Raw genomic sequence first — 129,493 nt, 5'->3', positions numbered from 1 at the left:
TTTGGATTCACACTTAAATGATGCTTGAATGGCAACAGAGTCACAACAAACATTGGTGTTATATTCTTCTTATCTTCTCCCTCCTCCCCATCTCTCCCTCTCATTCCCTCTCTCCGTCTCTCTATTTCTCTCATTTTCTCTCTCTCCCTCTCTCTTCTTGCTCTGTATAAAGGTACATACACTCTAAATACAAAATAGATAATATGGTCTCTAATAACACACTTGTCAGAGTGATACGAAGGACCAGTCGTTTTGGAGTGGGATTTATATCTTTTGAGAGTGGATTTCAATCTCTTCGGAGTGAAAGTGTATAAAAATGTATATACTCTTCACTTCAAATGGAGCTATAATACACTCTCGAAAGATGTAAATCCCACTAAAAATGACTGGTCCCTCGTCCCACTCTGAGAGGAATGTGATTAAGGACAAGATTAGCTATTTTGCATTTAGAGTGTACATGTAGGTCTATGTTCAATAAAGTCACTTAGATAATGATAGATCACTTTCATTTTTGTCTGTTAATAAATAATGTATATACAAACTCTCTATGAAAAAAATATAATCACTCCTTTGCGATTGTGTATTGTAACCGAACAACCACATTTTCATGAATATTGAGACACTTGTAAAGCAGCTGTATATTTTTGGTAATATTAACAAAATTGAATAGCAACCAATAGTGCAGTACAACAAACACGTTATTATATGTCCTATAATTTTCCTTAAATTCCAAACTGAAATGAGAAATGCATACTGAAATATTTGGTCGAATTATATTTAAATTTCTGTCTTCTATATACGAATCTTGGCTAGTTATTCTTCTATTCTTCTAATTGGTCTAATGCCAATTCGTTCAATTACCGACTTGTCTCCTATCATTTGGTCTACCATCAGTTCGTCCACTATCCAAAGGCTTTAAGTTCCATTCCGCCTACCCACCATTCGCTTAATAACCAATTGGTCCAATATCCATTTAGTTGGACTAAGTGCTAAATGGGAAAAATTAATGAAAAGAAACTGGTTACGAGACGAAATGTTCATAGACGAGCTGGTGATTAGACAAGGTGGTTATACAGACCAAGTGGTTATTGGACCAAGTGGTTGTTGGGAGAAATGTTGATGGACGGAATGGCATTAGACTAAATGATGGTAGACTATGTAATGAGTGACAGACTCGGCAGTAGACGAATAATTGTCAATTTACATTTATCATGTTCACACGCCCTGTAATTACCGATGACGGCATAGATCGTTTTACTTGTTTTTATATATTTGTAAATACCATATGACCATCGAATAGAATGATTTCTTATGAAATTGTAGAATTTTCATATTGCACTTCTTTGTATGTTTGTAATACTACCATGAATGAAATAGATATTTCAAACGGTATAAAAAGTGTGTCGATTGATTTTGTCAAGATTGATTTAAAAAGAAAAAGCTTCCAATAAGCGGATGTTAATGAATTATTTTCTCCTTCTATCGCTCTCGCTCCCCCCTCTCCCTTCCTACTCCACATCTCTCTTTCTCTTCATTACCCCCTCACACAAATACCTATACAGACCTTCCTTCTTTTCTTTTTCTCAAACTCCTCTCTTTCTGTATCCCCTCTGTCTTTCGTTCTCTCCCTCTGTCTTTCAGTCTCTCTCCCATATTTATTCATTTTTAAAAATTTCATTTGACTTTCTTGATGGGAAAAAACCGGAGATATATTTTCCCCGATGGAGGCCTATGCACAAACATATCTTAGACACCCTTAAGACTGCTTTCTCATACACCTTACTGTATCAACCTCCCCTTTCTCTTCACCTCTTTACCTCAGCACCCCCCCCCCCTCTGCCACGTACAAACACACATGTACACCCTACATACCCTCGACCTCCCCTCTCCTTCTCTTTCTCCCCCAACGCATCCCCAAAGGCACATAACCTACTTACAACCCCCCTCTCTCTCTTTCTGTCACGCATACACATATGCGCACGCACCTACACACACGCACACAATCCTATACCCTCGTTCCCTCTTCAAATTCGACTCCTTCTCTCATCCCTTCTCTCCCTCTCTCTATGACTCTCTTCCTCATTCGTATCTTCCATTGCCAACCAGTTTTCACATAGATTCCAGTCTACCTTTCTCTCCAAAATCATCACCCCCATCTCCGCGCACTGATGATAAAATCAATTTCATTATTAAATTTATATTGAAATCATGACAACGGGGATTTCTCTTTTATAATCAACCTTTATTTTGAAAGCTCATCAATTAAAAGTAATTGTTAAACCCCCCAGGAAAATCATAAACAACCCTGTATCTATTTTCTTTTCAATGGCATTATAAATATTTTCAACCATCCCATATTTTGGCAGTCATAATGCTGCCGTATAACCCTATTGAATAAAGAGCTTTTTATTACTCTGATGCAAGCATGTTTACCGGGATCACAGTATAGAACTCAAGATCAAGAATCTGATTTTGTCGTAATCTCGTAATCTATCCTTTTTTTCATTATCAGTGTTTTGTTGCTTTGGGTTTCTGATGTAGAGGTTTAATTTGTTTTTCTTCGGGTCCGTGATCCAATCGGTCACTTTATTAAAAAAAATTGTATTTTATATGCTTAATTATTGTTTATTGATTGCACCTTAATTCGTAGTCTTGTCTTTGATATTGTTTGTAGGTCAAATATTCATTTTGTGGCCCGTTGCAGAAAGAGTTGCAATCAATCGCAACTCTAAAAGTCATGCGCAACTTGATTTTCAACCAATCAACAGCGTGCATTCAGGACTTGTGACTGATGTTTTGACTTGCCTTTAAACGCAACTCTTTCTGCAACGTGCCCCTTGTATCCGTAGTTCATCAAGCAGTCGGGTGTAGACAACAGGGGTGAATTGGGGTGGGGGTAGAGGAGGGGTATGTATCATCAAACTGCAAAGGGTTGACGCCCTCTACGTTCGTTGCCTCACGCTGTTCTATATACAGCATTATTACAGTTTGCGAGATCATAACTGATAATTTACCTCAAATATATTCTATCCAATTATCATCATAATCGTTGCTTCTTTATTATTCGTCGCCTACATTATGTTTTAGTTCTTTTTTCTTTCAACATCTGGGGAATTCGATCCCCATCCCCCTCCCCTGAGAACCAAAGAAGCGAAAGAAGGTCTCCTAATTTGCTAAAAGAACATACATCGAAATCAAACAGATTTCATTATACATGCAATAGTAAATGATCCATTTATCACTGATTTCATTTCATTATATTTTACTTCAACGTAATGGCCAGGTTTTCCATGTAAGTGGTTTCCGTTTTTCTTTAATCTGGTGTTTGGAGTAATTCTATTCCGCTATCATCACCCTGATGATGTGTAATTAACATTTGAATCTTAGACAGTTATAGCCACCATGGAATCCTCCCCACCCAGGCAGATGTTAGCAAAGCGACTACCATCGACAGTGATAACCTTCCCCGTGCAAACTTGTCCAGAGGACTCGCCGCTAATCAGATCACAATAGGTGCCCGGATCGAGATTTGTCAGAATCCGCCGGCATTCTTGACTTTCCCCAGTGCTCAGAGCAAAGAAGGCCTTGTTTCCACGGGAGAACGCGATGAACGTACTTGACTCGTACGTCCAGGTTACGGGTGCGGTACCGGCGATGTTGCGGAAGCGAACCATGTTACGGAACTCTGGCCATCGATGTTCGCAGACCCAGTTGCCCTTGCAGGTTGAATCCGAGTTGAACTCTGGAGACTTGGTGTCCTTGCCGTTATTGCTTGGAGGTCCTTGATCAGTGTTATTGAACTTGTAAGAGCTCATGATCCTAGTTGTACCGTAGTTATTTGCGAGAGTGAATGCAACGGCCATTTTGTAAAACTTTGGCTTTTGGAATGACAAGATCTCGTTTCCTGCGCCACCATGGCCCCGCTGGTTGTCGTGGTTATCCACGAAGACGAAGGCTGACGACGATTCAAGCATTCCCATTTCTGTCGCGAAATCCTTCAGAGATCTGAGGTCGAAGGATCCATCAGCGATTCCCGCAATGTAGCCGCAATATTTGAATTCGGTGACATCTCCGAGATGGGTGTAGTCGGATGATTTTATCGGCTCACCGCCCCGGTCGATGACCTCTTGATACAGGTAGGGGGAACCTCCAAACTTGCAATCCTGCAAACTGCAAAACATGAGAAATACTGGCTATGCACACAGTTTTAGTGAGGCGGTAAGGTGTGCGTGGTATGATTTGATTTCTTTCATGATCAAGTCAGACCAACTGATTGTAATAAATAAAGAAAAAAATATAAAAAGTACCAACACTGGAACTTCATTTAGCTGGCTATTCTAAAATCTTGCAAACTGTAAAACATGAGAAATACTGGCTATGCACACAGGTTTTAGTGAGGCGGTAAGGTGTGCCTGGTCTGATTTGATTTCTTTCATGATCAAGTCAGACCATGAACTGATTGTAAGCGAAGCTTGCAAACAAAATTTTCGGCAATTTTGAGTACCCCCCCCAAAAAAGAAAATCAAATCGAATGTAGTGATATATTTTCCATAATGCTCAGTAGATAATATCCTATGTCAGCCTTCTCCTCTACTTTTCTTTCGTTTTCTCCTGTTTCTTTATTGGTTTGAAAATACTTTTGAGGGGGTACCATTGCTCTAAGCCAGCCCCCACGCATTGTTTGCACGCCAGTGATGAAAAGTAGAGACAAAAAAAAAGAAGGGAGAAAATTACTGTTCTTACCCACTGAGGATCTTGCTGATTTGCCCAGGGCACATGTGCTTAGCTGCGTCGAATCGGAACCCGGCCACGCCGTAGCTCAGTGCTCTGTTGAGGTACTCCTGGACCTTCGTCCTGGTGTCCAAATTGCAGTGGTCCAGATCACAAAGACCTACCAAGTTGCATTTCCGGACTTGATAAGCGTCTTGGTAACTCTCGATGTTGCCGCTCGTGGTGTTGCACTTTCCGTTCGGTACGTTGAAGTTTGGAGGGTAGTATGGTACAGCTTCAAACGTGTAACTATCATCTAGTCGATCGCATAGTGGCATATGGGAGAAGTAAGGAAATAACAGGAATTTGTATTATATTGGAACGATTTTCACCAAGAACTTCAATAGCTGGAATGACTAAACTTATCGATAAACGTTGTTCGTTGTTACTGCATTAAACTTGACCTAGAAAAAAATGGTGTGACTACCAGCTTAAACCCAAACACATAAGCAAATTAGCAACTGTTTTTCTCAAAGAATTTTCATTTTGAGTAACAACATACTGCTCCCATCAAGTATCTTTTGATTGCTATACAACGTTGAATTGTATAATCGTCTTATATTGATAGGACTAAAGTAGACGAATATGAATCTCGCAACAGGAGAAAAGTTCAAGATAATCCTCTTACCAACTGCCATGTGGTTAATGACAGCATCAACGTAGATTCGAACCCCATTCTCGTTACATGTAGCCACCATGTCCCTAAACTCCGCTTCGGTGCCGCTACGACTCTCGAGCGTGTAGTTTACGGGCTGGTAGCGTTGCCACCACGGATAGGGAGTTGGTACGTCTCCAAACTCCCGGTGTCCCATTGGCGGGGAAACCTGTACACCGGCAAATCCATGCGGTCCAAGGTATCTATCAAGAAAGGAAAAGACGTACTGTAGATGAGATGTATCAATATAGAGTGTATAGGTGGGGTTTCGAGGTTAACTGGTTTTGACTCTTCTCTTTCAATCCGATGATCCTGGATTTGAATCCCAGCTATGGCGCGCTTACCTTCATCCACATCTTGCTGCACTAAACCCAGGTGTGGCGATTTGTCACCCGGCATTATTACTTCCTTGCATAGGCGGCGGAAGCGGGGGGAACAGGGGACGTGTCCCCTCCTAATTTTGAGCAGGGGGGACGGCCCCCCCTAAATTTGTTGTTGACGACCTTTTTTTTTTTTTTTTTTTTTGCTTGTCAATTTATTTTCCTACGTCCCCCCTAAAACTTTTGGGTTAAAAACCTTTTTTTTTGGGTTGGTTGTCAAAATTTTTAGGGTCGTCCCCTCCTAAAATCTGTGGCTTCCGCCTCCAATGCTTCCTTGCACACACGACGCTGGAAACAACGATTCGAGCTCGCACCGGGGTAATATTCCGACTCGTTGAAGTTAAGCTAATTCACATTCTAGATTGGCAATATGATAAAATCATCAAAATCACTGTTAAAAATACAAATTGGCAACCTTTTTGTAAACTGGTTCATTCATGATTCATTCATTCATCAATGCCTGTTGCCGATTTGAGGAGCAAAAAACAGATTATGAAAGCTGCGCACTTATGTGGGATAAACTAATAACTGAACAAAATTAATATTGCATGTGGAGAATTGTGGCACAGTGGATTAGAATTTGGACTTTGAAACAGAGGGTCGTGGGTTCAAATCCAAGCCATGGCGTGATTTCCTTCGGCAAGAGATTTATCCACATTGTGCCGCACTCAACCCAGGTGAGGTAAATGTGTACCTGGCAGGAATTTATTCCTTGAAATGCCACCGCGCTGTAAAAGGCTGCGGGGCTAAAGCCAGGCTAATAATAGCAGTGATATGCGCTATATAAGCATATATAAGTATGTTATTATTATTATTAAAGATTGAGATAACTTACTCTCTGCATTCTCTAGCGATGTCGGTCCATTTCCATTCAAATAGATGAACTATGACCTGTCGATCGCCAACAAAGTTCGGGTCGGAGAATCCTGCGTTTGCACAGGCCGTAGCCAAAAGCAGAACGGCGATTTGAAGCATCTTTGAAAAACCTACGTGATATTGGATTGATTAGATTTTGATTGACATCATTTCATTGGTCGTTCATTGTTATTTGTTTGTTATTAAGCATGAGCCAGGGGCGGACATTTCTCACAAAAGGTAAAGGGAACAAGGGGCTGGAAAAATTGACAAGCAAAAAAAGAAAAAGAAAAGAAGTTTATCACCCCAAATTTCAGGTCATTTAGACGAAAGTAAATTTGACAAGCCCGCCCCCAATAAAGGGTTATATCATCCCTAAGGTCATCTCATCCTAAAATACATGTTTTATTTCGATTTTGAATTATGTGTTTCTTACCATCATAAAAGACCACAAATAGTAGGGGGGTACATTTGATATTGTGTGCCCCCTACTATTTTGAGTAGGGGGGACACGTCCACCCTGTCCCCCTGGGATTTCCGCCCATGCCATGAGCTATTTTTGATAATTACCTGTAAATAAAGTAACCAGCATCGTAAAAAACGTAGATAAGGGATTATCCAAAAAGAGCGAAATGTCTACCCTCCCCCTTTTGGGTTACCATTATTAACATCAATCTCTTTTCGTTTTTTCAAGGCGTTATCACTGCTAGATTTCTTGTCAAATCAAAATACAATTTCACAATGAAAATCGTGCAAAATAATTGATCAAATGACAGATGATAATTATGGATTTTGTACATTATTCGTATACATACATATCAATGAGTACTTAATAGCAATGCAGGGGTAAGCTATCATGCGCAAATGAGCCTTACATGACAATCTTCGGGGATGCAAAATTGCACTCGAGGAACCTTAGTAGGGGTTTCAAGTGTTGGAATTGAGGGGTGGAAATTTGAATATTTTTTTATATAAGCATGCACGAGTCTGTTGGTAGCGGGTAATTTTAACCGTTTCATTTCCACAAGCAGCTCGCCACGTTTTGGTCTAATTTTGCGTTTTACGTTAACACGGACGATTTTACTATCAACGTAAGACTTTAAAACAGTTTTGAAACACTTCCTCTGCTCCAACCATACAGCATTCCTTTGTGGCACTCATGGATAAGCATCGAATTGCTGTCCTTTCGCTATGCAATTATACAAAAATGTGGAAGTTTTTATTCAGTGGTAAAATTCCAGAAAAAAAATCAAGTTTACCTCCAAAATCGACAAATTCGGTAGTCTTTGCTCATTGGGACCCATGGAAACTATTATTTATCTAAAGCCAATTATTCAGCCAATTATCCAGTTTTTAGTGAATTTATGATGAAAACATGAGCATAATAAACTGTTGATACCTTAAAAGTGCTAAATAAATTTCTATTCACAAAAAAGTTGAAGTTTGAAAAAAGAGGTCTCCATCAATTTTCCGAATAAAAATGATAACAACAATGTATTGAAAATACATAAATCATTTACAATAAGCTCATCCGTAAAATAATGATTTAACCTATTAATATCAATTTTCTTTTAATACAGGAAAGAAAGGCTAAATGAAACCTTGCATTTGTGAAACTTTTCCAAATCGATGTTTCACTTTGTTACTTGGTGAAAACTTACCCGCTCTGAAAAATAAGGACTTACCAGTTGAGAGATCTAGACGAGATGAGACTTCTTCCAGATAACAGTATCGCCAGGAATGAAAGCTAATCAACCACGGTAGCTCTATTAATCTATAATTGGGGGCACGGGGGTGCCACACATATTATTCAGCTGGGAACACTCCTAGGCTCATTCGAAGATAAGACCTGGCACGTTGCTGACGTGGCATTGTTGAACGCGAATGCAGTTGGAACAGATACGATGGAAAATGTAAGGTGGAAAGCTGTGAAAACACCGGTAGAATCTTGATTTAAGTGTGATTTACGATTGGTTGACTTCAATGACAAATTTTGTTTAAGATGTTGGCGGGGAAAGGGTGATGTTGAGGGCGCTGGTGCCTGGTGGTAGTGATAGTGGTAGGTGGCTGTGGTGGGTAGAGAAGGGTGATGACGACGATTACGATAGAAGAAGTGGTGGTGGTGGTGGTTGTGATGATGATGATGGTGATGGTGGTGACGATGATGATGATGGTGGTGATGGTGACGATGATGATGATGGTGATGAAGATGATGATGATGCTGGTGATGAGGATGATGATGGTGATGAAGATGATGATGATGAGGGTGATGATTATGATGATGATTATGATGATGAGGATGGTGATGATGATGATGGTAGTGGAGGTGATAGGGACGATGATGATTATGATGGTGATGATGATGATGATGGTGATGATGGTGATGGTGATGATGATGAGGTGATGATGGTGATGAGGATGATGGTGATGAATACGTCGATGAGTGAAGTTAACTCGTCTACTCATTACATGGTCTAACGTCATTAAGTGTATTTTCATTCCGTCCATCAGCATTTCGTTTCACGTAATAACCCTTTGGACTAACAGCCATATGGTCTAATAATCACTTTGTCTAATTACCAGTTCGTCTATGATCGTTTCGACTTATTATCAGTTGGTGAATACAAATTATCTTTTTATTCATGTCGCCAAAATTAACATGTAGTACAATTAGACCAAATGGTATATGGATTACATGGCTATTGAGCCAACTGGTTATTAGATGAAATGATGAGTGGACGAAATGACAGTTAGACCATGTGTGTGGAAAGTGGACGAAATGATAGTAGACGAGTTTGTAATTGGGTGAATTGGCATAAGACCAATTAAAAAAATATGCATATAGCATAAAGTAAAAAAAAAATATATAAATATATATATATATATATGTATGTGTGTGTGTGTGTGTGTGTATATTACCTCTGGGTCATCTCCCATCCCTTGCCTATCACAACTCCCAGGGTAGCTCTGTTTTCCCACTTCCACGTCAGTTCTGATTCCGCCGTACAGCGAGTTGAAAACAGCGGCTTTAACATTTTTTTTACAAGCTACATATAGGTAGTTTAAATAACATCACATGAAACGGCTGTTTTCTCAAGGTACCACTCTCTTGTCACGCTCTGTTAGCATGATTTATTCATGCATGGTTGGTTGTACGCTAAGAGGTAATTTTTTTGTCTTACCTCTTTCAATGCCAGCTTTCGGTGAAACATTTGATTATTATATGTCAGTTACTGCATGAGTATATTGAAAATCAAAATGCAGTGTGTTTCAAATAAAGAAGTGCTACTCTCTAAATAAAGTTAATTTGAACTCGCTTTTCACTTCCCTTAGTATAGTGACGTCACGAATAACTCATGTTTAGGTGAATTTGGTAAGAAAAAAAGTAGTCTAGTGTTTAGAGCATTTGATCGTTTAGCTTCTTAATTCAAATCCCCGCTTTGACATTGTCAACACTTTGATTTTTTTTAAAAAGCAGTAAGTTATATCATCTATGTACTGTCAACCTCTATAACCCTGATTAACTTGGACGTCAAATGTTTCCCCATGTAATTTGTTACATACCAGTTCGCCGTCATACCAGCAAAAAGCTGTCGTGCCTACTTCCTACGGAGAGTTACCATAACCATGATTCCATGTATCCATAATCACGGATGTTCGCACAATATTCACTGTTTAAAATTCACTGAACAATAACTTAAAATCCTCTTAATGCATTGAATTTCATTCACTCCTATCGATGAGTGAATTATTAACTCCGTTTGTGTTTAGAGATTGTATTTGTTGCTTGTATGCCACCTGATCCAAACTCCCAAAACTTCAAGTCCACTTTAAAACGCTCTTTATGTTTTTAACCCGTTTCCTCCATGTTCCACAGCTGTTTTATGAATAAAGTGGAAAAGCTTAGGCAACTTAATAAATGTAATATGATTTATTATATGTTTTTAGTTATACCGTGGTCACATTTGTTCTACGGCGGCCGTACGGCGAGTCAAAAACAGCCGGTTTAACATTTTTGTACCAGCTAAATATAGGTGGTTTGAATAAAAATGAATAAAACGGATGTTTTCGACTCGTCGTACGGCCGCCGTAGAGCAAATGTGACCATGGTATTAATTAGATTCATTCTGAGACGAGTCAACCCATCTGCACAACCTGTGTGATGCTTAACACATTGTGGTTGAGGTTAACGCTTTTAAACTTCTTTAATGTCAATTCAAAATTAGAAATTAGTTGGCAAGAGAAGAGTGAAGTTCACTTTTATTGAATCATGTGGGCATGACGATGCAACTGAGCTAATCGTTTAATGAATAATCTGACTATTCAGCAATCTTCGAGGCGCAACTCCTATTTTTGTACAGAACTAGACGTTTTACAAAGGGCACAAATAGACACGACCATGGATAATATCTCTAGTTATTCATTTCAATTATTACCTCAACAGACGATTTCTTGATTCGCCCCGCCCACATTCACTCATGTGCAGGGACCAGATACCGCAAACCACGCCCACTGAAAACCGCGTTTAATTGGTTTGAGCAAAGAGGTTTCAAACTGGTTTGAGTTCATCGAGAGGACAGGGCGTTGTGGTGTGCGTTTGTAATCCAAGTTACGAATTGATGTAGTGGATTGAGGTTCGAGCCATGCAGGGGTCTTCTAAATAGTGACAATAAAGTTCGGTCCCAGATAACTGCATTTGTTTGAAACACGGCTAGATAAATTTTTTCAAGCAAGTATTTCTGCATTTATTAATAACAATAAATCAAATTACAATTTTATAACTATGATATAACATCGAACATACCTAATGATCAAATTACAAAGGTGACAATTGTATATAGTAGTTAAGTAGATATAGACATAATTCATGTAAACAATAAGAAATAAATTTAAATGCAGAGGTCAGCTATCGTAAGCTGAAAGCTTGAAATAATAGCAGCCAGAGAGAAGAAAAGGGTGATATTCAATCACACATACACTCTCACCCACTCATGTCCACCAACACACGCACAAAACGTAGGATGCAGACACACAAGCGAAACCCAAACACACCTCACCGCCAACCCTAAAAACAAACGCACCGCATGGCCACCTCTCTCACCCACACACATCACCACTACCCTTCCAGCTAACACACAAACATGTCTTACTATCACCCCTCTCAATCCACACGCACAAACACTTTTTTTTTTTCATATTGTTTTATTCTGATTCCATGAACAAAAATATATAACATTTCAAATTAACATTTCAAAACACATAATATTTTACATTTCATATTTGGACATTTTTCACTAACTTAATACCAGCATAAATCATATATAACTTAAAGGAGAAACAATGAAATCAGTTATAAAAATTTTGAAACACCACTCCTCCCCCCCCCGCCCCAATCAAAAAGTCTTCCCTTGCACATTTGTGGAGGGCTATTTATACATGGAATACAAAGAAAGAACAAAACAAAGTAGACCCAAATCCAAAACAAACCAATTAACAAATAGATATACTGACACTAGGATCCCCTTAAAAATACATATAATATGCCTAACACTTTTCCTTTCATGTCTCAAATATTCAACAATGATTTAAAACTATATGAGATTACTTGGCTTGCACTCATCGAAGACAAAGCAAATCAAAAAAAAAAAAAGAAATCGACAAGTAAAAAAAAAAAAAATTAAAAAAAAATAAATAAATAAATAAAAAAAACATCCCAAAGAATCACCCATCCCAAAGGAAAACTTCATTATCCCTCCCCCCAAAACACACATACACACACCCTCACATACACCCTCACACACACCTACACAGTCACTTTCTCCCAATCACACCTGGATATCGCCCTCAGTCCTGCCATTTCGGTACATTCTCTCCCATTTTAATAAATGCTTGTCTAACTTGTTCCTTTTAATAGCTATTGCTTTTTCTTCATTTCGATATTCTACGACTCTCTGAATACTCTCTTCTTGAGTAGGAACTCTACCTTCTGACCTTGATCTAAAAATGATATATTTCATTAAAAAGATTACCGTGTTACAAAATTTCACTTCAAGATCGGATCCATTAATTCCCACATGTATATCTTTCTACTCTGCATTTTGAAGCTTTATCAAACTAAGTTTTTCAATGACCCTCTGCCATAAAGCTTTAACATCATTACAAAGCCAGAATAAATGTTCATAAGATTCCGGGTTATGTTTACAGAATGAACAGATATTAGTATCTTTAAAACCAAATTTGAACAAATGTTCGTTGGTGTATATTGCACCATGAAGTAATTTATATTGAAATTCTCTTACTTTTGGTAAGATTATTGTGATTCTAGGTCTTATAAATATTCCTGAGATTTCTTTTTTTGAGACATCAAAATTATTGTGGCCATCCCTTATTTGTAAAGTATAGAGATGTTGTAAATTTATTACAAAATTTTCATAAACCTTTCTAGAAGGTACATCTTTCAGTAAAATTATCTTTCCAAACATCTTCAAAGAGATATTGTACTTGTGTACGTCATTCGAGCATAAAAGGTGGAAATTCCCATTATATTTTCCGCTTTTCAAAATTACATCAGTTAACTTCCAAATTTCCATGATATTTTCAGCACTCAAACCTAAATTATGAAAATAATCGATTGTTCTCACCTGCTCTTCCTCGAGAATGTGACCTACTAGATAAATATTTTTCTTAAACAAGTCTTCATCAAAAATCATTTTACCTCTCAAAATATAATCTTTATTATTGAAAAAAATTGGATTAGCTTTTCCTGCACTAAAATTCCGATTTTCCTCCATATCTTGCCAAGCCCTTAACATATCAAAATAAAACACTGGTGCTTTTAAATTTAATAATTTAACATCGTAATTACAGAGTGAAATAAACCTACCTCCCACTTTTCTAAAGCTATAGTCAAAATAACGCTTCCATCCCATATTTCTTTCCCCATAAAGCAACCGTTTTAACCACATTACTCTTTGAGTTTTCACAAATAAATCAAAATCTATCATCCTTAAGCCGCCATTTCCGTAGTCCTGGTAACAAATGTCTCTTTTAATTCTGTCTTTTCCGTTCCATATAAATTCAAAACAAATTTTCTTGATCTCTGTTACTACCCACTTTGGAACAACTAATGATGACGAAACATAATTCAGTTTTGACAAGGCATATGTCTTAAGCAAATGTACTTTCCCCATTATTGTCACGTCTCTCTGTTTCCACCATCCCAGAATCCTTTTTATTTTACTCAAAATCTCCTTATAATTCAGGTTTTCCATCCTCTTTACATCCAAGGAAAAATATACGCCTAAAATTTTCATTTCCGTTACAATATTGCCAAATGGTAGTGTTCCCAGGTCATTCCTGTTTTTTCCTATCCTCATTATATTAGTTTTTTCTATGTTAACCTTTAAACCGCTTAAGTCATGGAAAGCTTGGAATATGTCCTGTATTCTTTTAATTGATGTTTCATTCCTAACAAACAAAGTCATGTCATCGGCATATAAAATTTGTCGAACTTCAGAATCACCAAATTCCACTCCTTTAATAACACTATCATTCCTAAGCGCGTGAGCCATGGTTTCTATAACTACCAAAAACAGATACGGTGAAAGTGGGTCACCCTGCCTTAACCCTTTCTTAATATCAAAATAACCAGTGGAGAAACCTCCATTCATAACACAACTACTAATTCCGTTATACATGGTTTTAACCCAAGAACAAAAATACTGTCCAAACCCAAAAATTTCTAATACTTTAAAAAGAAAGTTATGTGAGACAGAGTCAAAAGCCTTTTGGAAATCGACTGCTATAAGGAAAATCTCTTCCTCACAGTAATTGTTACAGTGAAAAATTACATCATCTATCAAACGTATAGCTTCACCAATGTGTCTGTCATTTATATAGCCAACTTGATCAGGAGAAATAATGTCATTCAAAACGTCCTTTATTCGTTTTGCCATTATTTTTGCGATTATCTTATAGTCAGTGTTTAACAATGTAATTGGTCTATAGTTTTTAGCATATAAAGGATTTTTGCCATCTTTTTCAATTAATGTTATAACACCTTGTTTTTGAGAGGTTGATAAACAACCCTTTTCAAATGCTTCGTTTAAGACATCTACCAGTAACCCTCCTAAAAGCGGCCAAAATGTAAGATAAAATTCTACAGTAAACCCGTCGTTTCCAGGAGATTTGTTGAGTTTCATACTTTGTAGCGCTTTATAACATTCTTCTTTGGTAATTTTTCCGTCACAAGTATTCATACTTTCAACACTTAGGTGCGGTAAGTCTTTACAAAATACACTGTTAGCTTTTAAGTCAGCCTCTATATTTAAATTTCCTGAATACAACTTTCCGTAAAACTCTCTAAGAATTAACTGTATTTCTTTCATTTCTTTCACTACTTCCCCAGTGTCATTGATCAGTTCCCTTATTACAGTTTTCTTTTTATTGGAGCGAAGTAACTGTTCAAAGTATTCCTTATTATGTTCACCCTCTTCATACCAAACCGCTCTAGACCTTACCTTGAGCCCATCTACTGACTCATCATATAATTTCTTTAACTGACCTTTTTTAGATTCTATATTTTTGATAACTGAAGGACTATTAGGAGATTGCACTAGATCTTCCTCGAGTGATGTAATTTCTTTTTCAAGTTTTTGTATATTGAGTCTCCTCTCTTTCGATTTCTTTTTAGAAAAATTCGATGCATAATTTCTCATTTTCATTTTAAGAAAGTCCCAAAAGGAAGATTTGGTATTAAATTCCTTCAACCACTCCGTTTTTATCACTCTGATTTCCTCACACATTCCCTGTACAAAAGCTTTATCTAAACATAAACTATTGTTAAATTTCCAATAAGATTTACCATACCTTTCATTAAATCGAAAAGGTTTCAGTTCTAAAATAATTGCTGAATGATCAGGAGCTATTGAAGTAATAATGTCACATGCACTTATCTTACCCTCTAAAGTTTTTGAAATAAACCAGTAGTCAAGACGACTTTGCACAAGAGGAGTATTCTGTCTAAAGGTAAATTTCTTTGTTGTTGGATTCTGTTTCCTCCATATATCAATTAATTCAAGTTTACTTATAAAAATCTCTAGCTGGTTCGCGAAGTATGTTTTGACATTCACACTAGTCCCCATGTAATCTAGGTCTTTATTAAATATTACGTTAAAATCTCCCCCTAAAATAAGCGAATAATTTTGAGAGTATAAGTTTGAGAGACACTTGTCCAAATTCTCCAAAAAATCAATTTGTTGATGTATTTTATCTCTAGTTGGAAGATAAACATTTCCTAACACCAATTTGTACCCTAATAAATCCCCTTTCAAAAGGACGAAACGTCCATCATCATCTTTAACTACCTGATCAATTTTAAAATTTATTCCTGGTTTAAAAAGAATAAGAACGCCTTTGCTATGATTTGACCCATGGCTAAAAATCATCTGCCCTTCCCATTCCCTTCGCCACTCCCTCTCAACGTCGTAGGTACTGTAAGTTTCCTGCAACAAAACTACATCCCCTTTCCTCATTCTGACCCATCCAAAAATTAAGTTCCTTTTACTTCTATCCCTCATACCTCTTACATTTAATGAGATAAAATTCAAACCCTCCATATCCAGTGAGCTTTACACAAAACAAAACTTTCAAACGTATGCCTATGCCATACATACACGCCTGTAGAGAGAAAGGAAGTGCAAAATGAAGAAAAAACAGCATTAATAGTACTCAATGACCCGTAACAGCACAAGCTACATATATGACCCATTCTATGAAAAAACCTCAACCTGATTAAAGAACAGCAGGAATGAAGGCAGTATCCAACACACTTAACATACACCCTCACATACGCACACAAGCCCACCCTCCCATATCCTACCCCTGCCCAAAACCCAAAGGTAGAAAAACGATCTACCATCTCCCAAAACCAGACATGCAAGTTTCGAGGCCCCTCCCATCACCTATTCTAAATGAAAGCTTGATGGCTTTAAAACGCAAAGTATTGATAGTCTTTTTACAGAGGAAAATTATAGTAAGCTCGTCTGCTTAATAGGATACCTCATTGCATTCTAAGGAAAGAGAGTAAATGAGAGAAAAAAAAAATACGAATGGAAAGAAAAAAAAAATGGGTAAAATTTTCTCTGTATTGGGTAAAAAAAAAAAAAAAAAAAAAAAACAAACCCCAAATTTAAAAAGAGAGTGCCAAAAGAGAGAGCACCTGGCCCACTTTTAGTTCAAATATTTACATGTAAATATACCTTCATTAGCTTCAAAGGGCAATACGAAACTCGGAGTATACATGACTTGTATATCTATATATGTTTAACAGAAGAACAGAAAAAGAAAGTATAAGCATAAAACTAACTATATATTTTTTCCTCAGTGCATAGCTCATAGAAAAAGACCTTAAGTGTAATTGTTTTCCATTCTTTCCTTTCTTTTCTCTTTTGTTTTGCATTCTTTTCACTTAACTTTCCACATTTAACTTGTAACTAAGTCTTTGCATTAACTTTTGAATATCTACTGATAAAATTAACCTGATCTTCTTTCTTGTTTTTAGTATCAGACAAAAGAAGAAAAGAAAAATAGAGAAAAAAGTAGGTACGTTGTTATATCGTATTTCTGATATCGTATCATCCTCGAGACATCCAGGGCCTAAGACCGGCTGGGAACGAGTACAGTTTTATAAGCACATCTCGCCCTCCTGCCGTCAAGACCATTCAACCATTCAGCAAATCCAGCTAACTGTGGTGACCACAAAGGGCTGGTGACGAGGTCAAAACACAACCATGTACCCTCGCCTTCCAGCTCTAGCGGACCAATCATAGCTGAGGAAGCTGCACATATCATGGTTCATGACTTCGTCAAACCACTCATGCGAAATCCTTATCTCCTATCCTTAGAAAAAAACCCCACTAAAACTAAATTCCCTATGCATTGTTTCGCAGACGTGTCAGCTTTTCATCTAAAACATCAAAATCTAGTCCCTGGAATCTATACACACGTTGAGATGCTTTCTATTTTATTATGGGATACTGGACAAATTCTTTTATCCCTCACACCTAATTGCCCCCGACAACACAATGTCATTCATTTATGTAGGAACTCCTCATTTGATTATAAAAGGTGCTTTCAATGACCTAATTTCACTAGGACAGCCTTTCTATGGAATATCAATTAGGCTTGCATTCTTAAAATCAATAAAAATTCATGTTTATAATAGTACGTAATGACTGCTAAAATATGTTCACCTTGCTTTCCTAAATGTTTTGACTATCAAGAAGTACATTTTGTAATACAAAGCATTAGACCAGTGATGAGGGACAAGAGAGTACTGACCTTTTCCTAACAATTAAAAGCAGATTCCATTCTCAAACCCTCCCTCATTTGTTGACGAGGTACTCCTATTCTCCCATAGTATTGTATTTTTGTTTTACTACTGAAACAAATTCTGTAACAAATGAAGGTCAGGAGGAACAAAGGGGTGTATTGACCACTCCCAACATTCAAGCAAACTTCATTCAGACACACCTCCCCTATTAGTTGGTGAAGTATTCCTTTCATATCATAGACTTTTTAGTGACGCAGAAATATCCTAAAGCAGATGAGGGTCAGTGATACGAAACCGAGAGAGTACTGACATCTAATAACATTTTAACAGACTTCATTCAGAAAACATCTCCCTTATTGGTGGGTGAGGTATTCCTATGCCCCCTAGTTTTATAATTACGCAATTCAACAGTGACATTACCATTTAAAAAGTTCACAGGTGTAGTCATATCGTCCATTCTACCCCTTTTCTTTATCGTTGCAAATACCATTTTCGTTCAGTACTACGTCAACACAAAGCTAACAATTTTTTTTTTAAAAGGAATGTCCACGCCCATTTCTTAATAGAGATGTATTTCTTTCCTAGTCTTAATCCCAGGAAACTTAACGACGTTGCAATATGTTATCCTTGTCATGTGTTATACCTATGTTCCTTTAAAACCAAATAATGCAGATAAAATAGATTTGTATAATGAGCTGACATTTCCTCCACTTGAAAATTATATACCAAACCAGAGTGATCTTCATCATTCAACCAAATAAAATATGTAATGTGTAAAAAGAAACAACAACGATCAATATCTCGTGATCAGTGGTATTACAATTTCCTTCTTTCCTATAGCATTCAATGAACAAATTGCTTATACCTTGAAAGGCAAAAGCCTCTAGCTTTTTTTTTGACTATCAAGAAGTACATTTTGTAATACAAAGAATTAGAACAGTGATGGGGGACAAGAGAATACTGACCTTTTCCTAACAATTAAAAGCAGATTCCATTCTCAAACCCTCCCTCATTTGTGACAAGGTACTCCTATTCTCCCATAGTTTTATATTTTTGTTTTACTATTAAAACAAATTCTGTAACAAATGAAGGTCAGGAGGAACAAAGGGTGTATTGACCACTCCCAAAATTCAAGCAAACTTCATTCAGACACACCTCCCCTATTAGTTGGTGAAGTATTCCTTTCATACCATAGACCTTTTAGTGACGCAGAAATATCCTAATGCAAATGAGGGTCAGTGATACGAAACCTAGAGTACTGACATCTAATAACATTTTAACAGACTTCATTCAGAAAACATCTCCATTATTGGTGGGTGAGGTATTCCTACGCCCCTAGTTTTATAATTGCACAATTCAACAGTGACATTACCATTTAAAAAGTTCACAGGTGTAGTCATATCGTCCATTCTACCCCTTTTCTTTATCGTTGCAAATACCATTTTCTTTCAGTACTACGTCAACACAAAGCTAACAATTTTTAAAAGGAATGTCCACGCCCATTTCTTAATAGAGATGTATTTCTTTCCTAGTCTTAATCCCAGGAAACGTAACGACGTTGCAATATTTTATCCTTGTCATGTGTTATACCTATGTTCCTTTAAAACCAAATAATGCAGATAAAATAGATTTGTATAATGACCTGACATTTCCTCCACTTGAAAATTATATACCAAACCAGAGTGATATTCATCATTCAACCAAATAAAATATGTAATGTGTAAAAAGAAACAACGATCAATATCTCATGATCAGTGGTATTACAATTTCCTTCTTTCCTAAAGCATTCAATGAACAAATTGCTTACACCTTGAAAGGCTAAAGCCTCTAGCTTATTAAAAGGCGAAGGAAAGAGAAAAAAAAGTTAAATTTTCGTTCCCCGTCTTAATTTCTTAAAACTCAGGAGTTAAGGACATTGCAATAGCTTTATCGATGCCTCAAATTGAGATGACCAACTTGAAACACAAGTTATAGACAGAATAAGAAAATATCTTAACCTAATGCTTCACCTTTACCCAAGTTATACACTGACTCAAAACATTTCTATAGTATAAAATATGCTCAAGACGTGAAACCATTTCTTTTTTTTCTGGGTTGTCGTTTTTCTTCTTCCTTTTTCCTCTTAGTCAAAACGTCATAAGTTTCATTATTTCTTCTTAATCGGTGATATTACAATTTTCTTGATACAGCATCCAATAACATCTCTTTTATCTAATCGGAACAATTTTTTTTTGACAGACTAAAAAAAAAATATCTTCACATAATTCTCACCTTTACCCAAATTATGCACTAAACAAAAACATTTCTCTAATATAAAATATGCTGAAAACATTTTTAAAAGTATATGTCTCTTGTTTCTATGTTTTTTTTTTCTTTTACCTTTTCCCTCTAATTCAAAACGTCATAAGTTTCATGACTTCTTTTTTATCTGTGATATTACAATTTTCTTGATACAGCATCCAATAACATCTCTTTTATCTAATCGGAACAAAATCTTTTTTTGACAGACTAAAAAAATATCTTCACATAATTCTCACCTTTACCCAAATTATGCACTAAACAAAAACATTTCTCTAATATAAAATACGCTGAAAACATTTTTAAAAGTATATGTCTCTTGTTTCTATGTTTTTTTTTCTTTTACCTTTTCCCTCTAATTCAAAACGTCATAAGTTTCATGACTTCTTTTTTATCTGTGATATTACAATTTTCTTCTTGCAGTCTTCAACGGACACATTGCTTATACTTTGAAAGGCTCTCCTCTATCTTGGTAAAGGGAGAAGCAAAGAAAAAAAGAAAACAAGAAAAAAAAACGTAAGATTTTCGTTCCACATCTTAAACTCAGAAATTAAAGGCATTGCAATACTCTTATCGATAGCTCAAATTGAAATGACCAACTTGAACAGTTTATAGACAGAATAAAAAAAAAAAAAAATCTTTACATAATTCTTCTCCTTTAAAAACAAAGTTATAAAAAAAAAACACAAAAAAAAGCACAACACGTGGAAGTATGTATGTCTCTTGTTTCTGTTCTGTTCTTTTTCTTCTTCATTTTTCCACCTTGTCTTTCTGTCCTCAGACATTCTTGCCAAACTTTATTACTTTTCTGATGTACGTTTTCCTCCATAATTTCTGGTGTGCTTGCAGTATCTTGTTTCTTCAGAAGTACATGTACATGCAAAACCTCAGCTATTGGCATTCCATTCCTTCTAGAGACCTAATGCTGCTTGTGTAAACTCATAAAAATTCCAAAACAGCCGACTTTCGCATCCGTATCCTGCTTAATAAAATCACACCATAATTTACCCCCAAAAAGGCAAATCATTCGCCATTTTCCTTATCCACACACGACGACTACATACGCCATGTACGCTGACTTGAGCAGATCGATGATACGAACAAAACGGACAAATATCACAACCACACTTTCCTTAGATTTTTCCACATCATCTGATATCGTATGTGACAATATGTGACCAAAATGCTTTCTTCAAAACTTTCCGGCTTAAAAAAAAAAAAAAGGTGTCAAAACTGCACTTCAGTAATTACCCTAGATGTTTTGTCGCTATTCACACTTCCATTAAATTATGCTCTGCGGCTCCTGCTGTAGCTCCTAATCCATCTTCCTCAGTGGCTGGCCCCGCAGCTCCCTCGGTGCCTCCCTTTCACCCCTTCCATCCCACACAGAAACGCACCTAACTATTCACTCCTCCCACAACCCACATGCATACACACATCACTATCACCTCTCCCACACAAACACACATTGATATCATCTCATTACCACTCCATCCACACACTCACCTCACTATCACCCTTCTAACCCCTCACACCAACCCACCCCTCTCACACCCACACAAACACACCTCAATATTACCAATTTACCCCCCCCCCCACACACACACACTTCACTATCACCCGTCTAATCTCTCACAGAAACACACTTCACTATTTTTTTTAAAAAAAAAGTGCACACCTAGTTACCGTAATAAAAATAGTATTTCCATTTATTTGAAAGCAGGATAAAAGAGCATTGTACAGTAAATTAAATGCCTCGCTCACGGGCATAGGTGCCGCGGCCGGGGATCGAACTCCGGACTTTCCATGTATAGCCAGGCGCCTTAGACCACTCGGCCACGGCACCTCCACTATCATCCCAAACAAACACACACCCACACACGCAAATCGTGGTTTACCATTTTCCGGAATGGTGTATCATGCAGAATTAATATGTAGATATTATTTTTGGTGCGGTTTTATTTGCACAGAAACACGTCTTACTATCACCCCTCTCACTCCTCACACCCACAGACACCTATCATCCCTCTCACACACACACACAAAATCATCCTACCCACGCACAAACAAACCTCCCTGTCACCCCTCTCATCCCACACAAAAACACACCTAACTATTCACGCCCCCCACACCCCACATGCAAACACACATCCCTTCATCCCCCATACACACACCCCTATCACCGGTCTTACCTCTCAGTCTAGTGGTTCTGACTCTCTCCTTTGAAACAGAGGTTTGTGGGTTCGAATACTAGCCAAGGTTTATTTTCCTTCAGCAAGAAATCCATCCACACTGTGCTGCACTCGACCCAGGTGAGGTGAATGGGTACCCGGCAGGAGTAATTCCTTGGATGCACTGAGCGCCGGTGATTGTAGCTCGAACTAAAGCCGGGGTAATGATAGCAGCGCTCTGTATCCTCTGGCAAAAAGCGCTTTATAAATCCAGCTATTATTATCATTATTTTTATTTAGTAAACATTTTCTTCATTGACACATTCATGACAAATATTTTCAAATCTTCAAATCTATTTTGTCTCTGAATTAGCGTCATTCGGGGGATTTTTTAGGGTAGTCCTTCGATTTGTTTTCATCAAACAGTTTCTCGATGTATTTTAATCCTTACTTTGTTTCTTACTTTTTTGTTACTTTTGTTACTTTTTTTCATCGGTCCCCTTTCTCTAATAAATGTGTAAAATCTAGAACTAAGGATTTCCAATTGTTTTCACTGTATTCTATCCACTGTGAAAGAAATCAATATCTTTAAACGTTGAGATCCATAATGGTAAAGGGTTACTTAGTGTCAAACACATAATAAACATATTTAATATTCTTATCTATTTCATGTTGGCTTTCGTGTAGAAAATGAACATATGTCTGAGAGAAGCAAACATTGTATGGTTGTTTTCGCGTCAATGACGTTTATATTATCTCATTATCAAAACAATATGAGACAAGATAAATAGCTCCATGGTAAGATGTTGTGACTCAGCAGATAAGTCTCCGGACTTTAAACCACACGGTCTGGGGTTCGAGCCTCGCCGCAACACTCACGTTCTTGGCAAGCCGTTTATCTACATTTGCCACTCTCAACCCAGGTATCATAAAAGTGTACCCATTTTTTTTTCAATCATTGAATGCTCAAACGTCCGGAGGTAATAGCCGGGGTAATAGTTTACAGCGCTTGTGAACATTGTATTAAAGATAAATTCCAGTAGTGCGCAGTAAACACTGATTTCACGAGAAAGTCTGTAACACAAGGCTTAAAGGGGAATCCAACCCAAATAAAGACTTATTTTATAAGAAAAAGAAAAATCAGACAAGTTGATAGGTGAAAGTTTGGACAATATTGGACAAACAACAAGAAAGTTATGAATTTTTAAAAGTTGTAAATATTGGTAATCACTATACCCATGGAGACTTCAAATTGGCCGCATATGGGATGTCATAGTGATGTAAGGCAAGGACTACTCTTCCATGTACTCCAATACATATTATAGCTAAAATGTCATTTTTTCCAAAAGTTTTATTTCAAATTATATTTTTCTTTCATGAGGACATAAAATAATATACTACCAGGATTATATTTAGATTACTGCCCCAGGGGAATAGGTACTTAGGAGAAAACCACAAATCTCTGATAATAAAGTACATGGCCTATGGGAAAGTTGTCCTTGCCCCTTGTCATAATTTACTTACCCAGTTGCCAATTTGAAATCTACATACTATTAGTGATCTCAATTTTAAAGCAGCTATCACTTTCTTATCGTTTGTCCGCTTTCTTTCAAACTTTCGCCATTCTGTTTAATTTATTTTTCTTCTTCCCAACACAACATTTTATGGCCAAGGCTGGATTCCCCTTTAATTGTCAGAACATCAGCGAAGATCTAGATCTGGTACAGCTACATAAACTGAACTTCGTGAAATCTTGAAATCTACGCTGAAAAATGTTCAGACTGAAGATCCCCAACACAGATAAGCGCACGTGGGACAGTGCATAATTATTGCTTCGAATTGTGGGCCCGACGCTCTACCCGAATCCTGTGCTTATTTGCTGATTTCTCAGCAATTACACATTTTTTTTCCAGAATGCTGTGGCACATACGTTTTATTTATACAAACAGACACTTTGGTGGTCATGTCATTGGATTTTGTACAAACTCATTTTGATATCATTACCAAAACTAGCATTTACCTTTAAGCAATGTAAAAATGTTGCATATTATTTTTTTGTGAAGGTACATGCCAGAATCGGGTGAAAGCTTAATTGCCACTCGACCTACAACCACTTCGATCCTTAGCCAAAGCCTAGTTCGTCTACAACCAGTTCGTCTAATCTTCATTTAGGCAATTTATAGTTTTTCTACTAGTTTACAGTAAAGCAACACTTTTCGCACATGGTCTGACAACTCAGAGTCTATACTAGATGAACTGTTGATGATTCAATCTCTACAATATGAAGGAGAATTCACCCTTATGGAAATGGCATGCGATTTAGGGAAAAACTACGCAGTGGTCATTGAAAATAGAGTCCTTACATTAAAATATTAATTCCGTTTCTAAATACTGTCAAAATTTGAAACTTAGATGAGATACAAGACACTATTTTAAACACAGTCGCATATCGGAGTGCTTGGAGTTTCCATGAAAACTTCAAAACTTGTTTTCTGCTTTTCTTATTTCTTTTTACTGAATTATTTCTACATTCATTTAAGTGCTTTTGTTGGTTATTATTGATCAATTTTAATCAGATTTTACATCATTTTAAAGCTTAGGAAGAGCTTTTTCAATCCGAAAGAGTTATTTGAGAGTTATTATTATTGTTTTTCTTTGGTTTGGGATGGCGAATCATTACCCATTACACAGTTACATAGAAAGAGCTTTTTCAATCCGAAAGAGTTATTTGAGAGTTATTATTATTGTTTTTCTTTGGTTTGGTATGGCGAATCATTACCCGTTACACAGTTACATGCACGACTCACGTTCCTGGTTCATCCGTTCATGCAGTGTGTTTAGTGTGCGAGCAAGCGTTCCATCTAGTCATGTCTCGCAAGTCCCACTACGTTGAATAATAAAACCGTTTTTGTTTTACGTATAAGTACGTTTGCAAACCCTCTTTATTTTTTTGAAGTTATACATGTAAATGTAAACGCTCTTCAGCTACCAAGTAAACAAAATGACCGGTTTTTATTAATGATTGACCAGTCGTTCGTAGGTCAAAACGGACAAACATTTGTCAATTCGCCGTTTGTCTGGTTTCTTGTAGTAATAATAATTCCTTGTAGATATCCGAACTAAGGTGTGACACTAGGTTAACATTGAATGAAGTTGGACACCTAGGTTTTGGGGGATTTAGCGAATATTATTCCTAATATTTACCGGGTAAGTGGACAACAACAATCAGATTTCGTTTATTTGGCACGGCGTGAATTCCATTTTAAAGATTATGGAGATCTCTAACAGTATTTTGAAGTGATGAAGTGAGATTTGATTTGTTGTTGTACCTTGATTTTAAAATTCAATGCATCTTAGATGATTATACACGGTAAATATTGTATTTATTTTTTATATAATTTGTTGAGGTGATTTATTCATTTTATACTGATTTATTAAAAAAAAGTTATTTGTCTCACGTATTATGTTGAAATATATGACCATAATCGTGTATATCATATGGTAGTTTACCAATGTTGATTTATACAAGTATAGGCCTATTTATGATGGGCATGTATGTAAACGCGAGGTAGTTCCTAAATGAAAAAAAATGTAGACACCGTCAAGGATTTATGAAAGAGAAAAATGATATATTGGCAGGACAAACTACATGATTGTTTGATACTAGTAACATGGAAATATGATCGTTCAGATCTGAACTTTGCGCAAATGGTGTATCTTATGATGCGTGTGCCTTTGGATAGAGTGCAAGGAGATCGAAAAGTTGGATACGCGTAGATTGCTAATAGGCTTGAATATCAATGATTCAGATATTTTTTACTCGGTTTGGTCTTCTCCCTCTTAACAATCATAGCTATTAGTAATGATGTTGATAATGACGACGACAACATAATAATGATGATGATAACAACAACAATAATAACAATATTGAAATGATAATAATAATAATAATGACAAAAATAATAATAAACAATGATAATAATATAGGATTTGTATAGTGCACGTATCCATCTTGCTAGGTGCTCACGGCGCTCCTATATTACCCCTGCTAAGCTAGTCTACCGATTCTGGTAGGCACAGCTTTTTGAGGAATTACTTCCTGCCATTACCCATTTACCTCACCTGGGTCGAGTGCAGCACAGTGTGGATAAATTCCTTACTGAAAGAAAATACGTCATGGCTAGGATTCGAACCCATGACCCTCTGTTTGAAAGGCGAGAGTCAGAACCACATGGGCGCCCACATAAATAATAATAGTGTATGATAATAACAATGATGATAATGAATATTATAATAATGATAATAATAATAATAATATGCACAATTATATAGCTACAAATGTTTGTATGCGCTACATACTATAAACCCTATTACTGACCATAGGCTCGAGCATTGAAGGAATTCCTTTCATACAAGGTACCCATTTTTACTACACCTGGGTGGAGAGTGACAAATGTGGACAAACGGCTTGCCAAAGGACGCTAGTGCTGTGGTGGGATTTGAATCCCAGACCTTGTCAAGCGTAAGAAAAAAGAGGTTCACTTGATCTGAATACCATAAAAGACGGTGCAAAAATCTAACTGCATAATTACCTCGCTTTGAACTATCGAAACAAATTTTGGGCGCTTTGTTGCTCTGCCCCTCCCCCCTCTCCACTTACCAATTGAGATTAGTTTTTCATTCGATTTATATTTCTGATGGAAATTAATTAAGTTTCTTGAAAATGCATGCTTACACAGAAAATGATTATTATTTTTTCTTTTCTATCTTATTGTATTTCAGAAATATGAAATATTTAATTGCAACGCTCATCCTCTTTACATTGCTCGGTAAGTTAACAACATAACATCCATAACTTTATATTATTATCTGAGGGGCCCATTTCCAGCGAATCATTATTAATTCATATCGGTGATTTAGAGGGTTTCAATATTGTTTTCAAATCTAAAGTAGAAAATTTATATTGCGTGTATTCTTTTCTTTGTTAAATATCCATGATATATGTGTGGATATTCTTTGTAGGAAATTAGGGGAGGGGGAATCAAAACTGAAACTCGACAGACGGAATGTTTTGAAAAACGCTCCTCTTGGCCAGTCCTAAAAAGAATCACGATTGATCCAAGTAATTTCAATTGTATGGAAATTCATCCATATCATATTTCATTTCTAAAGGAAAGTAGCTCAATCTGCTTCTCAAACAAAGAGAAGCACGATGAATCTTAATGATGATTGTTTGAACATACATCATATCTAAAAAACATTTTGAACAAATTTGGATTTGAGATGTTCTTCCATACACTGCAAAAACACCGATGTTATTTCAACACCAGCCCGGAGTGTATATATCACCACACCAGACAGACTGGTTGTGTCTAACACCAGGCTCCCCTAACACAAAAGTTAGCGATTGATCGTACGCTCGATTTTTTACGATTGATTGTAAATTGTAGTCAATGGATTCAATTGTAGAAAAATGTTGTACGATCATTGCTTAGTTTTGTGTTACAGGGCCTATATAGGTCTTTATACCACACCAATTAGTTTTTTACTCCAAATTGATGTTTTTCATACTTCTCTGGTGTAGTCATATAGATTCCGGGCGGGTGTAACACCGTTATTTTTGCAGTGTCGCTGTGTGTGATGAGGACCCTGTTGTACAAAGAGTTACGATTGATCGGATCAATTGTAACTCTATGGAAATCCATCAGTGATGAGGGCCCTGTTGTACAAAGAGTTACGATTGATCGGATCAATCGTAACTCTATGGAAATCCATCAGTGTCATAATTTTTTCTACAAAAAATTGCACAATGTCCATTTTTATTCCAGGAGAAGCGCAGTGAATTTTCAAGAAAACAATGAATGCATGAATACACATCACAGCTAGAAAATATTTTGAACAAATATGCATAATAGATGTTGACGTTGCTGGTCGACCATAGTTGCAATTCATCGGATCAATCACAACTCTTTGTAAGACGTGGCCTTGATGTCATTTTTTTCCATTTCATTTCAAGGTGTTTCATCGGCCTACTACTGCTACGTCTGTGAAAGTGATGACTATTTCAACGGAGCAACGTGCACAGACCCATTCGCAAAGGGGGACTCCGCTTTAGCCAAGAGGCAGTGCTCTGGCGACTGTTTCGTAAGCATAATGTTGCTTCAAATATTGAGCATATGAATTTACATGAAATAATGAGAAACAAGAGTCTGTAGTCAGGATTCTATAACATATACATTGTAATGTATTAGTGTATCTAAAAAGAAACGGTGATAAATCAAATCCCTGGGGGAGGAAGCTCCCTAACCTGGATTCTTATGTAGGATCTGGGATGCGTTTCATTAACATTTTCGTCTGACAAGTTGTCGGATCTGACAAATTTCCTTGATTTCGGTTGACTATGAAGCACTTGGTGACACAATTTACTAAGGCTGTTTGCTCATAATTCGCTTTTATAGGTGGCCCTTATGTTATTTTTTAAAACCTAAATTCCTTTCGCTCTCAGAAAACTTTTGATAAAATATTGATTTCTTTTATTATTTTGTTGCGTGTCTTTTCAGAAAGAAGTTATAACTTATGAAGATGGTAGGCAAAAGTACCGAAGAGGATGCGATGCCTGCTCGGACGAATGTTCTACAGTAGGAAACACCAGAACCTGCAGATATTGCTGCTATGGGCAACTGTGTAATAGCGCCACCAGCGTCCGCTTCAACATTGTTGCCATGTTACTGACGTCATGTTTAGCGACTATTTACTACTTCCTTTGAAATTGTAAATGCATTTTTTTATATTTCCATAATCACAAAACCATCATGCGTTCTCAATTTCAAGGATTGAAAATAAATCCAGGATCCCGTAACACAAAGGCTATTGATTGATCGTACGTCTGATTTTTACGATTGATTGTACATTTTAGTCAATGCATTCAATCGTGAAAATATGTTGTAAAATCACTCCTGTTTCGTGACCCTGATCTGCAGTGATCAATGGTTTGATTTTAATCCTGGTTGTATTAAAATTTCAATTTCTTAGCTTTGAATTCAGATTCAAAACAGATAATTTCAAATCCGCAAATTGAATTTTAAATCCCATATCCTGCCGGTCACTATATTCATAGCAGATCTTGATTTACTTTAAATCCACGAAATTTAAGCATGGCTTAATCACGTCTATACAGTTTCCTTCAGAGCATCTCAAATCGATTAAGGAATACATAAGTAGGGTGTTGACCATGATAAGTTACTCTGAATCCCATACTTCCCTGCTCTGAGCAGAGCAGTCAGTAAAACATTTTATTTATACCTCAGACAGGTGTGCTTCAATTTCATTATTGATTGTGTGTGAAATGTCGGCTACAACCACAAGTTGATTCGATTTTAACTTGGAATTGGAAGTTGGATTTGAATTTGAATTATGAATTTGAAATTGAATTTGAATTTCATATCGAAACTGAAATTCAAATTGAATTTGAAATCTTGATTTTAGTTTGGATGTGGCTTAAGTTGGATTTTCATTTAAATCCAGAAATAAATAATATCATGGATATTATTATGTTTTCTTTTCACCCCCTGCATTTCTACAATGAATCGTGAATTAACGTTAATTGTAATATTCGTGACATTTGTGTTCTTTAAATATGCAATAATAAGCTAGGTCTATATCACGTCTTCCTTGACTTCCTAGCTTGCATCCTTAAAACTTTGCAATATTTTATAAACGAAACTCTAAAGTTAAAAAAAAGAAAATTATCAACGTGCCTTTATTAAGCTAGAAAAAATGATACATCAAAATCATATGTACCAAGATTATGGCCTCATTTGCTACTAAGATACTTTTAATCGGTTATCTGTGGTATTTTTCTATGTATTTTGGAATAAACTGTGTACAAAATCGTGATCATAATAAGGCTAATTTATTTGCAACCGACATTAAAGCATCATCTTTGTAAATCAAATCGAGCTAGTGTGTATTCGTTATTCATTGAAGTCTGTCTGTCCTTCCCCTCTCCTCTTGTCTGTTTTTCATTCTCTATCTATCTATCCATCTATCTATCTATCTACCTATCTATCTGTCTGTCTGTGTGTCTTTATGTGTGTGTGTGTGTGTATGTAAGGGTGTATGTATGTATTTATGTATGTATGCATGTATCTATCTATCTATCTTTCTTCCTTCCTTCCTTCACCTCTTTCTTTCTTTCTCTCTCTCTCCCTCTCTCTCAGTCTCTCTCTTTCTTTCTCTCTCTCGTATGTCATTTTGGTTACATTTCGGCATTTTTGAAACCCCTACCCGAATATCAGGGGGTGCTGTCAATGGGAAAAAAAATACACACAGCATCCCCGCTTCCCAGGGACGTGTCCATTCTTGTAAATTCGAGTAATGAGATAAATAGTAGTAATTCATTACTTTATTAATATTCAAATCGTTCAAACAAAGAAATAAAATATATACGAATATAGAGGGAGCGCCCAGGACATATCTGAGTAACAGAACAAGCAGGGCATGCATAAATAACATAGATTATATTAACATATACAATACATTACTATAATTACCCCGAATCAAAATATTAAAACAAGCATGAAATTATAAAGAAGTACATTGTTTAATAGGAAAAAAAACGTGAGCTAAAGCAGTTGAGAAAAGAGAGGTGGAAACTATAAAAGAAGGGAGAGACAGTACATACAAAGGTGAAATAAAATAGAAGCGAGAGAAGGAATGAGAAAGGGGGAGAGTAAAAGAGAGAGAAGGGAGAGAGAGGGAGATGGATGGGGGCTGGTGAAAGATGGAGAGAGGGGATGTGTGAGAGAGAGAGAGAAAAGAACATGTGACTTCCAGGGAATTACATAAATTCGAATGATTGCACATATACCCCGACACAGGCAAATGACCAGATTACAACGTTTCTTCCTTCCTTGGATACATAATTATAATTGGGTATTTTTTCCCCTTCCACAGCATACACTCTCAGACAAAAAAAAAACTGTATTGGGCTGGTGAACGCGTGAACCCACCAACCGCTATTCCAGCCTGAAAACTAATCTAAAATCTGTAATTTAAAATGAGTATTTTATTTCGAAAAAGGGACATTTTTTTTTCGAAAAAAACACATTTTTTTGGAAAAAAAGGGAATTTCCCATTTTGGAAAAAAAGCATTACCATGTTTTTTTTTTCTTTTTGAGGTATAAGTGCCCCCTACCTCATCCCCCCGGCGGGTGCAACTTTCGCCAATAGGGGGGGGGGGGCGATTTTTTTTTTGAAAGGGTGGCCCTAACAGTCAATAATTAGCTTTATTCTTATGTAATCATCATAAGCTCTTTTTAAACAATGCGAGCGCCATGCGCGAGCTATATATATTTTTAATATGATGGGCAATATGTTTGTGACAGTCTTGGAGGTCTCGAGGCAGGCTTTGCCAGTCCTCGGCCTCGTCCTCGAGCCGAGTCATCGAGGCCGGGTCCCCGGGTTCGAGGCCGGAAGATTTAATACTAATCTGGTGAATTTAAAAGTCAGTATCGTAACAATCGTAAAGGAATAGTGACAAACTGACAAGCTAAGATGATGTTCCCAATTTTTCCCGAGATAACTTACCGAAGATAGCATTCTTCTCTCTCGTATGAATGTCAGGAAATGCTGGTATATTTTCAGCACTTTGAGATTTATGAAATACAGTATCTCGTTAACCTACTGATGTTGTGTATATTGCTGCTGATGAACTTTCGAGTTTTTGTCAGCTTCTCTTTCTTTAATTTGCGTTCTTCTTCTGTTATTCGTTTTTTCCCTTCACCTTTCTGCTTTCCTTTTATTGTTTGCTTAGATAGCTTTCTTCTTCCCGATCACCTTTTCTTCTTCTCCTAATTCTCCTACCTCTCCCTATGCTTTTCTCCTCCCTCTTCTTCTTCTTTGTTGTAGAAGGACGTGTCTCGAGCGAGCTCCAGAGTTTTTGTAAGTTTTGTTGAATTTACACTGTTTTATTTACAGTTTTTTAAACTAGTGTACTACTAGTACACATTTATAACCATACCAAACCAAGTCCACCTATTATTTCTTGTTAATAACTTGTATTTTCAAGGATTTTTGTGTTGACCTTGTGTCAGGATTTTTTTGGCCACTATGGCCAGTAAAGCCGGACAGGCCTCCCGGGACAAGCCGGGAACCAGTTCGGCTCAGGCTGCCGTTCCTTTTTCTGCTGCCGAGCCTTTTACGTCCGTGAGCAGAAACAATGGTATCTCTTTTGTGGCTGCTGCACATGTTCCTATTCATGATTACATAAGGGCATTCGCAGACACAATTCCAGCCCATTGTATAGTGTCTGCTTCCCGCATCAGTAACCAAAGAATTGCCATGTACCTGAATTCTAAAGAAGATGTGCTGAGCGCGGTGAACAACGGCTTGACCTTTAAAGGCGCTTTTATTGAGATCTCACCCTTAGCTTTGCTGACAACCCGTATTACACTGTCTAATGTATACACTGAAATTCCCAATTCTGTTCTTGTCAAACAAATTTCATCTTTCTGTAAAGTAGTCTCACAGATCCGTCCTATTCCCATTGGTTTCAAGGACAAACATCTAGCTCACATCATGTCCTTCCGTCGTCAAGTTCAGGTGCTACTTAGTCCGAATGTCACTCCACCCGATTTCATTAATTTCACTCATGCTGGTATCAATTATCGCGTTTTTATTTCCACTGAGGCGGCTCGTTGCTTTGAGTGCGGCGAGGCTGGCCATCTCAGTAAGAACTGCAAAAAATCAGTCCGTCAAGATGAGTCTGAAAACCCACAAGCTAAAGGAAAATCGGACCCACGTCATCCCCCTAAAGTATCTAAACCTAAACCACAACGGTCTGTACCCGAAACCACTGATAAGAGGGCGTCCCCAGCACGCACAGAAAATTTCTATTGGCCCCAGTCCTACGCCAGCCTCTCCGCACTCTAAAGTTGCCGTGACTGCTGAAGGAGCCTCTGCTAGTTTTCAGGGCGCGAATAATCTGCACAGCAATGATAATAGTCAAACTAGCAGCGACTCCGTGGGCATTAGCCGGGACAAAATGCCTCTTCCCGAGGCCCCCACCTCTCCTTTGACCCAAACCCCTTGCGACACCATTTGGGGAACACCGCCCGCCCCTTCCAGACTCTTTGCAGATGTTGTCGCAAAAAGGAAACAACCTCTCGTACCTCCTGTAGAAGACTCCCCAAAACTTATTTCAATTGTCTCTCCTACCCCACCCCGGAAATTAATGAAAAAAGTCTCCTCTCCTATGACCTCAGAACCTCCCTCCCCAACTCCCGTCCTACTCTCTACATCACCAACCCCACCCTCTCCCGCTTCCACGGTAGACACTACCGACACTGATGACGTAACGGTATGGGATGATGCACAGACTGACGATGAATCCTTTGACTGGGCTTCCTCATTCCCATCCAGTCAAGGACCCCTCTCTTCCAAGGAACTTTGCAAATTTCTGAAAATTGTTAAAGCACGGAAAAAACCCCTATGGAAGTAGCAAAAAAATTCACTTCCAACATACCAGGACTTGTTAGACAACTGAGACCTTTGAGAAACAGTCCTCTGTTTACGAAAAGTACACAGCAGAGGATTTACAAATTGATCAAAAAACTAGATCTTTAATATGACCCTCTTTCTTTTTTAGTATGAACGTAGACATGCATGCATTTCTTTCCTTTTTTATGACTCTGTCGTTGCTCACCCTTAACACTGGAGGTTGCTCCAATGCCATGAAGAATGCCTCAGTTTTTACTTATGTTGATAAAATTGCCTTTGATTCTGATATTGTGTTTTTACAAGAAATAAATGACCTCTCCCAGCATTCTCATTGTTGGGATTTATGGTCATCCTATAAACCTTTTTGTGCCCCCGGACATAACCGAGGATCTGGAGTTGCTACCCTTGTAAAGAATAACCTTTGTAGCGTCACAGATTCCTTAGTTATACTTAATAGTCATATCTTATAGACCAATTTCACAACGTGAGAGGGCAGCAGACTGGTCGCCATGCTGCGGTGGGCGAATCAACTTTTATAGTACACAAGTCAATAGGGTATTTGGTACATTCGTTCGATTTTTTTTTTATTTTGGACCAATTGAGCAGATTTCTTGTAAGATTCACAATGAGCATTAATCGGAGAAGTTCAGGTCGCAGCTGTGCTGTGTTCAATTGCCACAACAATTGGAGAAAGCTTCAGGATTGGAAGCAAAGTGAATGTGAAATTCACTCGCCTTGGACTCATGAAGCCTGTTTGTGTGTGAAGCCGTACTCCCTGCATAGGTTTCCAGGCCGTGATGAAGGAATGCGTCGCCAGTGGATAAAAAACATCAATAGAAAGGACTTAGATGGAAATATCAGTCCCTCCCTCTCTCTCTCTCTATCTCACACTATCCCCCTCTCTCTCTCCCGCTCACTATCCCCTTCTCTGTATTACACTATCCCTCTCTCACACACTCTCTCGCTAGCCCCCCCTTCTCTCTCTCACTACCCCCCTTTCTCACTATTCCCCTCTCACTACCCCCCTCCTCTCACACATACTCTCTCCTCCCTCTCCCCTCTCTCATCCTCTCTCTCATCCTCTCACTCTATGTCTCGTTCACTCTCCCGCTACTCTAACACAATTTACTAGCAACAAGAGGTGAGCTCCCTGATGAAAACCAACAGCGATTCTTGGTCATCATGCATCAACTCACTTTTACTGACAAAACTAAGGGGAAAAGTAGCCAAAGTGCAAAAATTCATCATACCTTCATCGGTCAGATATGGCCATTGTCTTACATCGTCTACCCAGGTGTCCATGCTTTATTTTATTGTTTTATGATGAAGTTAATGACGCAATATCAGAGCTAAACTGTAATCTTTCATTGAATTTGTACGCAGAGCCAATCGCGGTCAGCGCACTTGCCCACCGCAGCAATGGCGTCGCCGATAGAGGGCCAAATACATAAACCGGCCGTGAAATTGGTCTATATGTTAAAATTGAGTTTGATAGTGGCATGTATCATTTATATAATGTTTTAATGCCACAGGATGATAACCTTGCTATTAAGGCCATTCGTCTTCTTGCGCATCATGTTAATCAGTGCAGTGACGGTGTTGTTTTAATTGGGGGAGATTTTAACTGTACCCTATCTCCAACATTGGATAGATTGTGCATGCCTAATGAGCATAGACCTAAGATATCATCTGCCCTCAAGAAAGTGATTGAAAGTAATAAATTATGTGATGCGTGGCGAAGAATTCACCCACATGAAAAGAAATTCTCTTGGCATAGAAACAATCCTCACAGTGTATATGGTGTTTCTAAAGCCAGACTTGATCGTTTTTATGTGTCTTTCCCTCTAATACCTTCAATACACGCTTGTCGTATTCTGCCTTGCACTCTCTCTGATCATTGTGCAATTTCCCTGAAAATTAAAATCCCCCCACAGAAGCCAAGAGGAAGTGCTTTTTGGCAACTTAATAATTCTCTTCTCGATGATAACGACTACAGAAATATCATTTATCAATTTTGGACGGACTGGCAAAATAAAAAAGCCAACTTTCCTAACATTCTATCATGGTGGGACTTTGGTAAATACCACATTAAATCGCTCACTCAAATGTACGGCTCCAAGTTAGCCAATGAGAAGAGAGAAACGTTATTAAATATTACCAAAACCATCGACAAATTGCAATCTTCGCCTGACTTCACGCCTGATATTCAGCAGGCCCTTGCTGAACAAAGAAATGAATTAAACATTCTTCTTAAGAATCAAGCCAAGGGTGCTCTTGTAAGGTCACGTTTTCAATATGCAAATGAGATAGACACTAGCTCAGCTTATTTTTTCGGTCTTGAAAAATCGAACTCTACTTTTAAATCACTCTCTCGTACCCGTCTCCCTTCGGGTAACATTACAGAGGATCAGAGTGATATTAAAATTCACGTTCGGAATTTCTATAAGAGTTTGTACAGTCGTGTGCCAACTGATGATAATGCGGTTGATAATATTTTATCTGACTTACTGAAACTTGATACTGAAGATTCAAAAAGTCTTAATGCTCCTTTGTCACTTAATGAATTTGATAATGCTGTTAAACAGCTCGGGAAAAATAAAACGCCTGGTCTAGATGGACTTTCTTCTGAAATCTATCAGACTTTCTGGCCCTTGATAAAAAATGATCTTTTTTCTGTATTACAATATGCCATAAGTACTGGAACCCTTCCACATACTTTTCGTAGGACAGTGATTACACTGATTCCTAAAAAGGGAGACCTGGCAGACATTGCCAACTGGCGACCAGTCTCTCTTCTGAATAATGACTACAAAATTTTTGCAAAGGTACTTGCTAATAGACTAAAACATTATATATGTAATATTGTTTCAGAAGACCAAACGTATGGTGTTCCAGATCGAACAATCTATGATAATTTAAATTTGATCCGAGACATTGTACACTATTCTAATTGTAATGATACCCCTCTTGCAGTAGTAAATTTGTATCAAAGGAAAGCCTTTGATAATGTAGATCATAATTATCTCTTTAACACTATGAGAGCTATGGGTATTGGAGAATTTTTCATTTCTTGTATTCAACTTTTGTATAATGATGCCGAGGGCTTAGTCAAAGTGTGTGGATCCCTCACTGCGCCTTTTCCTTTTCAAAAAGGCATACGCCAAGGTTGCCCTTTGTCTGGCCTTCTGTATTCGATAGCCATAGAACCTTTGCTGCACAAGTTAAAAGTTAATCTTGCTTCATGTTCTTTTTCTTTACCTAACACGGATATGAATGTCTCAGTCTCTGCATATGCAGATGATATATCAATTTTTGTCACTGAAGACAAAGGCTTTGACATTATTCTTGATACATATAACACTTTTAGTAAGGCCTCGGCCGCCTGCCTTAATCATGTAAAATCTCAAGGACTGTGTGCTGGATCATGGTCGAAACGTAGAGACAGGCCCCTTGATTTCAAATGGAATTGTGATGGTCTCCTTTTTCTTGGAGTTCATCTGGGTAATAACAATAATTTTGTATACAACAACTGGATAAAGTGTAAAGAAAAATTAAATAAGACTCTATCTCGATGGAGTTCTCTTTCTTCTTGTCTATCCTTCAAAGGCAGAATCATTATTGCTAATCAACTAGCTGCATCTAAACTGTTTCATTGCCTTGCAGTTTTATCTCCCCCTCAGCAAATACTGGATGAACTCCAAGAAATGCTTATTAATTTTGTTTGGTCCGGAAAACGACATCTTTTAAGAAAGCAAATTCTGTTTCAACAACCTAACAAAGGTGGACTTGGTTTGGTATGTCTCCAAGCACGAACACTCACGTTTCGTTTTGCCTTTTTACAGCGTTATCTCAATCTTTGTTCTCATCCCGCGTATACCTTTTGTTCTTATAATCTTCGGATATATAAGAAATTAAATTTTGATTTTTCTTTGTTTCTGACTGAATTAGACCCAAAGTTTTATACCAGTCTTCCTTGTTTCTATTCGGAAATTTTGCGTGCTTGAGGTATATCTGGAGCCAGCATCGAGACATCGTCCTTCACTGTCAACCATGTGTTCAATATTCCTTTGAATTATTATAAATTTCTTCATTACACACTGGATGGCGACAAGATCTTCCCTGCTAGATTATTTGCATGTGGAATCAAACTCGTCAAACATCTTGTAAACCCGAACAACGGTACCTGGCTCCGAGCAGACGAGGTCGCCATCACATCCACCCTGCAGCGTCCATCTTTACGGCTCTTGGAATTTGACCTCTCTCGACTTCACAAAGTGATTTCCAGTTTGTTTCCCAGATTCTTTTCAAACAGCGGACTTAGACTGTCAATAGTTTCAACTCATCTTCACAATCTGGCTGAACCTATCAACTCTCCGTTCTCGATCATAACTAAGGACAACAAGAACATTCTTGCCACACCCACTAAATCGATATATCGAATCCTCAACCGTTCTATTAACTTTCTTCCTAGAACTCAAGTTACTCATTGGCACGAGATTGGGATACTTTCCCCATCTACACTAATCAACTGGACTGAAATCTACTACTATCCTTCGTCTAAGAAAGATGGGGACACTCAGTACAAACTATTATTTTATGTCCTTCCGTCGCTTGCCGTTCTTCATCACCTTAATTCCGACATCTCCTCTTCATGTGGATGGTGTGGCAAGAAAGGAACTATATTACACCTCTTTATCGAGTGCACTTCTATTCAACCGGCCTTGGATCTTCTTCACCACCTCCTTTCATGTCTTTTGCCCGAAGTGAACATTGACTTTGACCTCTACTGGACCTTGGTTCCACATGCAAGAGGTCGTAGCAGGGAAGCCGTGCGCCTATCCAACTTTCTTATTGTTAGTCTTAAAAGCACATTATATTGGCTTTACCGAACCTCTCGTTTTTTTGATCCGCTTCCGTTTTGGAAATTTAGAATTAAAAACAGAGTCATTATTGATTATGAATTCCACAAATTACAAAAGCAATCTGGCTTTATTTCTTAAAACATGGTCACCCAATAATGTACTCTTTCTTTTGGATAACGATAGTCTCACATGGTTGATTTGTTTTGACGTGATCACATATTTTCTTTGCTATTATTTTTATGTTATGCCTAAGATTTTGTGTACCTCCTTCGGTATTTTGTGATTGATTTTTTGAGCAAAGCTCTTTATGGAAATTAATAACTTCCCACAGTAAAATCGTTTTAAATACTGATGATACTGTAGTTCTGTAATCATCTGTCGTCAGTATTCAGTACATTTAAAAAAAAATTTCTTGTTTTCTATTGTTAAATTTATTGCTTGTTCATGAATTGTTTAATGTCTTCCGCTTTATGTATTACTTATTGATTGTTTTGTTTATTGTTTAGCTCACAAACACTTAACATATTAAGTGCATCAATGTCTGTATATTTTTATTTGTATTATTTATTATATGTAATGTAAATAAAGTTTTACTTTGAAAAGTAAAAAAAAAAAGTCTTCTTCTTCTACTTCTTCTTCTTCTCCTTCTTCCTTTTCTTTTATTACTATTATTATTATATAATTTTCGTTCTCCTGTATTTTCTTTTACAAAATATTTTTCGTGGCCAGATTCTCTATTGACTAATATCCTTTCTCTTGTATGTCCTTTGCCGTGGAGACAACCAATCACCTTCATGAAAACCATCAAAACGTTGAATATCACTAGCTGGCTGAAGATATTGATGAGTGAACATGCTTGATTATAAAGACATTTGGTAACACGCTTAGAAACCAGTTTACCTCGTGTTAAGCGCTCTTGGAATAGATAACAATCAGTAAAATTTATGACGCACGATAGCTTAGTCGATAGAGCGAGGTGTCATATTCCGGTTCGATTTCCACTTGGTGCGTTAGTGTCCTTTGTTAAGGCATTTGAATCATCATTACCAGGTCCCTCGGAGAGGACCTTAAACCATCGGTTCTCAGGTTGATTTCTTACAAGCATTTGTGACTTCTATAGCAATCAGGTAAAGAAATCTGTCCCATTTACCGTTTCAAATAGTGTTAGGTCCAACAAGTTAGCCGAATCTACATTGGACCACGGAACTGATGAATCAGGGTAAACTATCATCAAACAAAACGCCACAAATGACCAGAGTTCTCGTTATCGTATCATTTTTGATCGAATTATTGTTTTGTAAACAATCATGGTGGCCTTCTAGCGGACAATATGGCGGTCAAATTACTAAATGGATCAACGCAATTTATCAAATTGAAATAATTACGAAAGCAGTAATATCATATTGCGTTGAGAAATTATGACATGTCCTTCGTTATTCATCATTCGTTGTTGTTTTTTCCCACGCTTTCCCCTTTCCTGTCCCCTTTATTTTTTTCATCAATATAATGGAGTAGTGTGTGCACAGTGCTTTGTAACAGAATTTAAGAATTTACCGTGATCTTGACTCTGTCGTGCGTAGAGTGGTGAAAACTCCCCTATAAAGCATAACAGAATGTTTCATCGCCTATTCAATATTTTTTCTCAATGTTACGTATTTAGGTAGGGCCTCCTCAATTACATTGTCGGGACAGAAATCATCTTGAAAATAAAGCGAATAAAATAGAGGGGTGATGATTCTTTTTACATTCCATCACAGTGTTTACTCTCCCTTCTCCCCCTTGAATGCCTCAAACTATTCGAAACAGGAAAGTCCTTGGAAAATGGGGATGGCATTTATTTGTTTGGTAGGAGGATGAGGTCTATAAGACTATTGCAGCTGTGGCCGCTCCCCCTTTGACAAGGTTATCTAGATATGCCCTCTCAGTATAACGAGTGCCAGGGCCACGCTGCAATCTACCATTTCTGGACAATAGACTGTGTCCAGTTCTGTTGTGACCGTAACTAGTCATTACTTTGTTCAACAAAGGGAAATGGCCTTAATCAACAATAAAATTATGTTCATGATATCAATACCATTCTGCCAAAGTGCTACGAACAATCAAGAAAGGAGTAAGAGTAGACATAGAGAGAGCAGAATTAGAAGCAATGGCAGTTTTAGTTGTTTTTATTCATTAGAAGTTTAATGTGTTTTCCAGTGAAATGTCCTCTCAGTTTCTTCCTATTTAATCAATGATATAATCATTCAATATTGAAGGAATTTGAATAACCTCTGCGATCAAGATAAATTGCTTATTTAAGATAATCACACTGGGATACGATCTCACTTTTTTCTAGCTTAAAATGCAAACACAAAAAATATCAAGTGTTATAGAAAGTAATGAAAAGTAGCACAATATTTTTTTCATATTCGCACAGGACCCTCTTTATGATCTTTATAGAAATTATAACTCATGAATACGCAAACAGTCATGTAGGATATGGGAATTGTTTTTATATTGTAATAATCTTATATTACTATCCATCTGTTTTGAAAAACAATAGGTAAATTTGATTGACTTTGAAAGTGGGCCTTTACCGTTGACGGAATCAAATTTGTCATCTGACAAACAGTCATCGATGCGGTATTTTTTGGGGGGCTCCAATTTTATAAATACAGACATACTTGGATTGATAATACTAGACTATGGAAGCTTAAAAGTGCCACCGAGATGGTGAGATGATTATCTCGGGAAGTCGACATCTTGATAGCAAAATATAAGATGACGAGATCCTGGATCTCATCATGTTGACGTCTTTTAGAAGAGATGTTGAGATGACGAGATCCTGGATCTCATCATGTCGACATCTTTTAGAAGAGATGATGAGATGACAAGATCCAGGATCTCATCATGTCAACATCTTTTAGAACAGATGATGAGATGACAAGATCCCGGATCTCATCATGTCAACATCTTTTAGAAGAGATGTTGAGATGACAAGATCCCGGATCTCATCATGTTGACATCTTGTAGAAAAGATGATGAGATGATGAGATGATCTTGTCATCTCAACATCTCTTCTTAAGATGTTGACATGATGAGATCCAGGATCTTGTCATCTCATCATCTCTTCTACAAGATGTCAACATGATGAGATCCAGGATCTTGTCATCTCATCATCTCTTCTACAAGATGTCAACATGATGAGATCCGGGATCTTGTCATCTCATCATCTCTTCCAAAAGATGTCAACATGATGAGATCCAGGATCTTGTCATCTCATCATCTCTTCTAAAAGATGTCAACATGATGATATCCGGGATCTTGTCATCTCAACATCTCTTCTAAAAGATGTTGACATGATGAGATCCGGGATCTTGTCATCTCATCATCTCTTCTAAAAGATGTCGACATGATGAGATCCAGGATCTCGTCATCTTATCTTTTGCTATCAAGATGTCGACTTCCCGAGATAATTATCTCAACATCTCGGTGGCACTTTTAAGCTTCCATACTAGACTGTGGCAAAACCTATTTATCAAACACTCGTCCCCACATAGTATACATCGCAATATGAAAACAATAATGTAGACGAAAAAGGAACAACCATAATTGACCAACATGCTGAAAAGATAATGATTTAAAAGCATGTGTTCGTTTAGTTATGGAATAAGTTGTATCGAATTGAAGGAATAAGAAAAAAAGAATTAATAAAAGATAAAATGGATTTTGTAACAAGGTGAATTTTTATTTTTATATAATCTGATAACTAAGAATTTATCCTTTCTCTTTCCATTTCATTTCCAGAGGTAAAAAAAAACTTTGATTTAAAAAAACAGTTCTCAATAAATCATACTATTTTAAACATCGTATACATGTACCTTAAAAGAAATCGAATTCTTGATAATCTTTATCACTAATATTTTATTTATTTATTCATTCATTTATTTATTTATTTATATCGGCACGAGAACATTGCACATACAATACACACACAATAGTTGATCAAAATGAGATATTGAAATAAGACATAAATAACTAAACTCTGATCTTCATTCAATAAACATTGGTAATAGGATTTAACAAATGATTTGACTACATGTACATTTATATTATAATTGTTTTGAAGTTGGAAGTCGAGGTGTTATTACCAAAGAAATCAAACAGCAGATTAAGAAGATTTTCCGTCTTGTAAATAGTAGAGTATGTAAGGACACCATTCGAAAGATAAGTAAACTAGCTCTTGTGGGGTCATAATGTCATCTTCAATGCCAGGGCAGAGCCCCAATGGACAGATAAGACTCTTTTAGACTGAGAAATCACATTGCATGGGAAGGCTTCTTCTCTCTTTCTTCACTCACCTTTCCACTATTCCATCCCTCTTTCTCTCAACCCTCTTTTTATCTTTCTCTTTTTCTCGTTTTTTTTCTTCTCACCTCTCTCTCTCTCTCCCTCTCACTCCCTCTCTTTCTCTCTCCCTGTACTATTTCCCTTCTCATCCATCCATGGTATCTTGTCAGCTCATCTAGTCTTCTGGATGTATAAGTAGGTAGATGATTTTGTAAAGAAGTAAATTACATGTATATGCCAATAATGCAATATCCGATTCACAAAACTTTGTATTGCACTCCCTTACTTCTTCTCATTCCTCTTTTTCTTCATTCTCCTTCTCCTTCTCTGCCTCAGGCTCCTTTTATCCTATTTTCCCCCTTCTTTTCACTCGTTACACTTTTTCCACCTCCTATTTCTCTTCATAAAGTTCACTCATCCTATGTCCCTCTATCCTCTCTTCATTTCAGTTGTAAGGGAGTGTGCTTGATCTATTTCATTTTTTTTCTGCAATCACCATGTATAATCGTTTTATATATATTTGATTGTGACATGTTATATATTTTGTATCTGTAATTTTTTTAGTCCTGTACTTCGTCCTAAAAAACGAGTAACCTGGACTTATTTTCATTGTTTGTAACTTCCCTTGGTTTTGTTTTGAATAAAGGTGATATAAAAAAAAATATTACAAAGTAAAGTTACTGTCGAAATGATGATGTACCGCCCTTCCACACGGTAATCCCCCCTCACGTAATTTGAATTATGATTCTAGTGAAAAATAAGGCTATTGGCTAATTTTTTATCACGTATGAAACAAAACTAGAACCACGAATTCAAATTCTACTCCAGACGTAAATTCCAGTATCACTTAAAAAACGGTAACAATTTTTCCGGTGTACGGTCCGATGATTCTTAAGACGAATTACAATACTCATTACAATGATTATTCAAGATTCACGTATGAAAAGGCCTGTATAGGGGCTCACAATAAGCCAGTTCGTAGTTCCTTTCTGCGCATGATCAAAATATTCTACGCATGATAAGAGGAAGGTGACATGGTGATTTAAATCTAATGAGATAAGCACCAACTTTGATGTCTTGATTATTAATATATTCTTTTTAATTGTGGTTTTCATTTACATCCACAAAAAACAACAACAATGCGTCCACGAACGACTGGTATTTCACAGCTTGCCAAGTACATTTTGCAACATGCCGTGATATGCATTCAAAGTGAAATGCAACAAATACCTTCCTGAAGTGTTCATTTGTGTGCTATTTTAGTCACCTGGTCTATTCAATTTCTTCATCCTGCTATGTAAGGGAAGCTTACGTAATATCTTGCTTTGAAATCTGCCTATCATAATGAAAGAAATGAAAGGTCATTTGACCAAAATTGTCCATGAAGTAACTACGAACTGGTCTATTCCAATTTTGAAGGTTTCCAAGGGCTTATAGCTGATATACCATTCAACAGCGGCGAGACGTCTGTTTTTACTTTGAAATGAAACTCCAGGGTCTTACTTCCCTGCTCGAAAGAACACAGTGAACATCAGTGTGATCACAGTGTGTTCACAGCGTGGACCATGCGAAAATATGTTTACTTTGAAATGAAACTCCAGGGGACCGTTCCATGAAAATTGTGAGCACTGACAAGATATCCTTTCTCCGACATCCAGTTACCATAGTAACCGTCAGAGGCACGTGCCTTTCAGCCTATAAAAACCGAGGATTACACTGAAATTGTCAGTACTGATGTTCTAATCAGTGCTGACAACATTCATGAAACACCCATCTGGGTCTTACAGCCTAGTCCTTTGCCAAGACTGTTCTGACTTTTCAGTATACGTTGTTGATCAATAACACAATTTTTGACCTCTACGCCCGAAATGAAAACAGCCCCACGTTGGTGAAGGGCGTGAAAGAGGGGATAACGCGATCACTGGGGAAGGGGATGGAGAATGAAGAAATGGAGAGAAATAACAAGTACACCGATGTCTAGAATTTAGACTACTTACAGCCCTGCTGGAAAGAACACGGGGAATATCAGTGTGATCACAGTGGGTGATTTCTAGTTCAGTGTTGACCTTTTGATGTTGGTGTTGGGTCAATTTTTACACGATTATAACACCAAACATAAAATGAGGATGGTCCCGAAAAGTCACTCACTAGTTTTTGAGATGTTAATAATGTGATCTGGATCAGTTTTACAAACTATGAATAAGTTTTGGAGCTAGGGGAAGCAATCGAAATTTCAACACTAACACCAACACCAAGGCCAACACCGAACTTGAAATCGCCCAGTGTGTTCACAGTGTGGACTATGTCAAAATATTATTCATACTGTTAAATAATAATAATATGCAATTTTTTATATAGCGGTTGATACAAATGTTTCTAAGCGCTGCATACTATTACCCGGCTTTAGCACGTCTACCCTGATCGGGTGCATCGAGCATTCAAGAAATTCATTCCTACTGGGTACCCATTTACTTCACCTGGGTTGAGAGTGGCAAATGTAGATAAACGCCTTGTCAAAGGACGTTAGTGCTGCGGTGGGATTTAAACCCCGGACCTTGTGGTTCAAAGTCCGAAGACTTATCCACTGAGCCACAACACCTCTTAAATGCTAAAATTTAACAGCGAGAAGGTATGTTTAATCCATGGATACCTCGACATTTCACTGTTCACAGCATGTTCACATGGTCGACTGTATGAATATGTGATCCACACTAGTCTTATGACATGATCAAATCTACAAAACTGTGGTCATTTAAGTAGGGATGGCAGGCATAAGTATAGATTTTTAGTAAAACAAAACTAAAGGTCAACTCCACCTCAGAAAAATGTTGATTTGAATCAATAAAGAAAAATCAGACAAGCACAATGTTGAAAGTTTCATCAAAATCGGATGTAAAATAATCAAGTTACAACATTTCAAAATTTCTCTTATTTGTAACAAAATATATAGTTATATGAACGAGCCAGTGACATCCAAATGAGAGAGTCGATGATGTCACTCACTATTTTTGTTTTTGTTTGAAAGATACAGTATTTCTATTTTTACGAATTTGATGATTAGGACCTCCTTGCCTGAAGCACGAAATGTTAAAATAATGGAGTTCCACGTGTTCAGGGAGAAATGAATCTTCATTTCACATGACAATGACGAGAAAATCAAAATATTTCATATTTCATGTAGTAAGATGCAAAAGAAATAGTAAGTGAGTGATTTCATCAGTTCTCTCATTGGCATATACCGACCGAGATGTTCATATAACTGTTTTGTGAAATGAAACGAAACTTTAAAATGTCAAAACTTTCTTACTTTACAACCGATTTTGATGAAATTTTCCTTGTTATGCTTGTTGAATATTTCTCTTTTTATTCAAATCAAGTTTCTGTAGGGGTGGACTTGTCCTTAACTTTGGGCCTATATACCAGATTTGATCTGCGACATCTATTTGGGAAATCTCGATGCGGGCGAGTGTGGTAAAATGACGAGAGGTAAACACTTACGTTAGAGGGATAACTGAATTATTCTTCTTCAAATTGCCAATTGTGTCAATGAGATATGTCAACTAATTCAACCTCGTTTCTCTATCATTTTGATTTCCTATACCCATCCTATATCTATAAACAAGCGACGGTAGATGAAAATGAATATTATTTTTATTGGTGGAAAAAAAGATATTTCGGTACAGCCAATTTAAGCTATGAATTCTTTAAAAACAAGAAGTATTTGTGTTGATTTTCAATTTAATTCTTTATGTTACGCTATCTGCTTTTTCACTTTCTTGTAATTTAAATTCTCGTAATTTGAATATTTCATCTCTTCTTACACATATTGATCAATAACTTTAATTATTGCTTCAGTTGGATTCCTGTCATTGACGTGATTGTCGTATGGTACACAATCATTTTGTCTTGTGATCATTCATGTTTATCTTGTGTTAAATGCATGTATTAACTGCTGCTTTGTCGTATTATGTTTTGATGCGTTGTTTTGTTCACTATTCCATTTCTCTTTTTTATTCCTTTATTGTAAAACTTTTTTGTAATCTGGCTTTATGCTGAGTTTGTCATTTCCCCCTTCATGACTCATTTTGAATGGAATTAATTTAGCTTTGCTCCAAAGTTTCCATCTACGGGGGTGGGGGGAATCGCCAATTTTCTGTTTTACCCTTTGAGACACGGATGAAATTTAATTATTTTCTTTTCAATTTGTTTATTTACATTTTATTTCATAAAAATCTGGCTGCGGTATGATTGTTTGAAGTGCAGCTCAATCTCAAAGAATGCTTTGATCAGAATAAACATAGAAAAATTAAAGACACATAATCCTGAACATTTACCCACCTTCGGATTTAAATTACAAAAAAAAAAATGTTTTCGACATTTTAACGTTTGCTTATTTTAATCAATATCGCAACTTTTCTATTGTATAAAAAATTATTTGTATTAATGTATTCATGTATTTTTGTGTATTTCAAAGAGGGGGAAAAATGAATCTGAATTATATTACACACCCACCTTTTATTTTTGTTCTTTATTATATTTGTATGAATTATAAGAATTGAATTTTGTCAGAACTTACACTAAGATAGGTTTATTAAATCATAATATAATGCTATAATGGCAAATCAGATGTTCAGGGAGAAACTGAACCCTGTTTTGCATTTACTTATTTATTCAAACCAACATTTTGCCAGCTTAGACTTGTCTTTTAATTCATGCATATATTGTTCAAGTTTGTAGGCTTATCAAAATGCAATGAAATAGGGACACAAATAATTTAGGCAATTAATAAAATTTAAAATATTCTCCACTGGTGCATGCGGACTATCTCCGACTAGACATTTGTCCTTCCCTCTCGAACCATCACACGTCTCGTTCTATCTCACACATCCTACATCCTCATCCATCCCTACAAACACCACTTACATCCCTACACATCTAACCAACCTCCAAAGCAATCACACAAAACCGCAGCTTTATTCATTTATCAGTTACCAATCTTGTTACTACTTTATATCTTTCGACTTTTCGACTCTTTAACCATGAAAGTAATGTATTTTATTTGTAAAGCGCTTAAGGCCTGGTCACACCGTCCGAGCGTTGTTGGAGCGGTCGTGGAGCGGTAGGGAGAGAGGGTCGAATTCGCTCACAAAATTGGGGAAAAAATCGAAAACAAAAGAAAAACAATCGAATTCGAAAATGGCGACCGGTAGCGAGCGGTAATGTTTTTTTTTTCTCTCCGCTCCACAACCGCTCCAAGAACACTCGGGCGGTGTGACCAGGCCTTTATAGAGATTTCGTTCCGATGTATTAAGCGCTAAGTAAAAGCTTCCGTTTTTGCTTCCAATAGCGTAATTAGCATGACCATTTTGAGGGGTGGGGGTATGACGGATGGGACGAAAATTCGAAATAGTCACAAAGGCGCACCCCGAACAAGAGTAATTTTATTATTTTATTTCCCCCCTTCCTTTGTTTGTTTTCCCTATTAGCATTGACTAAACATCCCATCTACATGTATGGTACAGTGTTAATTTCTAGCTCAGTTCCGTTCAACTTTATTCAAATCCAATATTAAAAACATTTACAGCACATTGGATAAAAACATGCAATTCGAGATGAAATAAAGCAATTAAGTTACATCGGTATAAATAGAGTATTGAAATTAGGTATAGCTGTAAAGAAATAATGAAGGTCTTGTCGAGACAGCTCCCTTAATAACATAAGATTTGATCAATTAATAAAAGCGGAGAACAAATTAAGTGAATATTCAGTAAATAAAAAAATGAATTGCGTCCGATACAATCTAAAACATTATTGGGTAAAAATGCTCCATGAGCATGATTATGTGTCCAACCAAAGTTGCACATTTTTGTTTATCCAGTGTGATAAAAATTTTGACCGTTACAAATTACTCGCTCCCTTTTTCTAACCTTACTGGAAAATGTTTCCCGCCTTGGACAGTAGGCCCTATGACATTTTAACCAATATTTTATAGTGTAGAGTAGTGAGCTATTAACGCATTTCAGATTGCTTGAGGAACCTAGATAATAAAAACGGATGACTATTGAACTGACTTTAAAATCATTCTTGACCTTTCTCTTTCTACTAGTTCATTAATTTTCCTATTAGTTTACTCTTCTATCTATTTATTGCAACTACAAGTGGCGGACCGTGACCCGGAGGAGACAAAGCATTGGGGGGGGGGGCGGGGGCACAGCATTGTTCACAGGCAATGCAGTGCCCCCCATGCTTTGTCTCGTCCGGGTCACGGTCCGCTACTGACAACGGATTTATTATATTTCTTCAAGCAATTCTACTCACTTTTCATGTTTGCTTCTACTTAATACTTTGATAATTTACACCTGTTTTGTCCACCACATAGCAAAACGCAATCATATCAGTTATGCTTGTCATCACACTGTCAGCAATAAGAAAAGTACGACAATAAGGCGATTTGTCTCGGCAAACGATTTAATTTAAACAAAACAAATAGCTGTAGCTCACAAGAAAAAAGATACATATTTAATTGAGCGATTGATTTGCTTGAATTGAATTTTCATTGGGTTATTTTTTATTACTTTTCAACATAAGAATCAGTAATAAAGAAATACAAGTCAATGATAAAAGAGAGAAAGATCACACAAAATGCAATAAATGTATACAATGTCTCACAACGAAGAAGTCAACATTACACTCCACTCTTTACAATTGTTATATACATCCGGGTTAAATATTATACACGCATACCACATGTAACGGGTAATAAAATATTTGGCATTTTCGCCAAAATTTCATTGTCAGCCAACGAACAGAACGACCTAGATGACACTAAGGGAAGGAGGGATAAGTTGAGCATAGGGGCAAGTTGATCCACCACCACAAGGCCAATTATGAATGAGTCACATTGTGGTGGTGTCGTGTATTGATGACCCATTACATAACCCTTAACCCCATCACATTGTTTTCAACTTTGAAACCAAAAGTACTTTCGTAGAGGGAAACATTTCAGCAGAAAATATTGTAAGTCCAGGTATGGATTCTCATTTTTGTCATAATCTTTTAAATGACAGATGCATAAGAAATGTGTGAATGTGAAAGTATTGCATTAAGTTTGGACTGGGGTAAGTTGAGCCAGCAATCATGGGGCAAGTTGAACCATGGTAATTCTTATGGTAATGTAATACATTTAGGTATAAATTTAGGTCTAATAATAATAATAGGCATTTATATAGCGCCATCTATCTTGAAATTTTCTATTCCGAGGCGTGTTGTTATTATTATTATTACCCCGGCTTTAGCTCGAGCTGCCTCTCAGCGCTCATGCATTCAAAGAATTAATCATACCGGGTACCCATTCACCTCACCTGGGTCGAGTGCAGCACAATGTGGATAAATTTCTTTCCGAAGGAAATTACGCCGTGGCTGGGATTCGAACCCACGACCCTCTGTTTTAAAGTCAGAAGACTTATCCACTTGGCAACAACGCTCCACATTGTCTGCCATTAATGTACACAAAATAAAACGAAAGTCGATTAAATTATGAACACTTTGATGAAGAAAAATTTACTACAGCCTTTTAAAACTCGATGTTCATGATAAAAAAGCAATATCAGAATTAACTTGGGGACATGATATCATCAGCCTGCCATCTCATGAATATTCATGAAGACATGCCGACCGCTGTTTCATCGGAATAGTGCAAATCTTTCAAATTCAATAACTTCGTTATTTGTTATCTGATTTTGACCAAAGGTCTTGACTTAATGATTAAACTTTACTCTTTACAAATTTTAAACTTTTCTCTCAGCACTAATGTACTAATGTATTCATGTAGTCTTGCCCCATCCCATTATGTAATGATATAAAAATGTACTTCGACAGGCATCGGTTAAACACTCATAACGCTAACTCCCTCAATGTTGTACCACCAAAACCAAAAATTAAACCCTTTTGTCAATCTTTTAAATATGCCGATGGATCAAATTACCTGCAAATTTCTAAAATGCTCAGTTCTTAGATGTATTGAAGTTAATTCTATACAAAAGATTTGATATTCACTGACCCTCAACAGAGACTTCATCGTCATAAAAAGCAATTGACAATAGATTTTTCAACGTTGCAGAAATAGTCTCCGTAGCTCTTGCAAAAACTCCCTATTCTCTCAAAATCCTGGCTATTTGCATTTTACCTCAAATGAGTGTCGAACTCTCGATTGTACACATGGCTGGAACACTGAATGGGTTTTGAACGTTTGTAAATGCTGTTGGTCACAAATGCAGACCTGCCAACATTTCAGATATTATATGGATTCTCAAAATTTTTGACTTTCAAAGTGGTCAAATATCCGCACATTCAGATGACCGAAATTTCATGATCGGAAAAAAAAACATGGGTAAGGTGAAATAAATGTACAAGCCCACCTACAATGCACTAAAAAACATGAAGCATGGAAGTCGCTTTTCCTTGGCCCTAAAGTCGCTAAAGATCCACGAGCTGCAGAGGGCGCTGGCCCTCGGACCCCTGCAAGGCGCTCTGCACCAGGACCCCGCCGTTGGTTGTCTACATTTTGCATATTTCCCAAATGCTGGCAGGTATGAAAATGTTTATTCAGTTCAAAGATACCATTGCTGTACTTCAACACGTTGAAGGACAAACAAACGGGTCGAGCCTATTTAGCAGTTCAGTACATGTCGATGTGATCATACACGCCCGATGCCATCCGATGGAGCAGGTTTGCAGAGCGTGGTTTGGCCGTGACCATGACTGTTACCTCTTTGAGGGTACGCCCTGTCAAGATGTCTTCCATGACATTGTTGCCGTTGTATCCATCAAGGAGTATCGTTACTCCATCTGGCATCTTTTCGATCAACTCTTTGATTAGAGTTTCGTCGATTTGGTCACATTCTACGTGGATAGGCAAATTGATGAAGTTAAGTGTATTTAGGTAAATGAATCCAATTTAAGGCTGGATTTAGAACCATTAGCCTATAATGAAATTATACACAGACGGCTCCACTTTATGTATAAACACATTCCAGTTGTAGTCCAGGATAGGCCCTGTTACAACCGATAATGTCGCACCAACGCATAATGTCGCAGCAACGCATAATGTCGCAATCTGCGACATTATGCCAAGAGCGTCCGACGCATAATGTCGCAGTCAACGCATAATGTAGTTTTTCTAACGCATAATGTCACATGTCGCAACGCATAATGTCGCAGCAAATCATTAACGCATAATGTCACATGTCGCAACGCATAATGTCACAGCGGTATTTTCTTCAGGACTCGAGCTACAGATAAGATATAAAACATGCTTTTACTTAGTATTTTGAGACACGAAAAGAGAATGAAATTATTTTGAAATCAGGATTACTCTTTGTATGGATATTTGTCGCTTTATTACCATTTCGTCTGCCGCCTTTTCCCCACTATCGCATGGTCTGATATCATTTCGTCTACCATTAGTTAGTCAACTATCAACATAGTCCAATAACCATTTCGTCTAATTACCATCTCGTCTAATAGCCAGTTGGTCTAATAGCCGTTGTGTTTATTATCATTTAGTCTAATTGTATTTTTTCAGTTGGTCCAATATCCATTTTGTCCAATATCATTACGTCTATTACCTTTTTGTCTAAAAGCCAATTGGTCTAATAACCACTTGGTGTACTCTCATTTTCGTCCATGTTCCATTTGGTCTAACTTCAGTTGGTTCGCTATCACTTTGTCTAAATCCATTTCGGCTAATACTCATTTGGTATCGTTGCCACGGGTCCAATCACCAATAGGTCCAATCATTGGTTCTAGGACAATTACCCCACGGACAATCACCCTTCCGGACAACTAATTCCTGACAATTTTACCCACCCCAGGACAATTACACTCTAAAAATGAAGTGCTAATTTAGCTCTTAAAGAGCGTGTATAGTGACTGCACTTCGGAGTGCTGATTTGTCTAGTTCAAATTTGAACTAGACAAATCAGCACTCCGAAGTGCAGTCACTCTACACGCTCTTTAAGAGCTAAATTAGCACTTCATTTCTTAGAGTGTACCCCCTGGACAATTAACTCCTGAGGACAATTACCCCCCGAGGACAATTACCCCCTGAGGACAATTACACCCCGGACAATTACCCCCTAGACAATAACTCCCGGACAACTACCCCCTGTAAAACTACCCCCGAGGACGATTACCCCCTGAGGACAATTACCCCCCCGGACAACAACCCCCTAGGGCAATTTCCCCCCGGACAATTACCCCCTGGACAATTACCCCCGGACAATTACCCCCTGAACAACTACCCCCGATGACAATTACTCCCGGACAACTACCCCCCGATGACAATTACCCCCGGATAATTACCCCAGAGGACAATTACCAACGGGAACAATTACCCTGCCCCGGGGACAATAACCCCCTAGACAAAGGGAGTGCACAGAGTTAGGGCCTAAATAGTAAAATTACAAGGCGTTCTTGTGTATATTATCTTTGCATATTTTTTTTGCTTACTGTATTAAAACTTAAGCCACATCTTAATCTGGAATGTGCACCAATTGTTTCATAATTCTTAGCTTCTTGTTAGATGAATTGTTTTAAAATAACAGGTTTATAGGTTCTTCTTGTCAATAGTAGTGTTGATGGTTTGCGTTACCGACTTTCAATATTTCTACCTGTGAAGGTGTCTTTTTAATGTTTTATCTATTTTCCTGATTTTTTCCTGAAATTAAACCCCAAATGAATCAAGAAAAAATCAGATCAACTGGAATCAGAGATATTAGGCATTTGTGATTATTATGTCTAATCGTGTCTTTTCATGAATGTTCAATTGTTCTATGAAAACTTAGTATGTGGGCCAGTTTACACAGTTTTCCGATGTGCATATGCGTAGCTATATAGCGCAAGCCCCCACCCCCATTTTTCATGATGCCGAAGGCATTGCTAAACAAAAAAAAGGCGGAAAAGGAAGAAAAATGAAAAAGAAGAAAGTGAGAGAGAGAGAGGGAGAGAGAAAAAGGGAGAAAGAGCGATATAAGAGAGAAAGTTATTAACATAAGATAAAGTAGAAAATATATTGAAAACCTGTGCCACCGACCCAGACCATTATAATGGTTCACGCCCGGGGGGGGGGGGGGGAGGGGCACTAAGTATATAATAATGTGCAGCGGAGGGGACCCCCATTTTTACACTCAAATTTCCGTTCCAAGGCATAGCATCTTTGTCTCATTGAGAAAAAGAACAAATAAAGCCGCTCCAAGGCAAAACATTTTCTTCTTATCGAGAAAAAAGAAGAAAGAAATCCGCTCCAAAGCTTGTCATATATTTCGTTACGCCGTTCCGGTCACATTGATCCGCTACAATGAGCTGCAATTTTGGTGAAATGCGGCCGCAGAGCGCTGTCCGACCATCACCTCTGCGCGAGCGCACCCGGCGGACGTGCCGCCGGGCGAGCTACATCATGCACGCATGTCCGTTCCACAGGGATGCATCAGCACTGACACGCTAGCGATCCGTTCCAAGGACCCCGTTTTTTGTCTCGCCCGCGGCACACCCCTACCACTTTTTTTGGCCGAGTGCCCCCTTCCCCCCTGGGGTCACGCTTGATTCGATGCCAGAGAGAAGGTGGGGGGGGGAATTTTCCGGGGGTAATTGTTTGGCGGTAACTGTCTGGGGAATCATTGTCCTCGGGGGCATTTGCTGGGGGGGGGGTTAATTGTCTGTGAAATAATTGTCCAGTGGATGATTGTACGGGGGTAATTGTCCTCGGGGGTAATTGTCCGGGGGGTAATTTACCTCGGAGGCTAAATGTCAAGAATTGGTTGTCCGGAAGGTGATTTTCTGGGGGGGAGGTAATTGTCCTAGAACCGGTGATAGGACCTAATGGTGATTGGACCCATTGTAACGATACCAAATGATTGTTAGCCGAAATGGGTTTAGACAAAGTGATAGCGAACCAACTGAAGTTAGACCAAATGGAACATGGACGAAAATGAGAGTACACCAAGTGGTTATTAGACCAATTGGCTATTAGACAAAAAGGTAATAGACGTAATGATATTGGACAAAATGGATATTGGACCAACTGAAAAAATACAATTAGACTAAATATTAATAAACACAACGGCTATTAGACCAACTGGCTATTAGACGAGATGGTAATTAGACGAAATGGTTATTGGACTATGTTGATAGTTGACTAACTAATGGTAGACGAAATGATATCAGACCATGCGATAGTGGGAAAAGGCAGTAGACGAAATGGCAATAAAGCGACAAATATCCATACAAAGAGTAATCCTGATTTCAAAATAATTTCATTCTCGTTTTCGTGTCTCAAAATACTAAGTAAAAGCATGTTTTATATCTTATCTGTAGCTCGAGTCCTGAAGAAAATACCGCTGTGACATTATGCGTTGCGACATGTGACATTATGCGTTAGAAAAACTACGACATTATGCGTTGACTGCGACATTATGCGTCGGACGCTCTTGGCATAATGTCGCAGATTGCGACATTATGCGTTGCTGCGACATTATGCGTTGGTGCGACATTATCGGTTGTAAAAGGCCCCATAGAAAATTGACCAAACCTTGTTTTTTATATATACAATATGTTTTTATGGTTTCTTGTCTATTCGAGGGTGCTGATTACGAATCCGGATGATGCCACTCGTGTAACCTTGAGTATTTTCCGCAAATTGGCAAAATCCAATATGGCCGCCAAAATATGCAAATTACCCATGAAAATCATAAAATTTTCCGCACATTGGCTGTGAAATGCATGAAATTGTATGGCAGGAGTGAAATACAATCTTAAAAAATAATTTTTGACAAAATATTTATTTTCCTGATATTCAAAGTGGTCGCCATTGGCCATTGTATACATTATCATGTACAATACGAATAGGGAAAACTAATTTTTTTAACAAAAATTAGCACTAAACTGCAAAAAATGCCATGTATGAACGAAGTAATATATGCAAATCATCATTACTAATGAGATATATTATTTATTATGTCAAATATGGGAACATTGCTGTATTTTGATATCTAAAATAGCCACCACTGGCCTAAAGAGTATTATGTAAAATGGCAATGGCCGGGGCCAAAGAAATGACAAGAATGAATATTAAAATGCATATTATTAAGATAAACAAGTGGAATACTGACTAAAACATAATTGTAAATATGCCATTTATGTGATAAATGCTGTATTTTGAAATTCAAAATGGCCGCCATAGCCCCTATATTCATCATGTACAATGCCAATGGAGAAACTAATTTTCACACGAGTAACAATCATAAAATGCATGCAATTGTGATATATTAGTAAAAATTATCGTCTGACAACATGTTTTATAGCAAGACATATCATTTCTTTTGTCATGCATGAGGTAAATACTGTATTATGAAATTCAAAATGGCCCCAAAAGGCCCTATTAGTATTATCTACAGTGTGAATTGGGCTGGAATTGGGACATATAATTTTGTAAGAATTTGGATTTGCTTCATTTTGACATCCATATAATCCTGTTGTATGAGTAAAACGTTATTTGAAAACAATTTTTTTCATCATCGCATTTCTTCCATATAGGTAAATATACGTAAATACTGACATTCAAAATAACCTCTACAAGCCACTATATTATGTAACATGCAAACAGGGAAACTAATTTTCACTTTTCACAAGAGTGAGAATCATAAAATGCATATAGCTGTGATGTACGAGTAAAGATATTGTCATAAACATTATTTCTAACTAAATACATCACATATTGGTAGTGAAAATGGTGACGGTAATAAATGCTGTACTTTGAAATCCAAAATGGCTGCCATAGGTCCTAAAAGTATTGTGTACATTGTAACATGCATGGGGCATATAATTTTGACAGAATTCGGCTTTACTTGACTCTAAATATTACATATAATTGTGAATTGTGATGTAAGGGTGAATTATTGTCTAAAACCATGGTTTCTTACGATATATATCATAATGTTTAATTCAGGTGATAAATGCTGGATTTTTAAAATTGAAAATGGCCACCATAGGCACTTACCGTATAATATACAATTTGGGTGGAGACAAATAATGTTCACAAGAAGGGCATATGGCAGCCATTTTGAATATTGAAATACAGTATTTATCACCTAAAATTGCATAAGATATGATATATTTTGTTATAAATCATGTTTTCAGACAATATTCCACTCATACATCACTATTTGACCAAGCAAGGCCTGAAATTCTGTTGAAATTATTTGTTCCCATTCATATTGTGCATAATACCGTAAGGGACTGCAGCAGCCATTTATATTTTAAAATAACCGTAATTTATCACTTAACTGGCTGAATAAATGATATATCTTAATAGAAATTATACTTTCAGACAATAATTTACTCATAGATCACTATTACGTGCATTTATGGCGCTCACTCCTGTGAATTTTGGTTTCCCACTTTGCATTGTACATAATAAAGTTAATGTCGATGGCGGCCATTTTGAAAGTCGAAATACAGTATTTAACACAAACTTGAAACCTGAATGATATATTTTGTTAGAAAATATGTTCTTAGACAGTATCCAATTAATTTATCACATATATATGCACTTTAGTGCTCACTCTTGTGATTTCTTTTCTCCCATTTCTTATTGTGCATGATACGTTTAGGGCCTTTGGCAGCCATTTTGAATATCAAAATACAACATTCACCACATAAAAGGCATATTAATAATATATTTCGTTAATATTTATGTTTATAGTCAATATTCCACCTGTTAAATATTCATAATAAGCATTTTAGTGCTCACTCTTGTGAATTTTTTGCCCCCATTGCCATTGTACGCAATTCTGTTTGGGCCAGTGGCGGCTATTTTAGATAGAAAAGTATAGCAATGTTCCCATATATGACATTATAAATGATATATCTCGTTAGTTATGATTTGCATATATTACTTCGTTCATATATCGCGATTTTTTGCAGTTTAGTGCTCATTTTTGTGAAAATTAGATTTCCTTATTCATATTGTACATAATAAGGTATACAATGAACTATGGCGGCCATTTTGATTATCAGAAAATTAAATATTTTGTTAAAAATTATTTTTTCAGAGATTATTTCACTCCTGCCATACAATTTCATGTATTTCACAGCCAATGTGAGGACAATTTTATGATTTTCATGGGCAATTTGCATATTTTGGCGGCCATATTGGATTTTGCCAATTTGCGGAATATGCTCAAGGTTACACGAGTGGCATCATCCGGATTCGTAATCAGCACCCTCGAATTGACAAGAAACCGCCAAAAAATATTTTATGTATAAAAAACATCATAAATTAATTTTGCATCTAATCATTTGATATGACACTAGTTTGATATGCTATGGTTTATGAAGAAGCAATATATAAATAAGTCATAATTATACACCCTTAATTGTGCTTTTGTATCATTGTCTTATAAGAGTATTAACAACTATTGCTGACGTACTTGGGGTCTGATATGAATAATTTTAGACTTTCGAAATTAGCTGAATAGGACACTATCATCACCTCTTCATTTTTACAAGAATTTTGCGCAAAGATATTAAATTAATGCACTGAATATTCCAATAAAACCTATGTATTGATGAATTAGTAACTTGGCTATCCAATGGTTATTTAACGTTCGTAGTCTTTTTTTTACTCGATATCAGAGAAATACTGAAACAGTGCAAATCATTTTTAATAAAAGCTCCACTTGAGGTATTTTTATTTTCACTGAAGTTCTGGATTTCTTATTCGAGTACTTATTGCGTTTCCAAAGCAGTTTGAATAATTTGAGGGATTTGATTTACTTTCCCATGGTTTGAATTTTAGTACTGAAAAGCAGCATGTATGTTTTGTAATTATATGTATCAAATGATTGTAAGTAATGAAATATTGGGATTACAAATGATTGCAATTATTTTCATACTAGAGAACAGCTGATCCTTGATTGCAGCCTCGATTGTCTGGTTGGGTTTGATTTCACTGCATGATAACTCGAAGAGGAATTGCATCTCTGACAGGCGGGAGGACCGGTTCTGCGTCGCCCAGTCATACGCAAGACTATGACACAATGCCGTGCTCTCCACAGGGCTGTTGTGCGACACGACGATCCTCCGTAGTTGTTTCCTCGCGAGCTGTGCTGTGAAGATGTCGTGGCGAGAATTCTCGAGTGCAGATGATGAGCTTTGGTATCCGTTTCGACGTTTGAGTAATGGGAGAAAGCCTTGTTCATGTAGTGGGGTGACTTCCTGGAATCTCCGAGAATCTGTGTATTGACTTTCCAGTTCTCTTAGCACTGTTTATAAGCATAAGGAGTAGACATAAGTATCAATAATAAATAGAAATTACCAGTCCTACTAATTCCCTGGACCAAATTATCAGATATATATATATTTTTTATCGAACCCCTAAGAATCTTTTAGTAAACTAAGACGAGAGGGCAAAGACAATTCAATTCAAGTAAAGTAAACATTACTCGCCAAATCACATTAATTACAACCAGTTAATCATTATTTCACTGTTGTAAGTAAATAACGACGTATTCAAATGAATAGTTAATTTTCCGTTCTAAGGCTTTTGAGCTTTTCTTTATAAGGAGCAGGTGCAAGATGTTTGTACGAATGTCATGATTTTGTTTTTAAGTTGGATGAAACGATGGCGGAGAACAAAGTTTTTACAAAAAAAGTTTCCTTTTTACATCAGTTGTTTTAATTATTATTTAAAATGGAAAATGCAAACCACCATGATTAATGTTTTATGTAAATTCTTTAGTACAATTATTACGGAGGACAATGGCTGATCCAGGGGGCTCTTTCGACCAGCGAAATTGTTTTTCCCACCGCAGTTCCGAACCACAAGTTTACATGTCGATAGGAATATTCATGACTTTCGTCTTCGGAGTACGCGTGTTGCGGCGAGGAAATCAAAACAAAGCAAATGTGCAATTCTTTATCACTTCATACTAAAATCGACATAGAATTTTACTTTAGCATAATGTATTTGAATAATGAAAGGCATTTTTGGACGATCCATTTCCTGACTGCAATCGCACAGGTTAACGTATTTTGATTACTTCTCGCTAACTCGTTTTTGCGTCAAAATCATTATGCAGAATAGCGCCATGGTTCCATCCTTTTAGCAGTCAAGGAAACTCCCGCTTTTGCGAGAGCGACAGAATCTCGAATAACAGGGATTTGTGGTCGCATGACGTAATCTTTTAGGATCTCACCGAATAGCTCTCCTGTACAAAGTGAATGGGGTTTTCTGACATACCCTCACTAAAAAATTCATATAAAAAAGCACCACAGTGGCGGATTTTTATTTTCAAATATGTTAAAGAAAACTAAATTTCTCATCTATATTCGAAAAAAGAGAATTCGCCACCGTGGTGCTTAGATGCTATTGAAGAAAGAAGACACATTTATGATGAAAAAATGCAAGTAAAAGTTCTCGTAAGAGGACGTTAGTCTCTGCGTTCAGCCTTTGTGCCGCGATACTCCGCTGCATGTTGTAGCCGAACGTGTGGTGTGTGTGTGTGTACTGCGTGTACAAAGTGTGCATAGAGCTATGGTACTACCATGCATGGACCTTCCATGACCATGTTGAAAGTTATTTTGGGTACGGCATTACATAATATCTGATAAGAAAGACTTGGAAAATATATTCGTTCCCATGGTACAGTATATATATAACCTCTAACCAGCTCTCCGGCGGTTAGTGCTATCATGGGCTAAATGGAAAATGGACATGCAGTTTTCGATAATGTTCATAATCTAAACCATTGATCTCACAGTCCTGTTCACTGCTAGCATGGATCATGTCGAATGGAGAATGGTCATGATCATAATGACATGACATGACATCATGATATTGCTTTTAACTCATCTGGGCTGGACGTTTGGGGGAAGTTTGGACATGGATCGAGCTGACAGGCAGACTTTTATAATGCACTTTATTTGGTGACCGCTAGCCCCAATACTTTGCAGTATGTTTGTTTTGAAGGTGAATACAGTATACTTTTTTCCAATTCGTTGGCTTCGTCAACCAGCCAATGATTGCATGTTTAATACGACGTACAGACCTGTATTTGTCATGTTTTGAAATTGCATATCGACTTGATAATTTCCATGACTTCCGCCGGCACTAGTGGAAATAATATTATAATGTATTGATCATGGATTGTGCAGCAGATCATAAGCTGAAGATGAATGCTCAGGAATTAACATGAAAGCTGGATATTACGGATATACATGACGGTTGATCCAAAAATATGGTCTAATTACGGCACATTTAACGTCCGGATTTAGGGTAAGTGATGAACGAAAATCAAATTGAATGCTTGACAATAAATGAGAGAGGGAGAGAGAGAGAGGCACATGTTTTACAAATAACAACAATGCACAGTTGTATACACGCATACACATTTTCACCGCTCTTACCGAGTGTTTCGCACACATACGTAAGGGTCTGAAAACAGCCGAGAAAGACTACACAGGGCGAAGGTTTTCAGCGGTGATTCACGCTTTGGTGAGCGCAACTATCTCGAAAAAGGGACATTTCAAACGATCTCGGAAAACCGGGAGTTTCCCTGACTGTTTAGTCAGAGTTTACAGAATATATCGCAACGTGTACAATAATCGATTTGACAGTCCCATAGCCATCTTGAAAACCTAACTTTTAAACCCCTTTCCCCAAAATGATGAGTAATGACTCTTTTTAAGGGTTTAGAAGTGTGTAGAATGGATTTCTGTAATCATTTTTGCAATATAAGGTCATCTTCAGGTCAAATCCAAGATGGCCGCCAGATGCCATCTTGAAAAATTGACTTTTGATCCCCTTTCCCCAGAATGACGAGTAATACCCCTGTTTAGGGGTTTGGGGGTGTCGGAATCTCTTTCTGCTTTCTATATATTTTACAATGTAATGGTATCTTCAGGTCAAATCCAAGATGGCCGCCATATGACGCCATCTTGAAATATCATCTTAAGAACCCTTTGCCCAAGAATCATGAATAATAACTCTAATCGTGGGTCATTTGGCATATTGATTAAATTTATGTTGTAATTTTGCATAATGGCCAATCTTCAGATCAAATCTAAGATGGCCGTTAACCGCCATCTTGAAAAAAATTGCTTTTCGAGGTCTGTACGTGTAAGAGCGAATGTAAGGGGATATCAGTACGAATACTCATTTCTTTTATTAATTATCAAGTTTTAGGTCAAGGTGAAATTACATCTTAGATGTCAGATTTTGAGATTAACTGTTCATCTTAGAACGAACCATTTTTAGGTTTGGGCTATGATCCTTTTCGCTTGTATCTTTATATGTTTTAATGTCCATCCATACTCTTTGTACTTGAGAGGCTTTTAGAGTCTTATTTGAATCAATGTGTCCAATAATTTTTTTTAAAGATGGCCGTTGGCGGCCATTTTGGATTTGATCTGAAGTTTATCCTTTATGCAAAATTACAGCATAAGTTAAATCAACATAATAAATGACTCATGAATGGAGTTATTATTCATGAATCAGGGACAAAGGGTTGAACAGTGGATATTTCAATATGGCGGCTATCTTGGATTTGACCAGAAGATAACATTACTTTGCAAAATAGAAAGCAGAAAGAGATTCTGACACACCCAAACCCCTAAACAGAGGTATTACTCGTCATTATGGGGCAAGGGTAATCAAAAGTCAATTTTTCAAGATGGCATCTGGCGGCCATCTTGGATTTGACCGGAAGATGACCTTATATTGCAAACATGATTATAGAAATCGATTCTACACACTTCTTAACCCTTATAAAGAGTCATTACTCTTCATTTTGGGGAAAGGGGTTAAAAAGTAAGGTTTTCAAGATGGCATCTGGCGGCCATTTTGGATTTTTGCAAATTAGCAAAATTGCCCAAACGGCAACTTTGGGCAACCAAGCTGGACCCAATATAAACACGAATCAAGAAAAAAACTTCATCGGAAAGAACATTTCTAGGTTCACAAAATGTCAAATCGACTACAAAGTCAAGGGGTTTCGAGGCGCCGCACAAAATTGCCGAGCGTCAATAATTTTCCTCTGCTCTTTTTCATGCACGTGCGTATTCTTATTTCCTGAGACGCAGGTCATGATTATTCATATCATGTATAATTGGGGTCCGGAACTGCCAAGGGAAAAATAATTTAGCTTCTGGCTTGCCCCCCCCCCGAAATGCACAAAAATATTTCTCACTGGATGTAGTGTTTAGCAGGTAAGGACCTTTTGTTTTTACCTGTCAAATTGTGAAAGAAAATGACATCGATTTTGTAGAATTTGTGGTGTAGACTTTTTCTGTATGTAAAATTTTACCTAGAACAAGTTAACTCGATTTGGTAGTGAATATTTTTTATTTTTTCTTTGGTAATCAAAAATTTTCTTGTTCAAAATTATTTATCTGCCCATGATTTGATTATTTAAGTCATTATCTATAACTAATATATTATATCAGTCATAATCTCCAATAATACTGAGAAAATTTCCCGATAACAATTTGTTTTATTCATTGTTTTAATGCATGCACATGGGGTATTTGTTTCATATTCAATTATTCATCATTGCGTTTTTTCCTATATAACACTTTCCTTAGTTATGCAGATCAAAATACATGAAAGAAAATCACGTTCAAAAGACAAAGTTCTATATATCGAAACTATCTTCTACTTATTTTTACCTCAAAATGAAATAAGATTTTTACTTACCTATTATAAACTGAAAATATCAAAGTTTTTAACATTGTAAGGATGTTCACTGTAATTGTTTGCACACTAAGCGTTTACATATGATTACTCACGACTATCCTAGTTATGCATTGTAGGGAGATTGGACTTCCGGGAAAAGCTAGATACCGATATGGTTGTGGTTGAAGAGTTCTACAAATAAAGCGATATATTTTCGGTTTAATTAAACTATCCTGTTTGAAGTCGTCTTGTTTCTCCTGGGTAATTTTGACCTTTTAAAGTGGCGTAGTCGGCAGGATCCCAACACCATGTCCCAGATGTTCTTTCAAGATCTGGTGGAGGATCTGCCTTTGTAGGAGCTGTTGAGCAGTTCCATTCCAACCCGCTGAATGATGATGAGAAGTGGGCTGAACCTAACTGCTGTCAACCCGAGAATTACTTGCTGGACTGGGTATGATGTGATCTATGTAAACGTTGGGACCACAAAATCTGTGTTGGTGTCACTCAAGAGAACGCTGAAAAGATGGATATCTATGTCTGCCCATCCTGCCAACCAACTGAAGCTTCAGGACAGGATTGCATAGACTACTAAATTCAAAATTCCAGGACTCTATGCAAAGCTGTTTCATGAAGCGCAGAGGCGTGACAATCGGCTTCTTCCTTTCATGATTGCTTTGGAGAAGGGCGATGTTGACTTGAAAGCTGCTTGGAATAAGCTTAAGGATGGCCTATGGTGGAGAAAGGGTGGCATTCAAAGTGTATAATCGATGAGTTGCAGAATATTGTATGTGTGCCACATGAAACCAACATCAGGCCACCTGGGACGACGCAAAACTTTAACTCGCTTGAAGAACGCAAAGTTATGCACTGGCAACCCGGTTTGATATCTGTCTGGGGACCGACGCTCATGTATACACCTGGCCGAAATCAGCTTTGCGTTGAACACTTCTACACATCGGAGCCGGCACTCTTCATATTTGGGAGAAGACTCATCACACTCCTGAGCAACAAGCTGTGAACTGTTCCATCTGATGGTGTGAGCAAAACCAGCGCGGAAGATATCACACGTCGTAGTCAACTAGCAAAACCACTGAGAGGCACTATGACAAACGGAGACAGGAGTTTTGTGTGAAGGAGGGAGATCATGTGCGAGTCAAAACCTTTCCGATATCCGGAGCAAAGAAGTGTTTCGCTGCGAAGCTTGCCCCCGCTGGTCAGAAACGTATGTAGTAACCGAACAACTGACCCCTGTAAACTTTGCAATCGCGAATGCAGTGGATAGAAACATCGTTAGCATTGTTCCTGTGGACCAGATAAAACTGTTTCAATGATAACTGAACACACATCTTTGGAGGATTTCTTAAGTTTGTGCATAATGAATAGTGTGAAACTTGTTTCAAACACTGAACGCCTCCATGTAATGCTAGAGAACAGTTGAACTCATCTTATATTCATTTGCGAAACAAAATAAGCAGAACACTCCCTCATAACTTACATGTTTTTATTAAAGTGTGCTTGTTGTATGATGACAAATATTTTAACAATACATTTTCTCGTCTTCATTGTTTCAAGTTGAAAACCTCTTCAAATCTTACATGTAGATTGGATTTTGAAACGATAAAAAAATTTGAAACGATTAACGATAGAGGATCCAGACATAGGATCTTTTATTATCGATAACTTTTACATCAACTGATTCCTTTCATACTTAAAGCTGTTTCTCCTTCAAACCGAATATTAATTAACTTTTATATATCTCACTAACATGGAAGTCGTGCATTTAACATTTCTGAATTTCCGTCGTACCTAAAGCTGATAGTTAATCAAGGTGACTGTTTTTCTATTTTACATTTCTGAATTTAAGAATAAATCTTTCTCATCATTATGTTGAGTAGACCAGGAATGTGTTATAAAGGATAGGAAACTCAGACACAATGCATGTGAAAATTTATCGGAATACACAGGCATTCCAATCACTGACAAAGCACTCCACATGGGTTTGATATCCTATGTGGCGTGTCGATGTTAACCCTGAGGAGCCGACTGGCCTCTGCAGAAGTAAAAAATATAAGTATTTACTATTTTTGTCTCTGGAAGCGTTTTTTTTACCCATATCTTTTGCAAATTTTAAATGAGTTATGGACAAAAAAAGAAAATAACTTGTGATATTTGCATGCCGAAATAATACAAAAGATTTGTGAAAAAAGACAATTATTTTTAGTTACTTATGAAATTGACTAAATTTCAGCATCTTCCGACAATTTGCGCTATTTCAGAACTCACTCAGTATGAAAGATGTATAATTATAAACATAATTTGTAGAGTGATTTTTGCGTTTTCTTGCATGAATCTGGGATAATTAACTTTCAACATTACTCGAATGATGGTTCTTTCTGTTCGATGGTACCCATTATGCCCACAAGACCTTTGATGCATCATTAAGAAATGGTCATGGCAATTGGAATCTGAATTTATCTTGTTGCTCCAAAATATATTCCTATTATTTACACATATGAATGTCATTGTTTAAAAATCTGTTTGAAACACTTTATTTTGTCGTCGGCTCGTCACATGGGGTTAAAGGAGGCTGGAATATTCCTATCCTTTTTAACCATCCCTGGACTGAGAAAACCAAGAATAATTATGTAATCTTTAATCGAAATCTGACTTAAAAACGTATTTGGAACTATTCGTGTGGTTTTAGGGATGAATCTGATTTGGAATAATTAATTTTAGAGGATTAAAAAACGAATTATTTATTGTCATTACACTAAATATCAATATATTTTATTATTTCTTACTGTGGGTTAATAATAATAATAATAATAATAGTTAACATTCATAGCGCTTAATACAACAGTTTCTAAGCGCATTGGAATGAGAAAAAAGAAGTAGCAAAATACAGTGAGAGAGAACAGGATATGGAATTAAGAGGACTGCTTCATGAGGTAAGATATGACGGGTGTTTGAAAGATTCGACAGTGGATGCATTACGGATGGAGATGGGGAGATTTTTCCAGAGTTTAGGGGCAAGAGCAGAAAAAGCACGATTGCCATAACGGGAAAAAGTGCGGGATCCTAGAGATAGTCGAAGGTGAGCAGTAGAAGAAGATCAGAGACGTTGAGTTGCAGAGGATGAGATAAGATTTTGAAGGTAGGATTGGATGAGACCATGGATGATTTTATAGACGAGGAGGAGCTTGAAAATAACTCTATTATGAACCTGAAGCCAATGGGGGGGGGGGAGAGGGGGGGGGGGAGTAGAGAATATGGCTGATATGTTCAAATTTCTTTGTGAGAGTTACCAATCTAGCTGCAGTATTTGAAATCTTTGAAGGGGGGGGGCTATCATAGATTGAGGTAAACCAGCAAGTAAAGCATTACAATAATCTAAATGGGATGATACAAAGGCATGTACTATACGTTCAGTAGATGATTTATCAAGATACCTTAACTTCCCTATCTTACAAATACCCCATTATGTACAACGACAAACATTTCTGATATGCTGGTTAAAGGTCAAGTTGTTATCAATAATAACTCCAACGTCCCTTACAGTACCTGAACCACTGATATTTCCAGCGAGAAAATCTAAACAAGGTAAATGACCTGACCTCCTAAACCTAGAGAAAACATGCAGCATCCCATTTTTATTTCATTGAGCTGAACTTTGTTATCGGATGATCAACGCTTGATATCAGCAATACAGGCAGAGAGTCTTTGAACAGCAACTCCTTGATCAGCTGGCTTCAAGGTGAGATATATCTGAGTATCATCAGCATAAGTAGTATATTGGATACCCGTATGAGAGTTAGTAATCCTTCCTAAAGGACCAGTATACAGGATATACAAGAGAGGTCCGATAATCATGTTCTAAACGTTGAAGAAGAACACCATGAGCCAGCGTGTCACACACAGCTGAGTAATCCAAAAGGATAAGAACAGCCTCTTGTCCTTTATCCACAGCAAGCAGAAGATCATTCTGAACCTTTAACAGGGCTGTTTCAGTAGAATGAAAATGGCGATAAGCTGACTGATTTGGTGGAAACAGCCCCTTTTCATCAAGGTGAGTTCGGAGCTGAGCAGCAACAATTCTTTCAAGAACTTTACTAAGAAATTGCAAATTAGCAATAGGTCTGTAGTTCTTGAAATCATTAGTTTCCAGGCTGGGTTTTTCAAAAGTGGCAAAACACAGGCTGTTTTAAAAGACTCAGGAACAACACCAGATGATAAGGAAAGGTTCATGATGAGAGTTATAACAGGCAGGAGTTCGTCGAGGCATGCCTTCACTAGCCAAGTTGGGAGGGGATCCAAGCTACAAGATTTCGAAGGAAGTGACTTGATGACACGCTTAACCTGCATTTCAGAAACAAGGTCAAATTCTGAAAGGTTGGAGTCATGTGAAATCCCAGTCTCAGAAGGCAGTAATAGATCATCAGAAAAAGGGACGTTGAATGAAGAAATGATAGACGCGATCTTATTCTCGAAGAACTCACCAAATCTTTTGGCAAGGTCCTCATCAGAGTCATGATCAGGAAATGTGGTGTACTGCAGAGGTGAAGACAATTTCTTTACGATATGGAACAGCTGTTTTGAGTCTGATCCTGCGATCTCACCTTTGAAGTAGCTTGACAAAGAGTTTACTGTAGTAAGAGTCACATTCCTGCTTGTAAAGCTGTTTATGAATACAAACTTTACATTTCAGCATCAGTCGCTCAGCACAACGTCTGTACCTCCTCGCTTCCTTGATTTCTTCACTATACCATGGAGTTTTGGGATTGATCGTAATTGCATTGCTTTCAACTGGAGCATGCTTATTGAGGAGATCCAACAGTTTCATATTATACATGTTTGCAGATGCTGTAGGACAAGACGATGACAAAGACATGACTAATGAATTAAAAATGTCTTGTCTAAAGGAGCAGATATCTATAGAACTGTAATTTCCCGTACGTGATCTGCTTCCTTGGATTCCCATAACTTTCGGTCTTAATTCTTGCAATGACAGCAGAATGATCAGAAGGCAGGTTGGACAGAAGATGGATACAAGAGACTATGTCATCAGCTCTCCTTGAAATGATTGAGTCTATGGTCCAGCACGGTGAGTTGGCTCCTGAACATGCTGCTGAAAGCCAAGTGAGTCCAGAGAACCGAGGAAGGTTCTTACGTAGCTTGCACTTGTGTTATCAACATGAATATTGAAGTCCCCAACTATTAGGGGAAATTATCATCGATAGCTGCAGATTCGAAGAGAGTGAAGAATTCAGATGTGAACATTCAGCAAGTCAGTTTGTTCGAAGGTGGCGGTCGATAAACTGCATACAGATGCAAAACTGACAACAGTGAGAAACGGATGCTTAAGTCCAAGAGCTCGAAAGATGAAAACTTGTGTATTTCCTTTACGGAAGTGGTGGCAGATGATCGATGGATGACATGTATGCCTCCCCCTATAGAGGTCTTTCGAGGACAACGTAGGAATTCATAATTGGGAAGCGTTGACTTTAAGTCAGCTATAACAGTGTCATCCCTGCAATCTCCTGTTTGCCATGACACTTTAACAACTAGTACGTCAAGGTTATTATCCAGGATTAGATCATATGTGCTCACTGTTTTATTGCTCAAAGAACGTGCTTTCCAAAGGCCAATGAGAGTCTGATTTCCTTTCTGCAGACCTTTTAGTACATACAAGACTAAAGTCTGCCTCACCAGATGAAATGCAGGTCAATGGAGTGTTTTTAGTAAGAGATTTATCATCAAGGAAATTGGATAAAGACGAACGCAAGATCGTATTCCTCCTTTTAATCCATGATCTCTTAGAAAATCCAAAATTAGAATTATTATATTGTCATTACACCCAATATCAATGGATCTTGTTGGTACTTAAACTATGGGTTAAATCAAGGTGACTGACTGTAAGTTGTGTTGAACATATCGGTTTTTATGAAGGATTCTTTTTCATTCATACATTCAACTAAAAGTTAATTTTAATCACTTGGCTGTGGATCAAGGTCTAGGCCTAGGGGTCTAAATTTTGAAATTGCTGCCAATTCAGATGAATTTATACAGAATGGATTGATACATAAGCCTACTAATTGGGTACAAACGTCGTTTAAACTGAAGACATTAGTGGTATTACCACTGCCGCATAGGTGAAAATATAAATAAATATTGAGCCCGGGCCTAATGTTAGCCTGGCCTGGACCTGGTCTTACTCAGGACTACAACGTAGTGCCCGGCTTGGCCTATAACTCTGATTCATTGTAATTCCGAAGCCGGTTGTTTAGATTTTTTGGGTAGTCTAGACTCTACGTCAGAAGTAGGCTAGATTAGATCTGGACAAATTAAAGATCTCAATGCCTAAATTGAATTCATTTTCATAGTTTTGGCCAGATTTGATACGTATAGGGTTAGAATATCTATTTAGGACCAGAATTAGGCCTAATTCTGTGACGCCGTTTTTGCAATTGGAGAAATGCTCGAACTTTTTCAAATCAAATTGAATGGGAAAAGTCAATTCTTTGTCAGATCCAGTCTACTGCCAGTTCTGTGCGCAGCCTACAGCTAGGCCTACATCTTTAATATCAACTTCACAATGGAAGTTAGGCTAGGCCTAGTTCTATTTCTGAGTAGATGTAGCCATAGACTAGACTTGTCTGTTTTAGGCCCTGGTTCAGCTGGCAGATAAACCATAAAGGCCGTTTTTAGCTTGCGCAATAAATCAGCTTGAAAGATAAATGTTGACCTCTTTGATTTAATCTGATCATGGTCTCGAATTTATCCCTGTCCGGCTAGCTTGAAATGTGATTGAATGGAATTCTCTCAGTCTTTCAACAAAAAATGAATAAATAAAGAAAAAGAAAATAATAATAAAAAAATAGGCCTAAATAAAATAAATAAAGGGATAGGCCTAGATAGAAAACAAACACGGTAAATAAAGGAACCATAGAGTTGGTAGTATTGATAATGAAATATAAAAATAAATATCCCAAGATCTACACCTTGAAGCATCAATAATGGTTCGGTTCATACGCCTTGAAAGGAGGTTGGTATTTGGAATTAGGTTTGTATGGAATGGATGTCGATGTTTGGGAGTGCTTTTGAGTTTTAAATTTAGAGAAAACACAGTAACGGTCAATTTACCATGTACTCACCAATGCGAACTAGCATGGAACTCCTACCTCAATCTGGATAGTATTATTACCAATACTTTGCAATATTTTTGCTCTCTTTTGGAGGGGCAAGTTCAAGGGTTTCGGCAAGCAGCGATTGTTTTTTATATAGCGCTTTGCCAATCTTCAACACAATGAAACATTACAATTCATGGTTGAAGAGTAATAGTACATGAGCCTAGATTGCCCGTGAGTAGTTGGAACTGAGATGATATCGACTACATGAATGGCAGCAGTTGTAATAATGATTTTGCTAGTAATGTTAATAGCGGTAAATATAAATAATGATGAAAGAATGTTTCCGGAAGGGGTCAGGTGGAAATTAATGGATATAGATAGGCGGGCATGGGCTTGTATTTGGATGTGGCTGAGCCCTGTTAAGCTTCGGTCATAATTTCCATGTGTTGCGTTTTTTAATACAATACATACAAATGAAGTAAGCCATTTAGTTCAAGTGTACATGTAGGTGAACGGGTGAACCTGGAAATGAAGTCGTAAATGTTTTATGTGATAAAATGGGTGGTATTTACCCAACTGTAGTAGTTTGGATAATTGGTTTTCGGGGGAGGATGGCAATGCATTCTTGTAATTCAGATGATGTTACGCAGATACCCATCCATGGTTTATATCAAAAGAAAGCCACTGATTACTCACTCAGCACGTTTCATAAATGTACATGTGGATTTTTTTTTTAATTGATCAGTGAGGGGAATATGGGTGACCAGTGGTCTGCTGCTGATTCTGCAAGAGCTTAAAGGGATTGGTTAACATTGGTTTGACTTTTAAAAAATCTGAGCTAGAAGGTCACACTTGTCACCTGCGTCTGTGATATGTTACAAAAATGAAGCCCAGAAAAAATTGCGTTCGAAAATAATTATTTAGTTCTTCAAAAATTGAAATATAAAGTGACCGGAAATACCATCTTAATTTCATCCCATACACTTATGCGTACTATTTAAGCATCTATAAGACGCCTATTTAAAAAATCGGGGTTTGCCTTGTAGTTCTAGCTTTTCATTCTCAATAATGGTTGTTTTCAGGGTTTATTAGTTGTAATATATGCACTTGTACGCATATTTCATCTTGGTTTGAGAATTTTTTTTAAATCGGCCGCCCGCAAAGTTAAACAATACCTTTAATATTGGTGGGATGCAAAGAAAAAGAAAATAAATAAATGAAAAAAAGGAACATAAAAAAATAAAAGAAAGGCGTCTGCAATTTGGCTTATTTCTGTAGTTTTAGAGGTTATAAACAGTGTATGAATATTGTTGATTATAATACTCTTTTGCTACAACTTTGGCTTATTTCTGCAGTTTTAGAGGTTATAAACAGTGTATGAATATTGTTGATTATAATACTCTTCTGCTACAACTATTAGTCAAAATAAATTGCTTAACAAGCCAAAATAAATGAAAAAAAATAATAATAAAGGCTGAAAATATTCATAAATTTGATAACTGGAAAACAGAGATAAACAGTCGGGATCTACGTGCATGAGAAGAGCAAGGAAATCTTAATTGGCCTTAAGTTTAAAATAGGCATGCTTCTGCAGAAAGTTCTTTATGTCAATGGAATGTGTATAGTTTACATGCAACACCAAATTAAACAATTAGGGTATTTACACGCACAATACAACTCCGGCTTAAAGAGAATTAGGTGTTTTTAACATAATCCATGACAAATCAACCTGAAAAGGAACTATGGGTATTTTACATGTCCCAACGCAAGTCCAAAGTAAAAAGAAGTATGGGTGATTACAGGTGCCAATTTAACTTCAACTTAAAGATAAATCAGAGTAGTTGCCGTCAACATGATTTTATATCACCAGAGATCTGGTACAATTAAATGAATCGAATCTTGTGGAAACATGAAACCTAAGCCGGGGATTAATTACCAACGGACAACGCCAATACAGGCAAATAAAGGAAAAGACTAGACAAATCCGTGGAATGTATGCTTACATGTACTTTGATTATTCATCAGAACTACACAATTACTTGCAGAATCCACTGGCATAAATAATGCTCATATGTATCTGGCATAAATAATGCTCATATGAACAAATGTTGGGGTCATTTTTCAGGTTCAGTAAACTCACTACCACAATTGATAGTTATCTTTGAATATCATTAAGGGTATTTACATGCCGTGTCCCAATGCAACTCCAGCTTAGATATAATTATATATAATTACAGTTACCATATTATATCCATACATCTGGATACCAATAAATTATCTCATACTGACATGCATGTACGGCATAGGCTACCATAAAGAATATATACTCGGAAAGATTTCTGGTTTCTCCTTGCAGGGCTCGAAGAATCTGGCTGTTTGGCGACAGCTTACAAGGAGGGCTCGGGAGAGGGCCGTCACCACGGGGAACCACAACCTTGGGGCTGATTAAAGGCTACGAGGTGTACTAGTAGGTGGAGCCGTGGGGGGTACTACGCTTCCCAACTGCCCGAGTGACCTCCAAGGGGGACTGAGATACAGCCCCATACCAACCTTAATAATAATTCACGTGGGATCCAACGGATTCAATGATTGGGCAGCTATATAGTGCCAAAGTCTGAAACAGAGCTACCAAGTCTCACGCATTGTGCGTGAGACTCACGCATTCAGGGTCCGTCTCACGATCTCACGCATAGCACCCATTTTTCTCACGCATCGGGACCCGACAGAAAAAAAAGAGAAAAAGTAGCATTATTCGCCAGATTATACGACTGGCCGACCGCTTTCGCATCTAGCCTGGCACGCGAGACGAATCGAGAGTGCAGTCAGTGCATGCACAGCTAGTACGTGATACGATGAATAGCGTGCGTGCATCGCATAGTTTTGAAGCCCATTTCTCATGCGCGCGCGCCTTTTCGCAACGTACGAGTGTAAGTACTGGCCGCGCGCGCACAGAGACGTCGAGTCATGAAAATCTCACGCATAACATTTTTTTGAACTTGGCATCTCTCCAAAGAAAGTAGACAAGCTGGAGACAACGCACTGAATTCAACCAGAGCTCTACGGCCTTGGTGCCACATATGTTTCTCAAGCATCTTGCCACGCCTAGCTATTATGCACAAGAAAGAACTATCACCTCACAGGCAGCTAGTGACAATGTCAGGAAATCTGTGAACAAGTATATATGCCAAGAGAAGGATTCGGTGCATGCACAATGCGTCATTTATCAACCACATCTTACACTATCATGAACACCGGTACTACAACAGAGGTGGCATCCAACGGTCAGACGAAGGAAGTGACATCCTTATTAGTGATTTCAATAGGGCGGGTCAATTCGCCCTCACCGGACAAGACTTGAATGAATAAGAGAGCTCTAAGAGTCCCAGGATTGGCGAGTGCGACTCCTTTAATTGATCTGGGAATAGTGAAGGAAAGACACTGGACGTGCAGGGAAGTGTTGTTTAATTACACAACCCATGGCACTCATACTATTACAATGGTTTCTCATGCTTTATATATTGGTTCATTATCTTTTTAACCAAACGGTACCTTCGGCTCATACCGAAGAGAAATACAAGAGAAACATTAAGATTTAATGAACGAATGAGTAACACCGACAAATAAATTCAATAGATCAATAGCACAAAGTGCTCAAAGGTTAGCAACTGGCATTAAGCCAAGCTGATAGTTTTGAATTTGGTTTGGTTATACCTTACAATGCAATCACATCTGTCATATTGGCGTGGGTGGACACTCGCAGCTGATTGGACATGGGTAATAGTGAATATAAACTTGGGAGTTAATTAATGAACAGAGAACCTCTTTCTGCCAAATGGCAAGATATACAGAAACACAGAAACAGTGCCTATCCAATGTTTCTTTTCTTGGTACGAAAGTTGCTCTGGTCAGTGCTTAATGGTAACTAGTTTGGTGCAACTGAACAAATCAAAGAATTGGCAAAAAAAAAAAAAAAAAAAAATGGGTGTTGTTTTGGGGGCATTTGTTTTGGGGTGTTTTTTAGTACTTGGCAATTTCATTATCATTTCTCGAAGCATGCAGGGGATGGAATGACCAAGAGCTCTGTGAGCCAATGGCGGGGAAAGGCCAAGATTATCGGATATTTCGTAGGGGGATCCCCGTCCCAGGCAACTGGGACACTGGGTGGAGCCACCATCCTCCCAGCTGGTCACGTGACTCGTGACCCGGTTCCCCCTATGTGGTTAATTCTTAGCCTTACTCTCTCCTTCCTCTGCAGGCATTGACATTTATTGATATTACTGCGATACACATGTTTGTGAAGTATTGGTGTATTAATTAATGTTTGATATTACTGTGATACACAAGTATGTAAAATATTTGGGTAACAATTCCCGAACGGAAATTAAAAGTTGAGAATATGGCAATATCTGGTATATCGTGTAGTATTTCTTCTCACAATATGTTTATTCGATTATCGAATAAATTCTATTGGGAGAGAATACAAGTTTTAGTATGTAAACAAATATTGACTATGAACCAGTTCACTGCCCTTCAGAAGGAGGTCAAGTTCACGTGTACTTCTGTTGGGGGAAGTCGGTCAAAACGCGCACCCGGAAGGATTGTATCACATTAAAGCGTGCGCGGTAATTTTACACATCCGAAATGCGCCAATGCTCTGAATGCGCGATCAGCGCGGATGAAATCGAGTCATTCACTTTCTAATTTCCGTCCGGGAAAGACATTTCCCACCTCCCACCCCTCATTCCTCTGTATTGATGTTCCTTAAGGTGCATTTACGGATTCCGTCGATATATTTAATCAGTGGATTTTCTTTTTAGCCCAAGGGTTGAAAAAAGAAAGAGAGAAAAAAGATAATAATAATATATATATATATCTTATCAGTATAACATGCGAGACGGGCACAAATGGGTAGCATGAATGAAATAATTTGCATTCACTGTGCTAGGAATGGTAAAATATGATTACTATGACACATAACACATATAATTGGTAGAAAACCGTGACTATTGGCCAACAGATGGTTGGTACAAAGCTATTACCTCATGGTTATACTCTAGAGGAAGTTTGGACTTTCAGTTGTCAATGGGGTGGCTAGATGAGTTTGCATGTCTTGTTGCTTAGTAAGATTCATTTATGTATCTTCATAGGCTGATTTTATGGTTTGGTAAAGAAATGGATGGCTGGTTGGGGTTGTACCAAGGAGTAACTCCTTGGTTGTATACATATTTTGGTTGGCTGGTTGGGGTTGTTAAATATTTGGCTGGATGGTTGGGGTTGTTATCAACAAGACTTTAGGCCAACAGATGGTTGGTACAAAGCTATTACCTCGTGGTTATACTCTAGAGGAAATTTGGACTTTCAGTTGTCCATGGGGTGGCTAAATTAGTTTGCATGTCTTGTTGCTTAGTAAGATTCATTTATGTATCTTCATAGGCTGATATATGGTTTTGTAAAGAAATGGATGGCTGGTTGGGGTTGTTAAATATTTGGCTGGATGGTTGGGGTTGTTATTAACAGGACGTTGTAACCTGTAAACGACGTGCATCTTGGTTGTTTTTTAGTACTTGGCAATTTCATTATCATTTCTCGAAGCATGCAGGGGATGGAATGACCAAGAGCTCTGTGAGCCAATGGCGGGGAAAGGCCAAGATTATCGGATATTTCGTAGGGGATCCCCGTCCCAGGCAACTGGGACACTGGGTGGAGCCACCATCCTCCCAGCTGGTCACGTGACTCGTGACCCGGTTCCCCCTAAGTGGTTAATTCTTAGCCTTACTCTCTCCTTCCTCTGCAGGCATTGACATTTATTGATATTACTGCGATACACATGTTTGTGAAGTATTGGTGTATTAATTAATGTTTGATATTACTGTGATACACAAGTATGTGAAATATTTGGGTAACAATTCCCGAACGGAAATTAAAAGTTGAGAATATGGCAATATCTGGTATATCGTGTAGTATTTCTTCTCACAATTGTAATGAGGTGTATACTTACTCCCTGTTAAATAAGGTGAGGAAAAAGAGAGAAAATAACAAGATTATAAAGTAAAAATATCATAGAACCTGTAATTGAAATCTTATTTGGTATCGTACGTGGAACTACACAGTCTTCCTATAATTTTTTTACGGATGGGCCCTGTTTGAAATAATTAATATTAGAGGATCCAAAAACAGAGTTATAATAAAAAATATATGAATATTATGGAGCCTTTTTATCGAATACTTACTTAGAAAGGTATTGGGAACTATTTGTGTAGTTTTAGATCTTTGTCTGAGTTGAAATAAGGAATATTAGAGGAGTCAAAAAAAGAAATATTTCATTATCATTAAAGTAAATACCAATGGACTTTATTTGTACTTTTACGATGGGATAATCAATTTTAGAATGTTACAATGTTGATCCAAATTATTTTTTTTCTGAAGTGGACTTGACCTTTTAACATGTTTTAATTTCATGTTGGACTAACTTTCATTGATTTATTGAATAGACAGAAATCAAGCTTATAGACATTCATCTATAAGAATAATCCAAAATACTTAGAAATATAATTGTAATGAGGTGTATACTTACAACCTGGTAAATAAGGTGAGGAAAAAGAGAGAAAATAACAAGATTATAAAACAAAAATATTATAGAACCTGTAATTGAAATCTTATTTGGTATCGTACGTGGAACTACACAGTGTTCCTCTAATTTTTTTACGGATGGGCCCTGTTTGAAACAATTAATATTAGAGGATCCAAAAATAGAGTTATAATAAAAAAATATGAATATTATGGAGCCTTTTTATCGAAAACTTACTTAGAAAGGTATTGTGAACTATTTGTGTAGTTTTAGATCTTTGTCTGAGTTGAAATAAGGAATATTAGAGGAGTCAAAAAAAGAAATATTTCATTATCATTAAAGTAAATACCAATGGACTTTATTTGTACTTTTCCGATGGGATAATCAATTTTAGAATGTTACAATGTTGATCCAAATTAATTTTTTTCTGAAGTGGACTTGACCTTTTAACATGTTTTAATTTCATGTTGGACTAACTTTCATTGATTTATTGAATAGACAGAAATCAAGCTTATAGACATTCATCTATAAGAATAATCCAAAATACTTAGAAATATAATTGTAATGAGCTGTATACTTACAAGCTGTTAAATAAGGTGAGGAAAAAGAGAGAAAATAACAAGATTATAAAGTAAAAATATTATAGAACCTGTAATTGAAATCTTATTTGGTATCGTACGTGGAACTACACAGTGTTCCTATAATTTTTTTACGGATGGGCCCTGTTTGAAACAATTAATATTAGAGGATCCAAAAATAGAGTTATAATAAAAAAATATGAATATTATGGAGCCTTTTTATCGAAAACTTACTTAGAAAGGTATTTGGAACTATTTGTGTAGTTTTAGATGTGTGTCTGAGTTGAAATAAGGAATATTAGAGGAGTCAAAAAAAGAAATATTTCATTGTCATTAAAGTAAATACCAATGGACTTTATTTGTACTTTTACTATGGGATAATCAATGTTAGAATGTTACAATGTTGATCCAAATTAATTTTTTTCTGAAGTGCACTTGACCTTTTAACATGTTTTAATTTCATGTTGGACTGTCTTTCATTGATTTATTAAATAGACAGAAATCAAGCTTATAGACATTCATCTATAAGAATAATCCAAAATACCTAGAAATATAATTGTAATGAGGTGTTTACTTACCGACTGTTAAATAAGGTGAGGAAATAGAAAAATTGACAAGATTATAAAATAGAATTATGATAGAATCTCTAATTGAAATCTTACTTGGTAGCGTACGTGGAACTACACTGTAATCCTATAACTTTTATTAATGAACCCTGTTTAAAAGAGTAATATTAGAGGATCAAAAAACAGGGTTATAATAGCAAAAAAAAAGGAATATTTTGAAATCCTTTTATCGAAAACGTACTTAGAAGGGTATTTTGAACTATTAATTTAATTTTAGATGTTTGTCTGAGTTGAAAGAAGGAATATTAGAGGATTGAAAAATAGAAATATTTCATTGTCATTAAAGTAAATACCAATGGACTTTATTTGTACTTTAACTATGGGATAATCAATGTTAGAATGTTACAATGTTGATCCAAATTAATTTTTTTCTGAAGTGGACTTGACCTTTTAACATGTTTTAATTTCATGTTGGACTGTCTTTCATTGATTTATTGAATAGACAGAAATCAAGCTTATAGACATTCATCTATAAGAATAATCCAAAATACTTAGAAATATAATTGTAATGAGGTGTATACTTACAACCTGTTAAATAAGGTGAGGAAAAAGAGAGAAAATAACAAGATTATAAAGTAAAAATATTATAGAACCTGTAATTGAAATCTTATTTGGTATCGTACGTGGAACTACACAGTATTCCTATAATTTTTTACGGATGGGCCCTGTTTGAAATAATTAATATTAGAGGATCCAAAAACAGAGTTATAATAAAAAATATATGAATATTATGGAGCCTTTTTATCGAAAACTTACTTAGAAAGGTATTTGGAACTATTTGTGTAGTTTTAGATGTGTGTCTGAGTTGAAATAAGGAATATTAGAGGAGTGAAAAATAGAAATATTTCATTGTCATTAAAGTAAATACCAATGGACTTTATTTGTACTTTTACTATGGGATAATCAATTTTGGAATAATACAATGTTGATCCAAATTATTTTTTTTCTGAAGTGGACTTGACCTTTTAACATGTTTTAATTTCATGTTGGACTGTCTTTCATTGATTTATTGAATAGACAGAAATCAAGCTTATAGACATTCATCTATAAGAATAATCCAAAATACTTAGAAATATAATTGTAATGAGGTGTTTACTTACCGACTGTTAAATAAGGTGAGGAAAATGAGAGAAAATAACAAGATTATAAAGTAAAAATATCATAGAACCTGTAATTGAAATCTTATTTGGTATCGTACGTGGAACTACACAGTGTTCCTATAGTTTTTTACGGATGGGCCCTGTTTGAAATAATTAATATTAGAGGATCCAAAAACAGAGTTATAATAAAAAATATATGAATATTATGGAGCCTTTTTATCGAAAACTTACTTAGAAAGGTATTTTGAACTATTTGTGTAGTTTTAGATGTTTGTCTGAGTTGAAATAAGGAATATTAGAGGAGTGAAAAAAAGAAATATTTCATTGTCATTAAAGTAAATACCAATGGACTTTATTTGTACTTTTACTATGGGATAATCAATGTTAGAATGTTACAATGTTGATCCAAATAAATTTTTTTGTGAGGTGGACTTGACCTTTTAACATGTTTTAATTTCATGTTGGACTGTCTTTCATTGATTTATTGAATAGACAGAAATCAAGCTTATAGACATTCATCTATAAGAATAATCCAAAATACTTAGAAATATAATTGTAATGAGGTGTATACTTACAGACTGTTAAATAAGGTGAGGAAAATGAGAGAAAATAACAAGATTATAAAGTAAAAATATTATAGAACCTGTAATTGAAATCTTATTTCGTATCGTACGTGGAACTACACAGTATTCCTATATTTTTTTACGGATGGGCCCTGTTTGAAATAATTAATATTAGAGGATCCAAAAACAGAGTTATCATAAAAAATATATGAATATTATGGAGCCTTTTTATCGAAAACTTACTTGTCAGTATTATTGTTAACTGTAATAAATAAATTTTTTTGTGAGGTGGACTTGACCTTTTAACATGTTTTAATTTCATGTTGGACTGTCTTTCATTGATTTATTGAATAGACAGAAATCAAGCTTATAGACATTCATCTATAAGAATAATCCAAAATACCTAGAAATATAATTGTAATGAGGTGTTTACTTACCGACTGTTAAATAAGGTGAGGAAATAGAAAAAATGACAAGATTATAAAATAGAATTATGATAGAATCTCTAATTGAAATCTTACTTGGTAGCGTACGTGGAACTACACTGTAATCCTATAACTTTTATTAATGAACCCTGTTTAAAAGAGTAATATTAGAGGATCAAAAAACAGGGTTATAATAGCAAAAAAGGGAATATTTTGAAATCCTTTTATCGAAAACGTACTTAGAAAGGTATTTTGAACTATTAATGTAGTTTTAGATGTGTGTCTGAGTTGAAATAAGGAATATTAGAGGATTGAAAAATAGAAATATTTCATTGTCATTAAAGTAAATACCAATGGACTTTATTTGTACTTTTACTATGGGATAATCAATGTTAGAATGTTACAATGTTGATCCCAATTAATTTTTTTTCTGAGGTGGACTTGACCTTTTAACATGTTTTAATTTCATGATGGACTTTCTTTCATTGTTGTATTTAATAGACAGAAATCAAGCGTATAGAGGTTCACTATAAAATAATCCAAAAGAATTAGAAACATAATTGTAATGAGCTTTATACTTACTCGCTTTTAAATAAGGTGAGGAAAAAGAGAGATAATAAGATTATAAAGCAAAAATATTATAGAACCTGTAATTGAAATCTTATTTAGTAGCGTACTTGGAACTACACAAGATACCTATAATTTTTATTGATGGGCCCTGTTTGAAAAAGTAATCTTAGAGGATCCAAAAACAGGGGTATAATAGCAAAAACATATGAATATTTTGAACCTTTTTATCTAAAAGTACTTGGAAAGGTATTTGGAACTATTTGTGTAGTTTTAGATGTGTGTCTCAGTTGAAATAAGGAATATTAGAGGAGTCAAAAAAGAAATATTTCATTGTCATTAAAGTAAATACCAATGGACTTTATTTGTACTTTTACTATGGGATAATCAATGTTAGAATGTTACAATGTTGATCCAAATTAATTTTTTTCTGAAGTGCACTTGACCTTTTAACATGTTTTAATTTCATGTTGGACTGTCTTTCATTGATTTATTGAATAGACAGAAATCAAGCTTATAGACATTCATCTATAAGAATAATCCAAAATACTTAGAAATATAATTGTAATGAGGTGTTTACTTACTGACTGTTAAATAAGGTGAGGAAATAGAAAAAATGACAAGATTATAAAATAGAATTATGATAGAATCTCTAATTGAAATCTTACTTGGTAGCGTACGTGGAACTACACTGTAATCCTATAACTTTTATTAATGAACCCTGTTTAAAAGAGTAATATTAGAGGATCAAAAAACAGGGTTATAATAGCAAAAAAAAGGAATATTTTGAAATCCTTTTATCGAAAACGTACTTAGAAAGGTATTTTGAACTATTAATGTAGTTTTAGATGTGTGTCTGAGTTGAAATAAGGAATATTAGAGGATTGAAAAATAGAAATATTTCATTGTCATTAAAGTAAATACCAATGGACTTTATTTGTACTTTTACTATGGGATAATCAATGTTAGAATGTTACAATGTTGATCCCAATTAATTTTTTTCTGAGGTGGACTTGACGTTTTAACATGTTTTAATTTCATGATGGACTTTCTTTCATTGTTGTATTTAATAGACAGAAATCAAGCGTATAGAGGTTCACTATAAAATAATCCAAAAGAATTAGAAACATAATTGTAATGAGCTTTATACTTACTCGCTTTTAAATAAGGTGAGGAAAAAGAGAGAAAATAAGATTATAAAGCAAAAATATTATAGAACCTGTAATTGAAATCTTATTTGGTAGCGTACGTGGAACTACACAAGATACCTATAATTTTTATTGATGGGCCCTGTTTGAAAAAGTAATCTTAGAGGATCCAAAAACAGGGGTATAATAGCAAAAACATATGAATATTTTGAAACATTTTTATCGAAAAAGTATTTAGAAAGGTATTTGGAACTATTTGTGTAGTTTTATATGTGTGTCTCAGTTGAAATAAGGAATATTAGAGGAGTCGAAAAAAGAAATATTTCATTGTCATTAAAGTAAATACCAATGGACTTTATTTGTACTTTTACTATGGGATAATCAATGTTAGAATGTTACAATGTTGATCCAAATTATTTTTTTCTGAAGTGGACTTGACCTTTTAACATGTTTTAATTTCATGTTGGACTGTCTTTCATTGATTTATTGAATAGACAGAAATCAAGCTTATAGACATTCATCTATAAGAATAATCCAAAATACTTAGAAATATAATTGTAATGAGGTGTATACTTACTCCCTGTTAAATAAGGTGAGGAAAAAGAGAGAAAATAACAAGATTATAAAGTAAAAATATCATAGAACCTGTAATTGAAATCTTATTTGGTATCGTACGTGGAACTACACAGTGTTCCTATAGTTTTTTACGGATGGGCCCTGTTTGAAATAATTAATATTAGAGGATCCAAAAACAGAGTTATAATAAAAAATATATGAATATTATGGAGCCTTTTTATCGAAAACTTACTTAGAAAGGTATTTTGAACTATTTGTGTAGTTTTAGATGTTTGTCTGAGTTGAAATAAGGAATATTAGAGGAGTCAAAAAAAGAAATATTTCATTGTCATTAAAGTAAATACCAATGGACTTTATTTGTACTTTTACTATGGGATAATCAATGTTACAATGTTACAATGTTGATCCAAATAAACTTTTTTGTGAGGTGGACTTGACCTTTTAACATGTTTTAATTTCATGTTGGACTGTCTTTCATTGATTTATTGAATAGACAGAAATCAAGCTTATAGACATTCATCTATAACCCGTTCGCGACGGCATAGTAGAATAGGTTCTAACACCCCAAACGAGATTAATCAGCCGACCATGTCAAGTTCGAACAGCTCCATTGTTCCGTGCGTGCGAGCTGGATCGTTGATTACAAAAGCGTGTGTGCGATCCAAAATGAGTGAATTGATCGATCGATAGTTTTCGCGCATGCGTAGTTCATTTCCTGTTTTTTCTGCACGGAGTTCAGAGCTCACCTGTCGCTCAAGAACTATAATTATGTCCGCACAAAGTGACTTCTTTGAGAATGTATTGTTTGTGATGTGGGTTTTGAAGTTCTTCTTGGACTTCTTCTTTTTTGATATTACTATTATCATAATATTATCATTCTCCCTTCCTTTCTTTTTCCTTTTCTTCTTTTGCGATCTTATTATTATCAACTTATTATCAGCTTCTAAATTATTCAATAACTTACCCGCAACATCCCGATTAGAAAAAAACCCGGCTACATTTGCACGTCTCATATCACTTTCTTAATTTAATTCTCCACCCCGATTCACCCTTGATGATACCGCATTATATATCTTCATTTTTTATGTTTAATTTTGACATAACTTTGTATATTATTTTCGTCTATTTATTTTTCATTTTTGTTTACTCCAATTTTACTTTTGCCAATTGTATTTTACCTATGCTTTGATATATTTTTGTTTTTCGTTTTTATTTTTGTATGCTTGTTTTATGTTGATATTATTTGTTATTATCATTTGTCCACGGCCTTGCTGAAAAGCAGCTTCTAGCTGAAAGCAGGCTTTTTAACCGTGATTAAATAAATAAAAAATACAATACAAAATCAAAATTATTCTCATTTCTTTTCTTCTCATATTCTTCTTTTTCGATATTCTTCTTATCTTATCATCCTCATTTCCTTTCTTCTTCTGTTCGATCTGTGTCTCATCTTTTTGTCTCACCTGCGAAGCAAAGTGAGACTATAGGCGCCGCTTTTCCGACGGCGACGGCGGCGGCGACGGCGGCGGCGGCGGCGGCGGCGGCGGCGTCAACATCAAATCTTAACCTGAGGTTAAGTTTTTGAAATGACATCATAACTTAGAAAGTATATGGACCTAGTTAATAAAACTTGGCCATAAGGTTAATCAAGTATTACTGAACATCCTATTAGAGTTTCATGTCACATGACCAAGGTCAAAGGTCATTTAGGGTCAATGAACTTAGACCATGTTGGAGGAATCAACATCGAAATCTTAACCTGAGGTTAAGTTTTTGAAATGTCATCATAACTTAGAAAATATATGGACCTAGTTCATGAAACTTGGACATAAGGTTAATCAAGTATCAATGAACATCCTGCATGAGTTTCACGTCACATGACCAAGGTCAAAGGTCATTTAGGGTCAATGAATATTGGACGAATTGGGGATATCTGTTGAATTCCCATCATAACTTTGAAAGTTTATGGATCTGATTCATGAAACTTGGACATAATAGTAATCAAGCATCACTGAACATTTTGTGCAAGTTTCAGGTCACATGATCAAGGTCAAAGGTCATTTAGGGTCAATGAACTTTGGCCGAATTGGGGATATCTGTTGAATTCCCATCATAACTTTGAAAGTTTATGGATCTGATTCATGAAACTTGGACATAATAGTAATCAAGCATCACTGAACATTTTGTGCAAGTTTCAGGTCTTATGATTAAGGTCAAAGGTCATTTAGGGTCAATGAACTTTGGCCGAATCGGGGGTATCTGTTGAATTACCACCATAACTTTGAAAGTTTATTGGTCTAGTTCATTAAACTTGGACATTAGAGTAACCAAGTATCACTGAACATCCTGTGCGTGTTTCAGGTCACATGTCCAAGGTCAAAGGTCAATGAACTTTAGCCGAATTGGGTGTATCTGTTGAATTACCATCATAACTTTGAAAGTTTATGGATCTGATTCATGAAACTTGTACATAAGAGTAATCAAGTATCACTGAACATCCTGTTCCAGTTTCAGGTCACATGATCAAGGTCAAAGGTCATGTAAGGTCAATGAACTTTGGCCATGTTGGGGTTTTTTGTTGAATAACCATCATATCTCTGTAAGTTTATTGGTCTAGTTCATAAAAAGAGGACATAAGAGTAACCATGTATCACTGAACATCTTGTGCGAGTTAGAGTAGTATGCAAAGTTAGCACTGCTGCTATATTGAACCGCGTGATGCAGGTGAGATGGCCAGAGGCATTCCACTTGTTGTTCTTATACTTCCTATTTATAGACCCCCCCTTCTCCCTTGATATAGTCTTGCTTTGTTTCCTCTTGCAAATGAAATCCTCCTTTTTTCCTTTTTCTTTTTTATAATGCTCCCTTTTCCTTTTCTCCTCCTTCTTCACTGATAATTGTGCAATCCTACACCTCCTCCATCTCCTAAGTTTTCTTTTTCTATTTCCCTTCTATTTATTCTTGTTATGATTTTGCTTGTGCTTCTTCCTTTTCGTTTTTTTTTCTTCGTCGTCTTATCTTCTCTTACCTATTCTCATTCTTTTACTCCTGTCATCCTATTTTGCTTTATTTTGTTCTCTCTCTGTTTTTCTCTTCTTGCAAAATGAAAAAAATGAAGAATATGATATTTCTTTTTAAAAGTATGTCCGCCAAAACATGAATCTTCAAAATATCTTTATATGCATACAAGTAATATTTTCTGAACAAGAAATCATAATCTTCTCGATAGGGAGCAGTTCTTACCAATCCAAAAGTTTGCAAGGTGGTATACGACAATTATTTTGAAGATTATTTATCATTTATCATCCAAGTATTTAAGTTAGCCCACCCCATCCCGCATGATCACCATTATCTTCTCCTTTCATCTATTTTTTCTGTTTCGTCTGCTTTTTTATTTTATCTTTTTCTTTGTCTTATCATTATTATATTCATAATCTTGATCATTGTTGTTATTATTGTCAAAATCATTATTATTATTTTTATTATCCGATTGTTATATTTTCTTTTATTATTTGTTATTATCATTGTTAGTGTTGATAGTAATGTTTATAATTGTTATAATTGATATTATGTAAACATTTGAATATTTACATGTAAAGAATAAAAGAATTTAGTTTAATTCGATTGAAAAATATTATTGCTATTGTCATGTTTGTTTGGCGCAGCCCGAAAGAAGAATCAGTTTCGCTGAATGCCATCCCCTCTACCCTCTCTAATCCCCTTACCTCTAGTCAACCTCTACTCTCCTCTATTTTCCCTTTACTTTTTCCCTTCTTTTCAATCAGTAGCTTACGCAGGGGGGGGGGTAGGGTTCTATTTCATACGAGGCGCTTTTAATCGAAAAAAAATGTACTACAACACTGCGCAGACAAGTGGGTTATGTTCTCCCTCTCTTCTTCATTTCGTGTTCCGTGCCCCCGGCCCTCTCTCTATTTTTTCCCTTCTTAGTATTATCTCGTCATCACAGAAATATGTCCAAACCCGGCCCTCCAAGCCCAACCCATAATAAAAATAAAACCTATTTTAGGATAGGTGCCCGGCATATTTATAAATTTCAAATGATGTCTAGATTTTACGTCGTCTAGAAATGTTCAACAAAAAACTCCAAATTATTTCCTTAATTCAAAATCCAAAGGAGACGTTGCCATGTATTTGTGTAAAAAAATGAATATTATGTATCACATGATTCTAGTAATTAAATTTGTATTATAAACAAGACATTCTGCCTTTCTTTCATTATCGAAGAATATACAATAAGTCCCTGCAATCCGTTTTATTTATTGTGGACTTACTCAATTCTCAGTTTATTTCACTAGTTTAGAACGTGTGTGGTTATTTTCTTGACATTTATGTGCAAAGGATTTAATGATCAACAAATAATTAGTAATGCATGGAAAAATGCAAGAAAGAATAACATAAGTATATGTTGGACAATTTAAAATGGAAAAAAAATGAGTGTGACCAGAAAGACATTTTCGGTTTTGCTGGTAATCTATTTGTTAGAGATCGGCGGTGAACCAAGGAATTCTCGGTGGAGGGGACTATAAATGCGCTACTTTTTCTTTACTTTTTTTCTGACAAGCAAAGGGGGGAGGAAATAGAGGTCAGCAATGAAATCGCAACCCAAGTTACACCATTACTATTTTATACCCCTTTTTTCTAATTCTAGTGCATATGAATTATATTCCATCGTCTAACCCCCACCCCCCTATTTGATTCGCCACACTCACTGTCAAATTTTCGGACAATATGATTTGATTACATTTTAGGAACTTTCCTTTTGGAAATTATTATTTCCTGCGTTCAGTTTGTTTTAATATACAATTTCGTCAAGATGGAAAAGGACTCTGAAAATGATAACCTGCATTGCCAAAGTAAAATTCTAAAATGTCGTAAGTGTATATAATTTCTCACCCGGTACATTCACCTTTACAGAATTTCGATGTATTAAAATAATTCTTATGTTGTATTTCTCCCCTTCCTTTTTCCTTGTAGCCAACAATCCATAAGAGCTCCGATGAAAATACAAATATAACGAGTTAATTAGAGAACTGTAAGAGGAAGAGCGTGCTTAAAAAGAGATACATAGAAAGGCCATTCTCGCCTGCCTAAATATCATATTCCAGCTCATATTGACTGATACATATTATCTCTAATTAATTAATTTATTGTCTTTATTAATTAATTAATTCATGTACTGATTGCTTTATCTCATATCTTTATCCAACTTGAGCGTCTGTTATGGTCTATGGAGTACGGCTAAAAATAAAACAAATAACCGAATGGACGTATATGGAATCACAATATGCTTTATGCCGTTTTTCTCGCACCCTTCTAACAAGCAATTAAAAAAAATAAAACGAGCCGCATGATGATAATGATTAATAATTCATATAATATCCACTAAGCATCGTGATGAAGGCGCTCTACTTATTTATTACCCGGCTTACATCAATTTTGTTCCGTGAAAAGCATTATAGGCCTGTTTGCAGACATAAACATAGATATTTTATTTTAATATATTCTGCTTTTCATTCCCTCTATCTTCTCGAATAATATATCCATGGAATGCACATTTACTCCATGCTCTGGATTCCTATCGCATCACATTTTTTATATGCAGGTCAAACCAAACCACGATAACATGCATCAGAATAAAATCAATCGGGGAAACCTTAGATTTTTCGAATATTCATATAATGAGATTATATGGATAAAACATGCTTCATCATATACTTTGTACATCGTAAATAACACATATTAGTCTTCATTAGCATGATTATGCCTATGTCACGGTGTTTATCACTCTTTGGTGTTAAACCAAACTGACAAAGGGTGAATTCATCCGTACATCCTTCCCTTTCAAGTCACTCGTTTACATTGTTAGTAAGTGGCAACTTTATTGATCTTCGCTGGATGCCCTTTTGTTATTTTCAAAGGAAAGGGGGCCATGCCTCCATCAATTACCCCATCCGTATCGTTAGAACAAAATAGAGTGTATGTACGATCCGAGGTATTCTCAATAGCCAGCTGTATACACTTTTGTTTAGGAATATAGAAATCGATATCAACTTAAAGTCGTGTACTCTCTTCTAGTTTAATCTAGCTTGATCAGTTCATGAAGTTGAATATTATGACAACCATTTTCAAGAGGCAAAATAATGCACCTAAATGAAAGAAGAAAACACAAATCGATGTGTTATAAACTGAAATCATGATTTTTTTTCTTCCTATATTCTACCAACGGCGCCATTTTGAAACCTCACTAGCATTTTTTTTTGTATTGAGTAGTTTTTATTGACAACTTCAATTCATATACAAAATAAAATATATGTAACAAATAAAACTTTGAAACATAATATTTTCATGAATGTTACAATAAAACACAATGTCAGACATCTTCCAATACATAATTATAAATAACATTGATTATAATATATGCATCAAGAAGAAACTTCTACAGAAATTTCAACATATTGATTTTTTTCCAGTGTCAAATAAAAAACATAAGAGAAATTTTCCAAATACAAAAATAAATCATTAATAAAACCTAAACGAAATTGAAGCCATCAGCATATATATTTTTGACCCATCACCTCGGCCTCCTCACCCAAATAAATTCAAACACAAACTCAGCCCTTGTCATTACCCCCCCCCACCCTCCCATGAACACCCCATCCCCTATCCGGTGGAGAACTGGCTCTGGGCTCCAATACACGGTCTAATATTTAAGTTTTCCCATTTAGAGAAAGCAATCTAATATAGTATCGATCATGTCGATCGTTTTCGATCTATCGTTGATCATATCAGCGCACGCACGCAGCTCTGCGTGCGTTTTGGGTTGCATTTCACTGCTCCCATTATTTTCCCTCACTCTTATTGATTACGGTGTATACGTGGTCCTGCGAAACTGAAAATCATTGAAATCAAGCTTTCATCGCGGCAATGCCCACTGTACGCGAATATTGGACTCTCATCGAAGCATAACTCGTTTTATAATGCTTTATAAACTATAGAAACAAAAGGTAAAAACGTATGACTTTCTGGAATGTGTAGTTTAATTAATGGACATTGTAATTATAACACAGAAAAGGCAGAAACATAGTATGAAATTGTATTTTTAAGGCCTGCAAATGGATTCGAGTAATAGCCTTTGGGGAACCGACTATATACGGCTCCCGTACATGAATGAGTTTTAGGGAACCGTATATAGCCGGCTCCCGTTGGCAACGGGATAAGCTAAATAGCTGAAAAATAATCCAAAATACTTAGAAATATAATTGTAATGAGGTGTATACTTACAATCTGTTAAATAAGGTGAGGAAAAAGAGAGAAAATAACTAGATTATAAAGTAAAAATATTATAGAACCTGTAATTGAATTCTTATTTCGTATCGTACATGGAACTACACAGTATTCCTATAATTTTTTTTACGGATGGGCCCTGTTTGAAATAAGTAATATTAGAGGATCCAAAACAGGGGTATAATAGCAAAAACATATGAATATTTTGAAACCTTTTTATCGAAAACGTACTTAGAAAGGTATTTGGAACTATTTGTGTAGTTTTAGATGTGTGTCAGAGTTGAAGTAAGGAATGTTAGAGGATCCAAAATTAGAATTATTTCATTGTCATTACACCCAATATCAATGGATCTTGTTGGTACTAAAACTGTGGGTTAAATCAAGGTGACTGACTGTAAGTTGTGTTGAACATATCGGATTTTATGAAGGATTCTTTTTCATTCATATATTCAATAGACTAAAATCTGGCTTAGAGACATTCCTCTAAAGAATAGTCCAAAATACTTAGAAATATAATTGTAATGAGGTGTATACTTACCGACTGTTAAATAAGGTGAGGAAATGGAAAAAATGACAAGATTATAAAGTAAAAATATGGTAGAACCTCTAATTGAAATCTTACTTGGTAGCGTACGTAAAACTACGCAGTAATCCTATAATTTTTATTGATGGGCCCTGTTTGAAAAAGTAATCTAAGAGGATCCAAAAACAGGGGTATAATAGCAAAAACATGTGAATATTTTGAAACTTTTTCATCGAAAACGTACTTAGAAAGGTATTTGGGACTATTAATATAGTTTTAGATGTGTGTCAGAGTTGAAATAAGGAATATTAGAGGATTCAAAAAGAGAAATATTTCATCGTCATTAAAGTAAATACCAATGGACTTAATATATGTACTTTTGCTATGGGATAATCAATGTTACAATGTTGATTAAAATCAACTTTTTTCTGAGGTGGACTTGACCTTTTAACATGTTTTTATTTCATGATGGACTTTCTTTCATTGTTGTATTAAATAGACAGCAATCAAGCTATAGACGTTCAATATAAACATAATCAAAAATACTTAGAAATATAATTGCAATGAGCTTTATTCTTCCTGTTAAATAAGGTGAAGAAAAAGAGAGAAAATAACAAGATTATAAAATAAAAAATATGATAGAACCTCTAATTGAAATCTTACTTGGTAGCGTACGTGGAACTACACTGTAATCTGTAATTATGGATGGGCCCTGTTTAAAAAAGTGATTTTAGAGGATCCAAAAACAGAGGTATAATAGCATAAACATATGAATATTTTGAAACCTTTTTATCGAAAACGTACTTGGAAAGGTATTTTTAACTATTAATGTAGTTTTAGATGTGTGCCCGAGTTGAAATAGGGAATATTAGAGGATTGAAAAATAGAAATATTTCATCGTCATTAAAGTATATACCAGTGGACTTTATTTGTACTTTTACTATGGGATAATCAATGTTAGAATGTTACAATGTTGATCCAAATCAACTTTTTTTGTGAGGTGGACTTGACCTTTTAACATGTTTTAATTTCATGATGGACTTTCTTTCATTGTTGTATTGAATAGACAGAAATCAAGCCTATAGACATCCACTATAAAAATAATCCAAAATACTTAGAAATATAATTGTAATGAGCTTTATACTTACTCCCTGTTATATAAGGTGATGAAAAAGAGAGAAAATAACAAGATTATAAAGTAAAAATATTATAGAACCTGTAATTGAAATCTTAGTTGGTAGCGTACGTGGAACTACACAGTAATCCTATAATTTTTATGGATGGGCCCTGTTTGAAATAAGTAATCTTAGAGGATCCAAAAACAGGGTTATAATAACAAAAATATATGAATATTATGGAACCTTTTTATCGAAAACGTACTTAGAAAGGTATTTGGAACTATTTGTGTAGTTTTAGATGAGTGTCAGAGTTGAAGTAAGGAATGTTAGAGGATCCAAAACTAGAATTATTTTATTGTCTTTACACCCAATATCAATGGATTTTGTTGGTACTAAAACTGTGGGTTAAATCACGGTGACTGACTGTAAGTTGTGTTGAGCATATCGGATTTTATGAAGGATTCTTTTTCATGAGCAATTCTAGAACATCCAAAAATAAAATCATTTTCTTGTCATATTACACCAAACACCAATGGATTTTATTGGTGCTTAAACTGTGGGTTGATCCAAGTGACTTTACGTTGTATTAAACATATCTGATTTTATGAAGGATTCTTTTTTCATTGTTGTAATGAATAAACAGAAATGAAGATGAAAGACATTCCTGTATAGAATAATTCAAAATACTGGGAAATATCAATGTAAACAGTTGTATACTTACCGGCTGTCAAATAAGGTGAGGGAAAGCAGAGAGAATGGCAAGAATTAAGAATAAACGTATTATGGAACTTGTGATTGAAATCTTGGTAGCATATGTGGAACTACACCGTGATCCTATAATTTTATGGATGAGCCCTGATATGAAATAAGTAATATTAGAGGATCCAAAAGCAGGTATAAAATGTGCAGTCTTATCTATACATGCTACCCCACTATCTTAGGTTTTGTAAGAGAGCTTAGTTAAAATAACAATTCGCAAAGATAAAGTACATAAACAAAATCGTCGAATTCCACTATCAAGCACGTGGCACTGATGGAAGCAGTACACGTTGATTAGTCATAGGCCATATTGCAGCATTTGTCTTTAGTGTGGATGTATGTTCGGGTATGTACATGTATACGTGTGAAGTGCCTGTTAGCATTCCTTTGCAGATATGTAAATTTGTAAGAATCAGAGAGATGGACAAATACCTTGTATAGTAGGAATGTCATCCTTTTCCACAATGGTATCACTGAGCTCACTTCGAAACCTTTTGCGGGTATGTTCTTCTCTCTGGTCTCCATTTGTACTAGGTTGATCTTTAAGGGTGAACGAAAACACATTCTTAATAAGATTGCATTCCGGGGGGGGGGGGGGATTTACATTGACGAGTGGATACCATGCGCGTTTTTTTTTAAGATAAGGCACGTTACGTTCGTAACGTAATTAGGGTGTCAAAAGCACTAAAATAATAAAAAAAAAACGTGTATCTATTTCGCTAGGAAATTTAAGTGTTTAGAGTCAAATTTGCGAGGGTACACAATCAAGACTCTTAAGGATGTACTTTTTGCCCCAACACTACGTGTTTAGAGTACGATTTGCGCGAGTTGGGCTGTATTAAATCCAATGATGTAGGTATAAGGTAAAACCGACGACCGACGTCCGTGTTTTAAATATCCCTGTACTTGTTTAGGGGCACAATATAGGGAATACTTGCGAATAGTATTTTTTTTCCAATACTTGTTAAGGGTAAGGTTTCACACGCCAATATTTGCTAAGGGGTGTATTTTCAGATTATGAAAAATACGTGTTTAGGGTGCTTTTCGAGACCCCATGGTCGCGCATGGTATCCACTCGACCAAAAAAGTGGTAGGGGTGTGCCGCGGGCGAGACAAAAAACGGGGGCCTTGGAGCGGGCTTATTGAACAAAGGAGGGTCCTCGGAACAGGCTTCGGAACTACAATTTTGTGAAAACGGGGGTCCTTGGAACGGATCGCCAGTGTGTGAGTACGTGCGTATGCACCCCTATGGAACGGATATGCGTGCATGTTGCAGCTAGCGCGGCCTCCGCCGGATGCGCTCGCCCAGAGACGATGGTCGGACAGCGTTCGGCGGCCGCTTTTCACCAAAATTGCAGCAGATCAATGCGACTGGAGCGGCGTAACGACAAATATGCGAAGCTTTGGAGTGTTTTTTTTTCTTTTTTTCCCGATAAGAACAAAATGCTATGCTTTGGAGCGGCTTTCTTTGTTTTTTTTTCTCAATAAGACAAAATGCTATGCCTTGGAACGGAAATCTGGGTGTAAAAATGGGGGTCCCCTCCGCGGCACAAACCCACTATGCATTATATACTGAGTGCCCCCCCCCATTCCATTAGATAAAGCAGTTTATACATTTTAATGTCTAGCATAGCATTGTATGTGAATCTACTTCCGTTTGTAATCGCGGACCATGTCGAACTCGCATTTTTCGCTTTAGTTTAAACGCGATCACAATTGCCCTCTCCGCAGGATTCGACCCTGCTTGAGGATTTTTGGACACTTTGTTCTTCACCCACTTAGCCAACTGAAGCCGACCTTCTGGAGATTTTCTGAGGCAGGTTATAGATCCATGCGAAACTGTTACCAAAATACGCGGGAACAGCAATTCTTTCAGGACATATCAATAAATCATTGATTAAAGGTTCTTACTTCAGACAAGCCAAGGCAACTTAAAACTGACGAAACAATTTATTCTGACTTCACACTGTATAAATATTTGGGCTTGGCTCTCTCTCTCTCTCTCTTTATCACTCTTTTTTCTGTTTTTGTTGTTATTCAGAAAAGGTGCAGTGGAAACTAAAGTACCATATGTAATAGCTCCGACAGGTCTTTACCACAGTGCCATCTGAGATATGGCGCCAAAGAAATACGAACTATGCAATACTAGTAATATAATTCAAACATAATTCTTAATTACCCTAAACATAAAAAAATAATTTTAAAGTTGATACAATATGTACTCACGTAAATGATAGCACTTACCAAAATGAATATCTGCTAGTTCACTAAGTTGTGCTTTTTCGAGTGCCGCCTTTATCATATTACGCTGATTACCTGCTGGGGTGTTATTCCTCCATTGCCGAAGCATCTCCAATGTTCCTTCACTGGTCACTCTTCCATTCAGCTGGTTGGTTTTCACAAAAATATCTGCATCCGACAACGAAAACCCCAATTTCAGAGCTAGTTTCCGCAAATTCCAGGCATTCCCTATCTCCTCTGCTAGTTTCAAGATCAGCTCGTCACTTACTCCATCCATTCTAATAGTCAAGTAGAACCGCAACATAACCGTCAAGTTTGGTATGTATGCTTTTTTTGCAGAAAGTTGTAGTATAGAGGGTCTACTTCAAGAATCCGACGAATGCCACTTGGGTACCCGTGGGCATTTATTTTAAATTGACGTCATAGGCCACGCCCACTTTTTACATACCTTCTAAATATGACTTTCATTTTTTACGAAATGAACATGTCATGTTTGCTATAAAATTAAAGGTTATGAAAAATTCAATAAAAATATATGGATCACTGGGCATCACGCCAATGTCAGTAAAGGTTCAGCTAAGGTCATAAAAGGTCAAACTGCATACCAAATGTAAGTGATACATATTATAAGGCGATAAATATCATGTTTTAAATACAAACAAGTTAGGTATATAGTACATGCATTTTTGCCTAAAGTTAAGTTGAGGGTGTGCATATTAAGAATCCGATGGTTGCTGCCTTGGCATCTTGAGGAATCTTATTTATGTGACGTCATAAACCACACCGACTTACATTCCTCTTGCTACTTTTCTACTGAGAGGAATAAACATATCATATTGATATCAAATTATCGCAAATGCAAAATCACATCCACGTATATGAATCACAAGGCATGAAAAATGCGTATTAGGTTGGGATGCCATGTTGTGTAAATTTGGCAAGGGAAAGACTTCCACTCTGAATCTGCATATCCCTCTTCAAGACTGATTTCCCCTTCTTCAATTTTAATTGCATGTTCACTTATATACTTAGAATGGCACAATATATACGATAAACCAAGTGGCAATAGCCCTAGAATTGCATATGGTGGCCCCAATTTTAATCCACATGGAACAATATTTCCCTGATGATGGGAGTATCCACTGTGCTATGACCATGTACAGGAATGCCCTCCCAATTTATACTTCACATCCATACATGGAAGGTAACTTGCAAGGGAGTCTTTCGGATCAGATTCTCTCCAGATAAAGCTCCCAAAAAACTGAAGAAGAGCACGCTCTACTGCTGACTTTTCAGTTGGGTAGGCTCTTAATCTTTTGAGCATCTTTCTTCTTGCAAAAAATGTGAACTAATGCAAAGCAATTTAAAAGAGACTTCCATTTGTTATTAGTTGGGAAAGAGATAGAGTATCCCCCTTGCCAAATCAACAAAACATGGTATCCCAACCTATTAAAGGAATTTTCTGTGCACGGTCAGCTTTTTCTCCTATAGAAGGCTATAGTTTCAATATCATATCTTTAATATCAATTACCTTTTCATCAGTATGAAGATTAGACTTGTAAAACCGTAAAGGACAATAGTCTGGTAGAACAAAAATGCCATTGTCGTCAGAGAAAAAATATATATGATTCTACTCCCATGACCATAATGACATCTTCAGAAGATATCTGATAGTACGTACTTGTTTATGACACAGTGGTTGCTGCCACGAATTAAAAGAACGTACGTGTCGATGAAAGTCATAATTCATACTGCAAGTATGAAACAAAGTATACAGCTAAGGCAGATACACGCAGTCGAGATTGTTGAGGAAAGGGAATCCCGTGAGCATCTGGTTGAAGAGGATACGACATTTGCTATAATTTGATATCACACATATGATATGCTTATTCCGCTCAATAGAAAAATATCAATTGAGAGGAATGGAAGAAGGTTATGTGGTTTATGACGTCAGAAAAAAAAATACTCAAGATGCCAAGGTCGCACCCATCTGCACACCCTCAACTTAACTCAAAGAAAAAAAATGCACATAATGTATAACTTTTTTTCTATTTAAAGCATATTTTCGCCTTATATTTATTACTTAAGTTTGTAATGCAATTTGACCTATGACCTTAAATTACTTTTAACTGACATTTACGTCATTTGAATGCACAGGGATTAAAATATTTGCACTTGATTTTTCATTAGCTTTAATTTTATACCAAACATGAAATGATTATTCGTAAAATATGAAAGTCATATTTAAGAGGTATGAAAAAGTGGGCGTGGCCCTATGACGTCGATTAAAAGAAATACCCAGGTGCCCAAGTGGCACCCGTCGGATACTTGAATTAGACGCCCAACGCATATATACCCAACTTGACGGTCATGCAATGATTTTGATCATATCTACCCAACTATAAGGAATGATAACCAAATATGCCTTACGGTGCTTTGATTGTCTGCACGGGATTTTTCTTTTTAGCCAAAAAAAAATATATATTTTGATAGTCAAATCTCCACAAGGGTAGTGTCTACATAATCTGTACCCATTGGGCAGGAATGGGCTCAATTACAACGCAAATGATCAACTACGTAATTAACATTTTTTGGTAATTTAAATTGTAATAGAAATTTTGAAAGGGAAAGAAATTTCAATTGGAAAGAATGAAATTGATTTCAATTACTGCCAATTACTTTAATTACATTCGATAACTTTACAATAAACATTTTAAATCTTTGATTTAATTTCGTGACCTTTTTTATGTCATTTTCTTCAGCATCAAAGAGATTAATAGGCAGAATCATGTCCTTGTAACTGAAATCTTCATGTTGTCAGTTTCTCTATAACTTACACTTACATGTATGTTGAAATAGGTGATACTATGTACTGAATAAAATTTTGTTTTATTCATGACTGTTATAGAAAATTATTAAAAATGTAACTGTAACTGACAAAAGTAATTAGTAATTGTAATTAAAATTCCATTGGAAAATAGTCGCAGTGGCACATATATTTAATTGATTAATTTGAAATTTAATTGAGGAGAGTAAAGGGTCTGAATTGCAGCCTACACATGCCTTTTGTACTGAAAGCCCTCAAAAAACAGTTTGGTGTGTCCTAGTCTTTGCGTGGAGACACACATGTTAATCAAATTTTCAATCAGGGCCTGTGCCTGTGGACTACTCTCGCACCTTTTCTCTTCGCCGTCAAGAATAAATACTGTATAAATATGTACATGCACTGACTAGTCGTAGAGATGGCCTTTAAAGAAAATGTTAATGACGATGGTGATGGTCAGTACCATATAATATATCAAATTCATTTTCATACTAATACAGAAGAGAGGAGCAAACTTAACAAATTTAAGATTATCTTTATTTTTACGGGGGGTTGTATTCTAAAGCCTGAGTAAAACGGAGGTGTTTGCTGGAAACAGCCAAGGCAAGCTCCTCAACTTTGATTCATTACATAATCTACGCGCAAAAGATCATGCAATTTGCAGTTCATAGCGAAATGAGTACGAGTAATCAAAGAATAAGTTAAAAAAATGAAAATACAAATTAATTATTTTTTAAGTTTGCGTCATGTTAGGATAAAATATTTACATTGTAGGATTTTGAACAATATTGAGGCAAGAATTCCCAAGGCTGGCATTGAGAAGGTTAACTTTGATCTTGTTACAGATTTGCATGATCATGACACAAGAAATCGTCAATTTAACTTTGTATTGCCCGAAAACGTTGCCCTTATTGACAAGTGTTTTTATTATAATGCAATAAAGTACTGGAACTCTCTCCCTAATCACATTAAAGCGATCAGAAACTTCGCAAATTTTAAGAGAGTGCTAAAAGATTACTCAGCCAATGAGTATGAGATACTCGAACAAATGAGTTAACTTCTCCAAACTGTTTGCGAGAGATTGTCAACAGTTTTAGCAATTATATTTTAATTTGTTTTTGTTTACAGTTAAAGTGATATTCAGATATTTTTTTCCCTTCTTTCTCATACCCTTCTTATTACTCCTAATCTTCCTGCCCCTTCTTAATCTTCTTCCCTTCTCCATATTCTTTTCCTCTTTTTGCTCCTTCTCCTTTCTTTTCTCACTTTTTTATCATTCTTTTATTTTCTTTCTCTCTTATCTCTTTTAGCTTATTCCCCTTCTTGATCATCTTCCTATATCCTTCTTCTTTTTCTTTTCGTTCTTCTTCTTCCCTTCTGTTGTTTTTCCTCCTCCTTTTCTTTTTCTTCTCCTTTTTTTATGTCTTCTTACTTTTGTTTTCTACATGTATATGAATTCTCTATTTTATTTATTTTGCTTTTTGATTGATATTAATTTCAATTTTTTAATGTGTATATACGTTTTGCTATTCATTACTATAAAGTGTGATTTTACTACATGTATTTAGGACCCCATTGGAAATAAGCTCTTGAGCTTTCATGGGTTCATCCTGTCAAGCTTTATGAATCGATATACCATGTATACCTTAATATGTTTGAAATGTATGTGTATATAGACTTGGGAAATAAATCAAATCAAATCAAAAAGGTACATGAATTCTTTACAAATACAAATAAAGTTCTTGTTAATGGAAAATGATAATGTTGTTGCCTTTTTGGATATTAGTTTAGAGATGTTCTTTAAACATATTACAGAAAATAGTGGGGAGATTTGAACGTCAGTGAACCAACTGTTCACTTACTGAGAGAATGTTATTATCAAACAAAAATATCAATACTTTATATGATCTAAAGTGTGCTTGAAAAAAAATATTCTATGAGCTTTATTATTTGGAACAATAACATCCTAGTCAATTGTGTCTGTACAGTACAATCCCAAGCGATAAAATATTATTCCATAATTAGGCCTAATTCTGGTAAAATAACGGTGAACTATGATGTTATAACAACAAGAAAAAAGAAAATGAATGAATTCGTTCATGATTCAATCTTTTAATAAATTGTCTTCAATGAAGCAGTATTGACTGGCCTCGGGCGATACGACATGTATCGCCCAAACTAGATTTATATCGCCACAGTCGTAGACCAACCTAGACCAACAGCTCAGTCTTGACTAGACTAGGTCTGGCCTCGATTTATGTAAGAATTTAGATCTAGGCCTAATATTAGTCTGTGCTATATATAATTCATTCTAGATTCTATTTCTAGCCTAGCCGGTAGCCCTAACTGGCTGATCTAGTCTACTGTATGATCTAGAAGCGCTAGCCTAGATCTAGACTAAATAACTAGACTAAAAATTAGACCCTATCTAGACCTAGAACTAGATTTGCAGACTCTCAACATGCTCAATATAGATTCTGAAAAAAATAAATGTAGGCTAGTCTACAGACAGTAGATCTACTCATCTAACGTTAAGCCTTTAAATGAAGTAGGCTAGATATCTAACGTTGGATTATTTCTATTACTAGATCTAAAGGATCTAGATCTAGACCTAGATCTAAAGCAAGGGACTGTAGCTTGAGATCTAGAGGTCTAGCACCCTCTTAAAACTAGTACTAAGCCTACAGCTACATTGTAGTTCTCTGTGTACACATGTAGCCAAACAACAGTTAGCATTGTCTTAATCTTGTTTTGGTGTGTGTAGTTACCACACAAACACATATTTTGATGAATGAGAAAATGTGCCTTGCAGAATATTTTACCTCAAGTCAAAACCTAGTGTTCTAAATTTCATGAGCATAGGCCTGTGTCATTAAATGAAGAAGTATTTCAGTCCATTAGATGTGTTTACACATTTATTGATTTAATATGCTTTCGCCATGGCAACTCATTTTTTAACACACACAAATATGTCTTGCAGATCTATACCTCAAAGCCGATGTGTGAGCCAACTTTGATAAGAATTGGTTGAAAACTAATGAAGGATTTCAGATTTTCACGTAATTTAATTCTGAAATATTTTGTTACCATGGCAATACGATTTCTGATACAGACATAAATATGTCTTAGACATCTTCACCTCAACATTAATGTATGTGTCAAATTTTTAAGAGAATTGACCAGTTTGAAACTGATAAAGGAGTTCAAATCACTTGATTTTCATCTAACTTTGATATTGATTTGTTACCATGGCAACATGATTTTTTTTATAAAGTCATAAAATATAGTTTGCACATCTTAACATCAAGAATAATGTTTATGCCACATTTCATAAGAACTGGTTGAAACTGAGGAAGTAGTTGGAACTGCAAAATTTTTGCATAATTTTTGCCAGAATATACCGTTACCATGGCAACACAATTTCCGACACATGCAAAAATGTGTCTTGTAAAGTCTCATCTAAAGACTTATGTCTGTTCCCAATATCATGAGAAATAGTTTAAAAATTAAAAAGTAATTAAAATCACAACTTTTTCATCTAATTTTCGATATTTAATTTGTTGTTACCATGGCAACGCAATCACATACTTTAGGCGTAGAATGTGTTTTGCCCATCGTCACAATAAGACTAATGTATGAGCCAAATTTCATGAGAGAGGGAGAGGGAACATGGCATCATCGGTCCAGTAAATGAATGTTCTTGACGGCGTGCATATTTCCCCCCAAAACTGCATAATTTCGAAAACTTCTTTTTGGTTATTTGTTTTTTATGAAATTTTCAGTAATTTATTCAGTGATTTCAGTGGATGCAATATATTTCCTGCGGTGTAGTGACACCATGTGATAAAACTCAACAAAGATATTTTCAAATTTGAATGAACTATTGTTTACATTTTGTATTGTTGATATTGTATCATCTTTAAATAGATTTTTTTTTGGGGGGGGGGGCAAAATCATTCCATTTCATTTCATTTGCATCAATATGTTATTTTCCACGTTTTGAGAAGTCTATATTGTAATCCATGATGCTATATTCTGTTAAGTACGGTGACTAATTTGATGTGGCTGTGCCCCAAAAATTTACAATTTTCTGCTCAATATATTGCTATCATTCAACTCACAGCTCGGATCAGATTGCAGAACTTATTTGTTTTCTTGTTTGCTGCAATAATGTACATGATTTGAATACAAATGCTCTTATTTGGTGGCCATCAGCATGGACGCCACTTGGAGTATATGGCTTACAGCCATTTTTTTTTTGGGGGGGATCCTGCTTCTTGGGATCACTCGGCTGGGAAAGTTTCTGTGGCATTTCCCCTTAAAGTGTCAGTTGTAAGTGTAATGTTGGTACTTATCAAAACTGTTGCTACGAAAAATGTAATTTTTTGCACCACACCTGAAAATGGTCAGTATTAGGTGAAGAATGATTGTACCAAGTTTTATATTTGTAGCATTTCCTAAGCTAAAATATCTGCTGCATTTCGCACCCTTCGGCTGCACAATAACGCCAAATCAAATTCATTGGGCTATGTGTAATCATTGCATTGTTACTTGCCGCGGTTATGCATAACGTATATCAAGAAATTAGAAAGCAAATATGCATTTTATGGGTTATGGTGTTAATACATATCCTAAAAAAATCACTGCAGCACTGGCAACATTGAACGGTAATAATATCCCCCATTTCCCTGTTTTAAAGCAACTTACCTCCCTAGTAATGTCGTTTCTCAGCCGGCAGATTAAAATGGCGCCCGAGTGTTTTTGTTTGATAATGCATTTCATATCATATTGCACAGTGTAAACGGTAATACGCACTGGCAGAGTGATTCAATATTCTATTTATAGTCAAGCCTGGCGGGTCTAAAGTCCATAACTGGGTGCTTTGGCGCGAGCCTGTACTGTAAGCCAATTGAATCGGATCCATTTTTTTGCTTTGAAATGGTGAATTCTCAATAAATTGGAATATATTTTTTTTGGCCAGCGCATGAACTAGGTTTTTGTATGTTCGCTATAGGCGTATGGTGGGTGTGTATGAAACATTCGTAATATTCAGCGTGATCACCCCAGCCACCGAGGTAACAGGTAAAAATGGCAGAGGTAAAAAAGAGGCAAAAAAGCCCTAACCAATATCATTTTAAATATGTTGTGCTATTTTTACAATAAACTTTATGTCAGGGTGAATTTCCCTTAAATGAACTTAGTACAATACTTGGGAGCCAAAGTGTGCTTCAAATTTGAATATTAGAAGAGTGATTGGACATGTCCAGGAGTAAATTACGAAAATCCAACTCAGGTGTTATCACTTTGGTGAAGAAAATCTACAGTATATGATTTTAAAATGTTACCCTTTCAATTAGTCAAACATTATGATTGTGATTTTCTTAGAACCTTTCTTATTTAATCTACTGTACATGGAGTCGCTTTTGGATTATTTGGCCTGGGGGTTTAAAACTGGCCATATATACCTCTGTAATTTTTACCTCTGCCATTATTGCCTTTGCCATTTTTGCCATTGCCATTTTACCTCTGCCATTTTTACCTCTGCCATTTTCACCTTTGCCATTTTTACCTCTGCCATTTTTACCTTTGCCATTTTTACCTCTGCCATTTTTACCTTTGCCATTTTTACCTCTGCCATTTTTACCTTTGCCATTTTTACCTCTACCATTTTTACACCGAGCCCCCACCGAACCGTTCTGTGGTTCATGGCGGAAACGGTATCTTTGTATTTTTTTTAAGATAAATCTGTCATCACCCCCGCCCCTGCTCTTTGTCCATTCTCACCCGTTATTTCTCATCCCACAGTGCACGTGCAAATATACCTCTCTCACGCATTCTCTCTCCTTAGCCCACTCCCCCTTCTGTTTCTCGTCCCCTATTTTCTTCATCTACCAATGCATCATTTTCTGTCACTCTCTCCCCCTCTCTAAAAACATCGATACACACAAACATATCTCTCTCTTTCTAGTATACTCGTTCAATATCCCCCTCCCTTTTGTGTCTCATACTTTCTCTCTCCCTTTCTCATTCATCCGCCTCCTTTATTCCCATGCCAATTGTGTGTGTTTATGAACCAATAATACAAACATCTACCCTTTTATTTAATCATCCTCTCTTGTTGCTATCTGTGTCCAGCCCCCTCTATATTTTCAATTCTCTCCAACGATGCTTTTCGTTTTCCCCGAGCGATGCTACAGACACAAATGACAGGTTCGAGGAAAAACATGGATCCTACAACGTGTAGAACAAGTCGTAAAGGGTATCGTATGTTACGATCTTATAGGTGAATCTTGCTTATAGTGTAACTCGCCTGGTAAGTTCGCGTAAAAGTGTTCAATTGCAAATATAATGTACAAGCGCACAGTGAATGGGGAGTTTATGCGCGAAAATCACACTCAACACTCTGTATGTTTCTTTTTTTCCCAACTTTTGTAGTCCGTTCTTGAAAAACACATCTTTCTCATCACAAAAGAAAAGAGATTTAAGACATATAATACCCTGGTAAAAAAAATGCAGCACATATTTTAATTTAGAGCAAGTAATAGGCGATCGTGTACGTGTGCATGCAGTGGATCAATGTGCATCCGGTGCGTTGGCATGGTTGGTGTCAGGTTGGTGTACAAAAAATGGTACCAGAGGCAGAGTGCGCACATGACACATTTCCAATAACATGAATGAGGTAGGGAGCGAGCTACACTATAGCAGGAGTTTAAGACCGTAACAATCGTAGAACTTTCATTCCTCGAGCCGAGTGATTGGTTATTAGTCCAGTCAATCTAGCCAGAATAGTGGGGGGGGGGGGGTAACCCACCACTAATTGCAACACGGGATATTTCACTGAAATGCTTTCTGGGAAAGTCCCCTAAACAACATACTGAAAGTTCCAAAAATCCGAGCAGTGGAAATTTATGAAATTTGCATATTATACAAATTAGCCATAAAAAGTTTAAAAAAGAAAGGAAATAATTCAAAGATTGCAAATTAATCGTCCAAAACAATTTAATCTTAATGAAATTTCATGATAAATAACTGAATTCAATGATTTTAATAAAAATTTTAATGAATTCTAACCCTTTTCACATTAGGTAAATAAGCATCGTTATATGGAAAAAAAGCCAAGATATTGTGATTTCTTTCATATTGAAAACATTTCATTAATGTTGAAATGTTGATATTTATATGCCACTATCACTAAGCATGATAATTCATCCCAATGCCTGATAATCAATTTGCATATTATGCAAATTAGCCATTAAAATAGAAAATAAGGAAAATAATCCAAAGATTGCAAATTAAATGTCCAAAGCAAGTAATTTGAACAAAAGTTCATGATTAATAAATGAGTTCAATGTTTTTATTCTTAAAAAGCTAGCAAATGTGCCTTATTTGTATATTATACAAATAAGTATCCTGAAGAAGTTTTTATTTTTTCTCACATTGACTGCAGTGAAAACACTTGAGTTGTTCAATTTAATATGTTGCTATCCTAATATGATTTTTATTCAAGGAAAAATACTGGAAATATGTTATTCACTTTCTAAAGTTGTGTTGCTAGTCTGACAAGATGATAGGATTAGCAAGAACAAATCACAGTATTTAAATTAAATCAAATTTCTTATATAGATTGGAATAACAAAGACAACAAAACGAAATAACATAACAAAAGAAATGTTGCAGAGATTCCGTCTGGCCTTGTAGCTTCATTCAGGTTGTTCTCTTTAACAATGTCTTCAGTAGTTTGGCTACACCTGCTTGACTAAACAATATGTTATCTGGACATGTCTAGGTCAGGACTAGTTCCCATGACTTGTAGAGCAGCATCACCATCATTATCATGATCAGCGGTGAATATCAAGTCTAAAAATATTTTGCTTTTCTTTTATAATGCTATTCTTATATAATCATAGCGCATGGTATTCAGGGCTCCCAGCATGGTAATTGTTACAGTCTGCTGGATCATTGTCAATCCGGTCTGTTATATACGCTTGTCTACAAACCATTGTATGGTCCTCTGTAAAGGACAAGTCCACCCCAACAAAAACTTGATTTGAATAAAAAGAGAAAAAGTCAACGAGCATAACACTGAAAAAATCATCAAAATCTGATGTAAAATAAAAAAGTTATGACATTTCAAAATTTCGCTTCATTTCACAAAACAGTTATATGAACGAGCAAGCTACGTCCAAATGACAGAGTCGATGATGTAATTCACTCACTATTTCTTTTGTTTTTTTATTGTTTGAAATATGAAATGTTTTGATTTTCTCGTCATTGTCATGTGAAATGAAGATTCATTCCTCCCTGAACACGTGGACTTCCATTATTTTAACATTTTGTGCTTCAGGCAAGGAGGTCCTAATCGTCAAATTCGTAAAATTGAAATATTGTATAATTCAAACAACAAAAAACAAAATAAATAGTCAGTGAGTGACATCATCAACTCTCTCATTTGGATGTAACTGGCTCTTTCATATGACTATCTTGTTAAAAATAAGCGAAACTTTGAAATGTCATAACTTTCTTATTTTACATCCGATTTTGATGAAATCTTCAGCATTTTGTTGTCTGATTTTTCTCTATTGATTCAAATCAAAATTTTTCTGAGGTGGACTTGACCTTTAATGCATTGTAGTAATTCTGAATTTTACCTTACTGATGCTTTTGGAGTTCTCTCATGCGCAAGTCTTCCTAGCCTTCCTATAATGAATGCTGATTAAAAAAATATCTGATAAAGAATACATGAACAGAACTCATATCATGTTTTCTGACGGATCGTTGGAATAAAATTTCACTTCCATATTTACATCAACACTTGGTAAACTTCATCGTGTCAATATGCAGGTATTTTATTTACAGAAATAGAAATAAAATGCGTATCTTTTCATTTTTAGAACAGTTACCATCCAGAGAAAGCGTGTGTAGGTTTAAGTGTTTCTAAAATAAAGTAGAAAAAAACAAAGAAAAAAAAGACCAATAAGGCCGTACGCAGGAATTTTTTTTAGGGGGAATTTTTTCCAGGAGGGGGGGGGGGCAAAAATATTATCAATATTATATAATTATTATGAATTTTTAAACAACCGGGTCTGGAAAAAAGACTTTGGACTTATATTATAATTATTGAAAAAACCGGGTCTGGAAAAAAGACTTTGGACTTATATTATAATTTTTGAAACAACCGGGTCTCGAAAAAAGACTTTGGACTTATATTATTTTTTAAACAACCGAGTCTGGAATAAAGACTTTGGCTTTATATTATAATAAAAAAACGGGTCTGGAAAAAAGACTTTGGACTTATATTATAATTTTTGAAACAACCGGGTCTGGAAGAAAGACTTTGGCTTTATATTATAATTTTTGAAACAACCGGGTCTGGAGAAAAGACTTTGGACTTATATTATCATTTTTTAAACAACCGGGTCTGGAATAAAGACTTTGGGATCATATTATTATTAAAAAAAGGGTCTGGAATAAAGACTTTGGCTTTATATTATAATTTTTGCCACAACCGGGTCTGGAGAAAAGACTTTGCACTTGTGTGCTACATGAACACATTACTATAGGACTTTAGTTCATAACGGATTTGCCAAAAAAAACCCTTCAAATTTATAACATTTGTGGGTAAAGTCATTATTACATTTGTGGGTAAAGTGCATTATTACATTTGTGGGCGATCAAAATTTATTACATTTGCGGGTGAAGTGTTATTACATTTGTGGGCGTAATTACATTTGTGGGCGATTATTACATTTGTGGGTGTAACACCGCCGCCCCCCCCCTCCTGCTTCTGCGGCCCCTGCAATATTGTGCCCACTCAACCATGAACATACGATATCAAAATTGTTTGTGGAGTGGCTAAATGATGGATAGTAAAACAGCATTAACACTTTAAAATTTACCTAACAACAACTTTTGCCCAATCTGAAGAACGACTCTTGTGACCTTCAAAAATGGTCATCTTTAATTCAATCTTTGATTACTCATGCATGACTCAACCAATCAATCTCATCTTTCTCCAGGAGTTGCTTAAAAAAACATTACCTACGAAATATCATATCTCAAAATAATTCCGTTTGAAAGTTACAGCAATTTAATTGAGGAAGGGGGGGGGGGGCTTACTTTTTTTGTTAGGCATATATCAAAATGATATTGTAATTTTGGTAATTCCCCATTCATTGGAATCTAAAAAGTAATGATCCATGTCAGTAACATATTTCATTTAGATTATCAAATTGCTCGGAAAGAAACTGAGCGTAGTTTTGAATGAGGAATCATATATTTTCTCACTATTTCAATAAATTGGTGAATCGCCTGCAGAAGAAGCATGTTTGTGGGTAATTTATGAATAAATGTAGCTCACGGATAAAAACCAAAAATCAAAATTACTCAACAAATGAAAAAAGCATATCCTGTGAGTTTAGACAAATATGCATAAGTTTGCATAGTTAATGGCTTTCGAAATTTTGTATGGAAGTTTATTGACATGTACCAGATGTATTAAAAAACAAAATATGTTTAGAAATAATAAAGAAGAGGAAGCATTTTTTGTGATTAAGAATACATTTTATGAAATCGTGAAAAATGCAAATATATTAACCTATTTAATGAGTAACACTGTGTTTGCTCCATAAGGGTAGCAATCCAAGTTAACACCAAGTGAACAATTATAGGATCCCAGGCTAAAGTGCTCTCTGGCGGAATAGGAGAAGTATGTGATTGATGTGTGAGCTATGCATGAATGCTTGTTGTACAGTGCAAATTATGTATGCAGATATATTGTTTGCTCCTCTTATCTTAATAAATTTTGCTCTAGTAAGAATTACTCAGAGGGAATACTGTATTATCGACCGTGTATAATTTCATCCAGTATGAATAACATTACTATATAGCACATAATTTCCATCATCGCAAAGTATGTATACATACAGTATGCTTTGTTTGCTTCTCGTATCGTAATATAATTTTTCATTTAAAATCACTAGGAGGGAGTACTGCATTATGGGCCATGTATTATTTCCTTTAGTATGAATTACATATTGGACATAATTTCCATAAGTGCAAATTATGTATGAGTATGTCTCATTGGATTCTCATATCTTGATATCACTTTTTTCAGTAAACAAATTACTCAGAAAGAATACTGCATTATCGGCCATGTATTATTTCCTTTAGCATGAATTACATTACTATATAGGACATAATTTCAATTAATGAAAATTATGCATGCACATGTCTCGTTTCCTTCTCGTATCTGAATATAATTTGTTTCAGTAAAAATAACTCTGGGGAACGCGTCATTACTGAATGCGTATTTTCTCTCAGAAAGAATTACATTACTATATAGGACATAATTTCCATTAGGGCTAATTTAGGAATGCATATATCTCGTTTGCTTTGGGAAGCTTAAAATAAATTATTTCAGTAAAATTACTAAGAACGATACTGCATGCTTGACCGCTTATTGTTTTCTCCAGTAAGAATGACATTTTGATCACGATTATATAAGACATCATTTCCATCATGGAAATTTTGTTTGTAATATATTTCGTTAGTTTATTCAGTACAAGTATTCTATATCAAAATGAAATTGCAATTTTTGTAATTTCCTATTCATTAGAATCTAAAAAAATGATAATCCATGTCAGTAACCCCCGTCGGTATCATAATTAATTCAGATTATCAAATTGCTCGGAAAGAAACTGAGCAAAAGCGTAGTTTTGAATTAGGAATTATATAATTTCTCACTATTTCAATAAATTGGTGAATCGCCTGGAGAAGAAGCATTTTTGGGGGTGATTTATGACTAAATGTAGCTCTCAGATAAAAACCAACAATCAAAATTACTAGTCAAATGAATAAAAAGCATTTCCTGTGAGTTTAGACAAATATGCATAAATTCGCATATTTAATTACTTTCTCAATTCTGTGTGAAAGTTTATTGACATGTAGCTCTACCAGATGGATTTAAAAGAAACATATATTTTTACAAATAATAAGGAAGAAGAAGCATATTTTGCAATTATGAATACATTTTGTGAATTGTGACAAATGCAAATAAATTAGCATATTTAATGATTTTAAAAATTCTGTATAAGACTTTTAAATCCCCAACCTAGTGATATCCTTTAAAGCAATAAGAAATGAAATCGGACCTGAAATGACGCAGAAAAGACATTTTTAATTTCGCTCAACAAAAAAAAGAATAAGAGGCATTTTCAGTGATATATGAATTTTGCATTAAATTAGCATAAATAATTTTCTAGTAAAAATGTCAAAATTCTGTGTCAGTGTTCAGTGAACCTCATGCAGCTTTACCAGATGAAAGGAAAAAAATAACCATTATTGGTCAATAATTAAAGAAGAATGGGCATTTTATGAAACGTTTTTAAACTACACATTCATTGATTTCGCATAAATTAGCGTAACAAATTTTCTGGTCAAAATTTCTAAATTCTGTGTAAATATTTGTTAAAAATCAGGAAGCTCTACCAGAAGGAAGCAAAAAAAATAAAATAAAAAATCGGTCAGCAAACACCAAGAGAGAAGCATTTTTTTTGTAAATTTAAAAACATGCCCATAAATTAGCATATTTAATGCGTTTCCAAATTAAGTGTAAAAGTTTTTAGTTCCCTACCTAGTGTTATCATAAAAAGCAAACATAATTGAAATCGGAATCGAAATGATGAAGAAGAAGCTTTTTGAAAATCGGTCAACAAATAAAGAAGAAACGGCATTTTCTGTGATTTATGACTTTTGCATCAATAAGCATAAATAATTTTCTACCCGAATTTCAAAACTTTGTGGAAAAATTTGGTGAACCTCATAAACCTCTACCAGATGGAAAAAGAAAATTCCAAAAACTGTCAACAATTAAAGAAGAATAAACATTTTATGTGATTTTTAAATTACGCCTAAATAACCAAAAAATGTTCTATTCAAAAGGTCAAAAATATGTGTAAAAGTTTGGTGAACTTCATGAAACTCTACCAGATGGAAGGAAAAAAAAATCGGTTAATAAAGAAGGAGAAGCAGTTTTTGGTGAATTTTTAATAATGTACATGGATTAGCATATTTAATGACCTTTTAAAATCTCTGTGGAAGTTTTGATCCTTGTCTAGTGCTATGATATAAAGCGAACAGAACTGAAATCAGACTTGAAATGACGAAGAAGAAGCATTTTGAAATTGTGGACGAACGACGGGCGCCACGCAACGCCATAAGGAGCTAAAAACACGTTCATTATGCTCTGGAAAACACGAAGCAGCTTACCACCGCAGATCCTCAACTACTAAATTCTTACAAGGCTCCCTACCGATAATGCAACACTTTGCACTGTGAATTTATCCTTAAAATAAAAGAAGTTCCTGCAGCAGAGTCTCGAGAACACCTGTAATCTTACCACATTGCGTAAGATTACCATGATTACAAGAAATCGATATTTGGTGTATGTAACCTTACAAATTTCCTTAAATAAAACACCCTTTCCCCTTTTTGAACAGACCTGTTCTGTTAAATTGCAGTAAACTTCCTGTTTTATGAATTTACAGAATAATTATGTTCTTGCTTTCTGTAAGATCTTCTTTTTTCTGTAAAATCAGGGTTTTCTTAACAGTTGAGGAGTGTAGGTTTGCTATAATAGTCCCACTTGAATGGTAAATTCATTCCTCAATACATACAGCAATAATACAAAACAAATCTTGTTGCAAAAAAGTATCTCTCATGTAAAAAGAAAAAAAATCGGTTTCACGATACAAATGAAATAATTTTATAATTGATTTTCTTTATTATCCATAATTATCTCAAAATGTATATTTCAAGACTAGCTGTTTTCAATCCACATTCAATGCACACACACGCACACTTCACTTCCTCACTTTTCTTCTTTCTCCTTTCCTGATGATTTGTGACGTAAGATTTTCTTCCAGACCTATGGATTATAATTGGTTTCCATGTAGCCCCTTTTCCCTTTTGGCGGCTATTACTCAAGCATTTATGTTGCTTATATAGTTTGCTATTGCATTTGTTTTTCACTTCTTTGGCTTATCCTTAAAATTGTATTCATGTCTAAATTTTGTTATGGCAATGCAGTAAATTTGTCACATTACAATGTACTTTAATGTCATACTACGAATATGTTTATGTATTGTAAATTTATTTTGACTTTACAATAAATGCAGAAACTCCTGCAAAAAAAGAAAGACAACAAACTAGTTTTTATTGGGAATATGAGAGTATTAATATCCCGTTTAACAATGTCTTGGTGAATCAGCACTTTCCATAACCTCAATCTCTATTAAAATCTTAATTGCAACTTAGAATTGTGACCTCACCAGAGGCATGCTTTAACAACACGATATCAACGGATCATTATTGCCTTTTAACTCATATCTATAGAGCAGGGTGTTATCATCCTCTCATGATGCGAAAAGAAAACGCATTGACGATATAACTTCTTTCAAATTGAAAGCTAATTTCTTAGATACCTAGATGATACCATGTAGCATATTTCCATCGCTCTCTCTCTCTCTCTTTACCTTCTAAAGGGGAGAGGGTGATTCTGAATAGCTATAGTGAGCATATTCAATAAACCCAATCATCCAAAATATCACGAGGCCAGGGGAGAATATCAATGACAGTACAAAGGTGAAAATACGAGCGATATAATAATTATTATAAGTCACCGATGTGGAAGGGGCGGGGTGGGGGTGGTTACTGGAAAGAACACAGTGTCCCATAATCTGTGTCACAGTTTACTCATAGTGTACAACACCGTGTGCAATCACCTCCACATCGTTAACTATGAGCACTTCAACAGTGTGATTCACATATTTCACATAGTCGACAAAGTGAACACGCTTTGAACAATGTCGAGATGAAATTATCTTCACACTGCTGAATTTGAGCATTTCAACCGTGTGAATTATGATATTTGCACATTCTACTATGTCAACATACTGTGTTCGTTCAAGCAGACGGACGGGGATTATCTATAGGGAAACTGTTACACGTGCGGGTGTGACGCACCCAAGTCTGGATGTAGACTATCAGTAATAAAAAGTTCGCGGCTAGAGATCAAATACACAAAACACGGCTTCCCTGTCTTTAAAAGATGTGTCATCGATTGTGAGGATTTGGGGTGACTTAGGAGTTAGAGAAGTTGAGGTTGTTGTGTGCAGAGATGTAGAGTTGGTCCTGGCCACGTAACATATTTGGGACCTTGTCCAGGAGTCGGAAAACAAGCCAGTTTTCATGTCGAGGTAGTTCGTTTTCGTATTCCGTATACCGGTTATTACGTACAGTACACGTATGTGCACGAGATGGGAGAAGCGCTCGGGTAATGTATCTACAATGGCGCACAAGAGGGCGCGCATCCTAGTGAAGATCAAAAATTAATCACGCTCATTTTTACGACCGAGACTTCCGAGATTGCCCAAAGATAAATTCATATATAAAATCCAAAATGGATTTCAACATCGTATAGCAATATAATATTGTCATTACAGACATATTTTACCACCGTTAGAAGTAACAACATTCAATTCAACAAAACTATCTCTTGGGAAGCATTTTACCTCAGCCGTCCAAACTTCCAGTTTCGTGCGACTTTTTATAAGTAAGCGAAATTTACCCAAAAGTTATGGTTTATCCTTTTAAAACCATAGTTTTTCCAGATTAAAAAAATAGATTAACGAAATAAGAGATTATTAGCTGATACAAATTAGATCTTAAATCCCATCCATCACTTTTTTCTTAAAAGGAATTCGTGTTCTTGCGTGACCCTCTAAGGCCTTGCTGCGCACAGTTGCAAGGCGTAATACACGCGGCTCTATGGAAGCACGTCGTCTGCTCAGGGCGTCCCATACGTCATTTTCTGTGTATGGTTTTAAGGGCGTAAATGGGCTGTGCGGCTGAGCTCGGGGGCTGAGCTCAAGTTGAAGAATGAATCTGAGTCTGTATGCATGGTTATGGAATTAAAATAGCTAAAAGATATATGTAGAGCGTTGCATGAATCAATAATTTCATTGGATTTAAGGTTTATTAAGATGTAATATTGTACATTTAATCAGATCCACCATTCATCCCTCTCAATCCAGCCAAAACAGTCAATGTCTACTCCACGTACTACCATACAGCATTGACTGCACTCACCTCATAACATGTGAACCAATGTCTTTGTCTTAATTTTTTTTTTACTTACTAATCTATTTATTTATTCACTTTAATTTGTTTCATTACAATGAATAAATTTTATCTTCATCTGTACCAAATAATTTATTCATTGATTTATTACGTACCTTTCCCTTAATGATTTGATGACAAATGTGTTAGTTTTATTCTGTTCAATTCATTGAATATTATACATTGAAATAACAGGCGTTACGAGGGAGCAGGCAGGGGGCAAACGCACGCTATGACTTTCCAATAGTAGGGCGGGGGGGGGATGGAGAAGAACGGGGGGAAATAATAGGATGAAGGGGATAAAAATAGATATTTGGGTAATGTACATGAAAATATATAACTAAGGTAATTGATTAAGGTTAATAATTGATATTTATTTGATAAAAATTGCAATATAAATCATCTTGCTCATGGTCAGAAACCGGTGTACGTGATATACCCTCTCAAGGCCAAGGGTGAATTTTCGCTGATGAAAAAAAAAACTCCTCGAGATTTCATTGTCTGCATCTGTGAAGTGCCACACGTAAGAATATTTCCAACGTATTTTAATCCAACTTCATAGAACTGTCAATACACTCTTACCAAACTGATCCTCATAAAATATCAGTATCATAAGCTACGTTGGCTCAATCTAGAGGCTACACCCACATAAAAAAAAGAAAAAGACAAGATCACCATCTTGAGCAAAAAGCTGTAAGTACATGTAGTTACACAACACAGTCTCAATGAACTGTTCACCAAGTTCTTGAATTGCAAAAATCTTAAGATTAAAAACCATGACTCTAAGCAGAAGTTATTTTTCTGGGGCCGGGGGATACACGACACAAGCAATTGTCAAAGAAATTCTAAAGGGGAGATGATACTGGGGCAGTTTTCATTTTGTTTCATTGAAGATTTTGTGAACATGTTTCGTAAATTTTACCCCCCCCCGCACCCCTGTTGCGTACAGCCATGATAAAACAATTCATTTTTATCTTTAATTCTTGTAAAAATTCTTTACCACAACGTGAATAGATAAAAAGTCTTTCTACATCAATGAAGTAAAATGTAAAATAATTATATTTTGGATAATTAATAAGGGGCACTATCCTGCCTGGTTTCACCACTCCATTCACTGCAGTTCATTTCATCAGCGGCGGTGACTTCTTTCCTCTCCCATTGACTTTGTACACAACGAGCACACACACGAGAAGAAAGGTGACTTATTTCAGGATAATGTACCTATTTTCAATTTTTCATAATAATGAATGCCCCTGGGCCTACTGATATAACTGAAAAAAAAATAAATAGGGCCTAAAATATTCTCTTAATTTTTAAAGCCCAGGATTTTAAAATACATGTTTAAAAAGAACCCAAAATCAATTCGAATAAACATTAGGGGCCTACTTGTCTGTATTTTTACAATAAACGATTTTAAAAAAATTAATGACACCCCGGACCCCCCCCCCCCCCCTCGAAATAAAAAGTAGAAATCAGAATTACCACCAAATAAAGATTCGATCTGGCTATTAAGTGGACTTCAGTAACTCCAGTCATATGAAAGTCATTTGGAACAAATACTACTAAACGTTTAAAATAGCCAAGAAACATTGCAATCACATTGATGATATTGTCAAATGCAGCAAAAGCAGCGAACACCATTCCACGTACTTCGATGCGGGACTGGGTTCGCATTGCCGACGACACCGGCAGTGCATTGGATGGCGTACCGCTGGAATTTGAATTTCGCTGCTCGGAACACTGGATACGAGCATAAATTCCAAAATCCATTTTGAAGTTAAAATACAGTGAAGACACGTATCAAATCAAATAAATATTGATGATTTTTAATGTGAACTTATGATTACCGTCGATCAGCATGTGTCACGTAAATTTCACATTCTCACTCTATCGTCGTTTTCCGGAGATGAAATGAGAATTTTGCCCTAAATTCCTCCAAATCAGAATATCACTGGCTATCAGAGAAAAAGTAGTGGAGAAGGTTTTTTGTTGTGGTATGGTAATGAGGATCCTCGTTCGTATATTATAAAATACAGTTTTCAACCAAAATCTATGGTTAGAAAGTTGTGATATTTTTCCCAAACCCTGTATTTTTTTCTCAAAATACGCTATTTTATTGCAAAAACACGTCTCAAATTCGCCCTATGATTTGAGACATTTTCTCCTGAAAAAGCCGGCCTAAATAGGTTTATCGGAAAATATATGAATATTCATAAGGTCTGCGTAGGTATTTTTCTCGCGATTGCTTTCTTTTGATGTGATTGGTTGAAAGGGAAGAAGAGGTAAATTTTATTTGAATATTTATTTTGAGAACGGACCGTTTGCTCCATTTTCGATGACGTCACTATGGAAAATGGACGCACGCGTTAAATGAGCGCATATGAACATACGTGAGTACGGTACATGTAGTATCATGCGCTAGCGCTGCGTGTAGTTATGTGCGTGTTCTGTGCATGGCGTGTATGCACGTTTTGTGTGTGGAGCGTTTCGTTGGGCTCGTGTAGGCGACGGGTCACGCTCAATTTTTCTCGGATTTAGCCTTCGTTCAAGGCGCAGTGGATTTCTGGTATTTTTATTCGCTGCTAGGTTTCCTTTGCATTTTTGTGCTTGCTCACTGCATGTTTTGGATCAGTCTGTCTTGTTTACTAGCTGTTGTGCTGGTTTTGTCTCCTTAGTGGAGTTTGGTATATATTATAGACTGGTTGTTTTGTTTTGTGGTCTGAGCATAGTTATATCTCAATGGCTGAGGATAGAGTGCAAAGTTTTGTTGATGGTCCCACACCAGAGCTGTTGGGGCAGTTGACTAAGGCTGAGTTAGTGGAAGCTGCTCGTCTTTTAGACATTTCGGTTCGTCCTTCACTTAGAAAGGATGAGATTAAGGACTGCATTCGTCAGTTTTTGGTCCAAACGGACATTTGGTCAACTCGTGCTGATTCTGAGGAGGAGGGGGATGATTCTGCGTCTTCTGATGGATCCCATGATTCTGAGTTAAATCTAAAAACTCTGGAAGCACAGTTGAAATTGAAGGAGCTTGAACTTCGTACAAAAGAGGTTGAGCTACAAATGAAGAGCCTAGATTTGAAATCTAAGGAATTGGATGTGAGGAGTGGTGATTCCTCTGTCAAGTTTGATGCTTGTAGGTATGTTAGGTTAGTTCCTAAGTTTGATGAGAGTAAGGTAGAGGAGTTCTTTCAGCATTTTGAGAAGGTAGCTGTCAATTTAGGCTGGGAGAGATCTGTCTGGCCAACTTTGGTACAGAGTGTGCTCATCGGTAGGGCCCAGGAGGTTTATGCCTCATTGTCTGTGGAAGAGGGGGGTTGCTACGAGCAACTGAAGTCTTCTGTCTTGAGGGCTTATGAATTAGTGCCTGAGGCACATAGGCAAGCATTTCGCAATACTAAAAAGGGTGAACGGGACACTTATGTGGACCTGGTTCGTAAGAAGGTTGTTCATTTTGAACGATGGTTGTCCTCAACTGGTGTTAATAGCTTTGAGAGTTTGAAGGAGCTTATGTTGAGCGAGGAGTTGAAACGTTCGGTTTCACATGAATTAAGGCAGTACTTAGAGGAGCGTGAGGTAGTGAACGTTCAGAGGGCAGCAGTACTCTTGGATGAATATGTCTTAACACATAAGGTAGTTGATAGGAGTAAACCTCAAGGGAAGGTTAATCAGTCTGTTGGTAAGAAAGATTATTCATGGCAAGATGAGAGTCAAGGTAGTAACAATACTGTCAAGAGTGGTAATAGGCAAAAACCTGTTCCTGGTCCTTGTTATTACTGTAAGCAAGAAGGACATAGAATGTCTGAGTGTAGTAAACTGAAGAAAAAGAGAGAGAAAGAGGGCTTTGGTGAGAGGAAAGTAGTTCCTAATGCATTAGCTAGTGTCAAGAGGGAGAATAGAGCAGTGTCTGTAGGGTATAAACCGTTTGTGACTGAAGGTTTTGTAAGTTTGTCAGGTAGTAGTGAGGAGGTTCCTATCCGTATTCTTCGGGATACTGGGGCCACCCAGACTCTTCTCTTAGCTAATGTTTTGCCTTTTTCTGAGGACTCGGCTGTTCATTCAGATGTGTTTGTAAGAGGGGTAGGTGGTGTAATTCAGGTGCCTTTACATAGTGTGAATTTGAAGTCTGCTATTGTGTCGGGTCAGGTGGATGTTGGAGTTTCTCCTGCCTTACCGGTAGAAGGTGTGTCGTTGCTGTTAGGTAATGATCTTGCGGGTGATAAGGTTTTGCCACATCCAGTTAAATCAAACATTCCTGTGACTGATGAGGAAACTGAAAGTTTGGTAAAAGAGATGCCAGACGTGTTTTCCTCCTGTGTATTGACTAGGTCTATGGCTGCTAAGGAAAAACAGGAAAGGAAAAATTCAGAGCAGGGTTTGAAAGAGACTAGTCCAGATATTGATAATTTGGGAGATAGTTTTCTTGGTCATTTGGATGATAACAGTGTGTTCTGTCAGGTAGATGATAGCAAATCTGCTGAAGACGATAGTGGAGTTAATCAGGATGGTGAATCTGATGTAGGACTTAATAGGTTGTCTTTGATCGATGCTCAAGGCAAAGATCCTGAGTTGGTTGGAAGTATCAATAGTGCTCTGTCTGAGGAGGAAGCTGTAAATGAAAGCACATGCTTTTACATGAAGGATGATATTCTCATGAGGAGATGGAGACCTCCAGATGCAAGTCTTGATGAAGATTGGAGGGTTATCCATCAGGTTGTGGTGCCTAAGGTCTTTCGTAGGCAGATTTTGAAAGTTTCACATGAAACTGGTCTTGGTGGACACCTTGGTGTCAATAAGACTGTTAACAGAATTCTGAAACATTTCTTTTGGCCAGGGCTGCGGAGTGATGTTAGTGAATTTTGTAGGGCATGTCATGCGTGCCAAGTTGTTGGCAAACCCAACCAGAAGATTCCGCCGGCGCCATTACGGCCCATCCCGGCATTTGATGAGCCATTTTCAACAATTATTGTTGATTGTGTTGGTCCACTGCCTAAGACTAAGGCTGGACATGAGTATCTCTTGACTATGATGTGTGCAGCAACCAGATTTCCCGAGGCAGTGCCACTTCGTAGAATAACGGCTCAGAATGTTTGCAAAGCACTGGTGAAGTTCTTTTCGTTGGTAGGATTACCAAGGATTATTCAGAGTGATCAAGGCTCTAATTTCACTTCCAAGTTGTTCAGACAAGTGATGTCGCAGTTGGGAATTCGATGCGTGAATTCGAGTGCCTATCATCCTGAGAGCCAAGGGGCATTGGAAAGGTTTCATCAAACCTTGAAGAACATGATGAGAACTTATTGTTTTCAGTGTGAGAAAGAGTGGGACGAGGGACTACCCTTACTCTTGTTTGCAGTTCGGGAGTCTGTGCAAGACTCATTAGGATTTAGTCCATTTGACTTGGTATTTGGCCACACTGTTCGTGGGCCTTTATTGGTGTTGAAAGAGAAGATGCTTGAATCGGATGAGAAGTGTGGATTACTAGATTATGTATCTCGGTTCCGAGAAAGGTTGTCTTATTCAAGAGAACTTGCTATGCAGCACATGAAGACTGCTCAGGCAGACATGAAGAAAGTGTTTGATCGCAAAGCTAAGGAGAGAATATTTGATCCCGGTTCTAAGGTGTTAGTGCTCTTGCCAATTCCAGGTAATTGTTTGCAGGCTCGGTACTCTGGTCCATATGTTGTGGAGGAGAAAGTGAGTGAGGTGAACTATGTAATTCGCACTCCGGATAAGAGAAAACAGAAACGTCTTTGTCACATTAACTTGTTGAAAGAGTATGTAGAGAGCAATGAGGATTGTAAAGCGAAGTCGGTTGCGAGTGTTGGTGTTGCTTGTGGTGGGAATGATACTGTTGACGTACAAAAGGAAGTTGGTCTTTCCTTGCCTGAAGTTAAGCTTGAGAATTCTGAAGTTCTGGAGAATTTTGGTGAAAGGTTGAATTATCTTCCAGTGAGTGAGAGAGAGTCGTTGCAGGAGTTGATTTCCGAATACAGTCATTTGTTTGGTGATGTTCCCAGTAGAACCACTCTCGTAGAACATGATGTTGATGTCGGGGAGTGTACCCCAATTAAGCAACATCCGTATAGGTTGAATCCGTCAAAGTTGGAAATTCTCAGGAAGGAAGTTAACTACATGATTGTCAATGACATTATTGAGCCAAGTAGTAGTCAGTGGAGTTCTCCTTGTGTCTTAGTACCAAAGAAGGATGGTAGTTATAGGTTCTGTACAGACTATAGGTTGTTGAATTCCAAGTCCAAATCAGACTCGTACCCCATACCTCGCATTGACGAACTGATTAACAAGATAGGGAGTGCTAATTTTGTGTCGAAACTAGATCTCTTAAAAGGATACTGGCAAGTGCCCCTGTCACCAAGGGCACGAGAGCTGTCCGCTTTCGTTACACCAGATGGTCTCTACCAATATAAAGTCATGCCGTTCGGAATGAAGAACAGCCCTGCCACTTTCCAACGGTTGATGAATGCAGTGATTGCTGGTCTTGAAGGATGTCAGGCATACCTTGATGACATTGTGATATACAGCGAGACCTGGGCAGAACAACTTCATCTCCTGAAGTCCCTCTTCAATCGCCTCTCCGAGGCAAACTTGACCGTGAATCTCAAGAAGTCGGACTTTGTACGTGCACAGGTGGTATTCCTGGGCCACATTGTTGGGCTTGGGACTGTACGCCCGATCAGTGCGAAGGTAGGAGCCATTGTGGACTTCCCGGTTCCAGAGGATAAGCGGGCTCTACGTCGCTTTCTGGGGATGTCCGGATTTTATCAGAAATTCTGCAAGAACTTTGCTTCTGTTTCTGCACCTCTGACGAACCTGCTGAAGAAGGATGTGCCATATACTTGGACACCGTCATGCCAGATCGCTTTTGAACGCCTGAAGGCAACTCTTGCTAGTGAGCCTGTTTTGGCAGCACCGGACTTCAGCAAGACGTTCGTGCTGGAAGTTGATGCTAGTGGTCTTGGAGTCGGAGGGGTTCTTCTTCAAAAAGATGGTGATGGGATAGAGCGACCAGTGTGCTACATGTCGAAAAAACTAAATAGCCATCAAGCTAGGTATAGCACTATTGAGAAGGAGACGCTCGCACTGATTCTTGGCCTTCAGCACTTTGATGTTTACATATCGAACAATCCATTGGTGGTCAGAACAGACCACAATCCCTTGACCTTCCTCAACAGAATGAAGAACAAGAACGCTAGGCTGATGAGGTGGTCCTTGATGCTTCAGGAATACAATCTTACCATTGAACACATACCGGAAAGGACAATGTGATCGCAGATACCTTGTCTCGTGGATTTGCTGAGTAATATTGTATTTGAACCTAAACTGAATAACGGTGAATTTGAATCTAACGAATGTACTGGATCTTGACATTGATAATGATGAATCGGAACTTTGACAGATATACTTCAATTTGAACTGATCTTGGAAACTGGAAGTTGAACAATCACAAACTGAACACTAACTGAAGTGCGAACTGATACCTCATCAAAATGAACCCAAAGTGAACTTTAACTTCCATCATCGATCTTATTTTTGCAAACTGTTTGTTATTTTGTATCAAGATATACATGCACATTTATGCTCAGTCTTTGTCACTGGGGGCTTGTAAGCTTTTTGGATGCAAAAAGTAAACAAAACACAAAGAAATTGTACCCAAAATAAGTAATTGGGGTTGCGTTTTCATGGCATTGATTTTTGCTGATACTTTCCTCACAAAGTATATAGGTTCAGGTTTTGTCGAATCTTATATTGGTTGTGTTTTTAATTAGTGAGTTGAAAAAAAAAATTGTGTGACAAAAATGAATGAGCATGATGTACAACTGTATTGCATTTTTCATACAATGGTATTTTTACTTGTCGTTGGTGGTTTTTGAGGATTCTCAAATTCAAAACAAAAACCCTCATTTGGATGTTAAAGTATATTTCACTCAATCACTCAGTGAGTACATAGTTCATGTATTTGATTATTTGGATACTAACGTTCTCAAAAGGAATGTTCTAATTAAACAAAATATTGAGTGTATTCTAAACCAAGATATTGATATCACAAAGAGTTTAACGAATGCACGCACAAAAGGCTTTAGCATCAAAATTTTCATAAGTCTGGAACTTTTATTCCTCAATAACACATTTACTATTGATTATGTACTATTTTGTCACGAAAGTTCCGTTATAACTTTCGTTTTTAAAGGGTGGAGGTGTGACGCACCCAAGTCTGGATGTAGACTATCAGTAATAAAAAGTTCGCGGCTAGAGATCAAATACACAAAACACGGCTTCCCTGTCTTTAAAAGATGTGTCATCGATTGTGAGGATTTGGGGTGACTTAGGAGTTAGAGAAGTTGAGGTTGTTGTGTGCAGAGATGTAGAGTTGGTCCTGGCCACGTAACAGCGGGAGTTTAATACTCTGATTTGATATTTGAGTCTTGTGACACATTGATTAAATAAGGTAAACATGACATCAAAGTAGGTCTTTACAACTTCATATTTATTGATTGATTATTCATTTCAATAAAACTACAGCAAACACATTAGTATACACAATGGGATACTGGAAGACAGGCGAACTGTTCGATTGAACAACTAATGATCGAAAAAAAATACTCAACAGTTCTGGTATCGAGCGTGAACTTTCATATGCAAACAAGCCTTTTGACATTCAAATGTTGATTTCAAAGCTCTCTCTGAAATTTCACTTCAGTGTTCATACTTATGGTATGAACGTCTTAACAGCATTTATGTAACTTCCAAAATAAGAGTCAAATTTATATAAACAGTAATTTATGTAAACAGTTCTTTTGTTTGAATTCAAGAATAAGCATTATTGCGTGAAAACCGCTAACATACATACACTTTGCTGGCTACGTGTATATCATGCAATACGTGATGTGTGAATGAATTACTAACTATTGGAACTCGTGTTAAATAATTATATACTTTCATGATTTTCTTCACAATAGCTCTCAATAAATCATCATTGATATGATTCTGGGTACATATACACAATTGACATTCATTGACCAAATAAAAAACAAGGAGCACCCCTAAGATTTTACATATTCAAGCATAGTAGAAAACCTACGGCTGAAATAATAAATATGTACCTGCATTACACCTTTTCTAAATACTTATTATTTTGCTTGAAGTTTGATGGTATGTAACCTAAGTAGCCATTGCAACAGAAAAATAATAAGTACAGACCCTTCAATTTGATTAGGAAACACTACTGTTCATGATTCATCAAAAAAAATATTTGACGTAAGCCTGTTGCAATAGAAGCATAAAAGTTCACAATTCAAAATAAACAACTTAAACACGATAAATTCCAATTAACGTTTTCTTCCAAACTTACGAGCATTTCATTTTATGCAAGCGAAAAACACCGTTTAAGAATGATTGCACTTATGGATTTGTGTTTTTTATATTTGTTTTATTCTTAGCAAAAATAATTATTTTTACTTGATTTAAAGAATGACAATCTATCGGTTTTCCAGGTCAATTGTCCGCCGTGCCAGAACAAGTGTCCGATTAGGTAATTCAATCGTCAATAGGGAATTCAAATGTCAAATAACATAATGTCTTAACAGATGAATAACATGTCCTTGGAGAAGTAAATGTCCGCACTTAAGATTTATTTCTAATAGGTAAATGAAATGTTCATCTTGCAACTCAAATATCCTAATAAGCAAATAAGTTGTCCATAGGGAGTTCAAATATCAATTGAAAAGCAAATGTTACACAATCATGCATAAATTAAGCCATCGAGTCGTACATAGGTAAATCAAATCTCGTTAGGTAATTCAATGTCCATTCCTAATGATGTTGGAAAGGGATTGAAATTGTGTTATAATGTAAGCCAAATGTATAATGTAAAGCAAATATACATGATAAATATCGAAATTCTGTTCAAAAGGTAAAGATCATTCAAACAATAGGGGAAAAAGTTGCAATTTCGCCTAGTGGAAAGTTTAACAGAAAAACATGCTTCATACCGAGAGTGCATCATGAATAACATATTTATTGAAACGAATATGAAATTGATTGTTCCGTTTAAATATTTTTCCCATCGAACATTTAAAAATGTAGGCATTAATCTGGTAATCTTCTATGTAGGGTCAAAAACAAAGTTATTCGATAAATTGAACAATGATGAAAACGATACGAAAAAAATGAATTATTAAAATAAAGTTGAGAGAAGAATTGTTTAACCAAGGAGGTTTAAACAAGATGGAGTAGCATCTGACAAAATCCCTTTGAACAAGTTTCGAAGCCGCCAGCAGAAAGTATGTCAGGCATGCACTTTCCTCAACATAATATTCAATAATATACATAATTCATACATAAAGGGAATAGAGATATTGTAATGATAATTACTTTTTCGCCGCATCTGGTCTGGTTATATGTTTAGTTCATAGTTCGGAGGCATGCGAAAATAACTTTACAATACGTCCTAAAATATGACTCATGCGCGGGTACTCATCTGGCATATACAATAATAAACAGCAATATTACATCGACCAAATTTGAAATTTTAATTTGCCGCAAACGATCGGAAAAGTGTTAAAATTTACTTTCAGTTACGGTCAAATTCGTACTTGTTCCAGTAATGAAAGGTAAATTGATATAATCTGGGCAAATATCTCAGTGTAATAGTGCTTGCTTATTGATGTCCTGGCATGCGCACAAATTTATGTTTGTTTATTAATATAAAAGATTGAAAATTGATCCAAAAGGATATTCGTAAAGTTTCACTCCTCGGATTTCTTCACTGAAACTAGCGGCTTCGAAGGCAGACATCAAAATGGTCTTAACTGCAGATCTTATTTTGTGCTTCTTTAGAAATTAAGAGCTGCTTGAATAAATTTGTTGCTTGTTGGAACTCTAGTCATAGAAACTTCTTGATTTGAAATAAGTAAGTACGATAAAGCGAAATACTACCCTGCCCTCAGTGGCGGATCGAGTGGGGCTATCAAAATTGTTATAGAGCTTGATAAGCCCCTCCTCACCCCGTCTAACTAAATCGAATTAAAGTAATTAAATCAATCCCAACATTTAAAATTGCATCGTCTAAGGCGTTTCTCTGAATAAAAAAATACATGTATGATAACAGGATTTCTAAAAGCGTGTAAGGTTGCTGCGTGTTTGATACGTCAGGTCAAGTGTATTAATCTAACCATTTTGAATTAACATGCATTTTCATGAAAAGATGTTGAGCATGTATGACACAATTTAATTATCGTAAGGTTTTAGATATATTCATCATAAAAGTAGAGTAGAATAGAAATGGTTCATTTGCGCATGCCAAAAAAAATTATTGTATGTTTGGGATGACTGAGGAATTTTATCTATAAACTGATAATCATAAAAAATAAACAATAATTATTTTATTGAGTCTAGGTTTCATAACCGTAAGGAACAAACAATGCTCACAGAAAATTAAGTTTTCATATGAATTATTTTTTTCATGCCACGTTAAGATTGATTATCGGTTTTGTTAAATATTGTCCGTATCAAAAACGTTGTGAAGCTAGATCATGCTGTGTGGCGTTTTACACACAGTGGAAGGAATACAATAATTTGGAAAATAGAGAACAGAGTATGTAAGAAAATTGTTCTGATATTATTCTACAACCAAATGGCCAATGACATCATTTTTTTTTTTTGGGGGGGGGGGCTACAAGAAATCAGAAGAGACAGCAACATTTAAAGTGTGGAATGAGTGGTAAGAGGAGAAAGAGCCTGGTACGAAAAGGCCCTCCATCCCAACCAAGACATAAATGGCTCCAAAACAGGGGCAGGGAGTCGGGGATAAAATGAAAGGGGAAGAAATCATATACATAACCCTGCCCCCCCCCCGAAAAAATGGGAAAAAGAAAAAAAAAAGAATAAGGATGAATATCAATGGGGTCAGCGAAGTTTTGAAACAAGTGGCGGGGGGTGTCCCTTGCCTGACAATTGAATAATGCAGAAAATAAAGAGAAAAATATTAAAAAAGAGAAAGATGAAAATATGAAGTTGTGAGTAATCATTATTCCAAAAGGCTGTGGACAATTGAGATCCCTATACGACATATGATTTCCCAAGTGGGATATTGCTCTCTCTCAGTTCTCTATGTGACTTTTGGTTTCCCTAATAGGATAATGATAGAGCTATATGCACACTCTGAACCTACATGGACACCAATATTCTAAGGCAGACATTCGCTCATGAACATGGACATTGAATTACCTACATGGTCAATTGGTTCCAATCAGTGGATATTTGACCTGGAAAACCTAAAAAACGGATCTCATACACAAACTTGTTCAGCAACTGAGAAGAAGCATTAATCTATTGCCAAAGAGGTTCTGTATATTTGATTTATTTCATTCAAATTATTTTAACCATACAATATTATAATGCTGCAAATGAGGAAACAATACGAATATAAAAAATAGCAATGGTTGTACAATTATATCAAAGGACGTGCATATAACGGAAATACGTTAAAATTATTCAAATATTGTAATGTAATCATAAGAACAAGGAACAACATAACAATATCATTTCATGCTCGAAACAGTAATAAAATCACGATCATACTAAAACAATACTTAAAACCATGGGCAAATCAAATGAATTTTTATCACATGTGTAGCATGACACTGCATAGATTTGTAATTCACGAGATTCGTTATTCCGAAGGATCCTATTTCCGAAGGTTCGTAATTCCGAAGGTTCGTAATTTCGAAGGTTCGTCAATCCGGAAACAAAATGAGGTTCGTAATTTCAAAGTTTCGTTTAATCCGACTGATTAACGAACCTTATTTCGTTTTCGGACTAACGAACCTCCGGAACAACAAACCTTATTTCGTTTTTGTACTAACGAACCTTCGGAACATCGAACCTTATTTCTTTTTCGGATTAACGCAACGTCTTACGTTTTCGGATTGACGAGCATTGAGGTATAGGCAATTTAAAAGTCCCAATCCTCATCAGAAACACACAAACACACAGAAGCACCCAACCCCCCCCCCCCTCACACACACCCCATTACACTCTGCAGACTTACTTGTAACATAAATTCAACATTATGATTACATATTGACATAAGCGAAAACAAATTTTACAAATAAGATACAATTAAGATATAAATGGTGTGGGATTATTTTCAAGAATTCAGAAGACGTTTGAATATTGCTAATGATTGAGCAGATCGAGTGTCTTGGGATAAACAGTTCCATTCACTTGTGCCTACCGGTATAAATGTATTTTTGTAATACTGCGTTTTGAATTTCGGGGCTCGTAGCAATAATTTTTTAGTTCTTCGTGTTATACGCACTGATACATCATCATTAAAATTAAATTTGGAACTTAATAAATGGGGAGCTAACCCATTTACACACTTGTATACCATACATAATGTAGATTTCCTGTACAATTCTTTTAAAGAAGACCAGGAGGGAATTTGAAAAATACGCTCTGGTGGGGTTTCCCATGTATAACCGCTAACGATGTAAGCTGCACGTTTATGTAGTTTTTGCACAGTATTATAATTAGATTCAGATCTATACGACCACACGTTCGAACAATACATTGCATGAGGGAGAACGAACCCTATGTATAATCGTTTAAGTTGTTCCACATTAAATGTATGTTTGTTTCATTAACCCAAGCTTTTATTTCATTACTTTTACAATTGAATCAACATGTTTTTTGAATGTCAAAGTATCAAGAATTATCACGCCCAAACATTTGTGCTGGGATACACACTCTAAAATAATGTTATTGACTATTACAGATAGTGTTTTGGCCTGCAAGGTTGATAACCACTGTCGAGAACCAGGAAGCATTACTTTGTTTTTTTATCATTTAATATCAATCTTTTATCATTTTTTACATGTCCACACATATACTTCTTTCATTGCGGAGTTAAGCTGGTTCTCTACAGATTCTATGGTACTACCGCTGACATACAACGTTGCATCGTCAGCAAACATAACAATCTTCCCTGATTTGATACAAGAAGCCAGATCATTAATATAAATTGTAAATAGTAAGGGCCCTAAAACTGAGCCTTGTGGGACCCCAGAAGAGGTTGATTTTATACTCGATTTGATCCCTCCTATTTCTGTGTATTGTTTCCTAAAACAAAAATAAGATTTAAACCATGCGATAGCATTATCAGAACATCCTATTGCAACCAGTTTTTGTAGTAAAACATCATAGTTTACAGAATCAAAAGCCTTTCGCATATCAATAAAAGCTATTCCACAAAACTTACTCTTGTCAACTTCAGTTGCCCAATCGTCGACCATACACAATAAAGCACTTTCACAGGAATGCATTGGTCTAAAGCCAAATTGTTTATCACTAAAAAATGTATATCTAATAAATGTGCCTGTAAATGCTTTTGTACCCACTTCTATTGGAAACAATTGATAACAAAGATATTGGACGATAGTTTTCTATACATGATCGATCTCCAGACTTATGGATTGGACGAATTTTGGCAAGACACCAGGCTTCCGGGTAGTATACCCTTTAGATAATAAAAGATTAAAGACATAAATGAGACTATATATTACAGATGTGGAACATTTCATCATTTTCAAAATTTTAACCGAGATTTCATCAGGCCCTGTGGCCTTTTTTACAGAAGAGCAATCGATTTCTTTTGAAACAAAATCGTATGATATAAGAGGAATATCAAAAGTTTCGTTTTGATTATCAGAATTTGGTTCTGATAATGGATTGTCAGTTACTATATTTGTATACGTGGGCACAAAATCACTTTCTTCCACGTCACCCAGCAATTTCGAAACACTACCAATAAAGTAATCATTACGTTTTTGAGCTACTATTTCAGGCTGAGTGACTTCCTTGTCATTAATCAGCACTTTTGACCATAATGCACGTGGGTCTCCAGACTTCTCTATCAATAAGTCTTGTACATACATTTGTTTAGCTTTCTTAATCAAACACGTTACATTGTTTCTCACTTTTTTGTACTCTTTCCATAAACTTTGGGAACTAAACTTCAGGGCTTTGATATGAAGATGCTTTCTTTTATTCATCAAGGCTATTATTTTACCTGTGATCCAGGGAGAAGGGGTTTTTCTCATTCTTTTACCTTTGTATGGCATATGTTTATTTATCACTGACATTATTTGTTTGTACCACTGTTCCCAAGCTGTGTCGACGTCATTTACACCGTATATATTAGTAAAAGATAAGTTTGATAGATCATTAAAGTCCTTGTTACACCAACAAATGTAATAATCGCCCACAAATGTAATAACGCCCACAAATGTAGTAACACTTTACCCACAAATGTAATAACGCCCGCAAATGTAATAACACTTTACCCACAAATGTAATAATTATTGATCGCCCACA

General features: G+C 36.2%; 4 protein-coding genes across 4 annotated transcripts; 2 read left to right on the top strand and 2 right to left on the bottom strand.

Annotated features, from left to right (window-relative positions):
* Window positions 1-2,118: 2,118 nt before the first annotated feature.
* On the bottom strand, window positions 2,119-8,582 carry LOC121416574 (alpha-amylase B-like). Its single transcript, XM_041610066.1, has 5 exons — window positions 8,346-8,582; window positions 6,641-6,791; window positions 5,399-5,628; window positions 4,744-5,026; window positions 2,119-4,170 (listed from the first exon to the last, which is right to left on the bottom strand). Exons 2-5 carry the CDS (start codon window positions 6,778-6,780, stop codon window positions 3,384-3,386), a joined length of 1,440 nt encoding a protein of 479 aa, XP_041466000.1. The 5' UTR covers window positions 6,781-6,791; window positions 8,346-8,582; the 3' UTR covers window positions 2,119-3,383.
* Window positions 8,583-25,518: 16,936 nt separating this feature from the next.
* LOC121416573 lies at window positions 25,519-30,409 on the top strand. Its single transcript, XM_041610065.1, has 4 exons — window positions 25,519-25,668; window positions 27,244-27,290; window positions 28,478-28,605; window positions 29,022-30,409. Exons 2-4 carry the CDS (start codon window positions 27,248-27,250, stop codon window positions 29,226-29,228), a joined length of 378 nt encoding a protein of 125 aa, XP_041465999.1. The 5' UTR covers window positions 25,519-25,668; window positions 27,244-27,247; the 3' UTR covers window positions 29,229-30,409.
* A 20,554-nt stretch (window positions 30,410-50,963) lies between these two features.
* On the bottom strand, window positions 50,964-95,377 carry LOC121417656. Its single transcript, XM_041611391.1, has 9 exons — window positions 95,176-95,377; window positions 93,292-93,399; window positions 90,998-91,000; window positions 80,879-80,881; window positions 79,879-79,881; window positions 79,304-79,306; window positions 78,731-78,733; window positions 59,102-59,470; window positions 50,964-52,052 (listed from the first exon to the last, which is right to left on the bottom strand). Exons 1-9 carry the CDS (start codon window positions 95,375-95,377, stop codon window positions 51,829-51,831), a joined length of 918 nt encoding a protein of 305 aa, XP_041467325.1. The 3' UTR covers window positions 50,964-51,828.
* A 21,462-nt stretch (window positions 95,378-116,839) lies between these two features.
* Window positions 116,840-120,525, top strand: LOC121417655. Its single transcript, XM_041611390.1, has 2 exons — window positions 116,840-120,336; window positions 120,435-120,525. Exons 1-2 carry the CDS (start codon window positions 116,840-116,842, stop codon window positions 120,523-120,525), a joined length of 3,588 nt encoding a protein of 1,195 aa, XP_041467324.1.
* The last annotated feature ends 8,968 nt before the right edge of the window (window positions 120,526-129,493 follow it).

The sequence above is a fragment of the Lytechinus variegatus genome, chromosome 6, assembly GCF_018143015.1.
Source record: "Lytechinus variegatus isolate NC3 chromosome 6, Lvar_3.0, whole genome shotgun sequence".
Lineage (NCBI taxonomy): Eukaryota > Metazoa > Echinodermata > Echinoidea > Temnopleuroida > Toxopneustidae > Lytechinus > Lytechinus variegatus.
Note: the sequence above shows the minus strand (reverse complement) of the source record. Positions and strands in the feature narration are given on the sequence as shown.

Coding starts and splice junctions, on each gene's coding strand:
- LOC121416574 (XM_041610066.1), bottom strand. CDS start 6,780: ATGCTTCAAATCGCCGTTCTGCTTTTGGCTACGGCCTGTGCAAACGCA. Junction 5,027..5,398: donor CATTAACCACATGGCAGTTG/GTAAGAGGATTA, acceptor GCGATCGACTAG/ATGATAGTTACACGTTTGAA. Junction 4,171..4,743: donor ATCAGCAAGATCCTCAGTGG/GTAAGAACAGTA, acceptor CATGTTTTGCAG/TTTGCAGGATTGCAAGTTTG.
- LOC121416573 (XM_041610065.1), top strand. CDS start 27,248: ATGAAATATTTAATTGCAACGCTCATCCTCTTTACATTGCTCG. Junction 27,291..28,477: donor CATCCTCTTTACATTGCTCG/GTAAGTTAACAA, acceptor TTTCATTTCAAG/GTGTTTCATCGGCCTACTAC. Junction 28,606..29,021: donor AGTGCTCTGGCGACTGTTTC/GTAAGCATAATG, acceptor GTGTCTTTTCAG/AAAGAAGTTATAACTTATGA.
- LOC121417656 (XM_041611391.1), bottom strand. CDS start 95,377: ATGGATGGAGTAAGTGACGAGCTGATCTTGAAACTAGCAGAGGAGATA. Junction 93,400..95,175: donor GAGGAATAACACCCCAGCAG/GTAATCAGCGTA, acceptor TCACCCTTAAAG/ATCAACCTAGTACAAATGGA. Junction 52,053..59,101: donor CAAGGATCAGCTGTTCTCTA/GTATGAAAATAA, acceptor CTATCCACGTAG/AATGTGACCAAATCGACGAA.
- LOC121417655 (XM_041611390.1), top strand. CDS start 116,840: ATGGCTGAGGATAGAGTGCAAAGTTTTGTTGATGGTCCCACACCAGAG. Junction 120,337..120,434: donor AGGTTCTGTACAGACTATAG/GTTGTTGAATTC, acceptor TGTCGAAACTAG/ATCTCTTAAAAGGATACTGG.